This window comes from Ranitomeya variabilis, chromosome 6, assembly GCF_051348905.1.
Source record: "Ranitomeya variabilis isolate aRanVar5 chromosome 6, aRanVar5.hap1, whole genome shotgun sequence".
Lineage (NCBI taxonomy): Eukaryota > Metazoa > Chordata > Amphibia > Anura > Dendrobatidae > Ranitomeya > Ranitomeya variabilis.
This window is the reverse complement of record NC_135237.1, coordinates 491,313,915-491,458,093: the sequence shown is the minus strand read 5'-3', so window position 1 is coordinate 491,458,093 and position 144,179 is coordinate 491,313,915. Positions and strand designations below refer to the sequence as shown.

Here is a 144,179-nt window from a genome sequence, read left to right as displayed (position 1 = left end):
GGGGAATTAACTTTTCCCACTGTCCCTGTTAATCACACATGCGTGCTTGACTGAGCTAAATTTCCATGTGTATGGGGAAAATAGCAATCGGCCAACAGCTGCCTATTATATAATCTACTATAATAGAAAATACCAGCTGGAAATATTATGCATCATAACACATAATTTATGAAGTAAAAGGAATTGTTAATGAGGCTCTATTCACATTCGCATAATCATTTTTGGTAAAAATAGAAACCACAATTAGTGATGAGTACTCGTTACCCGGGTGGTGTCCGAGTATTTGTTAGTGTTCGGAGATTTAGTTTTCGTCGCCTCGGCTGGATGATTTACGGCTGCTGGACAGCTTCAATACATGTGGGGATTCCCTAACAAACAGGCAATCCTCACATGTACTCAGCCTGTCTGTCATCCATACATCATTCAGCTGCGGCAACGAAAACTAAATCTCCGAGCACTAAAAAATACTCGGAGGACACTCGAGCGTGCTGGGGAAAACCTAGTATACTCGTTCATCACTAACCACAACGCTACGCGTCATCCATGACATAAAGCATATCAGCGGCAACAAATACCATTAACTTATCAATGGGTTTCTTGTTTGTTGGGATGTGCATCATTTTTGCACCTTTAGAAATGAGATTCCAGGACACACATGTACATCAAGGTGCATTACAGAGCTGTTTTACTACAATTATATTGATGACCTGTCCTTAGGATAGGTCATTAATGTCAGATAGGTGGAGGTGGTCATTAATATCAGATGGGTGGAGGTTGGCACAGGCACTCCACCGGATGTTTCCCAGATGCAATCAGTTGTGGACATGTCCAGCTTGATCAACTGCTCAGATGCCGTGGCCGGGTATTGCAGACCTGCTCCTACTTGTACCCAGCAGCGGCCACTAAACACTTGATGGATCTTTGCTGTTTAAGGAGGCTGTCCACTACTTTAATATTGATGACGTAGTCATAGGATAGGTCATCAATGTCTGATTGGTGAGGGTGTGACACACGGCACCCCTGCCGATCAGCTGCTGTCGGTGCCGGCGGCGGTCAGAAGTGCTCAGTTACGGAGCTGCTCAGCATACTGCTAGTGGCCAGGTACTGCTCATCCATTTTGATTTGAATAGGGGGCAGATGTTCAGTACCCGGCCACTATCAGCAGGCAGAACAGCTTGAACACCAATAACAGATGATCAGCCGAGGTGTCGGACCTAAGGATAGGTCATAAATGTTAAAGTTGCAGACAACCTCTTTAACTCCACAACTGCTTACATCTGGCCGGCATGTAGAACAGCTGATCGTGAATGTGCCAGATATCAGATCCCCAATGATCTGAAATTGATGATTCATCGTATGGCTGATATATCAGGTAGGTAACAAGTCCTATTCCAGCAAATTCCTACACCGAGTCCCTGTGCACCTCAATGTGAGGGGAGCAGAATAAGATCACTAATAGACTTCTCAATATCAGTGCCTATGACTTCTTATTTTAGTCTATGGATGGTCCATGACTGAATTTAAGAACACCACCTGATGTGCCAATGCCAGTTTCACACGGCCATCAGCCGCAATCTGTGCATGGCTTGTGATGTATGGACCGGGTGCAGGTCTCCTATCCTGGACTCGGCAGCCTCATGGCCATATGTCACACATCTGAACCCAGCCTGATGGTGGATAGTAGTAAACCCTGAACTATTTCATGTAATTTGTCCAAATTCATGAAGATGGAGCCAAATCTATACAGTAACAGATTTGAAGATATTTTTCTTTACGCCATCACATGATTGTGATACATGTATTTTGCACCATAAATTGAGTAGCCATGAGTGCAAGCAATGAGTTTTACAAGTATCGATACGAGTTCAGAAGAAACGTAGAAGCCAGACAAGTCACATATTACATGGCTTACTCATGTTACCTGATCCAGTTACCTGACTGGTAAGTGAATGGCTCGGCCCAGCCCGAGTGTAGGCAGGAGATACAATTTACACTGTTGTCTAAGCAGCCTTGTCTGATTTTAGACTTTTTATATACCTGTAGTCTAACAATAACCAGTTACACAAAGAGGACAGTACAGGAATGTGATTTTTCCATTGACCTTATTTTCAGCTGATACATGGTATGTCTTCTTAAGCCAAGCAGGATTATCAGTGTAAAATAATAAGTGGTGGTCAGAAATCAAAGGTCAATTTCATACTAAAGGTCATTTATTTATTTTAATAATCTGATCACTTTTCAAATATATTTCGATTCACTGTTGGACACAGACAGCACAGGGCCCTGTGCAAGAACAATATATGGGCCGTTTACAGTTCAATATGCCATAATAATGCACAATTTCTACCTCTAGAGGTGGAAATGGGCCCCTTACTGCTTTTCCCCCCACACTGAAAAAAAGCATCATCAGTGATGTTCATTTCAGATACTGGACTAGTCCCTGCTCTACTGAGCATGTGCTGATCATCAATTTCAACACATGCTCAGTATGCACTACTTGCGCTATACTCCTTTCAATACTCACTGACATTGCACTCCCTCTTGAGCTCTAAAAATCAATGATTAGCTGGCAAGAGAGCTCACTGTCAGTGCACGTTGAAAAGGATTGAACATGAGAACAGAGACCAGCCCGTAAAAAAGACGTCATTACCCTGAAATGTGACATCTCCTTTCTCACCGCATTCTCTGCTTTTCATTGCATACTGACAGTGCGCTCTCTTGCTGACTCATCACTTATATTTAGAGTTGGCAAGGGAGCGCACTGTCAGTGAGCATTGAATATATCACAGGGATGTTTCAGATTTGACAATTGGAGCGTGCTAAGCAGAGCAGGTACCAGTCTAGCTCATGAAACAGAAGTCACTGAGGATGCTTCTTTTCAGGGTGAGGAAAGCAGCTGCAGCAGTCACCCTAGCCATTGGCCATCTGATGACTTCCCATTTGAGATCTGGGGAGTTTCCTGGCCAAGCACTTCATATGCCAGTCTTAATTACACTAGCAGGCATATGATAGACTGAATTCATTAAGAGGCACACACCACTTGAGATTGGCACATGTTCTCAGGGCACCTAGCCAGAAATCTTATTCCTGTCAAGCACTGGAGTAACACTTTTGGTGTAATGTACACCGCCACTTTTGATTAATTTATCAGATTGCCATCCTCTGTCTTGCCACGGGTCCTTCCCATCTCCGTCCACTTCGGCATGGTGTTGCATGAAATGCCAAAAGTTGCAATATTTGCTGCAACATTGAGTTGTGGAAAAAAATTGCAACTTTTCAAAGTGTTTTATGTTAGAATTCTTATGTGAAGACTTTGATGAATAGGGGCCTATCGGACCACCCAATGGTTGTAATTCCAAGCAGCCCGTGGGGGAAAATGAGGAAGGTTGCTAGTGCAGTGCAATATTTTATCAAATTATTTTCATGACAAATTGGTAATTTCTAAGCAAATTCTATAAAATATAAGGAAGATAACATCTGTATTCTACAGCTCGTTTATACCTATATTTATATATAGTGGGATACATTGGAAGTTTTTCTTGATGTATGTAAAAGAAATGGGCAATAGCGAGATGTGAACAGGATCTTACTCTGAATTCATTTATATGGAAATAGGAATTAACAAATACTTTGTGATAATTCTGTACATATAATATTGCTGCACACAGCACTTGTGTCCATACTTTACTAGAACGACTATCTGGAAAAAAGACGTCGTTTATGAGTTTTGGCGAGTGTTTGGTTGTAGTAAGAACATCAGTAATGTACACGCTGTTTCACTTGATAAATTACATTTTGCACAGATACATTACGCTCATCCTATTGTCTTCATCAGATTCCGTATACTGGAGCCAGTATGAACCCAGCCAGATCGCTCGCAACCAGTATTGTGTTTAGCAAGTGGAATAATCATTGGGTGAGTTGACATACTGTCTTTTCAGGTTTATCTCCGAACAGTCTTGGAAATGTAAACATTTTTTAAATGGAATCTGTCAGCAGCATGAGGTAGGGCCAGAGATCCTGATTCCAGCGATGTGTCACTTAGTTTACTCGATGCAGCAGTTATGATAGAATCACCGTTTTCTCTGCTGCAGATTTAGCAGAGCTCAGTTGTTGATCTGTGTTGCCTCCCACCCACCACCACAATAAGTGATTGGACTAGGAGGTACGAGGCCAGTTGTCCTGTAGTGATAATCTCCTGATGATAAAACACTGATTGAGTTGAAACATCAAAACCCAGCCCAGTTAGTGAGACATCGCTGTAATCAGGGTCTATGCTCCTATATTATGGTCCTCTCAGGCAGGGATGGATTGAGACTGAGATTCAGTCCTGGCATTTGAAAGCACACAGGCCCATACTATCCCTGCCCCTTCCTACGATTGAGGCCTTTATTACTAATATTACCCTGTCTGGAGGAAATCAAGATCTACTACAAGACCAATATTACCAATAATGCCAGTAGTATACAAGATTTATTATTGGAATATAACAGATAAATACCACCAGACCATAACCAAATATTACCAGAATTTACAGTAGTTATAATACCCTCATACTGCTCATTAATCACATCCACTGTAATAAGACTGACATTACAATTTAGGATATAGAATAAATACCGCGCCACAGGGGTTTAAAAAGTATTTTCTAATTGGTACATAGGTTAGTCACCGGTTCGCCTTTTACAAAGCAATTACTGCACGATATGGCAAATATAATAAGCTAGTGTCTAGTCACCTGTCGACTGACACTGTCCCCACCTTTAATTAGAATACACCGCAATCAGTGTGTACAACATATATACCTGTTAGGGTAAGTAACTGATGAATCACATGCCGTAATGGTCTAGCTAGTGATGTTGCGAGATGGCTCGTAGTAGGTGTACCACCAGGTGCATGCGACAGTTCGCGAGAATGGACAGGAAGTCTGTTGGTGAGGATGGTCCTCTATATATTTATATATTATATTATATATTTTTTAGGAAGTTATAAGGGTTAAAATTTGAACAGCAATTTCTCATTTTTACAACAAAATTTACAAAACCATTTTTTTTAGGGACCACCTCACATTTGAAGTCATTTTGAGGGGTCTATATGGCAGAAAATACCAAAAAGTGACACCATTCTGAAAATTGCACCCCTCAAGGTGCTCAAAACCACATTCAAGAAGTTTATTAACCCTTCAGATGTTTCACAGCAGCAGAAGCAACATGGAAGGAAAAAATTAACATTTTACTTTTTAGTCACAAAAATGATCTTTCAGCAATAATTTTTTTAATTTCCCAAGGGTAAAAAGAGAAAATGGACCTTAAAAGTTGTTGCCCAATTTGTCCTGAGTACGCTGATACCCCATATGTGGGGGGTAACAACTGTTTGGGCGCATGGCAGGGCTCAGAAGGAAAGGAGCGCCCTTTGACATTTTCAAGCTAAAATTGGCTGGAATTGAGATCGGATGCCATGTCGTGTTTGGCGAGCCCCTGATGTGCCTAAACAGTGGAAACGCCCCATAAGTGACCCCATTTTGGAAACTAGACCCCCTAAGGAACTTATCTAGATGTGTCGTGAGCACTTTTATCCCCCAAGTGCTTCACGAAAGTTTATAACGCCCGGGTGTGAAAATAAAAAATCCTATTTTTTCTACAAACATGATCGTTTAGCCCCCAATTGTTTATTTTCTCAAGGGTAGCAGGAGAAATTGGACCCCAAAAGTTGTTGTCCAATTTGTCCTGAGTACGCTGATACCCCATATGTGGGGGGTAACCACTGTTTGGGCGCATGGCAGGGCTCAGAAGGAAAGGAGCGCCCTTTTACATTTTCAAGCTAAAATTGGCTGGAATTGAGATCGGATGCCATGTCGTGTTTGGCGAGCCCCTGATGTGCCTAAACAGTGGAAACCCCCCATAAGTGACCCCATTTTGGAAACTAGACCCCCTAAGGAACTTATCTAGATGTGTCGTGAGCACTTTTATCCCCCAAGTGCTTCACGAAAGTTTATAACGCCCGGGCGTGAAAATAAAAAATCCTATTTTTTCCCCACAAAAATGATCTTTCAGTCCCCAATTTTTTATTTTCCCAAGGGTAACAGGAGAAATTGGACCCCAAAAGTTGTTGTCCAATTTGTCCTGGGTACGCTGGTACCACATATGTGGGAGAAAACTACTGTTTGGGCACACTTCGGGGCTCGGAAGGGAAGTAGTGACGTTTTGGAATGCAGACTTTGATGGAATTGTCTGCGGGCATCATGTTCCATTTGGTGAGCCCCTGATGTGCCTAAACAGTGGAAACCCCCCATAAGTGACCCCATTTTGGAAACTAGACCCCCTAAGGAACTTATCTAGATGTGTCGTGAGCACTTTTATCCCCCAAGTGCTTCACGAAAGTTTATAACATCCGGGCGTGAAAATAAAAAATCCTATTTTTTCCCCACAAAAATGATCTTTCAGTCCCCAATTTTTTATTTTCCCAAGGGTAACAAGAGAAATTGGACCCCAAAAGTTGCTGTCCATTTTGTTCTGAGTATGCTGGTACCCCATATGTGGGAAAAAACTGTTTGGGCACTTCGGGACTCAGAAGGGAAGCAGTGACGATTTGGAATGCAGACTTTGATGGACTGGTTCTGAGGGCGTCATGTTCCGTTTGCAGAGCCCCTGATGTGCCTAAACAGTAAAAAAAACCCACAAGTGACATCATTTTGGAACCTAGACCCCCATGGAACTTACTTAGATGTGCCCCCTCTTTGGAACTAATCTACTGGTTCCTAATTAGTAGTGCATGGAGGTGTGGTACAATTTGAAGCAGTCCTTCATACACAGGCCAGGTTTGTCGGGGCAGGTGTCGCATTGATAGATGGTGTCCTTGCGTACTCCTCGTTTGTAGCACACTCGGCACCTTTTTTGCGGCTTACCTTTTCTACCAGTTGGCGGGACCACCCCCGGAAAATGCTGACCTGGTACAATACGAGCACCCTCAGTTCCGGAAGTACTGGGGCCCGCTCCTTCCCTCGTGCCAAACATCAGGGCCTTAACCACTACCTCCTGGAACTGAAGGTACGTCGTATCGGTGTGGCGTGCACATCGTGACAGCAGGAAAGCATTAAGCATTGCCATTCGTACGATGTACACCGACAGCTTTTTGTACCACACCTTGGCCTTCCTCAAAGCACTGTACGGTTGGAGGAGTTGATCGGAGAGATCAACGCCCCCCATGTTTTTGTTGTACCCCAGTACACAGTCTGGTTTGCAGACCTGTGTAGAGGTACCCCGTACAGTGCTGAGGGCGCTGCCATCACCGTGTATGGTGGTCAACAGAAGGACATCCCTCTTGTCCTTGTACTTGACCACCAGCAGGTGGTCGCTACATTGGGCTTTGCTCTCACCTTTTCTGAGCATCTGCCCAAGTAGCGTCTTCGGGAGGCCTCTCTGATTTTTGCGGACAGTACCGCAGGCTGCGGTACCTCGCGCAGAGAGGGATTTGTAGAGTGGGATGCTGGAATAAAAGTTATCGGTGTAGAGGTGATAACCTTTATCCAGCAGTGGGTGCACCAAATCCCACACTATTTTCCCACTCACTCCCAAGACAGGGGGACACTCAGGCGGTTCAATCCTGCTGTCCTTCCCTTCGTAAACTCTAAAGCTGTGGGTGTACCCTGAGGTACTCTCACACAGCTTGTAGAGTTTGATTCCGTACCTGGCCCTTTTGCTGGGCAGGTATTGACGGAATCTGAGCCGCCCCTTAAAATGAACCAAGGACTCATCCACACAGATGTCCCTTTTGGGCACGTACACTTCAGCAAACTTTTTGCTGAAGTGTTCGATGACCGGCCGAACTTTGAACAGACGGTCAAAATTGGGGTCATCTCGTGCGGGACACTGTGCATTATCGGAATAATGCAGGAATTTGTGGATGGCCTCAAAACGCGTCCGAGCCATGACCATTCGGCACACTGGAGTGTTATATAAAATATCCACACTCCAATATTGCCGAAGTTCTGGCTTCTTCACGATCCCCATGTGGAGGACCAGGCCCCAAAACTGCATCATTTCTACTGCGTCTACAGGAGACCAGTTAGAAAATGATGAACTGGGGTTTTGCTCCAAAAATTGCCGAGCGTACAAATTAGTTTGCTCCACCATGAGGTTAATAAAATCCTCAGAGAAAAAGACTTTGAAAAAGTCTATTTCTGTGAGGCCGGTGGTGTCAAACCTGATTCCTGATTCTGCCACAAAATCAGGAATCAGTGGCTCGTAATTTTCGGGGGGCGAGGTCCATATGGGGTCCGAAGAAGGGCGCGCTGGTTCATCTTCAGGAGTGGGTGCTGCGTCATCTTCTCTCCTGGGGCGTCTGCGAGGCGGTTCCGCAGGACCCGAGGAGGAAGATGAGGAGGAAGAGGATGAAGAATCTGAAGAGTAAAGGAATGTGGGATCCTCTCCCTCGCTATCAGTGTCGGAGGCAAGAAAAGAATATGCCTCCTCTGCTGAATAGCGCTGCTGGGACGAACGGGACGAACGGGACATTTTTTGTGTGAGTATGGTGCTTGGGTGCAATTTATTGGAACTATGTGTACGTGTGGGGGGGGGATAGTGTTTGGTGCAAACTTCTGAAAAGTAAAAGAAAAAAAGCAAATAGGGAAAAAAATACCTGTGAAAGGAAAAGTCTAAAACAGCAGGCAATAGCTCTGATAAGTGAACTGCGTCACTTATCAAAGTTCGGCGCCTGCTGGGTGTGTGAATGGAGATGTGGAAAAAACACCAGGCACGAGAGCTCTGATAAGTGAACCGAGTCACTTATCAAAGTTCGGCGGCGGAGGCGGGGTGCGCGGACGGGGATGTGTAAAAAAAAAAAAAAGAAACGAAAGGCACGGGTTCAGACGCAGTGGCGGGGTGCGCGGACGGGGATGTGGAAAAAAAAAAAAAGAAACGAAAGGCACGGGTTCAGACGCAGTGGCGGGGTGCGCGGACGGGGATGTGGAAAAAAAAAAAAAGAAACGAAAGGCACGGGTTTAGACGCAGTGGCGGGGTGCGCGGACGGGGATGTGGAAAAAAAAAAAAGAAACGAAAGGCACGGGTTTAGACGCAGTGGCGGGGTGCGCGGACGGGGATGTGGAAAAAAAAAAAAGAAACGAAAGGCACGGGTTCAGACGCAGTGGCGGGGTGCGCGGACGGGGATGTGGAAAAAAAAAAAAAGAAACGAAAGGCACGGGTTCAGACGCAGTGGCGGGGTGCGCGGACGGGGATGTGGAAAAAAAAAAAAAGAAACGAAAGGCACGGGTTCAGACGCAGTGGCGGGGTGCGCGGACGGGGATGTGGAAAAAAAAAAAAAGAAACGAAAGGCACGGGTTCAGACGCAGTGGCGGGGTGCGCGGACGGGGATGTGGAAAAAAAAAAAAAGAAACGAAAGGCACGGGTTCAGACGCAGCGGCGGGGTGCGCGGACGGGGATGTGTAAAAAAAAAAAAAAGAAACGAAAGGCACGGGTTCAGACGCAGTGGCGGGGTGCGCGGACGGGGATGTGGGAAAAAGAAAAAAGAAACGAAAGGCACGGGTTCAGACGCAGCGGCGGGGTGCGTGGACGGGGATGTGGAGGAGAAAAGTGAGCACGAGTGTTGATCGGTGAACTGCGTCACCAATCAACGCTCGGCGGCACTAAGGGGGGTGAAAAAGAAAAGCGAGCACGAGTGTTGATCGGTGAACTGCATCACCAATCAACGCTCGGCGGCTGCTAAATTTGGGCACGGACAGACGCGGCGCAAAGTGAGGGTGGAGGGGGAAGGGGGGATGGGGGGGTAAGAAAGATCGGGCCGGGATCGGGGTATCAACACTTACGGTTGTAGTCTCTCTTCTTTCTTCTGTCTTCTTTCTTCTGTCTTCTTTCTTTTGTTTTTTTAGCGAGAATTATGGTGTCACAGGCTACTGTGGCACCACAAGTCTCAGCACAGGAGGGGGATCTGACAGCGTGACCGCTCTGCCGGAACCCTCACCAAGTGTGAGGATTCCTGAAGAGCGGTCAGACAGGTCAGGGACTGGTGACACAGGTCACAGAGCGGTCACACCGCTGCTGTGACCTGTGATTGGTGGGATCGATGATCACATCGATCCCACCAATCAGGGGAGGCCCTGGTGACGCCGGTGTTGCTAGGCACCAGCCTATGATCGGAGCTCACAGCTCCGGTCATAGGCAGGTTACCGGCAGGTCACCAGCAAGTGACCAGCAGGTGACCGGCAGGTCACCATCAGGGCACAGCGCGATCATACCGCTGCTGTGCCCTGTGATTGGCGCGATCGACGATCACATCGATCGCGCCAATCACACCTGCAGGATCCGGAGCACAAGGAGGCAGGGCACAGGAGAGCAGAGGGGGCTGCGGAGCGCGTTACAGGCAGGGCACAGCGCGGTAACACCGCCGCTGTGCCCTGCGATTGGCGCGATCGATATGATCGTCGATCGCGCCAATCCGGGGGGTTCTGGCCAGTGCCTGGCGTTGCCAGGCACCGGCCCCAGGATCGAGTACATCGGTACTCGATCCTAGCCTGGGACCTCACTGTTTCAGCCAATCTGATTGGCTGAAACAGTGAGAAAGGCTGTGATTCGCTGTTCAGAATTGAACAGCCAATCACAGCGATCGGGAGGCCGGGGGGGCGGCGCCATACCCCGAAATGCCGAGGCCATCTTCCGTACGGTAAGATGGCATCGGAATTTTAATGCGATCACCGCGACTTAAGTCGCGGTGTCGCATTAAAGGGCATGACGTACTATCCCGTCGGCGGTCATACGGGCCCACCCCACCTCGACGGGATAGTACGTCAAATGTCGGGAAGGGGTTAAGTTCGGGTTCTCTCCACAATTTCCAAATGGTCTTCCATTCTTCCGCATACAGCAGATATATATCACCTATCATGGGACTCATTATAGATATTTGATATATTCTTTATTCTATTTTTGTGATATATATCAATTTGCTGTGTTCAGTACGTGTATGAATTGACGACTACATACCAACTAGATTCATTAGGCCTGGCTCAACTCACCTGCATTGAGCGAGGCCGCGGCCATCTTGTCAGCATGTGACCTCATGTATGTACATCATATACTTACAGTCACGCTCCTGCCAGCACCGTGCAATCCGCAGTGCAGGCGACATGAGGATTCACAAGTCTGCAGTCACATAGAGTGTCTGCTGTGTGGTAGCCTGAGGCCGGACAACACCTTTAAGCTATGTTTTTCTCAGCAGAATTTGAGAGTTAAACATATATGTCTGAAACCGTACCGCCAGTGTCTCATACACGCTGCTTGTAGATCTGGCAGCATAAAGGGCTTTTGCAGGACTATCATTTTGCATCTTTGGATCTCTGCTGATCAGCATAATTGGACTGCGGTGACCCCACAAGAGCTGCGCCCCCTGCATTGTTTGCCTAGCCACAGTGGCTCGCCCATACTGTGATTTTCGTGGTTCAGCTCCCATAGAGTAGAACAAGCTGTAGCACCAGGTAAAGCCGTCTGTATGGACAAGCCACCCCACATCCTGCAGTTCTGCGGGTCACTTCATTGTGTGTCCGCTGGATTAGTAACTGAGCCGTGAAGTCTTTCTGTTAACAAGTGTGTTAATTTCCCCACAGATCTACTGGGTGGGTCCATTGATGGGCAGCATTCTTGCCAGTTTTATCTATGAATACTTGTTCTGTCCAGACCCCGAACTTAAAGTCCGGATGCAGGCGAGTTTCAGGAGAGCCACGAATGAAGACGAATCTGTGCAGCTGACAGTGAGACCAGGAGGAGAATATAACAAAATGGAGACGACGGCATAATATTACCCGACATGTAACGCTTGTGTGCATGTCTATTATAGAATGACAGAGGTCAGAAGTGGCCATGGAAGAAAGAATTCATGAGATGCCGCTGGTTATTTATTCTGGTTAACACATACCGCACATCTTTATTACAGTTCTGCTATTACTGAGAGTTTTCTATTGCATGCTTCATTTTAACATTCATCAAAAATATGCAAATTGCAGAATGAGTTAAATTGGTATTCCCATCTCCCATACAATATGTAGTAGGCATAGTAATAATATTACCAAATGCCTCCAATTAGAAATGTAGTATAGTTCTTCTGATAAGATATGTCACTGACCCCATGTTCAGGGCATTGCAGTAGCTCAGACATCCATAGTTATGGCCACTTATACAGTGACAGATAGTTAGTTGTTAGTGGTCATAACCATGGATACCTAAGATAGTGCAATCCCTGCACATGAGGTAAGCAACATAGCAAATCAGAAGAACTATACAACATTTCTAATTGGAGGTATTTGCTAATATTATTATTATTATTATTATTATTATTACATCTACTACATATTGGGAGAGGATCTTGGAGATCTTAAATATAACATGAATGTATATTGATATGTCACAATAGTATATCCTATCACAATAGTATACCATATGCTGTGTTGTATTGTGCAACTATTCACAGGAAAGCATCTATTGCTCAGTGCTGACTACTAATCACAGGAGTTGTTTAAAAAAAAATCTCAAAACCTGATATAATTCTTTCAAAAATCAGATTAATATGGCAACATAAGGGACAAAAAGAGCGTAGCTCTAGCACTGCCAAGCCTGCTAGTTCCCTGCTCCCTAATGTGAGAAACCTTGACATTTTTTTTATGTTTATCGTGTAAACTGGGATTGTCAAACAGTCTAATTCTTATGGAGGAAGAGTTACAAAATATATGTCATCAGCAAAGAAGAGCTGGGAATGTTGGGGGAAAACGTTCTGATACTTTGTCCTCTCTGACTCTCCTGTGCTTTGAAATATCCATGTTTATGGGTAAAAACAGGGTTCTAAAGAGATACCTGATGGCCAAATGTAGGGCAGTGTTCTCCTAGTAATTGTAAAAGACTCTGCTGTTCCCCTCTATGACAGGCAAAGGAGCGGTATTCAGACAAGGTCTTGCCCTCGTAGTCGGCATTATTTCTCACTTTTTATTCATGAATACAATTCTAGACCTAAGATGTATAACAATTATGTTGGTTTTTTTACGAGTGTCAGGTAATGCTGGTTACTTTCTATAATCACAACCATTGTTGGGCAGTTGTTGACCCCTGACAGCGCTACTGAACTTTGGTGTCTCTGTAATCCCCATTCACTTCTATGGGAGCTATGGAAACAGTGTAGCCCAACAGTATAAGTATCTGGGATAGAAATGACCACGTAAAGAAGAATTTTCACTGATTTTTCTTTAATTTAAACTGAGTATCTTTTCCAATTGGTGATCCTCCACTGATTCTCAGAGATTTTTGCTTTCTTTTGTGCCCCTCTCTTCCAAAGTTGTGCCCTACTTTAATAAATGTTGTCTTCAACTAACTGGGCAACTACCATAGAGTTTCTCTGTAGGCAGGCTGTATTTCTATTGCCCAGCATCAGATGAGAAAAACCAAATGCACCCAGAGAAGATTTGTGGTATCCGCCTAGTTGGTTTAAGAATTTGTATCTTTACTCTTGGGGGGGGGGGGGACAAAACTATGGAACCAAGGAATAAGTAAGGAAAATAAAAACTGTTCCAGAATCAGTGGACTAGTGACACATGGAGGAGGGAATAAGTTTAAGACCAAGTTCATATGTTCAGTATTTGGTCAGTATTTTCCATAATTATTTGTAGGCCAAAACCAGGAGTGGGTGATAAATACAGAAGTGGTGCATATGTTTTTATTATACTTTTCCTATGATTGCTCCACTCCTGATTTTGGCTTACAAATACTGATGTAAAATACTGACCAAATACTGAATGTGTGAACAAGGTCTAAATTGAAGAACTTTAGTGAACAGTCCTCTTTAATATGCTAAGACTGTTACTGTATGTCATATAACTTTCTAGTAAAGCCTATTTGCTATCAGGTAGTTCTGAGTATTATGATTCATTAGTATACTGGTGGTGCCCATCGTTCCCTTCCACATAGACATTGCCCATACTGCCCACCTGACTATAACTTACCATGCTATGCTCCCGGTTAAACAGGTTGACTGATGTATAATATGTCCATCATTAATGCAGTAGGATAGGTTGTGATTAGTGATAAGGTGTTATCTGAGCATGTAAAAGGAACAAAAGGTATCCAGCTCTGGAGATAAAAATCAAAAGTCTTTATTTGACCACTTTAAAATAAAGCTGCTTAACAAGCCGGTGTACGCCGGAGGAAGAAATGCCTTGAGCAACTGAACGCGTTTCGAACACGTGTAGTGTTCTTAGTCCTCAGTTTCCATCACTAGTTTTGATCACTTTTGCACAGGAGAATTGAAAGACTCAGCAGCTGCCATTACTGTAGACGTGTGTTTATGTTTCCCATATTACCATATCTCTTCCTCGGTTGATGAAATGTTTGTCTGAGGCATCATTTAATGCTTTTTGTGCCACTTTATGTTTACTACCTATTTATTACCATACTGTAGGCTTTGATTTCTAGATGCTGTTAGAATTTTATCAAGTTACATGTTATTAATTATCATTAGTTTCTTTGTATTGTAGAACTAGTATGGAGTTTCAGCTTAGTTTTATCGGAGCAGCATTGTGCACATTTGTAGGTTTGGGAGTGGATCTGCCGATGCCGATTCTTACCGCCCCTGGATTATCTGTACGACCCGGCCTCCTGTGATGTCTTACCCCTTATGTACCGGCTGTAATCAGTAGTCACATAGGACAAGAAGTCATCACAGGAAGATTTATATTACACTCGCTTATCCATGTCAAGTGTCGGTGTTTTGCCTAAATTTCTATCAGACTGATTTATTGAGCCCTATTGTGATCCTCAAATTCAGAGTCTAACAGATGTGACATTCAGATCTGTGATTTTCATGAATATGTGACTACGACCATTAAACTCTATGGGTCGCTGATAAAATTTGGGCAGCACACGGTCATTTCACGTTGATCTGTAAATGTAGAGACCCACAGAGACCAGCAGGGATCCAGACAAGGAAACCTTTGGGTGCACCAGTCGAGGAATGTATACTGCTGCAGACTACTAGGTTTCGTTGTAAATTTCTAATTTCCCATTGAAAATAAAACAAAAAATTTGGAGCAATTTTACAACCGATCCACAGCGCAAATTGACATTTTGCTGATTTAAAATCCAATTTTTGTGGTGATATTTTACTCCAATGCGTAGAAGAGATTTGGTAAAACTTTACTGCACTGTAATACACTGTGGATCTTCGTAGCTTCCAAATCCGGACAGGAAATCTTCCCCATGAGCGCCTACGATGAAAGAGGCTATCACGTTATTAATGATTGACGCAGGTCCAGCACCTGAAACTTCTCATGAAGTCATGTGAAGATGGCTATGCTAATGGGATAACCCTTCTAAAGAGCAGTATGGCTGCCTCCTTTTAAAAAACATAGAATTTTGATTAAGTTTTCCTTTATTTTACACTTGGAATCTGTTTCAGCAATCAAAACAAACTTTGTCACAACATTTCAAAAAATGAACCTGACTTTTGTTTCCAATGCAGGTGAATTATACAAATTTTCATTTCTTACGACATTTCTGAAGTTTCAGGTGAAGTCTGCCTCTGTCTCTCGCTAGCTCCCCTTCCACCCCCTCTTTCCATAGAGTTCAATGGGCAGCAGCTGTTATTTCATCCCTCAGATCAGCTGAAAAATCTGTATTCACTGGACAGATTTTAAAAGGGAATTGAATGGAAATAACCAGTCTAGGCGAAGAAAAAAGCAGATTTCTCTGATAAGATATATTTCAAAGTTTCCTATCTTGAGCTTGTACTACTGATTTATGAAAAAAAAAATGTCTGCTACTATTTAAACTATAAACCTCTCCTCCTACAAACCTTCTTCTATAATGCATTTTTCTGTTTTTGTATGAAATAAAATGTAATGTAATAATCAATTCTGGACTAAATTGATTTGAAAAGTTGCAAAATGTTGGTGCAACCCAAATTGTGTAAAATTTTTGCAACTTTTGCCATTTTCACGCTAGTTTTTTTTCAGCTCTGGGGCAGCATGGGGGTGCGGCGGGTGACGCCATAGCATGTCTAATTCATGACGAACTGTGGCATTCCCTGCTCCAGAAATGTTACTCCAGTCAGAGACTGAAGTAAGATTTCTGGGTGATGTACACCACCTTGTAGACACTCCAGATTCATGAAAAGGCATGCACCTTTTCATGAATCAGGAGAGTCTGACTCCATTATGCCCTCTCATCAAGACTGCCAAAAAAAAATTGTCGGTCTTGATGAATTATGGCCTAAATGTTTTGGAATTTATTAGAAGGACAAAATGATTTTGACCAGTTAACAAGTACTAATAGACTACATACACGGTCCAATGAAAACTAATAGACAAAATTATTATTAATATGATCGTTCTGTTATTATACAGCACCATGTTGACTATATAATGTGATATACTACTAATAACGATGATATTCCTGCATGTGTTAATGATCCAATAATGTATACATGGGCCAATAATTGGGAATGAGTGCTTTTACGAACATTCGCTCACCAATTAACATCTCATGTAAATGGACACTTGTACATCAAATACTTGTTATTCTCCATGTTCAACACCATAAACTGTACAAAGAGTTCCTGTGTCAATAAATGTAATGCTTTGTATAATGGAAAGTTGAAAACATACTGTATCAACCATCAAAAACCCACATGAACCCTACTGAAAACACATAAATCCTCAGGTGAGCAGAGTGTTCATGTGTATATATGGGAGTTCACAGATATATTTATCAGACGAAAGACAGCATGGCAGGTATCAAAGTTGTGTGGGCAATGGGCATCACTCAGCTCAGCAGTCGGGTCAATGTAGAGAGCGCAAAACCGCTGAGCCCAATGATTGACTGCAGCAGCCACATTACTGGAGAAGCGGTGGGTGAGTTAAGCTTAGTTTGTCATTTTTCTGAACTGCTGAAAAAGTCACATCTTATTAATATGCCATGCTGAAGGCCACTGAGATCTTCAGTACAGCCCATTTACTCTTAATGGTGGTCAATGAAAATACATTTGTTGTATTATGGATCTTTTAATGCATAATTGAGAACACGAATCAGAAGTGGTGTCCATATACGTTGGCCCATACAGTATACATTGATAGATGATCGTAGATGATTCTCCTGAGTTCAAACACTTGAGTCAATAAATGTTAATATTTGGGTATAAGTCTATGCTCAAAGCTCATACTCTCATGTTTCAAGACTGAAAATGACCAGAACAACTAACCAATATTATGTATTGACTAAACTGCAGGACAGAAATTGACTTGTTCATAGCAGGTGTAAATATGTCCTACAACTACAATAACTGCCAATTAAATTAATAATTTGCCAAACCAATGGTGTCTTAGCCCCAAATCGACAGCTTTAGTCTTTCCACTTTGGCAGAAGGAGTAAAAAATCACAAGTTTCTAAGGTCATCATACACTTTAATAAAATGTCAGCTAAACCCTGCTGATTTCAGGTGGACAGCACAACCAGCTAAACCTTATGGGGGCGATGATTTTTAATGCACAATGCTTCTGTTCTCTCCTGAAATATCTAAAGATGCATATGCAGCGCCCCAGAGTCCTGGTCATTGCAGTAATGTCGCTCTTCCACCAGGGGGAGTGATGTTATGTCTGATGGTACTAAAGTTCACCTTGCCAGGTATCACAGTCACACACTACACTTTACACTCCAGTCCACCAGGGGGAGCAAAGCTTCTATCTACTAGGGCACTCCTCACACACGGGTAAAACTGGTGGGTTGGATAGGAAGTTAGGAGAGAAGCAGACTGGGCTTCGACCAGATAACATCGAGGGGGAAGCAGCCTGGGCTTGACCCAGAGAGGTCCTGTCAGGGGTTGGATCCTGACAGAGGCCTAGCAAGAGAAAGAACGTTACGGAGCTGCGCCTGCACATCATTGCGGCAGCATCCTAAGAAAGGACACGAAGCGAAGTATATTGTGGAGAGTGAGAACCGAAGTCACAGCACAAGGAGATAATACTGGGAGGAGCCCTGCCCCGAGATCGGCAGCCTCCTTCCGAAGCGTGTAGCCGGTGGCCGGAACACAGAGGGAGTACTGACTCTACGCATTACTCCAGACAACGGCAGGACAGTCAATTCCAAGTTGGCTGCCCAACCTAAATACCTAAGAAGACACGGAGGCAATTGTGGGAGAGGGGCGTCTCTAGGGTCCCTATAAATTAACTCCAGGCCTACCCCGTCATACGGGTTGTCCTATCCATATCATCTGGGGGACAGAGAGAGAGAACATCAGAAACATCTACAAAGGTTGTGAGGACTATCCCGTGGTGCTCAGCAGGGAGGTACTACAACACACAGGCGCTAGTAGGAAGGCTACTGATTTCCTCCTGGCTAAGGGGACTCTGGATGTGCCTTCGGACTGGCCGGACTCAGCCTACCCTGTGAGCGGTTCTCTGGACTGCGGACGCTGAAGTCTTCAGTAAAAGGTAAAGAGACTGCAACCTTTGTGTCCTCGTTATTCATCGCGCCTTCCAACGATCACTATCATCATCCACACACTTTGGGAAGCCCTGGGGACATACTTCACCTGTGGGAAGGTATACCATCTGGCTGCCATTCCATCACCCCAGCGGACCCCCAGCAGCGTCGATCACCCTGACCGAATACCACAGGTGGCGTCACGAACACCGTACAAACTTCCACCCTTAATTGGGCGCCCCTCAGCAGGGCCACGGACCGGGTCGGGCCACCGTGACATCCCCAGAACCGAGACCGAGGGACCCGGTGCCGAGTAGCCCATTGCCCTGTGCCTGGGGGCGCTCTACATAAGCATCTTTAAAGCTGATAGCAACAAACCAGAGTTCAAATTTTTCTGGAAGCTAATTAGCACCCTAATAGGGTGCTATGGACAAGGATATACAGTATGTAGTTTTCAGGCTGCGGCTCAGTTCTTCGCTCCATACCATCTATATAAACTTGCAATAAGTAATTAAAAAGAGTATACAAAAGGATAAGATAGGCTGATCATTAAGTCATTACATAATAAGTTAAAAGAAAAAAAGGTCCAACTTCCAGATCCAACTGGAGATAAAATCATGCTTCATTAAAAAGATTAAACACATTGCAAAAATAAAATAAATGATTTAGAGACCATCGTGAATCCTACATGTTTCAAACGCTAAATGTTCTTAAAGGGGTTGTCCACTACTTTCAATTATCCCCCCAATGTATCCCCCCGGGGCCCCTGATGAATTGTGTAAATACCTTCCGTTGCCGTTTTCGCCTGTGAGCGGCGCTATGCTGGTGGCTGAGTCCGGGTCACGTGACCCCCAGGCTGCAGCCGCCGCTAATTTCCGCCGACGTCACGTCAATTTCCAGACTCTGGAAATTGACGTGATGTCAGTAGCAGGCGTGACCCCAGGCTCCACAGTCAGCAGTGACTCATAAAGAGTGACTGGGCTGGGGGTGGGGCTGGAGGCTGCAGGGCTGTACTGGGGGTGGGCGGGGCTAGGTAGTAGGCAGGGATGTGAACGCTGTGTTCTGGGATGGGCGGGCGTGGAGGAGTCTGCGGGATGTTCCTGCGACTGTGCCGTGGTGCCGGTGCCTGCGCCATGATGTGCCATGGTGCCGGTATGTGCTGGCGCCGGGATGTGCCGGTGCCTGCGCCGTGATGTGCCGTGGTGCCGGTATGTGCTGGCGTCGGGATGTGCCGGTGCCTGCGCCGTGATGTGCCGTGGTGCTGGTATGTGCTGGCGCCGGGATGTGCCGGTGCCTGCGCCGTTATGTGCCGTGGTGCTGGTATGTGCTGGTGACTGAGCCGTGATGTGCCGTGGTGCCGGTATGTGCTGGCGCCGGGATGTGCCGGTGCCTGCGCCGTGATGTGCCGCCGCCGGGATGTGCCGCCACCGGGATGTGCCGTGGGGCTGCGCCAGGCTGTGCGGTGGGTCCGCTGGCCGTGCAGGGGTCTGCGGCGGGCGGGTGTCATTGCTGTATGTCTCTGTGTGCAGGCATCGTCCGATGGGACTACAAGTCCCATTGGGCTGTGCCTGCTACAGTGACAGTGAGTGACACAGTAGCCAATGATGGGACAGTAGTAGTCCCATCATCCGGCTAATGTGTTCAATGTTAAAAAAAAAAAATACAATACATACAGACATACAGTACATACAGACATACAACATACACCATGTGACAAGCAACATATAACACGCAACATGAGACAACATGGGACACGCGACATGGAACACGCGACATGGAACATGCGACATGCACCATGCGACGACTTGCACCATGCGACGACTTGCACCATGCAACGACATATGACATGCAACATATGACATGCACCATGCGACGACATGCAACATATGACATGCACCATGCGACGACATGCACCATGCGACGACATGCACCATGCGACGACATGCACCATGCGACGACATGCACCATGCGACAACATGCACCATTGCACCATGCAACGACATGTACCATGCGACGACATACGCCATGCGAAAACATGCGACAACATGCACCATGCGACTGCATGCCACATGCGACGACATGCACCAATGCGACAACATGCAACATGCACCATGCAACGACATGCACCATGCGACGACATGCACCATGCGACAACATGCGACCACATGCACCATGCGACGACATGCACCGTGTGACGACATGCACCATGCGACGACATGCAACATATGACATGCACCATGCGACGACATGCAACATATGACATGAACCATGCGACGACATGCACCATGCGACGACATGCACCATGCGACAACATGCACCATGCGACAACATGCAACAGGCGACATGCAACATATGACATGCAAAATGCGACGACATGCACCATGTGACGCATTGCGACATGCGATAACATGCGTCATGCTGCATGCGACATGCAATGACATGCAACATGTGACATGCGACATGCAACATGCCACATACAGTATGTACATACATACAACATACATACAGACATACAGTACATGTAACATAGATTACATACTCACCATCACTTGTCACCTTGATCCCCGAAGCCAGTGTCATCTGTAAAAAATCTTAAAATAATAAACAACCAATATACTCCCTGATCCGCAGAAATCCAATTAAAACGAGTGTCCCTCGACGATCTCCCGTGGAGAGCAGGAGCATCTGCTGATGCGACTGCTCTCCAGGGGCTCCAGGAACACAATGATGGAAGGTATCCTTCCACAATGTATTCCTCACAATGTATTCCTACGCCCCTGTGAGAAAATAGTCCCTAGTCTCACTTTATGCCATTGCTGTTGAGAAATTTTCCCAGGCAGCAATTGCCATAAAGTGAGACTTTGTCCTAAGGTAACCTCTCAGTGATGCAGTGCAGGAGCCATTGTCTCCTGTCAGTGTGTCACTGAGGGTCCTATAGAGCAGTGACATCACCCGATGTCACTGTTCTATAGGGGAGATCATCGTGGGACACTCGTTATTAATTGGACTACGGCGGACAGGTAGTATACGGTTTATTATTTTATGTTTTTTGCAGGCGCTGAAGTATGGTAAGTATAGTGAAATGAAGAATATTAAAATACTTTTTCCTAATATGTGCCTGTTTTATTAACCCTTTATTAGTATTGGATTACTAATGGATAGGCGTCTTATTGACACCTCTACGTTATTAACCCGGCTTAATGTCACCTTACAATAGCAAGGTGACATTAACCCCTTATTACCCCATATCCCACCGCTACACGGGAGTGGGAAGAGAGGGGCTAAGTGCCGGAATTGCGCCATTTCCGTGACGGGTGCGGACTGGTATTTGTAGGGGGGGGACCAATATCCATGGCCCCTCTCTAGGCTATGAATATCAGCCCGCAGCTGTCTGCGTAGCCTTTCTGGCTATAAAATATAGGGGGATCCCACGTCATTTTTTTTGCGGGGTCCCCCTATTTTAATAGCCAGTAAAGGCTACGCAGACAGCTGTGGGCTGATATTCATAACAGGCTACAAATATTGGCCCCTGGCCGTCGGCTTTCCCCCTCTGGAGCAGAAAATAGCGCGGGAGCCCACGCCGTTTTTTTCCATTTTTTTTTTAATTAAACGCTCATAAAGGCCTATTTCACCCTTGCGTCGGTACGGGTCCGTCGCTATGCGTCGGGCCTACGTACTGACGCACGTTGTGAAATTTGTGCACGTTGTGGGCAGCGGATGCAGTTTTTCAACGCATCCGCAGCCCATTCTGAAGTCCAGGGAGGAGGGAGCGTAGTTTTGGCCGTGCATGCGCGGTAGAAAATGGCGGACGCGACAGACAAAAAAACTTTCACTAGAACGTTTTTTCGTCCCAACGGTCCGCCAAAACACGACGCATCCGTTGCACGACGGACGCAACGTGTGGCCATCTGTCGTGATCCGTCACTAATACAAGTCTATGTGTAAAAAACGCATCATGCGAGCACATTTGCAGGATCTGTTTTTTCCCCAAAAAAGACGGATTGCTAAAAACGCAAGTGTGAAAGTAGCCTTAGGCTGCTTTCACACTAGCGTCGGTAAGGGGCCGTCGCGCTGCGTCGGCCCGACGTACCGACGCATACTGGTCCAGTCTTAAGACGCTTCCGCTGCCCCATTGCAAGGTCCGGGGAGGAGGGGGCTGCATGCGCGGTCGAAAATGGCGGAGTAGACGCACAAAAAAAGTTACATGTAACTTTTTTGTGCCGGCGGTGCACCAAAACACTGCGCAACCGTCGCACGACGGTTGCGAAGTGTGGCACTGCGTCGCAATGCGTCGCTAATAAAAGTCTATGGAGAAAAAACACATCCTGCGGGCAACTTTGCAGGATGCGTTTTTTCTCCACAACGACGCATTGCGATGTGCAGTGCACGACGCTAGTTTGAAAGTAGCCTTAGAAACATCGGCCTTTCTATTATATATCTATGGATATATCTATCCATAGATATATTTATAGATAGATATATCAATAGATACATATATGTATCTATCCATATATTTGGCTGCTTTCACATCAGGTTTTTGCCGTCAGGCACAATCCGGCAAGTTTTGAAAAAAACGGATCCATTTTTTTCCGCCGGATCCGTTTTTTTCTCTTAGAGTTGTATTAGCGCCGGATTGCGCCTGATGGCCACACGTTTCATCCGTTTTTTGCCAGATCCGTCAAAAAAGCTGTTTCCGCCGGACGGAAAGCACATACAGAGGAACGTTTTTTCTGTTAGGCGAAAAAATGCACAGCGATGGATCCAGCAAAAAACGTATGAAACTGAGATGTGAAATGATGAATCCGGCCTTGGAATCCGTTTTTTCATGCATGTTTCCATTCAAATCATGCACATTTTCCGTTTTTTTATTTATTTCCAAAAACGGCATTAAAACCGCGCATAAACCGCACCAAAAAAAAGCATCAAAACTGCACCAAAAACTGCATCAAAACTGCACCAAAAACTGTATGGTGCGGTTTTGATGCAGTTTTTGGTGCTGTTTTGATGCAGTTTTTGGTGCAGTTTTGGTGCGGTTTTGATGGAGCTTCTGGTGCAGTTTTGATGCAGTTTTTGGTGCGGTTTTTGTGCAGTTTTGATGCAGTTTTTGGTGCAGTTTTGATGCAGGTTTTGGTGCAGTGTTGATGCAATTTTGGTGCGGTTTTGATGCAGTTTTTGGTGCGGTTTTGGTGCAGTGTTGATGCAATTTTGGCGCGGTTTTGATGCAGTTTTTGGTGCAGTTTTGATGCGTTTTTGTTGTGCAGTTTTGATGCTTTTTTATGCAGTTTTTTTGCACGGTTTTGATGCATTTTTTAATTTGCTTTTGATGCGGTTTTTGCACGGTTTTTCTGCGTTTTGGAAAGCTAAATAAAGATGTATTATTGAACAAAAAAAAGATTTGTGATGTCATTATTGTCCAACCTCCTCTTTTACATTTGTCCAACCCACACTCTATTACACACACAGATAGACATATACAGTAGATGATAGATGAAATGGATAGACAGATCTACATATAGATAGATCTATAGATGCATTCATCTATCTATTCATATATCTATCTATAGATATATCTGGATAGATATATCTATTGATAGATGTATGGATAGCGTAGGGTGTGTGTCCACTGTCCGGATTACATCCGAATGAGCTGCAGATTGGATGCTGCGTACTTGTAGTCCCATCGGATGATGCCTGCACACACACCCCAAAAGACCCCCTACACAGCCCCGCACACACCTGAACAGTCCCGCACAGGGCTGTACACATCTGAACAGTCCCAAACACATCCGAACAGCCCGCAGACCCAGCACACACCTGAACAGTCCCGGACAGCGCCGCCCACATCCGAACAGCCCGCAGATCAAATCTGCAATCAAATCCGCAACGTGTGCACACAGCCTTAGCATTTAATGAACCTAGCAAAAAAGCCAAGCAAAAAACAAGTGTGGGATTTGCACTTTTTTGCAATTTCATTGCACTTTGAATTTTTTTCACATTTTCTGTTACACGACATGGTAAAACCAATGGTGTCGTTCAAGAGTAGAACTTGTCCCGCAAAAGATAAGCCCCCACATGACCATATTGATGGAAAAATTATGGCCCTGGAAAGAAGGGGAGCGATAAACGAAAACAAAAAAGCTCCAGGGGTGAAGGGGTTTAGAAACATGGATATGGACATATATATGGAAATAGACATAGATATATAGATATATCTGTATGTATTCATCTATCTATTTGTTATCTATCTATCTATCTATCTATCTATCTATTTGTTATCTATTTATCTATCTATCTATCTATCTATCTGTGTGTAATGGAGTGTGGGTTGGACAAATGTAAAAGAGGAGGTTGGACAGAAATGACATCACAAATCTTTTTGAAGATAGAGGGGGAAGAGGAGGGAGGGGTTGGGGTGTGTTTTGGAGTGGGTGTGCCAGGTGCAGAGTTACAGGCGAGTGCAATGCATCATGGAACTTGTAGTATTAGAGCACAGTAAGTCAGGAGAAAGGAAGTTGTCGATTAACCCCATGAGAGCTGGATCCATAACTAAAGATGTGCTGCTACAGCATGATAAAAGGTAATATTGCTAAAATAAACACAGTAAATGTTTTCAGTAGAACATAATAGCAAGATTTATGAAAAAAAAAAAAAAAGTTATAGTAGTGGACAACTTTCTTGGTACCAGATTTTCATGGTGGTCTCTCCTTCGTTTACTTATTTATTTTTTTGCAATGTGTATTTCTTTTTAATGGGTCATGATTTTATCTCTACTTGGCTCTGGAAGCTGGACCTTTTTTTTCCCTTGAACTTGCATCTACAAACACTGGCAGTGGCGTGGCCTCATGCTTCCCTACTATTCGGGACAGAAAGGGTGAGCTGGTGTTTTTCTTTTATATTTTGAACTTACATAATAAGACAACCATGACTGATGCATTTCTCATATCTGTGAGTCTTGTGACTACAATGATGCTGTTACAACGTCCAGTAAATTTCACATTGAATTTCATGAAAACAGCATATTTATCACATGGATAAGGAAAAGGCAAGACAGAAAAGGCTCTTACTTGGGGCGAAAACAGAAATCTTGTTCAGCACTTTATTTACTATGAACTGTTAGTTATGCAATTTTAATAAAATTTACGTTAAAGTGTTAACTTGAGTTCAAAAATCTAAAGTCCACTAAAAAAAATATCAAATGAGTCGAGTAATTTCTCATTCTAACAACTTCTAAAACTTCAAAGCAATGGCAACAATTCAGGTAATGCCAGACGTCGCATCTGTCAAGTTCATTGCTACGGAGTAAATCCCACGTTAAAATCTCTAATATTCCTGCAATAGAAAGAGAAAAAGCATGATTTGATCATTCTCAGCATGTTCTGAAATCCTCACAGATTTTATATATACCTACACACACAGTTGTGTGAAAAAGTGTTTGCCCCCTTCCTGATTTCCTGTTCTTTTGCATGATTGTCACACTTAAATGTTTCAGATCACCAAACAAATGTAAATATTAGACAAAGTTCACACAAGTAAACACACAATGCAGTTTATAAATGAAGGTCTTTATTATTAAGGGAAAAAGAAATCCAAACCTGCTGGCCCTGTGTGAAAAAGTGATTGCCCACTAAACATAATAAATGGTTGAGCCACCCTTAGCAGCAACAATTGCAATCAAGCGTTTGCGAAAGCTGGCAGTAAGTCTTTTACTACGCTCTGGAGGAATTTTGGCTGACTCATCTTTGCAGAATTGTTGTAATTCAGCCACATTGGAGGGTTTCCAAGCATGAACCGCCTTTTTAAGGTCATGCACATCATCTCAATAGGAATAATGTCAGGACTTTGACTAGGCCTCTTCGAAGTCTTAATTTTGTTTTTCTAAAGCCATTCAGAGGTGGACTTGCTGGTGTGTTTTGGATCATTGTCCTGCTGCATAACCCAAGTGCGCTTCAGCTTGAGGTCACGACCAGATGGCCGGACATTCTCCTTCAGGATTTTTTGGTAGACTACAGAATTCATGGTTCCATTTACCACAGCAAGTCTTCCAGGTCCTGAAGCAGCAAAACAGCTCAAGACCATTACACTACCGCCACTATATTTTACTGTTGATATGATTGATGTTCCTTTTCTGAAATGCTGTGATACATCTACACCAGATGCAAAGTGACATACACCTTCCAAAAAGTTCAACTGTTGTCTCCTCAGTCCACAGAGTTTTTTCCCAAAAGCCTTATATATATACTAGCTGTACTACCCGGCTTCGCCCGGGGTAATAACTGCTGTTAGCAAAATAGAATGTGTTAACAAAAATTTATTCTGCACAAAAAAACCACAAAACAAATAGATAGAAATGTAATTATTAAAAGGCAAAAACTAAGCTAATAGAAGCATTTTACAACATATATTTCAACACCAGAGATATTCCACACAGATTTAACTAAATTGGCCAAGTAATGTGAAGTAATCTTCTACTACTTATTCGAGAGCCTTTTGATCAACGACATTCTTAGTTTTTCCTTCAGGTGCAAAGACAAACAGATTTTTGGCTGTTCCAACTCTTGAACAGGCCACATAAAGTTGACCATGAGAAAAGCATGGAGATTGTAAATCTAAGCTAGCTGAAGAGCCCGGCGTTGCCTGGGCATAGTAAATATCTGTGGTTAGTTATAGTACCTCACTTCTCTTATTTTCCCATCACACCTCTCATTTTCCCCATCACATCTTTCATTTTCCACCTCACATCTCTCATTTTCCCCCTCACACCTCTCATTTTCCCCCTCACTCCTCTTATTTTCCCCCTCACTCCTCTCATTCCCCCCCTAACACTTGTCATTTCGACCTCACATCTGTCATTTTCCGATCACTCCACTATTTTCCCTCACTCCTCTCATTTTGCACTCAGACCTTTTCATTTTCACCTCACACCTCTCATTTTCACCTCAGTATATACATGTTTGTCATCTCCCTTATATATAGTATACACCTGTATGTCATCTCCTGTATATAGTATATACCTGCTGTGTGTCATCTCCCCTGTATATAGTATATACCTGTATGTCATCTCCTCCTATATATAGTATATACCTGTAGGTAATCTGCTCCTGTATATAGTATATACCTGTGTGTCATCTCCTTCTGTATATAGTATATACCTGTATGTCATCTCCTGCTGTATGTAGAATGTACCTGTATGTCATCTCCTCCTCTATATAAACAACAAACGAAAAAAAGGATGATAACTGGTCAGATCAAATGTAAAAAACTATAAACTTTATTAATGATTTTAACAATATAAAACCAGGTGAAGGGAGAGAGGATAGTAACAACACAAAGTACACTGCTGAGAAATAGCAGGAAGGGCGCACCCAGGACTAACAGTCCTCCAAAATGCAGAATCATGTATATGAAATGGAGAAAAAAATAAGCAAAATTATTAACGTAAAATATAAACAACTAAATAGACATAACCAAAAAATGAATGCACTGTGTAAAGGGGCAACCTAGCCACCAGCAGCCAATAGTAGAGTATAAGTAGATGTTCAGACAGTGGCTATCATAATAATACCACAAATAAATGCCATTGTCCTATAAATACGATAAAAGCCGCTGTAACAAGGTACCCACCGCACAGAGGACTGGAATCCTGGGGACGCGCTTCCGCCCCAACGCGCGTTTCGGCGATCACACCTTCGTCAGGGGGCGTAGAAGGTATGTGCACATGGGGTTTAAAAGCACCGAGACCGGAAATGCAAGGGTGTAACTACTAGAGGTGCACATGTGGCTCGTAGGAACTAAAGAAAGGTTCCGCATGTACCGGAAGTAGGGGGGCGTGGCAATCGGGAGCAGCCGTGCAGCACCATGGAAACAAGAGCGCCGGCCCCATCCGAGAAAGGCCGAAGGCAGCCGAAGATCACTGGGGCCACATGTGATCCGAGGCAACCAACAGCCAACCCGGAAGCGCACAGGCGCACCTGGATCACACAGCGGATACACTTATGGCCGCAACCAAAGTGAAGCCACAGCTACAGATGAAAAGTAATGCTGTGGATAAACATGTCACAGGAGTGAATGAAGATTATACAGGAAATTCAACAGAGACGGTCATAATAAAATCTACCGCTTCTCACTAAATGGCACGGCCCAGAAAAGGCATACACAGTTTGGCACCACCAAATATACTTATCAAAAAAAAGGGCACAGCTTAAAAATAGTAGTAACATAGTATCAAACAATTATGCATAAAGTAACCACAGATAGGCCCATCACAGCCAAACTAGACCGTGGCGGAGATTTATAGTACTGACAGTCTCTGACAACAACCATACATACTCAACAATATGACATTTTTGCCACAAACAAATATCAAACAATTAATGACATATGTAGCAATATCCATATAAATACAATATAATCCAATTACTAAGACAATGCTTAATAGATTATAGCCATAGTCCATAATTTCTTCATTCCTTATAGAGGATGTTCTAATCATAAGCTTGAACCGACGATGTCCACATCTTAGCGCTGAAGACCAAAAATTCAAACGGGCCACAGGGCACAACAAAATCGACATGTGCTAGAAATAAATAAAAACAGTTAAAAACAAGATAAAAACACAACAGCATCTAAGTGTTGGTACAACACAAACAAAACCGACAGCTACAGATATTAGCATGGGGAAGGAACCTCAAAAAAAATGAGTATTATAGAAAGGGGGCATAACTAATATTGTCATTTAGTCCAGCCGGTTGTACCGTGCCTAAAGTCCAGATGTACCTAGACTCGACACGGGCCAGCCTCTGGAACGTACCACCCCCATGGATCCCTACATCAAGCAAATCAATGCCTCTAGCCCTGAGGAGGCCGGCATCGCAGTCATGAAACATCTTGAAATGGCGTGGTAGTGTTTTAAGGGTGGAGGTGTCCTCCACTGTGGCCGCAGCGCCGATGCCCAGGACATGTTCACGAATACGTGTTTTAAGCTGGCGGGTGGTCATGCCAACATACATTTTGTCACACGGACATGTCACCACATAGATCACGTTTGTGCTGGTACATGTAATTTTTTTCTTAATTTTGAATTCACGTGATCTATCAAAATTGGAAAATACGCCAACTCTCTCAATGTTCGGGCATGCGACGCAGCGGCCACACGGAACACACCCCACCCTAACAGCCATGGTGTCCAGGAAAGTGGTCACTTTTCCACCTGTGTAGTGACTATGAACTAAAACATCCCTAAGATTCCTGGACCGTCTGACTGCAATGCCGGCCCTCTCCGGGAGGTAACATGCGATAACAGGATCAGCCCGCAACACATGCCAGGATTTTTGTAGAATCCTTTTCATCATTGGAAATTGTGAGTGGTATTTGGTGACAAAACGAACAATATCTTGCTCTTGTCTCACATTGCTCTTATACAATAATGAGTCCCTTGAAGAATATTTTGCTCTATTAAACGCTTTTTTCACACTGCGTTTACTATGACCACGAGACAATAGCCGATTCTTTAGATCATCCGCCTGATCAAGAAAGTCCGCCTCAGTAGAACATAGTCTACATAGACGGAGAAACTGACCTGTGGGAATGGCATGGATGATATGGTCAGGGTGTGAGGAGGAGGCGTGCAACAAGAGGTTGGTTGAGGTTGGTTTCCTGTAAATAACTGTCTGCAGGTCACCGCGCCCATCTCGTTTTAACATGACATCCAAAAATTCGATGGCATGGCCATCGAATTTATATGTTAATTTGATGTTACTAGTATTATTATTTAGGGATGTCATGAAGTCCTGCAGATCATTAACCGACCCCCGCCAGATCATCAAAATGTCATCAATGTACCGTGTCCACAAATGGACACGGCACATTGACTCCGCATGATCCGGCAGGGAGAGGCCCCTCTCCCACAGCCCCAAGAACAAGTTAGCATAGGATGGGGCGAAAGGCGCCCCCATCGCTGTTCCTTGGAGCTGCAGGAAGAAGGACCCCTTAAAAACAAAAAAATTATGGGTTAAAGAAAATTCCAATAGATTACAAATGAGTTTCTTAATTTCAATCGAGAAGTTGGATGCATCTAAGAAAAATTCAACAGCCCTCCTCCTCTATATAGTATATACCTGTGTGTCATCTCTCCTGTATATAGTATATATCTGTGTGTCATCTCCTCCTGCATATAGTATATACCTGTGTGTCATCTCCCCTGTAAATAGTATATACCTGTGTGTCATCTCCTCCTGTATATAGTATATATCTGTATGTCATCTCCTCCTGTATTAGACCTTGTTCACACGTTATTTGGTCAGTATTTTTACCTCAGTATTTGTAAGCTAAATTGACAGCCTGATAAATCCCCAGCCAACAGTAAGCCCACCCCCTGGCAGTATATATTAGCTCACACATACACATAATAGACTGGTCATGTGACTGACAGCTGCCGGATTCCTATATGGTACATTTGTTGCTCTTGTAGTTTGTCAGCTTATTAATCAGATTTTTATTTTTGAAGGATAATACCAGACTTGTGTGTGTTTTAGGGCGAGTTTCGTGTGTCAAGTTGTGTGTGTTGAGTTGCGTGTGGCGACATGCGTGTAGCAACTTTTTGTGTGTCGAGTTGCATGTGACAGGTTAGTGTAGCAAGTTGTGTGCAGCAAGTTTTGCGCATGGCGAGTTTTGCGCGTGGCGAGTTTTATGTGTGGTGCCTTTTGAGTATGTGCAAGTTTTGTGTGAGGCAACTTTTGCATGTGTTGCAACTTTTGTGCATGTGGCAATTTTTCCGCGTGTGCAAGTTTTGCGTGTGGCGAGTTTTCCATGAGGTGAGTTTTGCACGTGTGGCGAGTTTTGCATGTGGAGAGTTTTGCGCGTGGCGAGTTTTGAGCGGCGACTTTTGTGTTTCAACTTTTATGTGGCGAGGTTGGTGTATGTGTGGTGAAATGTGAGCTGAGGGTGGTATATGTGTTCGAGCACGTGGTAGTGTGTGGCGCATTTTGTGTTCATATCCCCGTGGTGGTGTGGTGATTATCCCATGTCGGGGCCCCACCTTAGCAACTGTACAGTATATACTCTTTGGCGCCATCGCTCTCATTCTTTAAGTCCCCCTTGTTCACATCTGGCAGCTGTTAATTTGCCTCCAACACTTTTCCTTTCATTTTTTCCCCATTATGTAGATAGGGGCAAAATTGTTTGGTGAATTGGAAAGCGCGGGGTTAAAATTTCACCTCACAACATAGCTTTGATGCTCTCAGGGTCCAGACGTGTGACTGTGCAAAATTTTGTGCCTGTAGCTGCGACGCCTCCAACACTTTTCCTTTCACTTTTTCCCCATTATGTAGATAGGGGCAAAATTGTTTGGTGAATTGGAAAGCGCGGGGTTACAATTTCACCTCACAATATAGCCTATGACGCTCTCGGGGTCCAGACGTGTGACTGTGCAAAATTTTGTGGCTGTAGCTGCGACGGTTCAGATGCCAATCCCGGACATACATACACACACACATACATACACACATTCAGCTTTATATATTAGATATATATATATATACAGTACAGAGCAAAAGTTTGGACACACCTTCTCATTTAAAGATTTTTCTGTATTTTCATGACTATGAAAATTGTAAATTCACACTGAAGGCATCAAAACTATGAATTAACACATGTGGAATTATATACGTAACAAAAAAGTGTGAAACAACTGAAAGTATGTCTTATATTCTAGGTTCTTCAAAGTAACCACCTTTTGCTTTGATGACTGCTTTGCACACTCTTGGCATTCTCATGATGAGCTTCAAGAGGTAAGAGCGCTTGAAAAAGATCTTTGGGATTGAAACGTCGCCACAGAAGGCAGAATAAATTGTGATCTATTTCACCAATGTGTGAAGCGCTGTCTTTTATATCTCTATACATTGAGCTTCAAGAGGTAGTCACCGGAAATGGTCTTCCAACAATCATGAAGGAGTTCCCAGAGATGCTTAGCACTTGTTGGACCTTTTGCCTTCACTCTGTGGTCCAGCTCACCCCAAACCATCTCGATTGGGTTCAGGTCTGGTGACTGTGGAGGCCAGGTCATCTGGCGTAGCACCCCATCACTCTCCTTCTTGGTCAAATAGCCCTTACACAGCCTGGAGGTGTGTTTGGGGTCATTGTCCTGTTGAAAAATAAATGATGGTCCAACTAAACGCAAACCGGATGGAATAGCTTGCCGCTGCAAAATGCTGTGGTAGCCATGCTGGTTCAGTATGCCTTCAATTTTGAATAAATCCCCAACAGTGTCACCAGCAAAGCACCCCCACACCATCACACCTCCTCCTCCATGCTTCACGGTGGAAACCAGGCATCGTTCACCTTTTCTGCGTCGCACAAGGATACGGTGGTTGGAACCAACGATCTCAAATCTTGACTCATCAGACCAAAGCACAGATTTCCACTGGTCTAATGTCCATTCCTTGTGTTCTTTAGCCCAAACAAGTCTCTTCTGCTTGTTGCCTGTCCTTAGCAGTGGTTTCCTAGCAGCTATTTTACCATGAAGGCCTGCTGCACAAAGTCTCCTCTTAACAGTTGTTGTAGAGATGTGTTTGCTCTTAGATCTCTGTGTGGCATTGACCTGGTCTCTAATCTGAGCTGCTGTTAACCTGCGATTTCTGAGGCTGGTGACTCGGATAAACTTATCCTCAGAAGCAGAGGTGACTCTTGGTCTTCCTTTCCTGGGGCGGTCCTCATGTGAGTCAGTTTCTTTGTAGCGCTTGATGGTTTTTGCAACTGCACTTGGGGACACTTTCAAAGTTTTCCCAATTTTTCGGACTGACTGACCTTCATTTCTTAAAGTAATGGTGGCCACTCGTTTTTCTTTACTTAGCTGATTTTTCCTTGCCATAATACAAATTCTAACAGTCTATTCAGTAGGACTATCAGCTGTGTATCCACCAGACTTCTGCTCAACACAGCTGATGGTCCCAACCCCATTTATAAGGCAAGAAATCCCACTTATTAAAACTGACAGGGCACACCTGTGAAGTGAAAACCATTTCCGGTGTCTACCTCTTGTAGCTCATCAAGAGAATGCCAAGAGTGTGCAAAGCAGTCATCAAAGCAAAAGGTTGCTACTTTGAAGAACCTAGAATATAAGACATATTTTCAGTTGTTTAACACTTTTTTGTTACGTATATAATTCCACATGTGTTAATTCATAGTTTTGATGCCTTCAGTGTGAATTTACAATTTTTATAGTCATGAAAATACAGAAAAATGTTTAAATGAGAAGGTGTGTCCAAACTTTTGCTCTCTACTGTATATATAGAATGAAATTGCAACACCAAGAGTGAGAAGGTGTTGAAACCACAGGATGGACATTTTAATGATCTGCAAGTGATGAAAGATAGAAACAACATTTTGAAAATGTCTTGATTTTTTGTCATCCGACTCATCATCAAGTATGGGCTCCACTGCAGACATCCTGACACACTCCTTGGCTGCTATAAATTAGTTTATTAATGGTAGTCTGAGGGATATCAAGCCATGATGAATGTACATGAGTACCAAATCAATAAGATCTGCTGCTGACAGCTCCCTTTACAAATACCATTGACATTCATGTTGTGCTTAAATGGAGACTAGTCCAGAAACGATGCAGCCAATGGTAGCATGTTTAGGTCTTGCAGGCTGCTCACAGTAGCACAAGCAACATGTGACATAGCGTTTTTGCACTGAAAAAATGGCTTTTGGGACACATAGGAGAAATGGCCTCCTCACTGGTTCCATGACCAAATGAATGTAAGGCCGGGCTGTTAGTGTACCTGGAATGAATACTAATGGGGTCCGACTACTGTACATTAAGCCACCTTACTCCTTAATCTCAGGAGTAGGACTGGTGTGGGGTTGCCTTGTAAAGCCTCTTCATGGTGTTGCCCACGTGGTCTCCAGACCAATATCCGGCTAGCACTGCAAGCAAGACAAAAACACGATTCAACATTGAAGAGGATAAACTTCTATTCCGACCTCCATTGCCGCCTTGTGCTGCACCATTATAGTCTTTGAAAGCGATGACATGAGGTCAATGGAACACCTGAAGCTGGATGTCTGACTTGTAGCTCAGTGTCATGCGAATGCTGTCTGATATTTTGCATAGAAATTGTTTGATGCCTTAGACTTGGTATATTGTGCACAATCGCAGTTGCTGCACAGGATGGATCAATTTCGGAACCATTTCTCATTTGCACAACTCTAACATGTCTGTCAATCCTGCGATTTCTAGAATTCCACAACTTTTCTTGTTGTTGTTGTAATTTCAGTGTTGAAGAGTCTGTGTGAATATATACAGTAGATACAGTATATATATATACATATATATATATATATATATATATATATATATATATATATATATATATATATATATATATACACTACTCACAAAAAGTTAGGGATATTTATCTTTAGCGCAAACGTTTATGGGAAATGAAAAGTTACTGCTACAGTGATATTTTATCATGAAAGTAGGGCATTTAAGTACAAGCATGCAATGGTGATTTCCTCATCTCAAACAATTTATTGAAACAAGGGCATTGGCACAATGACTGGATTTATTAAAACAAGAGCCAACAACAGTGGTGGTTATACACCCCAAAAAATGTCAATGTCTGAATAACTTGTCATGTGGCCTTGAGCATCAGTTACAGTTTGACAAATATGTCTCATGCTGTTCACAAATTGAGTTATTTTCTGCTGACGCATGGCGTCCCACTCTTCTGGAAGGGTGGCCCTCAGGTTATTGAGGTTCTGGGGTGCAGAGTTACAAGCCTATACACATCAAATCAGCTGATCCCATAGGTTCCCTATGGAATTCAGGTCTGGAGAAAGTGCAGGCCACTCCATTTGAGGTACCCCAGTCTCCAGCAGTCGTTCCCTAGTGATGCGACCTCAATGAGCTGCAGCACTGTCATCCATGAAGATGAAATTAGGCCTGTGTTGTTCATACAGAGGCACAATGGCTGGATTAATGATGTTATTCAAGTAGTAGGGGCTTTTCACTGTACCATTCACAAAGTGTAGGGCAGTTCTGTATTGACTAGACACACCTTCCCACACAGTAACACCACCACCAGCAAATGCTCATCTGATGACAACAGTGGCTGATGCATTGCGCTCTACCTGACCTCTCCATCATCAGTTGTGGCCATTATTTCTGCTCAGCGTGGATTAACTTCTATCAGTGAACATGAACAGCACTGAGGCCCACTGGTACCTTGTCCAGCCTAGATGCTCCCTGGCCCATGTGCCTGTGGCTGGTGGTGTGGTCGGGTATTCTTGCAAGTTGTCTAGCACGCAGACCACGCTGATGTAAACAGTTTCGAATGGTCTGACGTGACACTTGGGTGCCTCGCACCTCCCTTAAATGTACTAGGAGTTGTGTGCCATTCATCATCCAGTTCTGAAGGGAATTGGAAATTTCATAATGATCTGTTTGCCCATCCAGACTTGTAATTCTCCCAATTCCACCATACAAATGCTGTCGAGTACTCATGTGTTTCCAATGGGGGAGAGGAGAAAGCCGCTGCCAGAAAACTCTGGCAACAGTTTTCTCTCTTGGTAAAAAAAGGAACGGGTGTTAAAATTCCATTTCTCCAATCCATCGGCACCATCTGTGAAAGGAATGTTACATCAGATACCTTTAGCATTTTATATGATCACTCTGTGATTTGAGTCATCTGTTCCCACCGACATCGCTGGTTTGGGCACAATTGCCTGGAGCCTTTAGTATCATTATTACTAGATTTGAACATTACAGCTATTCTATCTATCTATCTATCTATCTATCTATCTATCTATCTATCTATCTATCTATCTATCTATCTATCTATCTATCTATCATCTGTCTATCATCTACCTCCCATCTATCTATCTATCTATCTATCATCTACCTATCTATCTATCTATCTATCTATCTATCTATCTATCTATCTATCTATCTATCTATCATCTGTCTATCATCTATCTATCTCCCATCTATCTATCTATCTATCTATCTATCTATCTATCTATCTATCTATCTATCTATCATCTGTCTATCATCTATCTATTATCTATCTATCTCCCATCTATCTATCTATCTATCTATCTATCTATCTATCTATCTATCTATCTATCTATCTATCTATCTATCATCTGTCTATCATCTATCTATCTCCCATCTATCTATCTATCTATCTATCTATCTATCTATCTATCTATCTATCTATCTATCTATCTATCATCTGTCTATTATCTATCTATCTCCCATCTATCTATCTATCTATCTATCTATCTATCTATCTATCTATCTATCTATCTATCTATCTATCTATCTATCTCCTATCTATCTATTTATTATCTATCTGCACTCAGCATGGGAGTCTTAATATTTTCCAAGCACCCATGGGATAAAGTTTTCAGACATACCCAATTCTTCCTGTGTATAGGTGACGGGCGGAACTGGTGACTGAAGATGACATCAGCAGTGACCGGTGTTCTTACAGGTTGAGTCACATTCTCATGACACACAATGAATCAGTGATTTTGTTTTCTACTTTTGTTTACCGTATATGACTTCTTTACAAAGCCCTGAAAGGTTATGCAATAATGAGATCTCTGAGTCCGCTTAAAGGAGGAATTGCTTTTTTTTTTTTTTTAATCCCTATGTATGGCTCCCACTAATCCTGCGCATGCAATCTCCAATATCTATAAGCTTCTATTAGATAGTGAGCCGGATATGCTTCCCCCTAATTGTAAGGCGTGGGAAAGGGAGCTCCATCAAACCTTTACAAGTGGACAATGGCATAAATGTTTCCATCTCTCTCATAAATCTAATGTAGCCACTAAATCTCAGGAAACTAGTTATAAAATAGTATCTAGATGGTATCGTGTTCCTTCGGTCTTACATAAATGGTTCCCAGGAGTATCCAACTTGCGCTGGTGATGTGGGGCCCATGTGGGTTCAATGTCGCATATATGGTGGGCGTGCCCGGCCTTGGAGGTCTTCTGGTAGGGTGTTCCTAAAGCAACTAAAGAAATGATGGGGGTGTCAATCCCTAAAAGCCCGGAAGCAATTCTACTATTAATGTTTCCCATGCCTAAGAATGCTTTTAAGAAATCATTATTGTGGCACCTTCTTCAGGCCATAAGGTGGTAATTCCACGACACTGGAAGTCTTTAGACCCCCCTTCGCTTGAGGAATGGTTTGGGGAGGTGGCTAGAGATCACCGGATGGAATCCCTGATAGCCCATACACAAGAGGCAGCTAACAAAGTGGCTGCAAAATGGTTTCATTGGGAATCCTTCTTATCCTCATCGATGTACCAAAATATGCTAAGATAATTGCTACCTTATCCTTTTATGATATTTGATATGCCGGTAGCATAGTACATACTCTGTCTGCCTTAGTGATTTGTCCTCATGGTCCCTATAAACATTTCTTCTCTTTTCTCTTCTTGTTATTTCGTTTATCAGGTTGGCAATTGTCTTTTGCAAACTACTGTTGGCACCGTATGGAGTTGTTTGCTTTCATGTAACTTAACAATTCTCTATTTCAGTAGTTATTATGCCATATGGTGTGTTCGTTTGAACCTGTTGACATGTTTGTTTTAGTTGTGTATTGTATTATAAAACAATAAAAATTTTGAATAAGAAAAAAAAATTGCAAAATTTGTCCTTTGGTTCCTGGAGTGATTTTATGTACACCAAAAATGTTTGCATCATTTTACAATACATGCGACTTTTTTTTTAGTTAAAAAGTCGTAAAAACAGTTAAAGACAGAAAAATTTTGATTTTTCACAAAATTTATGAACCAGGTGCACAATTTTGATGAATTTGGCACAAAAAATGTCAGTGAATATCACAAGACAGAAAAAGAAAAGTGACTGAAAAAAATTACCAATGATGAATCCGGCATCTGCTGTACTTTGTGGGGGTCTTCTGAACGAGATGCTCTTTTGGAGAGGTTTTCTCGCTTTCTTTTTTAAAGCTGTAAACATTTCAGCTATAAGATTATTAGTATTCAAATATGCAGTGTCAGAGTATGATTCATTGTGTTATTATGGTGATTTTCCACCATCTAGTCCAGTGGTCTCCAACCTGTGGCTCCCCAACTGTCATGCTGGGACTTGGGGTTTTACAACAGTTGCAGAGCCACCGGTAGAAGACCTCTACTGTTAGAGATTATGTATGCTAAAGGTACCTTCACACGAAACGACGCTGCAGCGATAGCGACAACGATGCCGATCGCTGCAGCGTCGCTGTTTGGTCGCTGGAGAGCTGTCACACAGACTGCTCTCCAGCGACCAACGATGCCGAGGTCCCCGGGTAATCAGGGTAAACATCGGGTTGCTAAGCGCAGGGCCGCGCTTAGTAACCCGATGTTTACCCTGGTTACCAGCGTAAAATGTAAAAAAAACAAACAGTACATACTCACCTGCGCGTCCCCCGGCGTCCGCTTCCTGCACTGACTGACTGACTGAGCGCCGGCAGTAGCAGGGCACAGCGGTGACGTCACCGCTGTGCTGTGCTTTCACTTTGCGGCGCTCAGTCAGTGCGGGAAGCAGACGGCGGGGGATGCGAATGTAAGTATGTACTGTTTGTTTTTTTTACATTTTACACTGGTAACCAGGGTAAACATCGGGTTACTAAGCGCGGCCCTGCGCTTAGTAACCCGATGTTTACCCTGGTTACCAGTGTAAAACATCGCTGGTATCGTTGCTTTTGCTGTCAAACACAACGATACACGGCGATCGGACGACCAAATAAAGTTCTGAACTTTATTCAGCGACCAGCGACATCACAGCAGGATCCTGATCGCTGCTGCGTGTCAAACTAAACGATATCGCTAGCCAGGACGCTGCAACGTCACGGATCGCTAGCGATATCGTTACAAAGTCGTTTCGTGTGAAGGTACCTTTAGTGAGTTATACTGATATCTCAAAGGGAAACTGTCAAGTCCCAAAATGCTATTTAGCTGCAGATATTGGGGTAATATGCACATTAACAGTGTTCTAAAGCAGTGTGACCGCCGCACTGACAGTCAGGCTGCTGGGAGGAAATGGACTTTACCCATCTTGCGAGCCTCCAGCTTTCGTAGAAACGCTGACTGACAGCCAGCTCCGCACCAGGGCGTCCATAGTGATAGGATGCGGAACAGCTGAGCAGGTAGAGACATCTGCTGATGAGTACTGTGGCGACAAGCTAGATTGTGATGAAGTAGAGCAAAATAGTGTGCTATACCGGCCCTGGAGCATATTACACATTAGAAGGATACCGTGTGTGAAGATGTGTTTCACTGTGAAAAAAACATCCAGAAGACTGTGTACCTGCTACCACTTGTAAATAACTCTTACCAAGTTCAGTAAAGACCCCATGTTTGCATGGAAGTTTACTTTATTAATCTGTGGAACTTGTGGTCCTGGCCAGCCAATACCATAGGCTACCAATGGCCTGCACAGGCAAAAGTCCTCACAACACTAAGACCTTGCCAGGACCCACAAGTTTCTGTTAAGTGCCAGGGCGTGATGAAGTAGCAGCTCAGTAATGGCTACTGTCCGCTGTCCCTTCATATCCACACACAAAATAATGTCCCACACAGTCCTCACAAGCCGAATGAGGGTCCCCACAGCCCACCACACAGTATGAGGGCCCACACACACAAAATAATGCCTCCCACAGTCCTCACAGGCAGAATGAGGGTCCCCACAGCCCACCACACAGTATGAGGGCCCACACACACAAAATAATGCCTCCCACAGTCCTCACAGGCAGAATGAGGGTCCCCACAGCCCACCACACAGTATGAGGGCCCCCACACACAAAGTAATGTCCCCCACAGGCCTCACAGGCAAAATGAGGGTCCCCGCAGCCCACCACACAGTATGAGGGCCCACACACACAAAATAATGTCTCCCACAGTCCTCACAGGCAGAATGAGGGTCCCCACAGCCCACCACATAGTATGAGGGCCCCCACACACAAAGTAATGTCCCCCACAGGCCTCACAGGCAAAATGAGGGTCCCCGCAGCCCACCACACAGTATGAGGGCCCCCACACAAAATAATGCCCCCCACAGTCCTCACAGGCAGAATGAGGGTCCCCACAGCCCACCACATAGTATGAGGGCCCCCACACACAAAGTAATGTCCCCCACAGGCCTCACAGGCAAAATGAGGGTCCCCGCAGCCCACCACACAGTATGAGGGCCCACACACACAAAATAATGTCTCCCACAGTCCTCACAGGCAGAATGAGGGTCCCCACAGCCCACCACATAGTATGAGGGCCCCCACACACAAAGTAATGTCCCCCACAGGCCTCACAGGCAGAATGAGGGTCCCCACAGCCCACCACACAGTATGAGGGCCCACACACAAAAAATAATGTCCCCCACAGTCCTCACAGGCAGAATGAGGGTCCCCACAGCCCACCACACAGTATGAGGGCCCCCACACACAAAGTAATGTCCCCCACAGGCCTCACAGGCAAAATGAGGGTCCCCGCAGCCCATCACACAGTATGAGGGCCCACCACACAGTATGAGGGCCCACACACAAAAAATAATGTCCCCCACAGTCCTCACAGGCAGAATGAGGGTCCCCACAGCCCACCACACAGTAAGAGCCCCCACACACAAAGTAATGTCCCCACAGGCCTCACAGGCAGAATGAGGGTCTCCACAGCCCACCACACAGTATGAGGGCCCACACACAGAATATGATGTCCCCCACAGCCCCAATAGGATTTATGATGGCCCACAGCTCCTCACACAGTATGAAGGCCCTCATACCTACCAGCAGAATAAGAGCCTCCACACACAAAATGTTCCTAACAGCGAAAACAGGCAGTTTGAGGGCCCGACAATATAATGTCCCCAAAAGACACTTTGAGGGGCTCTCATGCTTGTGTTGAATCAATTCCATAGCTGAATCCTCTATAACAGATGGTCCTGGCCAGGGGCGTTACAATGTCAGCGTCCTTGGATGCACATTCAGCTAAAATGTATTGCGGTGCAGAGAATCAGCAGCTAGAGGTGCCAACCATCCACTAATTCCTGGACAGTCTGTAAAAATAGGGGAGTATTTTTACCTGTCTGTTAAAATAAAATTTAAAGGTTGAAGAGATTTCTACAGCTTATTATACCTCTAATAAAAATCATTTTGCAGTTAACAGTGAATGCAATTAATGTATTTGTTTCAGATCTATGGCCTACAAACATATATCATCTAAAATCTTAATGGTTTTTAATAGTTTTCCAATGTGTCCGTAAAAAGCATTGGCTGTCTATGATTTTTGGATAGGTTGCCCAGAGAAAATAAAAAAATCATATTGTCAACCCTGCCCCCTGCCCCCTGCACCGCAGTCACCATAATCACTATACAGACTGCTGGGCAATCAAAGGTCGGCAGCTGAGATCAGCGTGCTCGTCTATGGCGGCATGTGATGTCACTGCCATGAGCCGTCCGCTCCTGTGTTCCTGCTATCGAGGATGAAGAGGACTGCTCGCCGTGGGATAGCGGGGATAGGTAAGAGGAATCATTTATATTTTATTTAAATATGTTGCAGAAGAGAATGGAGGAGATTATTACCGGATGGGGAAGTTGTTCTAGGATGGAGGACATTATTAAGGAACCGGTGGCCAATATATGGGGCATTATTACAGGATGTCAGACATTATTAAAGGATAGGGCACAGTATGGAGAACATTATTATAAAAAAAGGGACTAGGTTGGAGGACATTATGACAAGACCAGGGCTTGGATGGGGACATTATCATAGGATGGAGACAGAACAGGATGGAGGACATTACTACAGGAGCGGGGCTTGGATGGGGGACATTATCATAGGATGGCGGCCAGAATGGGAGGATTATTACAATAGGACATGACTACAGAATCGGGACATGGATGGAGGACATTCTTACAGGAGAGGGGCCTGGATGGGGGACATTATTACAGGATGGAGACAGAACAGGATGGAGGACATTACTACAGGAGCAGGGCTTGGATGGGGACATTATTACAGGATGGAGACAGAACAGGATGGAGGACATTACTACAGGAGCGGGGCTTGGATGGGGGACATTATTACAGGATGGAGACAGAACAGGATGGAGGGCATTAATACAGGAGCGGGGCTTGGATGGGGGACATTACTACAGGAGTGGGGCTTGGATAGGGACATTATTACTGGATGGAGACAGAACAGGATGGGGACATTACTACAGGAGCAGGGCTTGGATGGGGGACATTATCACAGGATGGAGACAGAACAGGATGGGGGACATTACTACAGGAGCGGGGCTTGGATGTGTGACATTATTACAGGATGGAGAAAAAACAGGATGGGGACATTACTACAGGAGCCGGGCCTGGATGGGGACATTATTACAGGATGGAGACAGAACAGGATGGGGGACATTCCTACAGCAGCAGGGCCTGGATGGGGACATTATTACAGGATGGAGACAGAACAGGAAGGGGACATCCCTACCAGAGAGGGGCTTGGATGGGGACATTATTACAGGATGGAGACAGAACAGGATGGGGACATTACTACAGGAGCGGGGCCTGGATGGGGACATTATTACAGGATGGAGACAGAACAGGATGGGGGACATTACTACAGGAGTGGGGCTTGGATAGGGACATTATTACTGGATGGAGACAGAACAGGTTGGGGGACATTTCTACAGCAGTGGGGCTTGGATGGGGACATTGATACAGGAAGGAGACAAATAGGATGGGGACATTAATTCAGGAGTGGGCGTGGATGGGGGACATTATTACAGGATGGAGACAGAACAGGATGGAGAACGTTCCTACAGGAGTGGGGCCTGGATGGGGACATTATTATAGGAAGGAGACAGAACAGGATAGAGGACATGCCTACAGGAGCGGGGCTTGGATGGGGGACATTATTACAGGATGGAGACAGAACAGGATGGGGGACATTACTACAGGAGCGGGGCCTGGATGGGGACATTATTACAGGATGGTGACAGAACAGGATGGGGACATTACTACAGGAGCGGGGCCTGGATGGTGGACATTATTACAGGATGAAGACAGAACAGGATGGGGGACATTACTATAGGAGCAGGGCTTGAATGGGGGATATTATTACAGGATGGAGACAGAACAGGATGGAGGACATTCCTACAGGAGCGGGGCTTGGATGGGGACATTATTACAGGATGAAGACAGAACAGGATGGGGGACATTACTATAGGAATGGGGCCTGGATGGGGGACATTATTACAGGATGGAGACAGAACTGGATAGGGGGCATTACTACAGGAGCAGGGCTTGGATGGGGGATATTATTACAGGATGGAGACAGAACAGGATGGGGACATTACTTCAGGAGCTGGGCCTGGATGGGGACATTATTACAGGATGGAGACAGAACTGGATAGGGGGCATTACTAAAGGAGCAGGGCTTGGATGGGGGATATTATTACAGGATGAAGACAGAACAGGATGGGGGACATTACTACAGGAGTGGGGCTTGGATGGGGACATTATTACAGGATGAAGACAGAACAGGATGGGGGACATTACTATAGGAACGGGGCCTGGATGGGGGACATTATTACAGGATGGAGACAGAACTGGATAGGGGGCATTACTTCAGGAGCAGGGCTTGGATGGGGGATATTATTACAGGATGGAGACAGAACAGGATGGGGACATTACTACAGGAGCTGGGCCTGGATGGGGACATTATTACAGGATGGAGACAGAACACAATGGGGGACATTCCTACAGGAGCGGGGCTTGGATAGGGACATTATTACAGGATAGAGACAGAACAGGATGGGGGATATTCCTACAGGAGCAGGGCCTGGATGGGGACATTATTACAGGATGGAGACAGAACAGGAGGGGGACATCCCTACCAGAGCGGGGCTTGGATGGGGACATTATTACAGGATGGAGACAGAACAGGATGGGGGACATTACTACAGGAGCGGGGCCTGGATGGGGACATTATTACAGGATGGAGACAGAACAGGATGGGGGACATTACTACAGGAGTGGGGCTTGGATAGGGACATTATTACTGGATGGAGACAGAACAGGTTGGGGGACATTTCTACAGCAGTGGGGCTTGGATGGGGACATTGATACAGGAAGGAGACAAATAGGATGGGGACATTAATTCAGGAGTGGGCGTGGATGGGGGACATTATTACAGGATGGAGACAGAACAGGATGGAGAACGTTCCTACAGGAGTGGGGCCTGGATGTGGGACATTATTACAGGATGGAGACAGAACAGGATGGAAGACATTACTACAGGAGCGGGGCCTGGATGGGGGACATTATCACAGGATGGAGCCAGAACAGTTTGGGGACATTACTACAGGAGCGGGGCCTGGATGGGGGACATTATCACAGGATGGAGCCAGAACAGTTTGGGGACATTACTACAGGAGCAGGGCCTGGATGGGGGACATTATAACAAGATGGAGACAGAACAGGATGGGGGACATTCCTACAGGAGCGGGGCTTGGATGGGGAACATTATTACAGGATGGAGACAGAACAGGATGGAAGACATTCCTACAGGAGCGGGGCTTGGATGGGGAACATTATTACAGGATGGAGACAGAACAGGATGAAAGACATTCCTACAGGAGCGGGGCTTGGATGGGGGACATTTTTACAGAATGGAGACAACAGGATGGGGGACATTACTACAGGAGCAGGGCCTGGATGGGGACATTATTAGAGGATGGATACAGAACAGGATGTGGGACATTACTACAGGAGCGGGGCCTGGATGGGGGACATTATTACAGGATGGAGACAGAACAGGATGGGGGATATTGCTACAGGAGCAGTGCCTGGATGGGGGACATTATTACAGGATGGAGACAGAACAGGATGGAGGGCATTAATACAGGAGTGGGTCTGGATTGCAGGATTAGGGACATTATTACATGACAGGGACAGGATGGGGTGCATTATTTGCAAATAGGGGACATTTTTACAGGACTGGGGCAAGGATAGGCAGCATTATTATAGGATGAGAGACAAGAAGAAGCACATTATTACTGGAAGGGGTCAAGTTAGAGAACATTATTACAAAAAGGGCCCAGGACAGAGGATATTTTTACAGGTAGGGACAACGATGAGGAACATTCTGACTGACTGTCGGCAAGGATGGAAGCTGGGACAGGGGACATTATTACATGATGAGGGAAATTATTACAATATAGGTTTGGGTCATTATCACAAGATGGGCACCAGGGTGGGACACTATTACAGAATGTCATTGGGGGACATAATAATGGACAGGGGAAATTATTACAGGATAGGGGCCCAGACTGAGGATATTATTGCAGTTGCCCGTAAAGCTAACCAACATGCAAGTCAGAGGGAAAGAATCACAGCCCTGTTTAAAACAAAATAATTTAACATTTATGATTACCAAACCTCTGAATGTTTCTTTTTTATTTGCAATCAGAAAATAATCTTATTATTTTATTTATGCTCAAATTATTAACAATTGTTGTATCCTCATGTTACATGTATTAATGCCAAGCTATGAATCAGCACCAAAAAGAGGAATATAAAATACCTATTTGTGACTCTAGAGAGCAGCAAAGCTTCACTAACAATCCCGCCGGCTTTGTCATTTTGTAAGTCTATGGAGATTCCTACTGACTTTCACTTGACTCAGAAGACAACTGGAAAGTTACTGGAAACCAGAGAAAATGGCAATAGGTGAGTATATTTCGAAACTTACACTACACTAACATTTACAAAGTTTTAGGAAATAATAAATTAAGGGGAATGCTTCTTGAACTGTTTCAGGTTTTTAAAGATTTTTTTTTCAGTGAATAAACTCTACAGTGAACCTTAAGATAACTTAACCTCACCTGATGGCGTGTTAAACAAACAATCTGCCATTCACTTTATTTCAAGATTGTGTTGTCTTACCTGCTGAAAAAATGTTTCCTAAAACTGCCGGTCACTAGGTGTTCTTCTGCCTTGCTGTTCTCTGACTGTTGTAAAGCGTAATCCATCTCTAGCATAGGGACAGGTTTTTGGAAGTTGGTAGTAATGGGAAACTTTGTTTCTCTGTTCCTTCTCTTCTATCTGTTGGGCTTTCTGTTCCGAACAGAGGTAGGAGCAATGAATGCTGGGAAGTGAAGGTTAGGATGAAAGTTCCAGCTCCTATGGGGCTGCAGGATGCTGATGAAGAGGACCTGCCCATTAAAAAGAACTGCTTGGCTAGTTACAGAACATGAGAATTGGGATAATTCCTGGACTTATTAAACTGGTATATACTGTATATCAAGCGTAGTAGTAGACATTGCGCTCTCTGCTCATATATACAATCCCATAGATGCTTGGTTGATCAGTGACTGCTAAATCTGATGAAATTAATAGAATAATAATCCCTTAATGTCAAATATACAGTATACCTCACAAACTGTAGGTTACCTTTTGACTCGATGACAATACATGTATTTCCAACTGTAGCTTCTGTTCACAAAAATGAAATTAGGATACAAGATGACCTCGGGTCACTGTGCCCTATGAATAGGCTAAAGTTGGCCGTACACATGGCATTGTTGTCTGCCACTCACTCGACTGACATCTATCTCTCTTTCAATAGGGAGAGGGAATAAGATTTTCATCCAAGTTCTGTCAGTGTTTCAGTTTTTACCATCAGTGATTTTCTCATATGAAAAAAATAATAAATAAATTACAAAGCTATCCGTTGCAAAGTCTGATGCCATCCATGTGCTGTCTGTGATCAAACACAGACACGTCTCCGTGATTTTTTTCTGGACACACAGTCTGCAAAAAAAACCCCGCAGAAATGTGAACAGCCCCATGGGTGATTATATCCGTGAAAAACACAGATAGAACCCGTACATGATTCATGGATGTCTGAGTGAGGCCTAAAGCTTGTGCTATGTATACAGGGTCAGCAGTCGTCTCAGTGTCATCACTGGTAGGAGTCATCTTTTATGAAAAGGAAGGCAGAGAACAAGATCACCCTACTGACAAAAGGTAATAGGAGCAGCTCACCTCTTCCCCCTCACTGCACAGTGACCTCTGCTTATGTCACAGAGCATGTTCTGTTGCTTTTTGACAGCTATTTCGCCACAGTAGCTGCTATAAAGCAACCCTCTGCGGCCATTGTCACAGCAGCTCAGATAAATGCCTACCCCATATTCCGATAAAGAAAATGGAAAAAAATGATCAGTTAAATAAAAGCAAATCCTATTGAAAATATATTCTTAAAAACATTTTCACCAATTTTAGTTTTTTAGCACAGCATGATCTTAAAATTTAAAAAAAACTATATTCATCTAGTGATCCTACTTTGGTCACCTCTGCGGCCAGAAGAGGATGCAGGAGACCTGAACGGTGGTGCCATCTTTAACATTAAGGCCGGCGTCACACATGCGAGTTTTACGGACGTAAGAGCGCAGAAACTACGTCCGTAAAACTCGCATTACATACGACACAATTATTCTCAATGGGGCTGCTCCTATTAGCCGTATATTACGGTTCAGTATTATACGGCTTTCTACGGCCGTACAAAATCGCAGCATGCTGCGTTTGTCAGCGTATTGCGCAAAAAAAAACGCTAATGAAAGTCTATGGGGGCGAGAAAAATACGGATTCCACACGGACCAACAGTGTGACTTGCGAGAAATACGCAGCGGTGTTAGTGAAAAGTCGGAAATTCAATTAGTGAAAAGTCGGTAATTCAATTGCCGACTTTTCATTTCTCCTGCACAAACCCGACAGGATATGAGACATGGTTTACATACAGTAAACCATCTCATATCCCCTTTTTTTTTGCATATTCCACACTACTAATGTTAGTAGTGTGTATGTGCAAAATTTCAGCTCTGTAGCTGCTGAAATAAAGGGTTAAATGGCGGAAAAAATTGGCGTGGGCTCCCGCGCAATTTTCTCCGCCAGAGTGGTAAAGCCAGTGACTGAGGGCAGATATTAATAGCCAGGAGAGGGTCCATGGTTATTGCCCCCCCCCCCCCCCGGCTAAAAACATCTGCCCCCAGCCACCCCAGAAAAGGCACATCTGGAAGATGCGCCTATTCTGGCACTTGGCCACTCTCTTCCCACTCCCTGTAGCGGTGGGATATGGGGTAATGAAGGGTTAATGCCACCTTGCTATTGTAAGGTGACATTAAGCCAGATTAATAATGGAGAGGCGTCAATTATGACACCTATCCATTATTAATCCAATTGTTGGAAAGGATTAAAAAACACACACACACATGATTTAAAAGTAGTTTAATGAAATAAACACAGCGGTTGTTGTAATAATTTATTGTTCTCTCAATCCATCAGCAACACCCTCGCTTGGCAAAATAATAAACGCACAAGATACATACCTTCTGATGTCAGATCACGTCCCACGAAGTAATCCATCTGAAGGGGTTAACTAATATTACAGGCAGGAGCCCTGCTAAATGCAGCGGTGCTCGTGCTTGTAATTCCCCGGAGAATGAATGAAATGTAGGTCATTGACCTACATTTCCTTCAGTCGCGGTGATGCGCCCCCTGGTGGATGTCCTCATATGACCTGGAGCGTGGGAAAAAGTTCCCAGGCTGCAGTTCATGAGAACATCCAGCAGGGGCGCATCACCGTGACTCAATGTAAGTACAGATCCTGCTTTCCTTTCAGCACCCGGGGATTACAGGCACGAGCGAGTGGTTTATCGCAGCTCGTGCCTGTAATATTAGTTAACCCCTTCAGATGGATTACATCGTGGGACGTGATCGGACATCAGAAGGTATGTATCTTGTGCGTTTATTATTTTGCCAAGCGAGGGCCTGGAAATGGATTGAGAGAGCAATAAATTATTACAACAACCGCTGTGTTTATTTCATTAAAATACTTTTAAATCATGTGTGTGTGTGTTTTAACCCTTTCCAACAATTGGATTAATAATGGATAGGTGACATAATTGACGCCTCTCCATTATTAATCTGGCTTAATGTCACCTTACAATAGCAAGGTGGCATTAACCCTTCATTACCCCATATCCCACTGCTACAGGGAGTGGGAAGAGAGTGGCCAAGTGCCAGAATAGGCGCATCTTCCAGATGTGCCTTTTCTGGGGTGGCTGGGGGCAGATGTTTTTAGCCACGGGGGGGGGCCAATAACCATGGACCCTCTCCTGGCTATTAATATCTGCCCTCAGTCACTGGCTTTACCACTCTGGCGGAGAAAATTGCGCGGGAGCCCACGCCAATTTTTTCCGCCATTTAACCCTTTATTTCAGCGGCTACAGAGCTAAAATTTTGCACATACACACTACTAACATTAGTAGTGTGGAATATGCAAAAAAAAAAGGGGATATGAGATGGTTTACTGTATGTAATCATGTCTCATATCATGTCGGGTTTGTGCAGGAGAAATGAAAAGCCGGCAATTGAATTACCGACTTTTCACAGATATCGCGCTGAATGAAATCTAAATACAGAATATATATATATGTGTCTCAATGACATATATATATATATATACTGTATATATGTTTTCCCTAACATTTGAGCACATAAATCCATTAGATGTCGGTTTTGCCATGCGCAAAATACGCTGACACACCCTGACTACGGATCAATATTTTGGGAACATTTCTCCGTATTACGGCCGTAGTACGGACGTATAATACGTGGCGTATTGTCTTACGCCAAGTGTGACCCCAGCCTAATACATTCAATATTCATTCCAGTGATCCATAATGTTTGCTAGACTTTTTGAACTGTTATTCACTATTTAGGTCATGCTATTTTAGATGTCCTCCTTCGATACATCTACGGACTACGGTACTTTTTCTTTGTATCGAAGGAGGACATCTAAAATGGTTGGTTGGTGTACAATTCTCAATTTTCTATAATTTAACAATGAATGATCATGTTCTGGACTCCTCATATCTGCCCATTACTTAGTGCCCCAGCTAGTACCTTGAGAGCACAAATGATTGAATGCTTGAAGAACCTTTCTAGAAATCACGGCTTGAATAATTCTGAAAGCTTCACGCTGTCAGGACTTAGAGGACGTATTGTTCTCTATTCAAGTTGGAAGCTGCAGGTTTTGTACAAACATGAAAGTCCACTCTGACACGTAGTAATCACCTCACCTCTTAATAGGATTTCCACGAAAACACTGCCTTCTCTGTGTAAGGACTGACTAGGAAATCAGCTTTTATTCTAAATACTCTTACACGCAGAAGTGATTTAGAATATGTTTTCCTATATATTTTAATAAAAGATTGTATCGATGAGAACCTTGTCTGAGATTTTTAAACAGAGTAAGGCAATGGGTTTTTTACCAACTCTTCTTCTTCTTCTTCTTCCTTTTTCAAAGATGGCCACAACATGACAGGAAAGGAATGTGACCAAGAACAACCTAAAAATGTATCCTACATTATGCCATAAAAATAATGAAAAATTATAATAAAAATGTTCTTTAGTCACGGCCTAGAGTACATTTCTTACACTGGTTCATGGCAAATGAAAAATGCGCCAAATTCATTAAGAGGAGCACGCTTCTTCAAGGATTTGGTGTCTCTTACTCCAGCAGACCCTCATCAAGATCAGCATTCAGAACACCAGCTTTGAAGAATTACTGCCTAAGAGAAGGAAATGTGTAAAAATAACTTAGTATCCATTACTTATTCATTCCACCATCACAACAGCCCCTCAGCTCGCGGTTACAGTCCGCTTTCAGGTGAGTCAGAGGTGCACCTTCTGCCGCGTGTTTCATGGCCAATAACATCTGTAGTCTATTAACAGCTACCACAAATTCTACCGCGTACCACAGGGAGGATTCTCAGTACCACAGGGAGGATTCTCAGTACCACAGGGAGGATCTCAGCGGCTCCGGTGGTCATTGCTGCTCCTGCACACATGACATCATGCTGATCATTTTATACCAACGCTGCAGCCAATTATTGGCCTCAATGCTTACATGCTGTACATGTAAATATCGCTGCTGAGGCCAGTCACTGGCTGCAGCGGTCATGTGTCGATCAGTACAGTGGCGGTACTGGTGTGCATGGGATTAAACATGTGAGTAAAGGGTACTTTAATACATTTCTGCTCTTAGCCCATTTTAAAACATTTCAAATACTTTTAAGGGTGTTGCCTATTTTCACAGCACATTCTTCCAGAGGATTGGGTATTGTATGTTACTGCAGACTTGTGAATCTTTAGATTCTCCTATGCTGGTGTTACAAGCGGTGGGCATGTGACTGCAAGTATGTGATTTTCATACATGTTGTCATGTGCCAACTAGACATGTGTGGCCTAGCTCAATGCAGGTGAATTGAGAGAGACCAGACATGTCTAGTTGTAATGTGGCCGGAAATATGAAAATGCGACGGCGCTGGAGAATCCCTACATTCACATAGAGTGACGGCAGACTTGTACCCCAAGACCAGAATACGTCTTTAATATCAATATCAGCCTTACTTGCTAATTGCAGCTCCAGCGCAGCCTCTCGGTCGCACACCACTGGTCTTTTTTTACATTGCTGCAGCAGTGTCGTCATATCTAATCACTGCACTTAGGAGTCTCGTGCCATCTACTTGAATAGGACACATTATAGACTGCAGGTGTCACATGCTCCAGGGGCTCAAAGATATTTTATTCATTGTAAGTGAAAAGTTTTGCTAGAATTCAATCATATTTTTCCTAACAATTTCGATGAGTCGCCCTCCAGGGCCGTGGGGATGCTCGGTACCGGTTCCGGTACTTAAAGGGGGATGTCACTGGGCGCCCATGTTAAAGGAATGTCTTTAAAGGGAGTTGTAATAAAGTTTGTGTTTGTGACGCCACCTGTAGCATTCGGTCAGTGGGGACCGATGCTGCTTAAAGTTGTCCTCTGGGGTGATGTTATGGCAGCTAGGAGGTATAACTTCCCAAAGGTGAAGTAGGTCCCCAGGACTCCCAGTGTATAGATGAGGATGGTGAGTGGTGCAGTAAAGAATGGAGGACACAGGTTTGCAGTCTCTTTACCTGGTTTACTGACGGCTTCAGGCAACCGCAGTCCAGGGCATCAGATCACAGGTACAGGCAGGGTCCGGCTGGCTTGGAAGCAAGTTCAGGGTCCCCTTTACCAGGTGGAGATTAAAGCCTTCCTACTAGCACTTTGATGTTGTAGTCCCTTACTGCCTATGGCTTCTGACAAGGTCCTCACAGTTCTCCCAGTCCTCCATAAAGGTGGGACACAAACCCGTATGACAGGTGGCTCGAGCCTTTTTACAGGGTCTCTATCACTACCCGGGCTCTATGTGCCACTGTGCCTCCTGGGTGTTAGGGTGGACAGGTTACATGTAGTCCAGCTGTCCTGATGGTTTCTGCTGCGCCTCTTAGAGTCCGACACAACCTCGGTCTTCCAGCTACCGGAATCTGCACTCTGCCAGGGAGGTAGCCCAGTCGCAGTTGTCCTCCCCATTGTCACTCTCCTGTGCTTCGCTCTCCTGCACTCAGTAAATGCTGTTCTTCCTTCTGTATATCACTATCCAGGAGCTGCAGCACCTCAGGCTGCACGGCCCATCACACTGCTCTCTGCCTCAGACTGCTCCAGTCTGCTGTCTGGCACGAACTCACTCCTCTCACCAACTAACTTTCCCTCCAGACCAGAATGTATTTATAGGGGAGCCACCCATAAGCAGGATCAGAGCTCCCCCTTCTGGCCTGGAGTGTGAACATGTTGTGTGCTTGTGATTACCTGATAAAAAGATCTTCCTTCGCTTCCAAGTGTGACATCACTCTCCCCGTGAGGAAAGCAATGCCACTGTGACAACCAGGACCCTGGGGTGTCACATCTACTTCATTTCATGTGGTCATGTGATGGATATACAGGTACAAAGCTCGTTACACCAAACTGGCCAACTGGCCCAAAATTGCTGAGGCTCTCCACAAACCTAATGCCTCCAAATTTGGGGTGTCTCAGCCTGAAAGGGGCAGGGTTTACGAGTTCCTTCGTGTTTTTCAAGATTTCTGCTTCTCATTCTTTCTTGGTCATATGATGGATACACAGGTGCAGAGTTTGATACACCATAGCGGACCAACTATCCCAAAATTTCTCAGGCAGCTCAGATACACAATTCCTGAAAAAGTGGGATGTCCCAAATTGAAAGGGGCAGGGTTTATGCAAGCTCTGCCTCAAAGTGGGCATTCAGGGTTTCTATGAGGCATTACCAGGAGGGTTTGGGTACTTCTGGGAGTGGTGGATGGGAAAGACAGAGGGGGGGCTGTATTGGGTGCAGCTAAAAGGAAGCCCCCACATGACTGCATTGCCATGGGGAGGAGTGGAGAATTTAAAAAAAAAAGATAAATAGGTGTCTCGGGATTGGTAGGTTTAGGTATGGGGCGGGGTTTTGTTAGGATCAGGAGGTGGGGGCTGGGGAAAAAGTGCAGGAAGGGATCATCGTTTACTCACCATGGCCACAGTGGACAGCTTGGTCGCCCAGCTGCGTAGGGAGGCTCGGTCCAGGAGGGCCGGATGGCTCGAGGAGCAGCTCACTGGGCTGCTGAGAGACAGCGGGAGCCGGGGCAGCAGGACCAGGAGGAAGAGGCCGCCCGAGAGATTGTCCCCCAAGGTGACACCGCGCGGCAGACGTAGGCTGCGGAGCCCCTCCTGGGACCCTGCGGGGGCTGTGGGATGCGGCGCAGCCACACCGCCCGCCCCCTCCTCCGGCAGGAATCCATCCAGCGGCTCTGCCGGCGCGAGGCGACGAGGCACTGGGATGACGGTGCAGGCACGACCAGTCGCCAGCACTGCACCGGAAGTCAGAGCCACGCTGGAAGTGCGGCCTAGCATAGGGTGCCGCAGTGCCAGGGACTACAGCCAGGACCCGCTGGGGAGCAGCTCCAGCGGCGGCGGCATCTGCGACGGGGAGAGGAAGGAGCCCAGCGAGGGCAGCACCAACAAGGAGCCTGGAGGCGGACGGGATAGCGGCGGGCGCACCGGGACCACAGCCGCACGGTGCACCCGGCTTGGGGACAGGTCGGCAGAGCAGGATGTCGGGCAGGCGGGCTGCAGCGGTTCGGCAGGGATCAGAACGCGGTCATGCCGCGGGAGCGGCGGCCAGAGGGGCCAGTCTGGCTGAAGAGCACGGAGGACCTACGGAGGATGCCAGGTCGAGATCCAGCAGGAGGTCGAGGGACCGGTCGCCTTCGACAGTCTCGGTCCCCCCTGGTGACGTGGAGGCCAGGGGCGCGGGCCTGGGGCAACTGAGTGGCACCGACGACTCCGGGAGCGATCATCATGACGAGGGAGAGCGGCAGGATTCATGAGGCATGGCTGGTGGGGACACAGCACCTGCGCAGCCCCGTGAGTATATGTCCAGTCTTTTTCCTGTGCCGGGTGTGGCGGGGTTAGCGGAGCGGGGTGGGGGTGGTAGTGCAGGAGTTCCGGGCGTTAGAGAGCTTTTGGCGGGTATGTCGCAGATTTTGAGGAGATTGGATGGTGGGGTGGTGGATGGTGTGGGCGCGCCGCCGGCTCCAGTGGCTGGGGTGTCGGTGCAAACTGAGATGGGGAAGAGCAATGCGGTGAAGTTAGATGATAGGGCGAAGGGAGAGGTCTACGTGTGTTTTGAGGGCCCGATGGGGGCCCATTTGAAGAAAGAGGTGAAGGAAAAAATTTGGAAGGATGAATACGTGGAGATTTTCTCTCTCCTTCCTTTGGAAAAATTTTACTTGGACAAAGGAAAGAAAGATGATAGCAAAAAGGAAGAGGAGGAAAAGAGACGTTGGCGCTTGATTCCTCAGATGTTCGTAAACTGGCAGCAGGCTTTTGCCATTCTGGCGAGTGTTATAGGAGAGAAATCCCCAGAGAATTGCTCGGGCCTTTTTTTGTTATTTTGATGCCATTGGAGAAGCACATCGTACTTATGGGGGCCAGGCCTGGCTGCGATACGATGAACAATTTAGGCAGCGGAAAGCGGTTAGGCCCGGGATCAAAAGGACATTGGATTGTGGTTGAAGGTGATGGCCCCTGTGCGATATGGGCAGTCCGTTCAGGGGGGCGGGGGGTAGCAGTCAGCAGTCAGGGCAAGGTGGAGGAGGACAGGGGTCACAGGGGGCAAAGGAACGAACGGTGACTTGCTGGTAATTTAATGACGGCCAGTGCAAGTATGGCGCTACCTGCAAGTTTAAACACGTGTGCTCACATTGTAACGGGGCCTCACACGGGGCATCTAAGTGTTTCAAAAAATCAAGGGGCAAGCCTCCAGTGGGTGGCGGTCAAGAGGGTGACGCCAGTGAGGCTTCAAAAGATGGCCCCCTATCTAAATAGATACCCAGACCGTCAAAAGGCGGAGGTTATTAGGGATGGTTTTCTTGACGGTTTTAAGATTCCTCACCCTACGCATGTGGTCCCCTTTTCTACAAAAAATTTGAGGTCAGCAAGTTTGCATACGGAGGTTGTTACGGCTAAGTTGGCAAAAGAGGTCGAATTGGGAAGAATGGCGGGGCCGTTTAGTTCGTTGCCCATGGCAGGTGTGATTGTTTCCCTGCTCGGGGTCGTACCTAAGAAGGAGCCGAATAAGTTTCGGCTAATTCAGCATCTGTCATATCCCAAGGGATCCTCTGTTAACGATGGGATTGCTGAGGAATTGTGCTCCGTTGTGTACAAGTCATTCGATGTGGCTGTGCAGTGGGTGCGGAGGTATGGGGCCGGGGCCTTGTTGGCAAAGACTGACATTGAGTCAGCGTTTAGGCTTTTGCCGGTACACCCGCAGAGCATTCCTTTGTTAGGTTGTTGGTGGGAGTTTTTTTTTTACTTGGACAGGTGTTTGCCTATGGGCTGTTCGATTTCTTGCTCGTTGTTCGAGACTTTCAGTACTTTTTTGGAATGGGTAGTTAGAGATGTTTCGGATATTCCTTCGGTCATTCATTACTTGGATGATTTTTTGTTTGTTGGTCCACCGGATTCAGCGGTCTGTGGACATCTACTGGCTACCATGGAATGGGTGGCCGGACAGTTCGGTGTTCCTTTGGCGTGGGATAAAACGGAGGGCCCATGCACGGTGTTGAGTTTCCTAGGGATTTTGATTGATTCTGAAAAAATGGAGTGCAGGTTGCCGGACGACAAGTTGTTGGTGCTTAAGAAGGAGGTGTTCAGGATCAGAAAATTGCGGAAAACGACTCTGAAGGAGTTGCAGTCGTTGCTTGGCCGCCTGAATTTTGCGTGTCATATTATGCCGATAGGCAGGATTTTTTGCCGCAGATTGTCCAGGGCTACGGCGGGGGTCCAGTCGGCCCATCATTTTATCCGTCTGAGTAGAGAGCATAAGGACAACCTGCTTGTTTGGCAGCGCTTCTTGGAAAATTATAACGGCAGGTCGCTTATTCAGCGGGAGGATCTGAATGCCTTTGACTGCGAGATCTACAAGGACGCAGCAGGTGGAGTTGGTTATGGTGCCTATTGTGGAGGAAAATGGAGTGCGGGGGTGTGGCCGGAAGATTGGCGAAGAAATGGGCTTACCAAGAATTTAGCGTTGTTGGAGCTGTTCCCAATTGTGGTGTCGGTGTTTATTTGGAGCGACATTTTTAAGGACCGGCGGGTCCGTTTTCATTGTGATAACTCGAGCGTGGTGTCCGTGTTCAACAGCCTATCATCTTCCTCCCCCCCGGTAATTAGGTTGTTAGGGAGTTGGTGTTGAAGTGTTTGGATTTGAATGCATAGATTTCGGCGGTGCACGTGCCAGGTGTTCAAAACTCTATAGCCGATGCTTTGTCTCGTTTGCAGTGGGAACGATTCCGGAAATTGGCACCAGATTCGGAGGCGACGGGAGCAGGATGTCCTTCGCATTTGTGGCAGATTGTGGCGGACGGGGATGCCGATTGATCCAAGCTTCCGTGTCAAGCAGGACATGGTCAGAATATGCAGCGGCATGGGGTATGTGGGAAGGTTGGTTGGCCCAATGCGGCTCGGTCGAGTCTGACAGCGATAGGACACTGGCGTTATTGGCCCTGATAGGTAAGGTAGTGGAGTGGGGTTGGTCTGTGTCAAGGTTGAACAAGTTTATTGCAGGTTTAGCTTTCGGTTTTCAGTTGCAGGGGTTAAGGGATGTTACCAAGGATTTCGTGATAAGACAGGCACTGAAGGGTTTTAGGAAAGGCAATGTGACTTTTGATAAGCGCAGGCCCATTTCTTTTGGGATGTTGCAGCGGTTAGGTGAGGCTTTAGGGAACATTTGTTGTTCTCAGTTCGAGGTGGTACTGTTTCGGTTGGCCTTTTCGTTAGCATTTTTTGGCGCTTTGCGCTTGGGAGAGTTGGTTTCCCCGTGCAAAGGCAAGGCGGGTGGTCTTCTAGCGGAAGATGTGGATTTTTGGGATGGTGGTATCGTCTTCTGGATCAGGCGTTCAAAGACTGATCAGCTGGGTAGGGGAAAGAAGGTAGTGTTGGGAAGGGTTGCTGGTAGCGGTATATGCCCGCAACACTGTTTGGAAGCATATTGGAGTCTGTGCCGGGTTAGGTCAGGCCCTTTGTTACAACACCAAAAAGGGGATTTTCTGTTGCGTTTACAATTTGTAGCCATATTGAAGAAAGGCTTGGGATTCCTGGGTGTTAACCCGGATAATTTCGAGTCGCACTCATTTAGGCTGCGTCCGAAGCCGATGGTTTGGGCTTGGGTCCGGATGTGATTAAGAGAATAGGCAGATGGAGTTCGAATCGTTATATGTCTTATGTTCGACATTGAGTCCATGATGCTGGGGCAAGCTTTTGCGTAGTGTTAATTGTTATGTTTTCCAGGTCGGACCCCCTTCTTGGCTTGGATTGTTGGACACTCTTTCGTTTACTGGGGTGCCCTCCGGGCTGATGCTAGGCCGAATGGTAGGCAATTGGGTTTTGGTAGGGATTTCAAACAAAAAAAGAGAAAAAAGCCAGCTCACCGATAGATGTAAGAGGCACGGAACTTCGTCCTGACACGACGTAGTGGAATCCCAAAAACAGAGAAAAGTTGTTCCAGCTTCTTGATAAAATTTAGTTTTTAATCCAACATATTAAAATCAAAAAAGGAGGACACACTCCTGGGACAATGCCATAACACATGTGAAGAGAGCTACGCGTTTCGACCTGACGGTCTTTGTCACAGCTGTGGTCATTCGATGGATGGGTTTTCGGGGTATGTTGTGGCATAGTTTGTTGTCGGAATTTTCCCGCGCCGCCCATTTGGATCACCCCCCGGACATCGTGGTTGTTCATCTTGGAGGTAACGATTTAGGAGCAAAACCAGTGAGGGAACTGATTCGGGATATCCAGTTAGATTTTTTGAGACTGTGGGTATCTTTTCCTGGTGTAATGACGGTTTGGTCGGACATTGTGCCACGGCGGACGTGGCGGGAGGCCCGTTCTCATAAAGGGATTAATAGGGCCAGGGTGAAGCTAAATAGGACGGTGGCGAGCTTTGTGTCTCGGAACGGGGATATTGCCATGAGACATTTTGAACTAGAGTCCGGGAACGGTAATTTTTGGAGGGAGGACGGAGTGCATCTCAATGACATTGGTTTGGATTTGTGGGCCCTCGGTTTACAGGAAGGAGTCGAAAGGGCTATGGCGGTGGTGGGGCACTCACGAGCCTGAGGTGGTCAGGGCTGTTCGTGTGTGGCGGGGGTGGGGTTCTTGGAGTTGGTGATGATGCTTATAGGGTTGATCTGGCTTTTGTTACGGGCTCTGGATGGGGAGTTTACCTCGGGAGCTTTGGGGTTTGTTTGCCCGAACGGGTTACATGGTGCCATCGAGCTGGTGGTTACGGCTGAGGGTAAATAAGTGTTTTTGGTTAAAATTTTTGTGGTGGGTTTCTGCCTATTATGAGCCAGATTTTTTAGCTCCAAGAACCCTCCCCTCAAGGTTGTTTACATTTACAATGGTATACATGTTGTTATTCATGTAATTGTTTGTTAATAAAATGGCCGCTGTGGCCAAATTATCCAAAAGAAATTAATGTGTTTGTGTGAATTTCTAGGGTGGGTAAACGGAGTTGTTAAGGGGAGCAGGGTAGTTGGGGCGGAAGATTACCTACGAAAAGGATCCTATATTGGCGATACGTGGTCATGAACTGCTTCTTTTATGTAAACAGAAATGTTGGCCTGCTACAAGTTACAGTACAGTGAACCAAGCTTCTTCTTCTTTACTTCTCTTTAGGTTACCATTGAAATGTCTTTAATAAAGCCACACCAAACCTTTGATATAATATGATGCCAGGAGAATACTGAACAATATGTTCCTCCATCGTGTTTCACTCCTAACAATTTCCGGATATTTGTGATTACATTACTCTGAACATATATTAGTAACGGTAAAGAGTATTGAAGCACAAAGGACACAAACACAGGAAATTCACTGCTGAGCCGAGTCTTATTGAGGAAGACAGAAGAGCCAACCTATTAACCTCCATTGTGTTCCAACAAAAGTCTATTTGGGCAATTAGGAAAGCAGCCAATACTCAACATGTCCACAAACAGCTGCATAGTGTGAAAATGTATGGCTATGCCCTACAACTATACATAGGAGAAAAAATCAAAGAAAAATGTTTTACAAGTTCTCCTTATTTATCACTGAGAAATGATTGACCTTGATCATCTCAATAAGTATTAGAGCTCATTCAGATGTTGATTATTTTTCTTGTAGGCAAAAAGCAGACTGATTTTCATCCATTTTTGGTCCATGTGTCACTTTTTACCATTAGAGTTTTATCAGGGGTTTTTTTTAGCATGAAAAGGTTTCTTAAAGCTTTTTTTTATCAAACAAACATGACATTCGAACATCTAGGTAGGAGATGAGATGCATCTAGGAAGGCAAACTGAGTGCTATCTGATTTTTTCATGGAGCCATAAACTTGAATTGGCGAGTTTGATCCTTGACTTGGATCAAAGCTGGACACATCACCATGTTTTGGTAGAGATTAAATCTATTTCTAGCAAGGCTTGTAGTAAACGTTTTGTTGAGTTCAATGCCATGGTTTAATTTTTTAAAAAAATTCAATCCTGAAAGAGTTCAGTGGTGTGAAAAAGTGTTTGCCCCCCTTCCTGATTTCCTATTCTTTCTCATGTTTGTCACATTTCAGTTCACCAAACAAATTTAAATATTAGACAAAGATAACAGAAGTAAACACAGAATGCAGTTTATAAATGAAGGTCTTTATTATTAAGGGGAAACAATCCAAACTAACAGGGCCCTGTGTGAAAAAGTGATTGCCTCCTAAACCTAATAACTGGTTGGGCCACCCTTTGCAACAACAACTGCAATCAAGCATATGCCATAACAGGCAATGAGTATTTTTCAATGCTCTGGAGGAATTTCTGCCCACTCAACTTTGCAGAATTGTTGTAATTCACCCACATTGAAGGGTTTCCGACCATGAACCGCTTTTCTAAGGTCATGCTACACCATCTCAATTGGATTAAGGTAAGGACTTTGACTAGGCCACTCCAAAGTCTTATTAATTTTTTCTTAAGCCATTCAGAGGTGGACTTGCTAATGTGTTTTGGATTATTGTCCTGCTGCATAACCCAAGTGTGCTTTAATTTGAGGTCATAAACAAATGATGAGATATTCTCCTTCAGGATTTATTGGTAGACAGCAGAATTAATGGTTCCATTTACCACAGCAAGTCTTCCAGATCTTGAAGTACCAAAACAGCTCCAGACCATCACACTACCACCACCATATTTTACTGTTGGTATGGTGTTCCTCTCTCAAATGCTGGGAAACTTCGAAGCCAGATGTACACTAATCGGACATACACCTTCAAAAAAGGTTCAGCAGTGGTTTACATCTTGGAACTTAGCCATGCAGGCCATTTTTTCCCAGACTCTTTCTTATGGTGGAGTCATGATCACTGACCTTAATGGAGGCAAGTGAGGCCTACTGCTCTTTGGATGTTGTTGTGGGGTCTTTTGTGACCTCTTGGAAGAGTTGTCTCTGTGGTCTTCAGGTAGTTTTGGATGGCGGCCACTCCTGGGAAGACTCACCACTGTTCCATGTATTTGCTATTTGTGGATAATGGCCCTCATTGTGGTTCACTGGAGTCCCAAAGCTTTAGAAATAGCTTTTTAACATTTTCCAGACTGATAGAGCTCAGTTACTTTGTCTTGCGTTTGTTCCAGAATTTCTTTGGATCGCGGCATGAGGTCTAGCTTTTGAGGTTCTTTTAGTCTGCTTCACTTTGTCAGGGAGGTCCTAGTTAAGTGATTTCTTGATTGAGAACAGGTGTGGCAGTAATCAGGCCTGGGTGTGGCTAGGGAAATTGAACTCAACTTCCCAAAGATATGATAAACCACAGTTAATTTATGTTTTAAGGGGAGGGGCAATCAGTTTTTCACACAGGACCCTGTAGATTTGGATTTCTTTTTCCCTTAATAATAAAGACCTTCATTTAAAAACTTTGAAACACTTTGTGTTTCCTTGTGTTTTCTTGTCTAATATTTGAGTTTGTTCAATGATCTGAATGAGTGACAAACCTGAAAAAAATAGGACATTAGGAGGAAGGCAAACACTGTTTCACACAACGGGCACCTGTTCATCCACACACAACCTATAGAAAAACATGTTCTTGCTGCCCTCATTCTCTGTACCAAGGTAAAACTACTTTTGATGTACATACCAGTCTATTGCGTTGAGGAACAAATCCATGCTCTGTAACTTGCCATTTAGTATTTTTAAGTAGGTAATTACCGTTAGTTTCAGCATTCTGCCTGTACTAAAGGTGCTGGTTCTCCCTCCACAATACATACCTTTTCCTCTCATCTATGGGAACTGGATTCAGGGATCTTCTGCGCAGGCGTCGGGCGATTTACTGTGACCTACGGTGTGCACAAAAAGGTGGTCTTCCCATTTCCTCCCTGCATAGTCATCGCTAGGAACCATGTGTACATAGTGATGGCTATGCAGGGAGGAAGTGGGTAGATCATTTTATTGTAGCGCACACCGTACATTGTAGCGCATGCCGTACGTTTTATTGTAGCGCACCTGCGCAGAAGATCCCTGAATGGAGTACCCATAGACGGGAGGAAAAGGTACGTATTTGGAGGGAGTGCAGGGCGCAGGTGCGGAATTCCAGCTCCAGAACTGACGTGCGTGGGAGGGGTGTAGTATTACAATGAAGAATGGAAGCAGGGATTTCTTCCAGGCACTACACACTTCAGAGCCTGGAAGAAATCATAAGCATAAGGAAAGAATATAACATTTCTCAACAACAATACCGCTGATATGAGTCATACAGGTAGGACTTGTTTAACATTTCTATTACCGGTATGCTCACATTAATAGGTCATATAGGTCCCAGGGGGTGACAGATGTGCTACAGGATGCAGCAAATCTCCATATTAAAGGTGGAGGCAGCACAAGTGCACAATACTGAGGAAACCACCACTCACACCATGGATGGGGTAGTTGTCTAGTATTACAAATGCACACAGATTAGACTTGTATAAGGCGCAAGTCACGCAGCTACGTGTAGTGTACAGAGTCTGCTTTACAGTCTCTTAAGGTACCGTTACACTAAACGACTTACCAACGATCACGACCAGCGATGCGATCGTTGGTAAGTCGTTGTGTGGTCGCTGGGGAGCTGTCACACAGACAGCTCTCTCCAGCGACCAACGATCTGGGGAACGACTTCGGCATCGTTGAAACTGTCTTCAACGATGCCGAAGTCCCCCTGCAGCACCCGGGTAACCAGGGTAAACATCGGGTTACTAAGTGCAGGGCCGCGCTTAGTAACCCGATATTTACCCTGGTTACCATTGTAAAAGTAAAAAAAAAACACTACATACTCACCTTCTGATGTCTGTCACGTCCCCCGGCGTCCACAGGGTTACGCGCTGCTGCCGAGAACTTCCTGCACTGACTGAATGTGTCAGCGCCTGCAGCAGCGGTGATGTCACCGCTGTGCTCTGCTTTACGGCCGGCGCTGACACATTCAGTGCAGGGAAGCCGCCGACGGGGGACGTGACAGACATCAGAAGGTGAGTATGTAGTGTTTTTTTTTACTTTTACAATGGTAACCAGTGTAAATATCGGGTTACTAAGCGCGGCTCTGCGCTTAGTAACCCGATATTTACCCTGGTTACCATTGTAAAAGTAAAAAAAAAACACTACATACTCACCTTCTGATGTCTGTCACGTCCCCCGGCGTCCACAGGGTTACGCGCTGCTGCCGAGAACTTCCTGCACTGACTGAATGTGTCAGCGCCTGCAGCAGCGGTGATGTCACCGCTGTGCTCTGCTTTACGGCCGGCGCTGACACATTCAGTGCAGGGAAGCCGCCGACGGGGGACGTGACAGACATCAGAAGGTGAGTATGTAGTGTTTTTTTTACTTTTACAATGGTAACCAGTGTAAATATCGGGTTACTAAGCGCGGCTCTGCGCTTAGTAACCCGATATTTACCCTGGTTACAAGTGAACACATCGCTGGATCGGTGTCACACACACCGATCCAGCGATGACAGCGGGTGATCAGCGACGAAATAAAGTTCTGGACTTGTAGCTCCGACCAGCGATATCACAGCGGGATCCAGATCGCTGCTGCGTGTCAAACACAACGAGATCGCTATCCAGGATGCTGCAACGTCACGGATCGTCGTCGTTCTCGCTGCAAAGTCGCTTAGTGTGACGGTACCTTTAGTCAAACCCATGCTTTTTTAATTCTATGTCCTTTCAGTGAGCTGCTTAAAAGAGGATTACACCTGACAACAGGCAGTGGGCAGCTATTTATACAGAAGTGATACACTGGTGAGTACTATGCCTGTGAGCAAAAACCTACAAGAAAAATTTGGTATGTATAAAAACTTTCGTTTACGATGACTGTATTACAGGTGTAAGTTGTATATTGTGAAGTGTAATAATGGAATGGTTTACATGTATATATTAAGTTGCTACATCCACAATACACATTTACAGAACTGTTGTTCCTAAATGCAAAGGCCCTTCATACCCTTTCCCATCCCCTCAGTGTTAGGGTGTCGGCACCCAATTTCTTCTTGCAGTTTTCTTGCTCGGCTTTTTGTGTCTGTCTCATGCCGTGACTAAAATGAGTGTTTTCTTGGTTCTGACCCAACATAACTGGCTAATGTCATGGCTTTACCCTGACAGTGAGGGACCAGAAGACCGTAGAGTCTGATTTCACGGATTCCTGCACTGATTAGAAGCAAGTCTCCGTCATATTAAACGGTGTAGATTTCTGTTAGTGCAGAGTTAAACTGTTCAGCTAAAAGTCTCTGAAGCCTCCCTGCTTGTATGATTACAGATGTTCAGTGTTGGCTACTCCCCTCTGCTATATATACTCACCTCTGGCAATCTGGATTGCCAGTGTTAAGTCTTGTACTGCCTGGTGTGGAGTGGAGTAGTCGGTTGTTGGTAGAGGCGTTTAGAGTATTGTGTGACTGGTGCTTGGAGTTTTTAGCTGTTTGCAAATCCTCTTCCTCTCCTATTTGGTTTACTTTCCTTTTCTCCCCGGTGTTTCCTCTGTTGTCTGTGATTGCATATTTGTATGATTGGTATTTTTCCTTTATCCCTATACTTCCTTCCTTGTTTGTCTGGTTTGTGTATATTCATACACTATTACTCCCCACTTCCCAAGGTGTCGGAGGAGACAGACATAGATCTGATTCCGAAGTTCAGCAAGACACATGACCCCGGCATTTTCACCATGAGAAGTAATCCGGGGAGCAGGGATAGCTATGGCACCCCTAGCATTAGATACAGGGAAGGAACCCTTAACCCTGGGTAATCTGACAAAAGACTCATAACAGCTAATGTCTGAAGCGGATGTGTCACCACTTTAATAATATACATGGCATAGATTATATATATATATATATATATATATATATATATATATATATATATATATACAGTACAGACCAAAAGTTTGGACACACCTTCTCATTTAAAGATTTTTCTGTATTTTCATGACTATGAAAATTGTACATTCACATTGAAGGCATCAAAACTATGAATTAACACATGTGGAATTATATACTTAACAAAAAAGTGTGAAGCAACTGAAAATATGTCTTATATTCTAGGTTCTTCAAAGTAGCCACCTTTTGCTTTGATGACTGCTTTGCACACTCTTGGCATTCTCTTGATGAGCTTCAAGAGGTAGTCATCGAGAATGGTTTTCACTTCACAGGTGTGCCCTGTCAGGTTTAATAAGTGGGATTTCTTGCCATATAAATGGGATTGGGACCATCAGTTGTGTTGTGCAGAAGTCTGGTGGATACACAGCTGATAGTCCTATTGAATAGACTGTTAGAATTTGTATTATGGCAAGAAAAAAGCAGTTAAGTAAAGAAAAACGAGTGGCCATCTTTACTTTAACCCCTTAATCCCATATGACGTACTATCCCGTCAAGGTGACCTGGGACTTAATTCCCAGTGACGGGATAGTACGTCATAGCGATCGGCCGCGCTCACGGGGGGAGCGCGGCCGATCGCGGCCGGGTGTCAGCTGCCTATCGCAGCTGACATCCGGCACTATGTGCCAGGAGTGGTCACGGACCGCCCCCGGCACATTAACCCCCGGCACACTGCGATCAAATATGATCGCGGTGTACCGGCGGTACAGGGAAGAATCGCGCAGGGAGGGGGCTCCCTGCGGGCTTCCCTGAGACGATCGGTACAAGGGAATGTACTCACCTTGTACCGAGCGTCTCCTCCCTGCAGGCCCCGGATCCAAAATGGCCGCGGGGCTGCATCCGGGTCCTGCAGGGAGTACTTCCGGGTGCCGTGCAGGCGCTGGTAAGCCTGCGGCGATGTGAGTGAGATCGCCGATCTGATAGAGTGCTATGCAAACTATTTATTTATTTCCATTTTCCCATTAGGGCTAGGGTTAGGGTTAGGGCTAGGGTTAGGGCTAGGGTTAGGGCTAGGGTTAGGGCTAGGGCTAGGGCTAGAGTTAGGGCTAGGGTTAGGGCTAGGGTTAGGGCTAGGGTTAGGGCTAGGGTTAGGGTTGGGGCTAGGGTTGGAGCTAAAGTTAGGGTTGGGGCTAAAGTTAGGGATAGGGTTGGGGCTAAAGTTAGGGTTGGGGATAAAGTTAGGGTTAGGGTTGGGGCTAAAGTTAGGGTTAGGGTTTGGATTACATTTACGGTTGGGATTAGGGCTGGGATTAGAATTAGGGGTGTGTCAGGGTTAGGGGTGTGGTTAGGGTTACAGTTGGGATTAGGGTTAGGGTTGTGTTTGGATTAGTTTCAGGTAGAATTGGGGAGTTTCCACTGTTCAGGCACATCAGGGGCTCTCCAAACACGACATGGCGTCCGATCTCAATTCCAGACAATTCTGCGCTGAAAAATTAAAACAGTGCTCCTTCCCTTCCGAGCTCTCCCGTGCGCCCAAACAGGGGTTTACCCCAACATATGGGGCATCAGCGTACTTGGGACAAATTGGACAACAACTTTTGGGGTCCAAGTCCTCTTGTTATCTCTGGGAAAATAAAAATTTGGGGGGCTAAAAATCATTTTTGTGGGAAAAAAAGGATTTTTTATTTTCACGGCACTGCGTTGTAAACTGTAGTGAAACACTTGGGGGTTCAAAGTTCTCACAACACATCTAGATAAGTTCCTTGGGAGGTCTAGTTTCCAATATGGGGTCACTTATGGGGGGTTTATACTGTTTGGGTACATCAGGGGCTCTGCAAATGCAACATGACGCCTGCAGACCAAACCATCTAAGTCTGCATTCCAAATGGCGCTCCTTCCCTTCCGAGCTCTGCCATGCGCCCAAACAGTGGTTCCCCCCCACATATGGGGTATCAGCGTACTCAGGACAAATTGGACAACAACTTTTGGAATCCAATTTATCCTGTTACCCTTGTGAAAATACAAAACTGGGGGCTAAAAAATCATTTTTCTGAAAAAAAAAAAGAATTTTTATTTTCACGGCTCTGCGTTATAAACTGTAGTGAAACACTTGGGGGTTCAAAGCTCTCAAAACACATCAAAATAAGTTCCTTAGGGAGTCTACTTTCCAAAATGGTGTCACTTGTGGGGGGTTTCAATGTTTAGGCACATCAGGGGCTCTCCAAACGCGACATGGTGTCCCATCTCAATTCCAGTCAATTTTGCATTGAAAAGTCAAATGGCGCTACTTCCCTTCCAAGCTCTGCTATGCGCCCAAACAGTGGTTTACCCCCACATATGGGGTATCGTTGTACTCAGGACAAATTGCACAACAACTTTTGTGGTCTAATTTCTTCTCTTACCCTTGGGAAAATAAAAATTTGGGGACGAAAAGATCATTTTTGTGAAAAAATATGATTTTGTATTTTTACGGCTCTGCATTATAAACTTCTGTGAAGCACTTGTTGGGTCAAAGTGCTCACCACACATCTAGATAAGTTCCTTAAGGGGTCTACTTTCCAAAATGGTGTCACTTGTGGGGGGTTTCAATGTTTAGGCACATTAGGGGCTCTCCAAACGCAACATGGCGTCCCATCTCAATTCCAGTCAATTTTGCATTGAAAAGTCAAATGGCGCTCCTTCCCTTCCGAGCTCTGCTATGAGCCCAAACAGTGGTTTACCCCCACATATGGGGTATCGTTGTACTCAGGACAAATTGCACAACAACTTTTGTGGTCTAATTTCTTCTCTTACCCTTAGGAAAATAAAAAATTGGGGGCGAAAAGATCATTTTTGTGAAAAAATATGATTTTTTATTTTTACGGCTCTGCATTATAAACTTCTGTGAAGCACTTGTTGGGTCAAAGTGCTCACCATACATCTAGATAAGTTCCTTAAGGGGTCTACTTTCCAAAATGGTGTCACTTGTGGGGGGTTTCAATGTTTAGGCACATCAGGGGCTCTCCAAACGCAACATGGTGTCCCATCTCAATTCCAGTCAATTTTGCATTGAAAAGTCAAATGGCGCTCCTTCCCTTCCGAGCTCCGCCATGCACCCAAACAATGGTTTACACCCACATATGGGGTATCAGCATACTCAGGACAAATTGCACAACAACATTTGGGGTCGAATTTCTTCTCTTACCCTTTGGAAAATAAAAAATTGGGGGCGAAAAGATCATTTTTGTGAAAAAATATGATTTTTTATTTTTACGGCTCTGCATTATAAACTTCTGTGAAGCACTTGGTGGGTCAAAGTGCTCACCACACATCTAGATAAGTTCCTTAAGGGGTCTACTTTCCAAAATGGTGTCACTTGTGGGGGGTTTCAATGTTTAGGCACATCAGGGGCTCTCCAAACGCAACATGGTGTCCCATCTCAATTCCAGTCAATTTTGCATTGAAAAGTCAAATGGCGCTCCTTCCCTTCCGAGCTCCGCCATGCACCCAAACAATGGTTTACACCCACATATGGGGTATCAGCGTACTCAGGACAAATTGCACAACAACATTTGGGGTCGAATTTCTTCTCTTACCCTTTGGAAAATAAAAAATTGGGGGCGAAAAGATCATTTTTGTGAAAAAATATGATTTTTTATTTTTACGGCTCTGCATTATAAACTTCTGTGAAGCACTTGGTGGGTCAAAGTGCTCACCACACATCTAGATAAGTTCCTTAAGGGGTCTACTTTCCAAAATGGTGTCACTTGTGGGGGGTTTCAATGTTTAGGCACATCAGGGGCTCTCCAAACGCAACTTGGCGTCCCATCTCAATTCCAGTCAATTTTGCATTGAAAAGTCAAATGGCGCTCCTTCGCTTCCGAGCTCTGTCATGTGCCCAAAAAGCGGTTTACCCCCACATATGGGGTATCGGCGTACTCACGACAAATTGTACAACATCTTTTGGGGTCCATTTTCTCCTGTTACCCTTGGTAAAATAAAACAAATTGGAGCTGAAGTAAATTTTGTGTGAAACAAAGTTAAATGTTCATTTTTATTTAAACATTCCAAAAATTCCTGTGAAACACCTGAAGGGTTAATAAACTTCTTGAATGTGGTTTTGAGCACCTTGAGGGGTGCAGTTTTTAGAATGGTGTCACACTTGGGTATTTTCTATCATATAGACCCCTCAAACTGACTTCAAATGAGATGTGGTCCCTAAAAAAAAATGGTGTTGTAAAAATGAGAAATTGCTGGTCAACTTTTAACCCTTATAACTCCCTAACAAAAAAAAATTTTGGTTCCAAAATTGTGCTGATGTAAAGTAGACATGTGGGAAATTTTACTTATTAAGTATTTTGCGTGACGTATCTCTGTGATTTAAGGGCATAAAAATTCAAAGTTGGAAAATTGTGAAATTTTCAAAATTTTTGCCAAATTTCCATTTTTTTCACAAATAAACACAAGTTATATCGAATAAATTTTACCACTAACATGAAGTACAATATCTCATGAGAAAACAATGTCAGAATCGCCAAGATCCGTTGAAGCGTTCCAGAGTTATAACCTCATAAAGGGACAGTGGTCAGAATTGTAAAAATTGGCCCGGTCATTAACGTGCAAACCACCCTCGGGGCTTAAGGGGTTAAGAAATTAACGTCAGTCAGTCCGAAAAATTGGGAAAACTTTGAAAGTGTCCCCAAGTGCAGTGTCAAAAACCATCAAGCGCTACAAAGAATCTGGCTCACATGAGGACTGCCCCAGGAAAGGAAGACCAAGAGTCACCTCTGCTTCTGAGGATAAGTTTATCCGAGTCACCAGCCTCAGAAATTGCAGGTTAACAGCAGCTCTGATTCGAGACCAGGTCAATGCCACACAAAGTTCTAGCAGCAGACACATCTCTACAACAACTGTTAAGAGGAGACTTTGTGAAGCAGGCCTTCATGGTAAAATAGCTGCCAGGAAACCACTGCTAAGGACAGGCAACAAGCAGAAGAGACTTGTTTTGGCTAAAGAACACAAAGGAATGGACCTTAGACCAGTGGAAATCTGTGCTTTGGTCTGATGATTCCAAATTTGAGATCTTGGTTCCAACCACCGTGTCTTTGTGCGACGCAGAAAAGGTGAACGGATGGACTCTACATACCTGGTACCCACTGTGAAGCATTGAGGAGGAGGTTTGATGGTGTGGGGGTGCTTTGCTGGTGACACTGTTGGGGATGTATTCAAAATTGAAGGCATACTGAACCAGCATGGCTACCACAGCACCTTGCAGCGGCATGCTATTCCATTTACTCAGATGTTTGCTTGCTGCCTGAGTAAACAGGTAGTATCACATGCTGCTACCATGTGTGCTTTCTAAGCCTAGCCACTTGATTAACCCAGCCTATTATTACTATTATTTGGCTCTGCTACATCAATGTGCCAGTCTGTTTGACTCTGTCTCGACTCTGTTGTTTCAAACTGCAGACTGTTCATTCCGTTTGCCACATTAAGTGGCTAGTCTGCCATCTCAACCCTGCTGTTCCAAGTGACTGTCTGCATTTTTGGCAGTCTGATTAACAATTTCACTCTACTGTTCCAAGGTGCTGTCCTCATATTCATCTATGCTATATCTAAGTGTCTGCCAACTTTTCTCTCCTAGTTGGAAGTGCTGCCCGTACATTCATTTTATTCTGCTACATAAACCTTACTGTTTGCTGTCTCAACTCTGCTGTTTCAACATCACCAGTTCAGCCATAACCATAACACACAGATTTCTGAAGTATAACAGCCTCATTGAGGATGAGAGATCTATTTAATCATTTATGCAGTTTGCTTTATTACCAGGCTTTTCCATTACATACAATCAGACATAATCAATGATTCAAAATTCGGAAGCTTTATAATATGTGTTGGGGCTTATTTACTATGGATTTTCATTATAACATGGACGATAGCCTTTAACATGGTATAAATAATGATGCAGCTACTAATTTTCGTCAGGTCAAGTTGCTGAGAGTGTGACTTACAGGCTGCGTCACTTATTTTCTGACATTTATAGAAAACTTCCCACGGCTCAGCAGTTTTGATAAACATGAAGAAAGAAAATCAATGTAGGTCCAGCTGAACAGTATAACAGCTACTGGATCATTCATTTAAACAGTGTTGAAAACCATATAGAACATTTAGCAGACATGTAGGCATAGTGACCTATGCGTTTTGAATGTCAAACATTCATAATCACGTTGTTTTTGACTCATACTGCTGGACCTACATTGATTTTCTATCTCCAAGTACTGCTGAGAAGTGCAGCCGTGACGGAGATTTCAGAATCCGTTTACCGTATTTTGCGGACTATAAGACGCACCGTACTATAAGACGCACCCCAAATTTGGGGTGAAAATTGCAGAAAATTTTTTTTTTTATAAGATGGGGGTCCGTCTTATTGTCCGAATTTAAGATCTCTTACCTGAGGGCAGGCAGTGGCAGAGCAGGGTCACAGGAGGCATGGTGGAGGCAGAGGTGAGGTGATGCTGAGGTGCGGTGGGTGGAACGGCGTGCACCTGAGCAGGGTCCCATCCTGCTTAGGTGGGCGACGCCATGGCCTGGTGTCCATGGGGAGGTTACTGTGGCGGCGGCAGATGTGCGGTCACTTCCTCAGGTGGCGGCGGCCAGGGTCCCTTCCACATTTGAGGTGACGCCACAGCAGTAGTGAAGGAGAGCAGCAGAGCTGGGTGAGTCACGGTTTTCCTGGTGGCGGCAGGCTTACTGGCATTGTGGTGGCGACAGAGGTGCGGGGATGATGTGGCGCGGTGAACTGTATGGCGTGAGCAGGGTCCCGTCCCATATTTGAGGTGAATCCGCGGCCCGGTATTGATGGAGAGCAGCAGAGCTGGGTGAGTTAAGGATTTTTCCGGTGGCGGCGGCCATCTTGCTGAGGCCGCGGGTGTGCAGATTCACTACTCTGCGTCCCAGGGTTTCAGGAAAATGGCCACGGAAGGCCGCGCGTGCGCAGATGGAGATCGCGGCGCCCATTTTCCTGAAGCCGAGATCTCAATCTGCGAACTCGGCTTCAGGAAAATGGCCGCCACGATCTCCATCTGCGCACGCGCGGCCTCCTGCGGCCATTTTCTTGAAGCCCTGGGACGCAGAGTAGTGAATCTGCGCACGCGCGGCCTCAGCAAGATGGCCGCCGCCACCGGAAAATACCGTAACTCACCCTGCTCTGCTGCTCTCTATCAATACCGGGCCGCGGATTCACCTCAAATGTGGACGGGACCCTGCTCACGCCATACAGCTCACCGCGCCACATCATCCCCGCACCTCTGTCGCCGCCACAATGCCGGTAAGTCTGCATTCCAAATATAAGACGCACCCCCCATTTTCCTCACAATTTTTTTTGGGAAAAAGTGCGTCTTATAGTCGGAAAAATACGGTATATGGTGAGCTGGAAAAACTTTTAAGTTCCCCATACACACTAGGTTAACATGAGCAGTGTGGGACTGGGGTGCCAAGGGCCCACCAGATACATCAACTCCAGGGCCCGAGTTTTTAGCTACTTGCAAATTTGACTTTATCCTCATTCACAAATTTCTATAGCAATAAACTGGGTTGATTTTTAAATAAATAAGACGCTGCCATTGTCTGTACATCGCGAATCAAGTGCTTATTTAAGATGGTGATGACCAACCCTGCAATGGGGTCCACCAAAGGATTCTCCCGTTCTCCTGTGGGCCAGTCCGACCCCGAACATAAGCCAAACACACCAATATCTTCAGGATCAGCCACCAATCCAATGTATATGGGGTCCTCGCGATCCTCCCCAACAAATGATATTGGAGGAGAAAAGTATTTCCAACAGCAGATGCTTTTGTTCTCCATGATATAAGCCACCATTAGAGGAGTGTGACAGAAGTTGTATCCTAGAGGACACAGGAACGCTCACAGTTACCGTGTAATGGGGACTTGGATGAGATAGCTTTTGGCCTAAAACTCATTTGTTCAAAAGGTAATGTATTGTTTCTCCTTACATTATAGACCTCTTAGGCTAGGTTCACATTTGCGGTTGAGTCCGCAGTGTCTCGTCCACAGCAGCAAACGCAATGCAAGACACATGCAAACGCATGATAACGCTGCGTTTTTTTTCCGCATCAACTTATGCATGACGGATAAAAAATGCAATGTTTGCATGCGTTTTTGCATGCGTTCGCCTTTTTTATGCGCATGCGTTTGTTAGGAAAAATTGTTTCAAGAAGAATATCCTTGGCACAAGCCACACCCAATGGGCGTGTGTTATGGGATTTCAGTATGTAAACCCTTGTGCAAACACAAGCAAACGCAAGCACTTACGTATGCATACATTCCCATAGACTGTAATGCGTTTATTTGACATACTCCTTCCGCAGGCATCCGAATGCGTATGGCAGCGGAAATTTGACGCCACAAAAATTCTAACATGGTGCGTCAGCCGCACCCAGCCACAGACCACTAAGAAAATGCATGCAAACGCATGTACCTGCGTCTACAATGTAAAAGATAGGAAATCAAGACGCATGCAGATGTATACGTCAAAAACGCTGCGGACCCAACCGCAAATGTGAAACCAGCCTTAGTGCCACTCTATACTAATTTAGACAGAAATCTGGTGGTATTGCATTTAAAGTAGCATTTTATTATATTGTATTAACGTTTCTTATCCTACTCTTGTTCCGTCTTCACACACTGTAGAGTTCTCCTGCTCATAATACGGGTGCTGGTGGAGGAGCAAGTGACCTGTCAATCACTCTCCTCTAATAAAAACAACTGCACATAGGCCCATTGGAAAACTTATTGGTAGATCTGGTCACTTGCCCCAATATTAGCAAGAATTAGAGATTTGTAGAGTTGTGGAATCTGTGAGGCAGCAGGACTGGCAAGAGAACCTGTGATACTGATATATTTGTAAGTGCCACTAAACTACCGGCATGTCCCCAAAACATTTATTAAAATAAAGTGGCCAATCGCATTAGACAAAGTGAACTCCAGGTTATGGTATTTACCAAAGTGATACATTGTAGCAAACTATCAAGAAAGATTAGAGATTTGCATTGCTAATGTATTCACCTATTCGGATTTAAGGCTCAGGAGCCTGAAGGCAAGATTATCTGCAGTTGTAGATTGCATCTGTCAAGCAGTCCTCACCTTCGCCTCATGGGTGGCTTTACAATATTTGTCTGCTATTATGAAATAAGGCAACCACCCTTCCCTACCGTACCTCCATCCTGGGATGGTCTCCTCTTTTTCCCATAGCAGTAATTAACCCATTTTCATAGATTTACAAATATAGACAGTTGTAAGGGGTAGTCTACTACTCAGACAACCCTTCTGGCTCTCCCAGGGCTTGCCTGACATTTTTATGTCTCATGATCCCTTCAGCCAATTAGAGGCCTTTTCACTCTTCCATGCATCGGACATATCAGATATCCGAAAGAAGTGAGAGAGCAGCCGCAGCTCTGACTTCCTCTAGATGTCCTATTTGTCCAAAGGAGGGGGCAGTGAAGTAGCCACTGATTGGCTGCAAGGATCACATGACATAACAATGTCATGCAAGTGCTGGGAGAGCCGGTGCTGATACTGCTGGATCGGAGGCGAGTATAGGTGTTTTTTTTTTTTTAAGAATTGAACATAGTGATTGAGAAGGGATTGTCTGAGTAATGTGAAACCCCCTTTAATGTGCTCATATTGAAATAATCCCTGCTCTCACTTTGTCATTCTTCATAAGATCTTTATTCTTCAATAGGTGTATCACTCACTATTCATACACATGTAGTATATTATTATTATTATTATTATTATTATTAATAACATCATCATTTTTATTTTCCTGAAAATTTTGAGCCTTTTATTACAGTTATGTGTTGACAGCTCTGTTTTATAAAAGGAGCCAATGTTTAAAAGGAACCTGTCACCTCGTTTTGCCGCTATAAGATGCGGCCACTGCCTTTCAGGGCTTATCTACAGCATTCTATAATGCTGTAGATAAGCCCCCCGTCTTACCTGCAAGTGAAGAAAAATACGGCCATGTACTCGAGCTCTAAGTGAGTAAAATCAATCAGTCTCCTCCAAGCCAGCGCTATGCAGGGAACCTCTCTCACAATATAGTTTTGCACTTTAGTAACCTCAGGTCTGTTTCGAAACACTAATTTATTTTATAACCTAAACTAAGACATAATTGACAAGACTGAACATTGTTCATGGGAAACAATTTGCTAATATCACTTAAAGTTACGCAACAAGTTACACGACTAATAAACCAGTCTGATTCACTATATTCCTCCTTGTGAGGAGAGGGTGATCAGAAATAAGCACATAGACCAAAAATTACAAAAAATATCAATAACAATCTTTATTAGTACGCAAATATACAAACAAAATTAGAAATAAAATAAATGCCTCTAATGTGAGGGATTCATCAGGCTAGGAACCCCGTTATACATTTATGAAAAATTGTAGTGAAGAATGGGCTATTAGAGGATGAATAAAGTGCATGGTGGGTATGAAGTAGTAAGGACCAATTGCATATTTGTGTGAAAATCCTCCTATTGAAAATGAAAATATCACTTAGTAATATATTATAATAAAGTGCTTAGTGCAAAGGAGGTGAAATTCACCATAGATAGGCAAATAATGTCTCTAATTATATATATGCAGACTTTATACTAACTCCTCAATCCAGCATAGCAGCAAGTAAAAATTACCCATAAAGGGTCAAGCATGCAATAGGACTCAATATCGACAATGTATGCACTCAACAGAGGTGGTAAGTGCCACCAGTGTGACTAGTCTCTTTACTTGGAGTACCTATCAATGCCTGCATGGCCTAATGCAAGGGGGCAAAAGTCCATCCAGTGTAACTCACTCAAGAAAATGCAGGGTCATGCCTCATCCTTCCACCCCGACGCGCGTTTCGTCCACACTTCTCCATCTTCTCCGTTCTGTCAGTCCGTGAAAATCGGACTGAACTCAGATGACATCCAAGAGTGGCCTGATTATGTGATTTTTTCCTTGGATCGCTACTGTCTGAAGATAAAGTTTGACATGTGCATGGTCCAACAGAATAAAATTGATCCGAGTGCGATCCAATGTTTCAGATCGCACTCAAATCGAAAATACGGCCATGTACTCGAGCCCTAAGTGAGTAAAATAAATCTGAATCCTCCAAGCCAGCGCTATGCAGGGAACCTCTCTTAGAATATAGTTTTGCACTTTAGTAACCTCAGGTCTGTTTCATAACACTAATTTATTTTATAACCTAAACTAAGACATAATTGGCAAGACTGAACATCGCTCATGGGGAACAATTTGCTAATATCACTTAAAGTTACTGAACAAGTTACACAACTAACTTCAAAGTAAAGGGACACACCCAGGCTCTCCATCAGAGCTACCAGCCGCCTAATAAATGTAAAAATCATAGCTGAATATTGTTACAGTGTCTGAGAAGGAAATGGTTATTACAGATAATGCTTTGCACTTACTGTGTTACATAGGTTGAAGAAAAGACTTACGGTAGGTCCACCAAGTTCCATTTTTCTCCACCAGTTATACATTCTCTGCCTCTGGATTATTTACAACCCGCAATACCATTTATTGTGAGAAAACCACCTAACCTGTTATTAAATGCTGTCATAGTGTGTGTCATTACTACCTCTTGTGATAGAACATTCCATAGTTTTACTGCTCTAACTGTAAAGAACCCTTTACTATTTACCTGCCATAGTCACCTTTCCTCCACATGCAATGAGTGTCCCCTTTGTAAACTCCTTCACATATTTTTAAGAATTGATCCGGTCTATCAGTCACGTCAGTAATCTGTGACCACTGAACATGAGCTGCGACAGCCGCCTCTTAGGCTGGTTTCTTCCGCAAATATCCGCATGCGTTGTGTATTCCTATATTTAACATTAGGGACGCATGAGTTTTTGTTTGTTCGCGTTTTGACGCGTTTGACGACACATGCGTCGATTTGTCGTCTGCGGTTTGGCGCGGAAATGCAACATGTAGTAATTTTTAGAGGCGTCAACTTGCCACCTGGAAACGTATGCGGTCCATTGCGTAAGGTTTGCGACAAAAAAACGCATTGTTGTCTATGTAAACGCATGCGTTTACAAGCACACGCGTTTGCTTGCGTTTGTAAATGCAGCGCCCCAGAGTCCTGGTCGTTGCAGTACTGACGCTCCGCCACTAAGGGGGGCTATGGTACATCTGATGGCACTTAAGGAGTTCACCTGATCAGGTATCACAGTCACACTTTACACTTCACATTCTGGCCACCAGGGGGAGCAAAGGGTTCTATGTATTAGGCCACTCCTCACAAACTGGTAAAACTGGGGGCTGGATAGGAAGTTAGTCAGAGGCTGACTGGGTTGGATCCAGGCAAGATCCTGTGGCAGAGGGTGTTGCAGGGGAAGATTCAGGGGGGGTCTCTGTCAGGGGTGGGATCCTGACAGTGGCCTAGCGAACAGAACAGAACGTTACGGAGCCGCGCCTGCACTTGAATGCGGTGGCATCCTAAGAAAGGAAAAGAAGCGAGGTTTACTGTGGAGAAGTGAGAAACGAGATAGCAGCAAAAAGGAGATAAAGCCAGTAGGAGTCGTGCCGTAAGATCGAGGCAACATCCTACTGAGGCGCGTAGCCGGTGGCCGGAACGCCGAGGAAGTATTAGGCTCCAAGCAATACTTCAAACAGCGGCAGGACAGTTAATTTTAGGCTGGCTGTCTCACCTAAATCACCTAAGCAGACATAGGGGGCAATTGTGGGAGAGGGGCGACGCTAGGGTCCCGGAAGAACTACAGGCCTACCTGTCATACGGGTGCGCCCTATCCATATCATCTGGGGGACGGAGAAAGAACATCAGAACAGATACGAGTTGTGAGAGAAGAACATGAGAAACAGACACAACAGTTGTGAGGACTATCCCGTGGTGCTCAGCAGGGAGGTACTACAACACACAGGCGCTAGAAGGTAGGCACTGATTTCCACCTGCAAAGGAAACTCTGGATGTGCCCTCAGACCGGCCGGTCTCAGCCAGCCCTGTTAGCAGTACTCTGGATTGAGGATCCTGAAGCCTTCAGTAAAGAGACTGCAACCCTGTGTCCTCGTTATTCATCGCGACCTGCACCACGCACCATCATCACATCTTTCATTGGACGCCCCTTAGCAGGGTCATGGACCGGGTCTAGCCACCGTGACAACTCCAGGACCAAGGCAGAGAGGCCCAGTACCGAGTACCCGGCGGCCTTGCGTCTGGGGGCGCTCTATAAATGCATGCGTTGAACCTGAGAAAAACATGTCTAGACACTAATTAGCCCCCCCCCCACATACAAGGTGATAAAGGGAGGTAGTGGGCATTGCCAGGTCACTACACAGCAGACTGGGAAGCAGCCCACACAGAGGAAAGCACCTTGGAGGAAACAAGATTTTCAACAATGTGAGTATATCAAAGCCAATGCCTGTATTTTCTATTTTCTGTCTCTACATGTCCTAATGTCTTCCATTTCTTTTTTTCTGCATGCATCAGAATGTCTTCTTCTTCTGATGAGGATCAAACGCCTGGGCCTGCACAAGCGGAAAATGTCAGCGAAGTGAGTAGTCACCTCCTCAGATTGGTAAGTATTCACTGTCACATCTACACATATGACAAATTATTTTTCCTTTTTTCAGAGCTCTTCTTCTACTGCGGCCGAGACTGGGCAGGAGCAGCGGAGTCACGGTCGGGTGGCATGGCGGCAGCGTGTAAGTATACCTGGCTGACTGTTTATTGTATCCTCTGTCATGATCTCAATGGCAAGAGAACATAGCATAAGCATATATAGGAACTAGCTCTTGGAAGATGGGAACTGAGCTGACCATGAACTAAACCTAACGCACAACTAGCAGTGGCCGGGTAGCATGCCTACGTTGGTTCTAGATGCCCAGCCCAGCCGGAGGACTAAATAAAGCTAGCAGAGGAAAATATTAGTCCTAGCTCACCTCTAGAGAAATACCCCGAAAGGAGACAGAGGCCCCCCACATGTATTGGCGGTGAGTTGAGATGAAATAACAAACGTAGTATGAAAATAGGTTTAGCAAATTTGAGGTCCACTTACTACATAGCAGAAGACAGAAAGGACACTTTCATGGTCAGCTGAAAACCCTATCAAAAAACACCATCCAGAAATTACTTTAAAACTCTGGCATTAACTCATAACACCAGAGTGGCAATTCCCGTTCACAAGAGCTTTCCAGACACAGTAACGAAACTACAGCTGTGAACTGGAACAAAATGCAAAAACAAACATGGACAAGAGTCCAACTTATCTAGTAGTTGTCTAGGAGCAGGAACAAGCACAGAGAGGCTTCTGATAACATTGTTGACCGGCAAGCAACTAACAGAGCAGCAAGGTTATATAGCGACTCCCACATCTTGATGGGAACAGGTGAACAGAGAAGATGAAGACACCAGTTCAATTCCACCAGTAGCCACCGGGGGAGCCCAGAATCCAAATTCACAACAGTACCCCCCCCTCAAGGAGGGGGCACCGAACCCTCACCAGAACCACCAGGGCGATCAGGATGGGCCCTATGAAAGGCACGAACCAGATCGGAGGCATGAACATCAGATGCATTCACCCAAGAATTATCCTCCTGGCCGTAACCCTTCCACTTGACCAGATACTGGAGTCTCCGTCTGGAAACACGAGAGTCCAAAATTTTCTCCACAACGTACTCCAACTCACCCTCAACCAACACCGGAGCAGGAGGCTCAACGGAAGGCACAACCGGTACCTCATACCTGCGCAATAATGACCGATGAAAAACGTTATGAATAGAAAAGGATGCAGGGAGGTCCAAACGGAAGGAAACAGGGTTAAGAATCTCCAATATCTTATACGGGCCGATAAACCGAGGCTTAAACTTAGGAGAAGAGACCCTCATAGGGACAAAACGAGAAGACAACCACACCAAATCCCCAACAGAAAGCCGAGGACCAACACGACGGTGGCGGTTGGCAAAAAGCTGAGTCTTCTCCTGGGACAACCTCAAATTGTCCACCACCTGCCCCCAGATCTGATGCAATCTCTCCACCACAGCATCCACTCCAGGACAATCCGAAGATTCCACCTGACCAGAGGAAAATCGAGGATGAAACCCCGAATTACAGAAAAACGGGGACACCAAAGTGGCAGAGCTGGCCCGATTATTGAGAGCGAACTCCGCCAATGGCAAAAAAGCAACCCAATCATCCTGGTCAGCAGACACAAAACACCTCAGATATGTCTCCAGGGTCTGATTAATCCGCTCGGTCTGGCCATTCGTCTGAGGATGGAAAGCGGACGAAAAAGATAAATCTATGCCCATCCTAGCACAGAATGCCCGCCAAAATCTAGACACGAATTGGGTCCCTCTGTCAGAAACGATATTCTCAGGAATACCATGCAAACGAACAACATTTTGAAAAAACAGAGGAACCAACTCGGAAGAAGAAGGTAACTTGGGCAGAGGAACCAAATGGACCATCTTAGAAAAACGGTCACACACCACCCAGATGACAGACATCTTCTGAGAAACAGGCAGATCTGAAATAAAATCCATCGAGATGTGCGTCCAAGGCCTCTTAGGAATAGGCAAGGGCAACAATAATCCACTAGCCCGAGAACAACAAGGCTTGGCCCGAGCACAAACGTCACAAGACTGCACAAAGCCTCGCACATCTCGTGACAGGGAAGGCCACCAGAAGGACCTTGCCACCAAATCCCTGGTACCAAAAATGCCAGGATGACCTGCCAACGCAGAAGAATGAACCTCAGAGATGACTCTACTGGTCCAATCATCAGGAACAAACAGTTTATCAGGTGGGCAACGATCAGGTCTCTCTGCCTGAAACTCCTGCAAGGCCCGCCGCAGGTCTGGAGAAACGGCTGACAATACCACTCCATCCTTAAGGATACCTGTGGGCTCAGAGTTACCAGGCGAGTCAGGCTCAAAACTCCTAGAAAGGGCATCCGCCTTAACATTCTTAGAACCCGGTAGGTATGACACCACAAAATTAAACCGAGAGAAAAATAATGACCAGCGCGCCTGTCTAGGATTCAGGCGCCTGGCGGTCTCAAGATAAATCAAATTTTTGTGGTCAGTCAATACCACCACCTGATGTCTGGCCCCCTCAAGCCAATGGCGCCACTCCTCAAAAGCCCACTTCATGGCCAAAAGCTCCCGATTCCCAACATCATAATTCCGCTCAGCGGGCGAAAATTTACGGGAAAAGAAGGCACAAGGCCTCATCACGGAGCAGTCAGAACTTTTCTGCGACAACACTGCCCCAGCTCCGATCTCAGAAGCGTCGACCTCAACCTGAAAAGGTAGAGCAACATCAGGCTGACGCAACACAGGGGCAGAGGAAAAACGGCGCTTAAGCTCCCGAAAGGCCTCCACAGCATCAGGGGACCAATCAGCAACATCAGCACCCTTCTTAGTCAAATCGGTCAATGGCTTAGCAATATCCGAAAAACCAGCAATAAATCGACGATAAAAGTTAGCAAAGCCCAAAAATTTCTGAAGACTCTTAAGAGAAGAGGGCTGCGTCCAATCACAAATAGCTTGAACCTTGACAGGATCCATTTCAATGGAAGAGGGGGAAAAAATATATCCCAAAAAGGAAATCCTCTGTACCCCAAAAACACACTTAGAACCCTTCGCACACAAAGAATTAGACCGCAAAACCTGAAAAACCCTCCTGACTTGCTGGACATGAGAGTCCCAGTCATCCGAAAAAATCAGAATATCATCCAGATACACAATCATAAATTTATCCAAATAATCGCGAAAAATATCATGCATAAAGGACTGGAAAACTGACGGAGCATTAGAAAGACCAAAAGGCATCACTAAATACTCAAAGTGGCCCTCGGGCGTATTAAATGCGGTTTTCCACTCATCCCCCTGCCTGATTCGCACCAAATTATACGCCCCACGAAGGTCAATCTTAGAGAACCACTTGGCCCCCTTTATGCGAGCAAACAAATCAGTCAGCAACGGCAATGGGTATTGATATTTAACAGTGATTTTATTCAAAAGCCGATAATCAATACATGGTCTCAAAGAGCCGTCTTTTTTTGACACAAAGAAAAAACCGGCTCCTAAGGGAGATGACGATGGACGAATATGTCCCTTTTCCAAGGACTCCTTTATATATTCTCGCATAGCAGCATGTTCAGGCACAGACAGATTAAATAAACGACCCTTTGGGTATTTACTACCCGGGATTAAATCTATGGCACAATCGCACTCTCGGTGCGGAGGTAACGAACCAAGCTTGGATTCTTCAAAGACGTCACGATAGTCAGACAGGAACTCAGGAATTTCAGAGGGAATGGATGATGAAATGGAAACCACAGGTACATCCCCATGAGCCCCCTTACATCCCCAGCTCAACACAGACATAGCTCTCCAGTCGAGGACTGGGTTGTGAGATTGCAGCCAAGGCAATCCTAGCACCAAATCATCATGTAGATTATACAGCACCAGAAAGCGAATAATCTCCTGGTGATCCGGATTAATACGCATAGTTACTTGTGTCCAGTATTGTGGTTTATTATTAGCCAATGGGGTGGAGTCAATCCCCTTCAGAGGAATAGGAGTCTCCAAAGGCTCTAAATCATACCCACAGCGTTTGGCAAAGGACCAATCCATAAGACTCAAAGCGGCGCCAGAGTCGACATAGGCGTCCGTGGTAATAGATGACAAAGAGCAAATCAGGGTCACAGATAGAATAAATTTAGACGGTAAGGTGCAAATGGAAACAGATTTACCAAGCTTTTTAGTGCGCTTAGAGCATGCTGATATAACATGAGTAGAATCACCACAATAGAAACACAACCCATTTTTCCGTCTAAAATTCTGCCGCTCGCTTCGGGACAGAATTCTATCACACTGCATACTCTCTGGCGACTTCTCAGTGGACACCGCCAGATGGTGCACTGGTTTGCGCTCCCGCAAACGCCTATCGATCTGAATAGCCATTGTCATGGACTCATTCAGACCCGCAGGCACAGGGAACCCCACCATAACATCCTTAATGGCATCAGAGAGACCCTCTCTGAAAGTCGCCGCCAGGGCGCACTCATTCCACTGAGTAAGCACAGACCATTTACGGAATCTTTGGCAGTAAATTTCCGCTTCATCTTGCCCCTGAGATAGGGACATCAAAGTTTTTTCTGCCTGAAGCTCCAAATGAGGTTCGTCATAAAGCAACCCCAAGGCCAGAAAAAACGCATCCACATTGAGCAACGCAGGATCCCCTGGTGTCAATGAAAAAGCCCAGTCTTGAGGGTCGCCCCGGAGCAAGGAAATCACAATCCTGACCTGCTGTGCAGGGTCTCCGGCAGAGCGAAATTTCAGAGACAAAAATAATTTGCAATTATTTCGAAAATTCTGAAACCCGGATCTATTCCCCGAGAAAAATTCCGGCAAAGGAATTCTCGGCTCAGATACAGGTGCATGACAAACAAAATCTTGCAAATTTTGTACCTTCGTGGCGAGATTATTCAAACCTGCAGTTACACTCTGAAGATCCATTACAAACAGGTGGACACAGAGCCATTCAAGGGTTAAGAGGAGGTAAGAAGCAGCTAGACAGCAATTAAGGGCTAGGCAGCAAAACTCTGAGGGGAAAAAAAAAAAATTTCCCTTCAACACTTCTTTTTCTCCTGCTTCAGCCCAAACAATTAACACTTTGCGGGCCGGTCAAACTGTCATGATCTCAATGGCAAGAGAACATAGCATAAGCATATATAGGAACTAGCTCTTGGAAGATGGGAACTGAGCTGACCATGAACTAAACCTAACGCACAACTAGCAGTGGCCGGGTAGCATGCCTACGTTGGTTCTAGATGCCCAGCCCAGCCGGAGGACTAAATAAAGCTAGCAGAGGAAAATATTAGTCCTAGCTCACCTCTAGAGAAATACCCCGAAAGGAGACAGAGGCCCCCCACATGTATTGGCGGTGAGTTGAGATGAAATAACAAACGTAGTATGAAAATAGGTTTAGCAAATTTGAGGTCCACTTACTACATAGCAGAAGACAGAAAGGACACTTTCATGGTCAGCTGAAAACCCTATCAAAAAACACCATCCAGAAATTACTTTAAAACTCTGGCATTAACTCATAACACCAGAGTGGCAATTCCCGTTCACAAGAGCTTTCCAGACACAGTAACGAAACTACAGCTGTGAACTGGAACAAAATGCAAAAACAAACATGGACAAGAGTCCAACTTATCTAGTAGTTGTCTAGGAGCAGGAACAAGCACAGAGAGGCTTCTGATAACATTGTTGACCGGCAAGCAACTAACAGAGCAGCAAGGTTATATAGCGACTCCCACATCTTGATGGGAACAGGTGAACAGAGAAGATGAAGACACCAGTTCAATTCCACCAGTAGCCACCGGGGGAGCCCAGAATCCAAATTCACAACAATCCTCACTTTACAATTCTTGAATCTTCATTTCTGTACTTTTCTCTTGTTGCAGAGTGCGTCTTCTTGCAGTCACCGCTGTAGTTACGAGAGCTTCAATCAGCAAGATATCTTGAGTAAACAGTATTTACTTCATATTGGATAAACATGAGATACAATTCAGTGTCACACAATCCGTGCACTGAGGCATATACATTCATGAAGAAGAAGGAATAATCAGGAAGTAAGAAAAACAACCAACAACTGAGAGTTTCCCTCCCCACATTACAGCAAGTATATATCTTTACACACTATCGCCATCTGCTGTCTGGTTAGTATAAAGTCCTCCTTTCACTTGTAATAAGTCCTAATCTGTTGCATATGCCAACATCTCTATCTTTCCCTGTTGCTTCTGTACTAATTTTTTTTTAACTTTTAATATTCAGGCCATTTCTCTGCTTCTGTTTTCTTTCTTCCTTAATGTCTCCAACATTAATGTTCTGGGTTTTTTTTAGGTTCCAGAATGGGATGAGGACCTCATAGAGAATGAGCACCTAATCTCCCTGGTCCATGAGCGAGTCCCGTTGTGGGACACCCGGGATCCACTGCACTCCAACAACGTGACGATCCGGCGGCTTTGGAATGAGGTGGCCACAGCGTTGTTTGGATGCCTGGGACAATGCCCCGACTCGGGTCCGATCTGCATTTGGTAAGTATCGCAATGTAGTGTGATGCAGCCAAGACCTTGGCCATGCTCACACAACTGTGTATGATGATAGAAAGTCATTAATTTTTCTCAGCACACACAGTTGTGTGACCACGGTCAAAAGTCCATTGTCCTAACTATTATGTTTTGTTTTGTCAACAGTGTCAAAAGTCAAAACACGTTGGCGATCGATGAAGGACCGCTTCAACAATGACCTGCGTCAAGAGAGCCGGCTTCCTAGTGGTTCAGGAGCAAGGATCCGTAAATACAAGTACCACCGCATCCTTGCATTTTTGAGACCGGTCCTTGCCCAGAGAACGTAAGTATATTTGTGGTGAAAAAAAAAAAAGTTTTTAAATGCATTTGGCTGCCGTCACACTACCATTTTTGGGTCCATAATTTGCATCAGTTTTTGTAAATGAAACCCAGGAGTGGTAGATAAATGCAGTAGTGGAGCATATGTTTTTATTATACTTGTCCTGACATACTTCCACTCCCGGTCTTGGCTCCAATACTGATGTAAAATACTGAGCCAATACTGACAGTGTGATGGCAGCCTACACAACAGATCTATAGTCATCAAGTCAGGTGTCAGAAATAATGAATTCATGATGCACAAGAAAAGGCTCATGAATTCATTATTTCTGACACATGTCCTGGTGAGTGTAGATATGCCTTGTATCACCTCCATTGTCCTTTCATATTTTACATCAGAATTTGGAATCCAAATCCAGGAGTGATTGATACATGCAGATGTGGAGCATATGGTTTTATTATACTTTTCTTCGTACTGTAGTACTCCTGATTTTGGCTTGCAAAGTCTGATGTAAAACGCTGTCCAAATAGTGCTAATGTGACCTCGGGCCTTAATCTCTCTGTTTATATTCCACAGGAGTTAGCGTTTTGTAAATGTTTGGTATTAATTTTTTTAAAATCTTTTTTCACAGCACTTGGAGCTCCACTGTTGGCGCAGGTTCTGGAGCGGTCCTTCATCAGTCAGCCACGGACCCGTCCCAGCCATCCTCCAGTGCTGCAGCAAGTGGGCCTGCCACACTAACTGGAGACCAGGAAGCTGGTCCATCAGGTGATCCCCTTCCCCAGTCCTCTGCCTCTGCCCATTTTTTTTTGGGCTCCTCCCGGCAGCGGCAGAGGGCCGCGGACAGGTCACTCATGCCCGAGTTTTTGCACTTGAGCTCGGTCTTCCACGAGGGACTCAAGGCGATGGGTGACCGACTGGATACTGCCATTAGTCATATGAGCACACGTATCCAGGAGGTTACCACAGCCCTTGCCCAAGTGAAAGCCGACCTCCAGAGGCCAGCACATCATTTTTTTAATCAAATAGAACAGGGCATGTCGGAACACCTTACTCCCGATCTCCAGATTAGTGTTATGCAGGCCTGCAATGCTGCTTACGTGCAGGCTATGCAGCAGAGTCGGTATTTTCAGCAGACAGTGGGGGCATTTCCACCAGTGCCCACACTGTCACGCTTTACCTCTATGCCGACATCTGCTGCATACCACTGCACGGCCACCTCTATTCCAAACACTGCCGGACCTTATTATAGCACCACCACCATGCCGAGTGCAGTAGGACAGCCCACCGCCACCACCATGACAACTGCTGCTCCTGCTTGGATCTCCTCCACTGCCACCACCATGCTGCAGCCGCAAGACCCTGGCCTGTCGTTCCCCGCCACCACAAGAATGCCGCTGCCGGACCCAGGCCTGTTACCCGCCACCACCACAAGAATGCCGATGCCGGACCCAGGCCTGTTACCCGCCACCACCACAAGAATGCCGATGCCGGACCCAGGCCTGTTACCCGCCACCACCACAAGAATGCCGCTGCCGGACCCAGGCCTGTTACCCACCACCACCACAAGAATGCCGCTGCCGGACCCAGGCCTGATACCCGCCACCACCACAGAAATGCCGCTGCCGGACCCTGCCCTGGCGTTCCCCGCCACCACAAGAATGCCACAACAACGGCAGATGGACCATGACAGGTCGGCCACCACAGCCAGGCCAATACCAAGTAGCCCAACGAGGCTCCCCGGACGGCAGCGCCAATCCAAAAAAGGGAAAGGCAATAAAAAACCAAAGACAATAGCTATCCCTCCCCCCTCACCTCCCAATGTGTCTGTAATGTCTGGTTTGTCTCAACCTTCTAGTGTGTCTCTGCCCTCTCATGTGTCTAGCCCAATCCCCGAATTTCCCGACCCCAGTAGTTTTATTGCACCTTCTCCAGCCACCCCTGCGTCGTCGATAGTTAGCCAGCCCTCACTGCCCCACACCCCCCAATTTCGTCAATCAACCCTAAGCAGGCGCAGTTAATTTTTTATTTTTTTTTGTTAAAATAAATATTCATGTTTTTTTCCCCCAATAAGGTTTGGATAATTGTGTATTTCGCCGCCGGCAACACACACAGTGCGCCAAATCCAAAAATGCGCCGAACATATTTTTTGGGGCCACCTCCTAGTTCCAGTAGTTAGTACAACACAGAAGGTTTGTGTGTGTTTGGTATAGAGAAAAGAGGTTGCCCAAAAAAAAACCACTTGTATTTTCACTCTGCCTTGTATAACCTCCATTTTATCTTCTTTGTACATTAAATCTATTTAACACAAAGTGATACAAGGCATATACAAGGTGATACAAGGCATATCTATACCCAACAGGACTTGTGTCAGAAATAATAAATTCATGAGCTATTTATTGGTGCATCATGAATTCATTATTTCTGACACCTGACTTGATGACTATTGATCTGTTGTGTTGGCTTCCGTCACACTGACAGTATTTGCTCAGTATTTAACATCACTATTGGTAAGCCAAAACCTGGACTGGTTCAATGTGAGGAAAAGTCAAATAAAAATATAAACACCACCTCTGCATTTAACAACCACTCCTGGTTTTGGCTTATATACTGATGTTAAGTAATGAACAAATACTGAGAATGTGACGGCACCAAACAGCCATCGTCTACACAGTCTGCCTCAAATACCTACTGGTGAACCGAGTCAGAACGCAATGACGTCAACAGCCAAGCCCAAAAACCCTTAGTGGTGTGTAAGCAAATACATGGGAGACATGGTGGAGATAATAAAACAGAATTATTTTATTACAACAAACATTATCAACATTTTGAAAATAACTGTTACACACCCAAAGCCAACAGGACATTTTACACCATATTGTCCTGCCATTCCACACGTCCAAGGTCTGAATCAAAAAAGGCAGCAAATTGGTCCCGCATGTGGCCAACTTCAACAGTTGACCGCAGCGGGTGATGCCGGTAATCAGGCAAAGGGTTTGCTACTTGTTCATCAAGTTCAATGGTGGGTCGCTCCTTAGCCAGAATGTAATTGTGGAGAACCACACAGGCTTTTCCACCTCATCCACTGTCTCCATTTTTAGATTTATGGCTGTTGCAAGAATGCGCCATTATGACACCATAATCCCAAAGGCACACTCTACTGTTCTGCGGGCCCTGGTTAGTCTGTAGTTATAGATCCGTTTTGTGCGGTTCAAGTCCCGACTTGAATAGGGCTTCAATAGATTTTCACTCATCTGAAATGCCTCATCCCCAACCATTACAAATGGCATCGGTGGACCTTGAGTGTTGAAGATCCATCATGACACAGGATACAGGAGCAAAATCTGAAGATTTCAGCAGTCCTAGGGTCTATATATAGATATCCCATAATACACGCCCTCTGTAGTCCCATTGGCTGTTTCTGGGAATCTGGATTTTTCTCCTGTAAAATTTTTCACAATGTGCACCAAAAACGCAAACGCATGAAAAACGCATAAAAAAGCATGTAAACGCAGCGTTTTACAGCCGCATGCGTTAACCGCATGCGCTTAAAAACTGCTGCGTTTATACGTGCTTTTCTCTGGTCCTTGCGTTTGCGGATTAAACGCTGCAGATTAAAACGCAAATGTGAAAGTAGCCTAACCTTTATATCAGTGATCACAGATGCAAATAATGTGTTTGAGAAATCTTGGCTAATGGGCAAAGTTACCAAGAAGGGAGCAGGGAAGAAGCGTGGATCTATGATTACACAATGGGGAGCCATTAGGATATTAGGGCAGAGAGGTTTGTAGGGACAAGTTGTGGAGGTCACTATATGCTATATTAAAGGGAACCTGTCACCCCCTCAGGCGTTTGTAACTAAAAGAGCCTCCTTGTGCAGCACAAATGCTGCATTCTGACAAGGTGGCTCTTTTAGTTATGATGCCTGCACACGCTGAAATAAACGTTTATAAAATATGCCCCCTCATACCCCGAAATCGTCCCGGGGGCGGGACTTTCCTTCCTAATCAGACGCAGCACAGCCATCACTCCGGGCCTGTGCGTGCCGGGCGCCGCCTCCTCTTGCTGCATTATCGTCCCCGACGCCTGCGCTGTAAGTACAAAGGGCAGCACAACTGCACATGACCGAAAAAAAAACTTAATGCGCAGGCGCCGGGGACGATAATGCAGCAAGAGGAGGCGGCGCGCACAGGCCCAGAAGAGCCACCTTGTCAGAATGCAGCATTTGTGCTGCACAAGGTGGCTCTTTTAGTTACAAATACCTGAGGGAGGTGACAGGTTCCCTTTAAGTAAAACATGTAAAAAAAAAATAAATCTCATTTTTTTAACGTATGTATGTTACTAGTTTGTAGAAGTATCCATCAGGAGCAGTGTCAAAGAAGTGACGCACACTTTCATTTTTCCTAACAGGCGTTTTTGAAAACCAGAAAAAAAAAGCTTTTTTAGGTGTTTTTTTGGGAGAAAACATGTTAAAAAATCCTCAAAGAACTCTGTGTACTCAAACCCATATGGGAAGAGTGAATTTGAGAATAGTATGAGAATAAAAGCTGATCCTAAGGCAGTGAATTGTAAGGCTATGTGCACACGTTGCAGATTGGGGTGCAGAATTTTCTGCACAAAATCCGCATCTCCTGGAATAAAACGGGGGTGCAGATTTGACGCGTTTTTTTATGCGGATTTTGTGCGTTTTTGTTGCCGATTTGATGCGGATTTTAGGCGTTTTTTTTTCCACTGCGGATTTCTATAATGGAAGGGTTCAGAAACGCTGCAGATCTGCACAAAAGAAGTGACATGCTACTTCTTTTGATCCGCAGCATTTTTCATGTGGAATTTTCCGCACCATTAGCACAGCATTTTTTTTCCTATTGATTTACATTGTACTGTAAATCACTTTGCGGATCTGCAGTGTTTCTGCGTGGAAAAAAACGCTGCGGACCCGTACTAAATCCGCATCGTGTGCACATAGCCTAACACTTGTGAGAAAGTGTGAAATCAATAATGGTGATTAGTAATTCAGGTTCATAAATAGAAGAAAGCTGGTGAATGCCGTGGTGCCACTACTGAGTTTTAAAAATGAATGAAAAAGGATTTTGCTTCTCATAAGTGTGAATGTGATATTGTACTGTATGACTTTATTAACCTTTGGAGCATATTAGTTTTGGCTCACTTGGTGTGATGGATCCTCCAAGCACCTGGTCCAGGTGGGTTCATGGACCAGAGATGTCAATGCAGCAGGTAAGGCATGCGGGATACAAGGACTGGAAGCACTGAGGACCGTAGACAGACCGGACACTGAAAAGCAGGCATGGATATGGAGCAGGTCCTGGAAGCACTGAGGACCACAGACAGACCGGACACTGAAAAGCAGGCATGGATATGGAGCAGGTCCTGGAAGCACTGAGGACCGTAGACAGACCGGACACTGAAAAGCAGGCATGGATATGGAGCAGGTCCTGGAAGCACTGAGGCCACAGACAGACCGGACACTGAAAAGCAGGCATAGATATGGAGCAGGTCCTGAAAGCACTGAGGATCGCAGACAGACCAGACACTGAAAAGCAGGAATGGAAATGGAACAGGTCCCGGAAGAACTGAGGACCACAGACAGACCAGACACTGAAAAGCAGGCATGAATATGGAGCGCCCCCGTAGGGCAGTGGGGATACTCGGCACCGGGTCCTTCGGTTCTCAAGGGGGATGTCACGGTGGCTGACCTGGTCCGTGGCCCTAGGGACGTCCGTTGTAAAAGGGGGAAAGGTCTTTAAAAGGGATAATGTTCGTGACGCCACCTGTGGTATTCGGTCAGGGTGACCGACGCTGCTTTAAGGGGTCCGTGGGGTGATGTTATGGCAGCTAGATGGTATACCTTCCCACAGGTGAAGTATATCCCCAGGGCTTCCCAGTGTGTAGATGGTGGATGGTGTGAGGCGCAGTGAAGAACGAGGACACAAGGTTGCTGTCTCTTTACCTTTTTACTGATGGCTTCAGCATCCACAGTCCAGAGCACCAGATCACAGGGCAGGAAGGGTCCGGCTGGTTTGGAGGCAAATCCAGAGTCCCCTTATCCAGGTGGAAATCTAGCACCTGGATGTTGTAGTACCTTACTGCTGAGCCTCTCATAAGGTCCTCACAACTGTTGTAGATGTTCTAGATGTTATGTCTTTCTCTCTGACCCCAGATGGATAGGAACAACCCGTATGACTGATGGCCCGAGGCTTTTTACAGTTACTCTAGCACGCCCCAGCCCCCACAAGTTGCCACCGTGCCTCTTGGGTATAGGTCGTGGAATTATCTGTCCTGCCGGTCTCTGGAACAAGTCTTGGAGACTGTTGCTCCCTCAGTGTTCCGGCTACTGGATCCTGCGCCTCAGAAAGGAGGCAGCCTTTGCAGGGCAGAACTCCTTCTGGTTTCCTCTCCTTTTGCTATAACTTCGTTTCTCACTCGCTACAATACAATTCGCTGTTCGTGTCTCTTTCTTAGGATGCTGTCGCACGCCGGGCCGACGCAGCTCCGTGGCCTTCTGTCTAGGCCTCTGACAGGATCCCACCCCTGTCAGGGACCCACTCTGTCAGCAGCTATTAGGTGTTCTTCCTCCCTCTCTGTCTGCCTGACAGGTGCTGCCTGGGTGAAGCCCAGTCAGCTTCTGCATAACTTCCTATCCAGACCACCAGTTTTACCTAATTGTGAAGAGTGCCCTAATAGATAGGAGCATAGCTCCCCCTTGTGGACTGGAGTGTGAAGTGTGTTGTATGGTTTGTGATACCTGGTAAAGAGATCTCCTTTATTGCCTTCAAACGTAACATCACTCCCCCTGGTGGAAGAATGACATTACTGCAACGACCAGGACCCTAGGGCGCTTGCAGATATGGAGCAGGTCCTGGGAGCACTGAGGAACACAGACAGACCGGACCCTGAAAATCAGGCATGGATAAGGAGCAGGCCCTGGAAGCACTGAGGACCGCAGACAGACCGGACCCTGAAAATCAGGCATGGATAAGGAGCAGGCCCTGGAAGCACTGAGGACCGCAGACAGACCGGACACTGAAAATCAGGCATGGATATGGAGCAGGTCCTGGAAGCACTGAGGACCGCAGGCAGACCGGACACTGAAAAGCAGGCATGGATATGGAGCAGGTCCCAGAAGCACTGGAGGACGCAGGCAGACAGAACACTAAGAGTCTTAATGCCAAGACACAGGCTTGTGTTTTGATCGGCCATATGTAAACCTAGGCAAACGATCACATGGGAGCACGTCGGGCCTACGATTGAGAGGACGAGGCGGGCAGAGCCCCGACCTGGGATAGGTGTGTAACAATAGTCTTCATTCAGTTGCACCAGTTGTGTGCTGACAATGTATTGCAAATAACATTAATCAGGCAAAACGATATATTAACTAACTCACAAAGCATTTACCAACACAGGGTGCACGAGGTATAAAGCAAGTAGCTATCATGGGAATAAATAAAAAATGTGTTTCTGACATTTGTCGAATTTACCAGTGACTTAATCAGTGATAAATTTGGCCATACTATTGTATATTGAGCTAATATCTGCTTTGTTTCTTAGTCAGTATGTAAAAGGTAAATGGATCAGAGGATAGATTTCCTCATATTTAAAACCACAGGAATTAAAAGTCTGAAACTTGTTATTTGACCATAAGATATCAGAATGATGTGACTAGTGAACTTTGTAGAGCATAGTCAAGTCATATTGCCTCATTTCCCAACATCTGCTTTTCTATTCTAAGACAAAATAAGTGTCAAAACATTATACTGGGAAAGCACCAAACTGGAGAAAAGGCTAAATGTACAAACAGAGTGCAGAGAATATTTTATAGAAAACTTCATTTTTGAATAAAAAGAACTAGAACTAGGTAGGAATGGTTAAATCAAATTCATGTAGAATGGTTACTCTCAGAATCTGACATTGCCACCACTTTTTTACACATCGCTGAAGATTGCATGAGCCAGAAAAGGCTCACATGACCTTGAGCATAGCCAGGCAGGCTTTCCCATAATGCCTTGCAGCTATCACATCACTTGTTATAGCACAGCTAATGAGAAGCAACTATCATAAACTGTATACAATCAGAAGCAGGAAATGCAGAAGCCATTTTGCAGTAAATCTGGATAGTAAGAAGACGTCACAGCTCACAGCTTAGCAACAAAGATAGGGAAAGTCATAAAACACTGATGAAAGTGTACAGTTAGTGTGTGACAGCACAGAGGTGAAGAAGATTAGAGCGTGAGAGACAGATTGTTGGTTAATGCCAGTTACCCTCCATTTAACCATAGCCATGTATAGTGAGGTCACTTTGACACTAGAAGACTGTGTTAACATTAAAGAGCTTGAAAAGGGTTGGCTATAGTCCTAGGAGGACCTCAGAGTGTTATGGACTTTTTTTCAGGGCAATAGAATTGATTTGACACAAATCAATTTTTTTTCAAAATTGTGGGGAATTGTAGATATAAAGGATGTGTTTCTCTCTTAATAGAACCAGCATCTTATTGTCTTCAGTCAAGACAATATGTTCTTAAGAAACCTAAGATGTAGTGATGCTCACAATTCTCTTATTTAAAGGTTATTCCCAACTGAGTAAGAAAACTGCATCCACAGGATGAGTGGGAACAAGTCTCTAAAATGCTTTGTTTGATAAGAGGGGCTGCTACGCATGTGTGTCATCACTCCATTCTTATACTTATTGCCTGTGGGACTGCTAAAGATAGTCAAGCAATGTACTCAATCAATCTTGCTGTTGCGGTGAATATGTCAGGCCACTGCTTAATTCCAACCAGGAATTTCAGACCTTGTTTTGTGGGATGAGGGGGAGTCTAAGCTACTTGCAATCAGAAGGTTATCACTTATCCTGTGGATCGGTGATAACTTGCCCTGTTGCCATTTTAGTCAAGACTTCTGTAAAAAAAAAATGTGAATGGAGGGGCAATTGGGTTGTTGCTATATTCTTCATGGCACAGTAATTTCTATAGACCCACACAAGTGATAAATTCTACTCCACTACAAGTCACATGTAGTGGAAAAAAATATCAAAAGAGATTGTAGGGATTCCTCACTATGGCAGCGATTGGGGTAGGTACAGGCACGAAGTAGCTTGGCGCAAAACAATGGTAGATTTGTTAACATCCATAAATCATCACAGAAAAGAAACAGCCACTCCTTGGCACAAATGTAAAAAATAAAACAAACTTTCTTCAGTACCACAAACACAGGCCCACTCGTTTAAAGCACAGTAACTTCTGGTCAGACTCTCCTAACAGACTGCTCAGTATAACGCAGGGCTTTTCCTCCTTTAACACACAGACCATAGTGACCCAGCACCAGCTGCCTTAGGCTACTTTCACACTAGCGTCATTTTGCCTACGTCGCAATGCGTCGTTTAGGAGAAAAAACGCATCCTGCAAAGTTGTCTGCAGGATGCGCTTTTTCCCCATAGACTTACATTAGCGATGCATTGCAATGTATGGCCACACGTCGCATCCGTCGTGCGACAGATGCGTCATGTTTTGGCGGACCGTCGGCACAAAAAAGCGTCCCATGTAACTTTTTTTGTGCGTCGAGTCTGCCATTTTTGACCGCGCATGTGCGGCCGAAACTCCACCCCCTCCTCCCCAGAACTCACAATGGGCAGCGGATGCGTTGTAAAACTGCATCCGCTGCCCACGTTGTGCTACTTTAACATACTGTCCATCGGTACGTCGGGCCGACTGTTTGCGATGGCCCGTACCGACGGACTAGTGTGAAAGTAGCCTTAAATAGTCCGATCCAAGTCCTGGAACTGGAGATAAGGGAATGGCCAATATAAAAAGAAAGATTATTATTATTAATCCCTCCTAGCTCTAATGGCCATTCCTAGAACCCAAACCCAAAATCTGGGCCCATTAAAAACACCTCGCCGATTTATACATGCTGGAATCTGCTTCTCTGGGTCCTACATCACCGAGGCTTGGTGCCTCGGTGACACATACCTCAATTCCAGGACTTGTCCAGCTGCCACTTTACAATGGAAAGAAAACCATTTTGTTCTGAAAGAAAAGGCCATATTACAGTATACACATGGCCATATTATGAATATAGCAAAAAAAATAACCGCAAAGACAGACATGGAAATATGAGGAAAAGTTAACAGGAGTCTCAGAAAATATCACCCATCTTTCAGACTAATACTGCCTCAGACTGCTGACAATGAAATGCAAGCCAGTTTTCCCCCCAATGGACGCAGCCTTATAAAATATCATCACCAAATTGTATCCCAGAATTGCCAGTATTGGCAACAGTATCACCACTGAAATATAAAACAGTTTTCTTATTGTCAGTAGTAAGAGAAGTATCATCATTGAACGACAGCCAGACACAGTGACCAAAATGGCTGAAAAATGGACTAGCTTGCTGATGAGAAATTGTCCATGAACAAAATCACTGATGTGAAAGAGTGTACTTATGAGTTATTGCAACTCATAAGTGACCAAATGTTACTATGGAGTCCATTCCATATGTTGCATGTAATAGGTGTTCTATAGTGATCTATGCTCATTTCAGAAACTAAAAGCAAATTGTTGGTTGTGGCCTTAATGCAGACACAAGAAGTAATCAGCAGTATGGTCATGTATTGCACTAGACATCGGTTTGAGTTCTGGTGCCTAAGTTGGGCTGCAAGAGGAAGCGACAAAAGTATCACTATAATTTTAACCCCTTCACCCCCAAGGGTGGTTTGCACGTTAATGACCAGGCCAATTTTTACAATTCTGACCACTGTCCCTTTATGAGGTTATAACTCTGGAACGCTTCAACGGATCCTGGTGATTCTGACACTGTTTTCTCGTGACATATCGTACTTCATGATAGTGGTAACATTTCTTTGATATTACCTGCGTTTATTTGTGAAAAAAATGGAAATTTGGCGGAAATTTTGAAAATTTCGCAATTTTCCAACTTTGAATTTTTATACAATTAAACCACAGTGATATGTCACACAAAATACTTAATAAGTAACATTTTCCACATGTCTATTTTACATCAGCACAATTTTGGAACCAAAATTTATTTTTGTTAGGGAGTTAAGGGTTAGAATTTGACCAGCAATTTCTCATTTTTACAACACCATTTTTTTTTTAAGGGACCACATCTCATTTGAAGTCATTTTGAGGGGTCTATATGATAGAAAATACCCAAGTGTGACACCATTCTAAAAACTGCACCCCTCAAGGTGCTCAAAACCACATTCAAGAAGTTTATTAACCCTTCAGGTGTTTCACAGGAATTTTTGGAATGTTTAAATAAAAATGAACATTTAACTTTTTTTCACACAAAATTTATTTCAGCTCCAATTTGTTTTATTTTACCAAGGGTAACAGGAGAAATTGGACCCCAAAACTTGTTGTACAATTTGTCCTGAGTACGCTGATACCCCATATGTGGGGGTAAACCACTGTTTGGGCACATGGCAGAGCTCGGAAGGAAAGGAGAGCCATTTTACTTTTCAATGCAAAATTGACTGGAATTGAGATGGGACGCCATGTTGCGTTTGGAGAGCCCCTGATGTGCCTAAACATTGAAACCCCCCACAAATGACACCATTTTGGAAAGTAGACCCCTTAAGGAACTTATCTAGATGTGTGGTGAGCACTTTGACCCAACAAGTGCTTCACAGTTTATAATGCAGAGCCGTAAAAATAAAAAATCATATTTTTTCACAAAAATTATCTTTTCGCCCCCAATTTTTTATTTTTCCAAGGGTAAGAGAAGAAATTGGACCCCAAAAGTTGTAGTACAATTTGTCCTGAGTACGCTGATACCCCATATGTGGGGGTAAACCACTGTTTGGGTGCATGGGAGAGCTCGGAAGGGAAGGAGCGCCGTTTGACTTTTCACTGCAAAATTGCCAGGAATTGAGATGGGACGCCATGTTGCGTTTGGAGAGCCACTGATGTGCCTAAACATTGAAACCCCCCCACAAGTGACACCATTTTGGAAAGTAGACCCCCTAAGGAACTTATCTAGAGGTGTGGTGAGCACTTTGACCCACCAAGTGCTTCACAGAAGTTTATAATGCAGAGTCGTAAAAATAAAACAAAAATTTTTTCCCACAAAAATTATTTTTTAGCCCCCAGTTTTGTATTTTTCCGAGGGTAACAGGAGAAATTGGACCCCAAAAGTTGTTGTCCAATTTGTCCTGAGTACGCTGATACCCCATATGTGGGGGGGGAACCACCGTTTGGGCGCATGGGAGGGCTCGGAAGGGATGGAGCGCCATTTGGAATGCAGACTTAGATGGAATGGTCTGCAGGCGTCACATTGCATTTGCAGAGCCCCTAATGTACCTAAACATTAGAAACCCTCACAAGTGACACCATTTTGGAAAGTAGACCCCCTAAGGAACTCAACTAGATGTGTTGTGAGAGCTTTGAACCCCCAAGTGTTTCACTACAGTTTATAACGCAGAGCCGTACAAATAAAAAATATATTTTTTTCCACAAAAATTATTTTTTAGCCCCCAGTTTGCATTTTTCCATTGGTAACAGGAGAAATTGGACCCTAAAAGTTGTTCTCCAATGTGTCCTGAGTACGCTGATACCACATATGTTGGGGTAAACCTCTGTTTGGGCGCACGGGAGAGCTCGGAAGGGAAGGAGCACTGTTTTACTTTTTCAACGCAAAATTGGCTGGAATTGAGATCGGACGCCATGTCGCATTTGGAGAGCCCCTGATGTGCCTAAACAGTGGAAACCCCCCAATTATAACTGAAACCCTAATTCAAACACACCCTTAACCCTAATCCCAACGGTAACCCTAACCACCCCTCTAACCCAGACACACCCCTAACCCTATTCCCTAACTTTAGCCCCAACCCTAGCCCTAACCCTAGCCCTAACCCTAGCCCTAACCCTAACCCTAGCCCTAGCCCTAACCCTAGCCCTAACCCTAGCCCTAATGGGAAAAAGGAAATAAATACATTTTTTAAATTTTTTAATTTTCCCCTAACTAAGCGGGTGATGAAGGGGGGTTTGATTTACTTTTATAGCGGGTTTTTTAGCGGATTTTTATGATTGGCAGCCGTCACACACTGAAAGACGCTTTTTATTGCAAAAAATATTTTTTGCGTTACCACATTTTGAGAGCTATAATTTTTCCATATTTGAGTCCACAGAGTCATGTGAGGTCTTGTTTTTTGCGAGACGAGTTGACGTTTTTATTGGTAACATGTTCGGGCACGGGAGATTTTTTGATCACTTTTTATTCCGATTTTTGTGAGGCAGAATGACCAAAAAACAGCTATTCATGAATTTCTTTTGGGGGAGGCATTTATACCATTCCGCGTTTGGTAAAATTGATAAAGCAGTTTTATTCTTCGGGTCAGTACGATTACAGCGATACCTCATTTATATCATTTTTTTATGTTTTGGCGCTTTTATACGATAAAAACTATTTTATAGAAAAAATAATTATTTTTGCATTGCTTTATTCTGAGGACTATAGCTTTTTTATTTTTTCGCTGATGATGCTGTTTGGTGGCTTGTTTTTTGCGGGACAAGATGTCGTTTTCAGCGGTACCATGTTTATTTATATCCGTCTTTTTGATTGCGTGTTATTCCACTTTTTGTTTGGCGGTATGAGAATAAAGCGTTGGTTTTTGCCTCGTTTTTTTTTTTTTTTTTTTTTTTTTTTTTTACGGTGTTCACTGAAGGGGTTAAGTAGTGATATAGTTTTATAGGTGGGGTCGTTATGGATGCGGCGATACTAAATATGTGTACTTTTATTGTTTAATTTTTTTTTATTTAGATAAAGAAATGTATTTATGGGAATAATATATTTTTTTTCTTTATTTAGGAATTTTTTTTTTCTTTTTTTTTACACATGTGGAATTTTTTTTTTTTACTTTGTCCCAGGGGGCGACTTCTGATCTGAGGGTTTGCACAGCACTCTGTCAGATCGACGATCTGACTTACAGTGCTGCAGGCTTACCAAGCGCTTGCTCTGAGCAGGCACTTGGTAAGCCACCTCCCTCCCTGCAGGACTCGGATGCCGCGGCCATTTTGGATCCGGGCCTGCTGCAGGGAGAAGAGGTAAGAGACCCTCGCAGCAACGCGATCACATCGCGTTGCTCCGGGGGAAGCCCGCAGGGAGCCCCCTCCCTGCGCGATGCTTCCCTGTACCGCCGGCACACCGCGATCATGTTTGATCGCGGTGTGCCGGGGGTTAATGTGCCGGGGGCGGTCCGTGACTGCTCCTGGCACATAGTGCCGGATGTCAGCTGCGATAGTCAGCTGACACCCGGCCGCGATCTGCCGCGCTCCCCCCGTGAGCGCGGCCGATCGCATATGACGTACTATCCAGTCGGTAGTCATATGGGCCCACCCCACCTCGATGGGATAGTACGTCAGATGTCAGAAAGGGGTTAAAAAAAAAATCTCCCCTCCTCCAGGCTCCATAAAAAAGGTGTATTTATGGAGGAGGGTAGAGTGCATTCTTTTGTATTCGCAAATGAACCTCCTAGCACGCCATCACTTTTGGGGGTCAGAGGAGTTCCAATGAGATTCCTGCCCTGACGTGCAGGTAGCCTAATCAAGGAAAGGCCGTTCTGGGCCCCTGGCCCTCAAGGGAGGCCAGCATGATGGGGTCACAGGAAATGGCAGAGCCTCAGGGTAGGCAAGGGCAATTCGGGGTTAAATAGTTTCCTTGGACTGTGTATTTTTGAATTGGACACAGGGGGGCGGGGTTTGGATGAGGCAGGGAGGAGCAAGCAGGGGAGCTTACTGAGGGGGTGATCTGGAGAAAAAACTGTCAATTTCACCTCAGCAACTGCCACGCTCACCTACTGGTCCGGCAGTTGCTGAAATCCCCACCCACCCTCCCTTCTCTTTTTCGATTTTGTTTAATCGCGTTTATTTTTAAGGTTATGTTTTGTTTAAGGGGAAGGAGTAATTTTTGTCATGGCAGTTAGGCGGGGGAGGGAGGTCCTCGAAGTTGGTGGAAAGAGGGGAATGGCGGATTGTAGGGGGGGGGCCTCTAGTGGTCCTGGACTCCCCCGGAGTGGATTGCGAGTGGTTGTGGTAGATCAGCCCGTGGAGGGGCTGATTAAAGGATTTGGTAATCGGTTGGTTTGGCCGAGTTGGTCATTACCTGCCTCTGAGCTGGTGCTTAGCGGCTGGAGGCAAGACTAAGCCTGGAGGCCAAGGTACACAATTTGAATTTATGCAAGGTTATTTTTTAGGCTTCGAGGCCCACCACTCCCTGGGGGGATATTGTTTACATGTTGTATTGTATGTTTAATAAAAGGCTGCTGTGGCCATTTAATCCAAATCTGGTGTAATGTCATTATTCAGGAGGAGACCTTAGGCCATGTGCACACTCTGCGGCGTGCTCTTTTGGTTCTCCCGCAGCGGAATTGATAAATCTGCAGGGCAAAACCGCTGCAGTTATCCCTGCAGATTTATCGCGGTTTGTTTTGCGATTTCCGCTGCGGGTTTCCGCCTATACTATTGATGCTGCATATGCAGCAATATGCAGCATCAATAGTAATGGTAAAAATAATAAACATTGGTTATACTCACCCTCTGATGTCCGGATCTCCTCGGCGCTGCACGCGGCGCTCTGGTTCCAAAGCTGCTGTGCCGAGAAGGACCTTCGTGACGTCATGGTCATGTGACCGCGGCGTCATCACGGTCATGTGACCGCGACGTCACCGCAGGTCCTGCTCGCACAGCAACCAGACCGGACGGCCGCGTGCAGCGCTGAGAGGTGAGTATAGCATCATTTTTTATTTTAATTCTTTTTTTTTTTACACTATTTAGGCTTCCCAGGGCCTGGAGGAGAGTCTCCTCTCCTCCACCCCGGGTACCACCCGCACATTATCTGCTTACTTCCTGCATCGTGGCACAGCCCCATGCGGGAAGTAAGCGGTTCAATGCATTCCTATGGGTGCAGAATCGCTGCGATTCTGCACAAAGAAGTGACATGCTGCGGGTTGTAAACCGCTGCGTTTCTGCGCGGTTTTTCCCGCAGCATGTGCACTGCGGTTTGCGGTTTCCATAGGGTTTACATGTTAATGTAAACGCTATGGAAACAGCTGCGGACCCGCAGCATCAAAATCGCCGCGGATCCGCGGTAAAAACCGCGAAGTGTGAACATGGCCTTATGATAAGGCAGTTTATGATAGATCGGATTCAGTAAGTAATTAAGGTTAGGCAATTTAAGTCAGTAAAGGCGGTCATGAGTCACGTGTACCCCTTACGTCATGCTGCAGACATCACTGCAGAGCATCGCCTAAAGACAGAAGACATTGGAACCAGGAGTAGGTAAGCCAGAGAGTCAGGGTGGTTTTTATGTGTTAGGGAGGCTTTTACTGTAAAATGGGTGGTAGTGGCACTTACAGAGTGAGGTATAGTATAAGGGACAATAAGGAGGAGTGACAGGATGGTGGGCTCAGCATGGATAAGGCAAATTAAGTGGGCTTAATATGGAGACGGAGCAGTGTAGGGGGCTCAGTATGTAGAAGGGGCAGCATGAGGAGACTCAATATGGAGAAAGGGGCAACATGGGAGGCTCAGCCTGGAGAAGGAAGAGCATGGAGGACTCAGTATGCAAGGGGCAGCATGGTGGGCTTAGTATGAATAAGGGACAGCATGGGGGCTCAGTATGGAGAAGGGACAGTATATGGGGTTGGTATGAAAAAGGGGCAGTATATTTGGCTCACTATTAATAAAGGGGGGCAGCATGGGGGCTCAGTGTGGAAAGAGGGCTGCATGGTTGACTTGTATGGTACTAGCAGGAACGCGGGATGCAGTGATGAGCAGGAGGCAGAACAAGAGTTACAGATTTTATATAAGAATAAGTCTCAACAGTAAGTAAAGTAATTGCTGGTGAAAATAACGGGTTAACTTATCAGTCTCTGGCTCCTGAGTGATGGTGGCTGGAAAATCCCACGATGGCACCGTAGGTGGCGCGTGACGTCTCTGAGTCGGTCCTGCAGAAGGATGAAGCACTGTCTCTGTACGGCGGTGCAGTATCCTGATCTTCTTGCACGTGGTCTCGTAATGCTGGAACGAGGTGCAGAACGGGGGAAGGACTGCTGCACAGCCAAAGAAGTACAAAGTCCCAGAGTGAAGGCCGCAGTCTCAAAGCTTCGAACCGCGTGTGATGCTGGATCAGCGGTGCGAAAATAGTCAGCAGATGTAAGATGCACCAAACGGTTAGTGCTGTAAGAGTCGGGGATTAACGGGGGGTTGGTCTCTGGAAATGCACAGTCTGAAAGCACGGGGGATGAAACGCTGCAAAGCAAGCCCGTCAGTTGGTGTCAGTCTGCGGAGAGGGAGTCAACCTTCTCTCGTTGCACATGCAAGGTCCCCGCCAAAAGCCCTGTTTCCGTGCTCGCAGTCCCCTTTATATCATACCCGCCCCAGCAGTCAGATGCAAAGGTCTATCCCGGTCAGAAAGTGCTTCCCCCGGCAACAATGGTGACAGTCCCGACAGTTCCGGCCCAGACACGCAAGAGAGACTTCTATTCTGGTCCATCTTTCTACAGACTCGTTATGGAAGAACTAATGATATGGGGAGTTCAGTATGTAGACGAGGTAGTTTGGGAGGGCTCAGTATGGAGAATGTTGGGGACCCTGTAAAGTGAAGGTGCAGCGTCGAAAGCTCAATATGGAGAATGGGCAGCATGGGGGCTCTGTATGAAGAAGGATTAGCATGGGGGCTCAGTATTGAGAAGGGGCAGCATGGCGTCTCACTATGAATAAGTGGCAACAAATGTGGCTCAGTATGGAAAGCATGAGTGGCTTAATCATACCAGACCTATTAAGTTTAAGTTAAAGAAACACTCCTGTTATTTTTTTACCTTTATAAATGGTAGTGTAGAGTCAGTGTGTTAATATTCTCACCAACAATGGGAGAGATGACTGAGATGGCTGTCTGCCGGACGATCAGCCAAAGCATCTTTCAGCTGACAGCCATCTAATGTGTATGGCCAGCTTTAGTCTCACTCTCCAGTAGGCATTGTGACCACATAAAGAGCCTAAGGCAACCAAACCGATCAGTCCAACAGCTCAGGTTGAGGGATACAGATCATTTCTGGAAATACTTTTCTTTTTTTTTTCCATTCCCATTCTAATTAAATACTTTACAAAATGTATTATGGAAGGTAATATAGAGAGGAATGTCTATTTTCTGATAATGCTTCTCCAAATATAAAAAGCTCTTTGAAAACAGTAAGCTACATTAAATCTCAATGACAACATCACCTTTCCCCCACTTTTTCAACAATACAAATACCACAATCACAAACCTAATGAGCATTACTTCCAGGCCATGAGCTGAACAATAGATTTACTGGGCGTAAAGGTGCCAAACCCTGTGCAGCTGAGGGGGGTGTTAAGCCGCTCCACTGTCGGGACTGGCCCTCAATTGCTTTGTGTTCAAGGAAGTTTAACTTGTGGGAGAACACAAGAGAATTTGCCAACAGGACACATGTTCACTGTCATGTCCGCTAACCGTTCCAAGGCGTATTTTGTCATGTCAATTTTAAGTGTTTTGTGTCTTGAAATAGCACAATTATCTTAACATTTTGGCTATTTGCTGACTGCTTCATCAAATGAGAGAGTTTTGTGGGTGATGACACGGCTGGTTTGTGAATGGAGCGACTAGGCCGAGTGCAAATCCACCCGGTTGCACTGGTAGTAGTACAGTATGCTGAATAATCAGCTTTGCTTTGTCAGAGAGTAGAAAATGTCAGAAACCGATCTGTGAAAATAACTGCTGGTCTCTTCTGTGGAACGCAGCCAAATCAGTATTTAACTCACTGATGTTATCGTTACCAGCAGGTTTAATAGCACTGTGGTAAAAACTGCTTTAAAGGGGCTGTCCGTAATCACAAAAACAAAGCTGCTTTCTGTTAGCACTAAATGACTGTTCACACCAAGCAGAGGGGCTCGGTGCACCCTTGTCGTGGCCAAAAAGTTCAGTGCACTTTCCCACCTATTTGTCCTTCAATGCTGTTAATTAAGAAAGAGGTGGATGGAGATAGATGGAAAACTCATAGGTGGAAAGTGTATTCAACTGGTTGACCACCTCAAAAGTGCACCAATTTCTGTCTTTGGTTTGAACAGTCATTTTGTGTTGTCAGACTCCCTTTAGTGAACGCAATACTACAGACAAAAAATGTTGCCACTACGGGAATGCAAAGCTTAAGTAGTACTCATTAACACAATTATGTTTTGAAATTCTGTCTAGTAGTACATTGGGGTGTGACGATGCACTTACAGCTTCTCAGTCTGCACTGTATTCTCTGACCAGCAGCATCCTCCCTTGGCTGCTTGACAGGTTGTTTGCTCTGGTACACAGCCACTGACCTGTCAGCCAGCCGAGGGAGTGAGTGTGCTGCCAGGTAGGGAATAGAGTGTGAGGCCGAGGAGCTGGAAGTGCATCGTCACACCCCAATGCACTTCCAGACTGAACGTAATATCACAATTTCTCGCTGCTAGAGAAGCATTGTGGGGTCATAAAGGGATTGACTGGCTTATCTTTTAAAGGGCCACACAGTCATATAAATGGTTTGCAGGGTAAAAGTTGCTGTGTAATTCCCAAGACCTTATTAATATGGCTTCATTGTACCCACATTTAAAAGTCTACACCTGTTGTGCTACCCAGACTCCCAATGAGCGGATCCTACACTACCATAGCACTTTAGGGTGATGTGTATTTGGTTCAGACAAAATGTGTGGGTTCAGGGGGTTTAATCTGGGTTACTCTTATACGTGAGTAATTATGGCTGTCTGCCTCATGTATCATTAAGAGTTTACTTCTTTCAAGCAGTGAACTCCATTACCTTTTTTTTTAAAGGGAATCTGTCACCTCATATTTCGTATATAAACTGCGGCCACCGCTATCAGGGGCTTATCTACAGCATTCTGTAATGCTGTAGATAAGCCCCCGATGTAACCTGAAAGATAAGAAAAACAAGTTATATTATACTCACACAAGGGCGGTCCAGTCCGATGGGCATCGCGGTCCAGGTCCGGCGCCGCCCATCTTCATATGATGACGTCCTCTTCTTTGCTTCATGCCGCGGCTCCTGCGCAGGCGTACTTTATCTGCCCTGTTGAGGGCAGAGGCAGAGCAAAGTACTGCAGTGCGCAGGTGCCAGGAAAGGTCAGAGAGGCCCGGCGCCTGCACACTGCAGTACTCTGCTCTGCCCTCAACAGAAGATGACGTCATCGCGTGAAGATGGGAGGCGCCGGACCCGGACGGCGAGACCCATCGGACTGGACAGAACCAGGACTGCCCCTGGGTGAGTATAATCTAATTTGTTTTTCTTATCTTTCAGGTTACATCGGGGGCTTATCTACAGCATTACAGAATGCTGTAGATAAGTCCATGATGGCGGTGGCCGCAGTTTATATATGAAATATGAGGTGACAGACTCACTTTAAAGTCAGGCTGGCCAGATGAGAACATCCCAATCAGATCCTTCTCCCAGCATTTTATTAAAATCAATGACCGCAGCTTTTTGCATGCGAGGTTTGCATGCGATGAAAGCTAACTCTCCATTTTAGTCACTTTAGATGCAAAACGAATTCTTATTAAAAACAATAGGATCCTTTTAGATGTTGAGTGGTGTTTATTTACCGGAAGGGTTCATGCATATGATCGAGCATCCAACCTTTGGGTAAGTAAACACCTTTATAACTACAATGATCCTGAAAGTCGGTATTTGGAATCCCTACAGCTTCCACTCTGTGCCATTGTACAGTGCTCTAACAGCATTGTAGGGCAGAGGTGGGAAACCTGGGGCCCACGGAAATGGCCCTCGATGACCTTTTATTCAGCCCCTGGGCAGGTTCCCGGGAACAGCCATGCTTGGGCCGGCAGCTGTATTTTGACAGCCACCAGACCATTAATTTCTTCTTGCTCTGAGAGCACGCACAAGCAGTGTTAATTATTGAACACTAAGGCACATGCAATAAAATATTATGTCCTGACACCAGTGCCGATGTCAAGACGTACTTTGTGGGTGGAGTTAGCGCACCATTTGTACGGCCCCGAAGGATGGTATAAATATCCAAATGGCCCTTGGCAGAAAAAAGGTTACCTACTCCTGTTGTAGCAGAATAGATCCACGATGCAGGGTGATATTTTATTATTTATTTTTTTTTATTTATAGTAATTGTTTTGTGTCTGGCACAATATTATATGTGAGTCATTAGGATAGCCACAATGTTTTAGTTATTTCTGTCCTACAGCTCTATAGTGCTTATGTTACTACATGGCACTTGGTATGGATTTTTATTACAAAGATACATAACACGTTATGAATCAAGCCTCAGATTTTTTATGTAAAATTCAAAATAAAAAACAACTTAGATTGTGCGTGAGCATCGAGTACATAGTTTCAACCCTGCATTGAAAATAAAGGGTTAATGGTACACATTGAAATCAGTGGGTTGGCTGTGTATCACATGAAGGTGAAAGCTGCTCCAAATCTTAGGGCTCCTTTTCACTTGCGAGATCAACGTCCGTGTCTTGCATGTTAAAACCAAGCTCTGGCACCAACACTCCAGAGTGGAGCGTGCGGCTAAATAGCAATACATGGAGCTGCACACTCCGCTCCCATGGGCCTGCGCCAGAGCTTGGTTTTCACATGCGAGACACGGACGCTTATCTCGCAAGTGAAAAGGAGCCCTTAAAGGTTTTCTCAGGCCTAAAAATACAAGTCTGCAGTCATGCTATGTGAATCCTTGCGCGAGGTGAGGATTCTACAAAGACAGTGCGAGACAGCAAGTATGTGATTTGCGTATTTGAGGTCACATGCCAACTAGATGGGCACGGATTACACTTGCATTGAGAGAGCCCGGACACGTCTAGTTGGAATGTGGCAGGAAGTATGCAGACTGAATTCTTGCGGTCACATGACTGCCCATTAATGGCATGTGATATGAGGATTCACAAGTCTGTAGTGACATAGAGCAATTGCGGACTTGTTGCCTAAGGCCAGAAAACCCCTTTAAGGTCACCATGCACATTAATGAAAGTAAGGCTGAATACAATGATGTAGGCAGAACATACCGAATATCTGTATGGTGGGTTACTGACTCTACCCCGACAGATCATGTCAGGGGAGAAAAGGATGTGGCATTTTGAATTTCAACGCCTAATCATTTTGTTTTCAGGGGAGATAAGCCTCTGTCAGGGGTGCCTGGCAATGGCTTTTTCCTCATTGCCCACACTCATATGTATGGCCAGCTATAGAATCCGCTTTTCACTTCAGCTAATAGATGAGAGGCTTGAACTGAGAACTCTCTACTAGAAATCTACAACTAGTGTACTTGGATGTGGGTTTTTTAAACAACCCCATTAGGCATAGTGGATTTCCAGAAGTATCCCACAAGCTCCAATAGAGAACTTGAGTTTAGATTTGTGGATATCACCTTCGTGTAGACATTTGTATGCTATCTATTAATGCCTAAATAAGAAAAACCCCTGTAATACTACTATAAAGTGGTAAATAATACAAGTAGCACATTAATAACATGTAATAATATAAATACTATCCAAATATTCCCTTAAAAAGTCCACATAATTCCGCCATAAAATACCTACATTTTGCTGCAAATCGTATAACCAAACAACATCCCCCAATTCTAAGCTGATAGGCGCAGGAGATTGTGGTATACCGAAAAACTGCCGATTTACTTCACGGTATAACAGATTGTAGAGGTTGTGCAGCCAGCCAAAAAGAACATGAAGAAATACATAAATGAGATTAATAAAGAGACATAGAATTTATGTCAAATTCACACGTCTGTGTTTGGATCGGACGGCACACCGATGTAACACTAACGGTGTCTCTGAACTGTTCGTTCACGTCACAGACCCATTCATTGACATTTGTGAGTTTTGTCTACGAATCGAACCAAACTTGGAATGTTTCCACATTTTTTGCGGTCCACAAAATAAAGGATGTGCGAAAAGGGATATGGACTATTTGTAATTGTGTACTCCCTTAAAAGTAATATTGACAATTGAATGTGACCGTCACCGTACTAAAACAGTACAGTGACGTTAGTGGCCCCAATATTCTGGTAGTCACTTCTGGGTCTGGGCAGGGTCACTCCCTCTTCTATGCTTGAAACAGGACAGTGTTTCCTGTCTTGTCACATCACTTATTTCAGTAGTTAAGCCATCTCACTTCTCTGTGTATGCGTCAGCCATGACCGACAAGGGGACTGGCTCAGCTATTGACCTATTATTTAAAGAGTTATTCCCAGGATAGTAAAGTACCCACTTTCCAAATCTTATTGATCACTAGGGGTCCGACTACTAGGATCTCGAGAGATCCCAAGAATGGGGCTCTGTGTCTGGGCGTGTGAAGCTTTGCAGGCACTTATGGACCACTATATGGAGTGGTGGAGCACATTGTCTACCTCAACTCCATTCATTGTCTATGGGACGGCCAGAAATAGCAGAGTGCTGTAGTTTGGCAATATCATAGACAACAATTGCAGTGAAGGTTAAACATACACATCTCTACTCCACTGAAGATGGGATTCTGCAGAGTTCCTTCATTGGGATCATTGGGTGCCCCAGCGGTTGAACTCCAGCGATCAGTAAGTCATCTCCTATTGTATGGATGCTATGGCTAAGAGATAATTTACTATCTTGGGAATAATCTTTAAAGATTATTTCTAAATTATTTTAGCTGATCAACCCCTTTAATCTTTCCAATATATAACAGTGAAAAGCATCTGCAAGAATAGAAACTAATGCGTTGTAGGATTCTTCCTATCGCTCTTATAATCATTTCATAAACCCATCATCAAAAGGTTCAGTTCAGTGTATTTTGTGGTCAGTACACAGGTCAGAAGCATTTTTAAATGGTCTTTAAAGCCAAATCTAATTCTAACTTGTCCTGGCACCGAGATGAATACAATAGAGGAGCACACTGAGCTGTCAGTGCCGCGGCTTTGATCAGCGCTCCAGCCTTTTCGTGAATTAGTATAATGATGTGCTCCCCATTTTCCTTACTGCTACATCTGTGATGGTAAAGGGGGTCTGTGTTTCCTTTCCCAGCCGTCTCTGGCCTTACATTCCTTTCCCACTGCGAGCATCTCTGTCTGGCGCGCTAATCGCTACGGGAATGCAAAGCTTAAGTAGCACTCATTAAAGCAGAGAAATCAAACTCTAAAGTCATCATAATGTCAATGTGTCAATGCCGGATCAACGCAGAATCCTAAGTAATGAACGACTGGAGAACATTCTAAAGACAAGCAGCAATTACAGAAACCTCCTTCATTACAATGGCTTGTGTGCAGTAATCTCTGGAGCTGGGATTAGTAAGGATATATTTCTATGCATATGCAGGGCCGGGACGAAGGGTAGGGGGTATAGGAGGTCGCTTAGGGCAGCTTTCAAGAGAGAATGTAAGTTAGAGATAAAAGAAAACAATAAAAAAATAATGCTCTCTCATAGTGTTAACAGTAGATAGAAAGAGAGAGCATTATTTTTTTGTTTGCTTATATAGCGCCATTAATTCCACAGTGCTTTACAGAGATTATCGGTACTGCCTATTGCGCAGTTGCCGGCGGCGCCATCTTGCTAGAGAAAAAAAAACATTCCCTCCTCCAAGATGGCGCCGCCGGCAAATGCGCAGCAACAGCTATCGGCAATCATTGATAGCGGCTACTGTGCAGGAGGTGGCGGCGCCATTTTCAAAAGAATTTTTTATGAATTTCAGGGTAATAAGATATATATAATATTCATTATGTAAACTAGGGGTCAGGTCAGTGAGGGATCAGTGACCTGTCAGCAGGCTGCGTTATGAATAAGTAATCAGAGCACCACATGAAGACCCTCCACAGGCCGCCCCGGACCACGAGCGTATCATTAACTACAAACTGAAAATAAGGATTATACAACAACCATAGAACGGATTTTACCAACCACGGCATCATTTTAATCAGTATAACGGCGCTGACCTGACACTTTGTAGGTTACTGTGCACAATCCTGCTGACAGAATAAATAAAACATAAATGGGTAGTCCAAAATCTGCAACCAATTGGTGTGTTATATTTCACACTTGACTTTGTTCACACCTGTTTCTAACTTCTGGTTCTAACTTCTGGTTCTCTGCTCTATTCTAGGAAAATAACAATGGAATTCATAATGAAGACAGATCTATTGCATGATGGCATTACTCTGGTTTCCATAATGGTGCAAAAAAAAGCACAGAAAAATGGAATTAAAAAATACTGATGTGATCAGGGTTTACAGGGTGCGTTTTATCTACCAATTCAAATAGTAAGAATCATGTAAGAGAAATAGAAATAGAAACGTCTTCCCCAATAGTCTTCACTCATTTTAATACTATTTAGAAACATTTGAAGGATAGTTAATAATTTCCTGTTTTCTGCACATTTCGGAATATGCTTAGCTATCCAAAGCTGTTCAATTTACTGCATGCATATAACTAGAATATACTGTATTTCGTAATGGAGCCAAAGAGAAGAATATGAACAAAATGATTTATTTTTATAAAACTGATGCTGAGAATATAGTTATTATTGAAGGAAAACATTCATAAATGATTCCTAATTACAGCATACACCCTAACACAAATGCTTTCCTTCCTTTCCATACATAATTGAATAGTGTTGGGTTGTTTGGCACAATACTAACATATACACAATAGAAACACAATCCAAGACATATTTAACAAGTCAGTATGTAATTACAAGATTTGTGCACTACCTTACCATCGTAGAACATAGGTAACTCCCTTCTTCATAGAGATTTCTGCACAGAAAAAAGATTTTGTTGGTACTTTCAAGTAGTAACTTTAGAAGTTGACCAGGCCTTAGGGTACAAGTCTGCAGTCACTCTATTGGATTGCAGACTTGTGAATCCTCACAGCGCGCGCACTGCACACTGTGGTGATTCTCCGGTGCCGGCAAAGGGAGCAGGCGGTCATGTAACTGCAAATGTGCGATTTGCATACTTGCGTTCACATGCCGACGAGAAGTATATGGTCTTGCTTAATGAAAGTGCATTGAGAGAGACCGGATAGGTCTAGTCAGAATGTTGATGGAAAAATGCAAATAGTATACTTGCGGTCACATTACTGCCTGCTCCTGCTGTCGGCACTGGAGAATCCTCACAATGCACGCACTGCGAGGATGACCAAGTCTGCAGTCATTAAAGTGACTGTATACTTGTACCCCAACCATGTACAACCCCTTTAAAGCTTGCGGGTTGAAGTGCAAACTCTCCAAAAGGCACCAACTTTAATAGGATGGGTCATTTCATATGAGAAAAATGACTTTTTGGGCACTTTTGAATCCAAGAATCATGGATGTGACTGCAACTCTTACACCTACAATAATTACCCCCCGCCAAGAAGATAAATGTTTTCTAATAAATCAGACCAGAGTATTCTCCATACCGTAGCATGAAAAGATATATATAGCTATTTTATAGGGCTATTATGGTATATTTACAGTCCTATTCATCTGAATGAGGATTGCAGAAATCTAAGCACATGCTGCAGAAACAACCCCATGGGATTGGATTTATCAGCATACTATAAGATATGATAGGGCTTGTAACACTACTTACTCGCCTCACCACTGACGTGTAGCATGTGTGTGAGACTTTGGTTGTGCAACTAGAACTATTCTCCATATAACTTGTGTAGTGTCTTATACATAAGTTATTGTATACAAAGTCTGAACAATCAGACATATTCCACTCAGTGAAATCTCACATCCTCAATCTACCCTGATTGCAGCAGCCAGCTTCAGGTATGTGTCCATCAGTGCCTCTACCGGTGCCAGTCACTGCATGGGTAGCCCGTTCACATTGCAGTCTGAACTCATCACTAACAGAGCAGCAGCACCTCACAACTCCATCACTCGACCCACGCTCTATGTTCTGCCAAATATTTAAAACTAATATCCTCCATATTACAAACCTCCCACATCCATCTCCAAAGCTGTTCTCCTGATTCAAAAGTTCTCTGGAATGTGTTACACAGGACAATCGAATTACTTCCAAATCCATATAGGCCTATCTCATTCCATAATCTTTTTTCCTTTTACCCTTCTGTTTTACACTTTTTTTTTTTAATCTAAGCTTGATTGCGTTTTTGACCAGTATTCCCCACTCTCCTTGCACACTAATTAACTTCATATCTGTTCCTACACAGATACTTTTTTCCTGGGCTATGTCTGTGAAATGGTTGGCCACAGTGTGAACGTCCTTGTCACAACTCAACAGGGTTCGGTCCAGTGGACGGCACAACACACACAACAGGATGGAAAAAGGGGGAGGAAGGTCCTAACAATAGGGAATGAGGGATGGGGCACCTCCTAACACAGCCTGTGCCTATCCCTAAACTCCTCTAATGCCCTATGCGGGTCCTTCCCCCCACTGCCGTCACATGACTAGTCCCGACTCCCTAGCTGTCACCTCACTATACCCTGGCTAGTGCACTGGCAGACAAGAATGCTAGCCTCACCACTGCAGATGGTATAAACATGGGGGTAGTGACAAGCACGAGACAGACAAGGAAAGGTGCAACAAAAATCTTAGCTTAAGCTTCTGCTGCAAGCTGCACATAGAAGACGATACGGAACCAGGACTTCAAGCAGCTGATACACAGATGGCACCAGAGAGCTCACAACTCCATGGCTGGTCTCCAGAGAAAAATTCTATCACCAACAGTCAGCTGATGCATCAGGTGACTATTTAACCCCTTCAAGTCGCGGACCTTTTTCGTTTTTGCGTTTTCGTAATTGTATACAAAGTCTGAATAATCAGACATATTCCACTCAGTGAAATCTCACATCCTCAATCTACCCTGATTGCAGCAGCCAGCTTCAGGTATGTGTCCATCAGTGCCTCTACCGGTGCCAGTCACTGCATGGGTAGCCCGTTCACATTGCAGTCTGAACTCATCACTAACAGAGCAGCAGCACCTCACAACTCCATCACTCGACCCACGCTCTATGTTCTGCCAAATATTTAAAACTAATATCCTCCATATTACAAACCTCCCACATCCATCTCCAAAGCTGTTCTCCTGATTCAAAAGTTCTCTGGAATGTGTTACACAGGACAATCGAATTACTTCCAAATCCATATAGGCCTATCTCATTCCATAATCTTTTTTCCTTTTACCCTTCTGTTTTACACTTTTTTTTTTTATCTAAGCTTGATTGCGTTTTTGACCAGTATTCCCCACTCTCCTTGCACACTAATTAACTTCATATCTGTTCCTACACAGATACTTTTTTCCTGGGCTATGTCTGTGAAATGGTTGGCCACAGTGTGAACGTCCTTGTCACAACTCAACAGGGTTCGGTCCAGTGGACGGCACAACACACACAACAGGATGGAAAAAGGGGGAGGAAGGTCCTAACAATAGGGAATGAGGGATGGGGCACCTCCTAACACAGCCTGTGCCTATCCCTAAACTCCTCTAATGCCCTATGCGGGTCCTTCCCCCCACTGCCGTCACATGACTAGTCCCGACTCCCTAGCTGTCACCTCACTATACCCTGGTTAGTGCACTGGCAGACAAGAATGCTAGCCTCACCACTGCAGATGGTATAAACATGGGGGTAGTGACAAGCACGAGACAGACAAGGAAAGGTGCAACAAAAATCTTAGCTTAAGCTTCTGCTGCAAGCTGCACATAGAAGACGATACGGAACCAGGACTTCAAGCAGCTGATACACAGATGGCACCAGAGAGCTCACAACTCCATTGCTGGTCTCCAGAGAAAAATTCTATCACCAACAGTCAGCTGATGCATCAGGTGACTATTTAACCCCTTCAAGTCGCGGACCTTTTTCGTTTTTTGCGTTTTTGTTTTTCACTTCCCTCCTTCCCAGAGCCATAACTTTTTTATTTTTCCATCAATATGGTCATGTGAGGGCTTATTTTTTGTGGGACGAGTTGTACTTTTGAACGACACCATTGGTTTTACCATGTCTTTTACTAGAAAACGGGAAAAAAATTCCAAGTGCGATGAAATTGCAAAAAAAGTGCAATCCCACACTTGTTTTTTGTTTGGCTTTTTTGCTAGGTTCACTAAATGCTAAAACTAACCTGCCATTGTGATTCTCCAGGTCATTACGAGTTCATAGACACCTAACATGTCTAGGTTATTTTTTATCCAAGTGGTGAAAAAAATTCAAAACTTTGCTTAAAAAAAAAAAAAAAAGTGCCATTTTCCGATACCCGAAGCGTCTCCATTTTTCGTGATCTGGGGTTGGGTGAGGGCTTATTTTTTGCGTGCCGAGCTGATGTTTTTAATGATGCAATTTCGGCGCAGATACATTCTTTTGATCGCCCGTTATTGCATTTTAATGCAATGTCGCGGCGACCAAAAAAACGTAATTCTGGCGTTTTGGACTTTTTTCTCGCTACGCTGTTTAGCGATCAGGTTAATGCTTTTTTTTATTGATAGAGCGGGCGATTCTGAACGCGGCGATACCAAATACGTGTAGGTTTGATTTTTTTTATTCTTTTATTTAGGATGGGGCGAAAGGGAGGTGATTTAAACTTTTATGTTTTTTATATTTTTTTCATATTTTTAAAAACATTTTTTTTTTACTTGTGCCATGCTTCAATAGCCTCCATGGGAGGCTAGAAGCTGGCACAACTCAATTGGCTCAGCTACATAGCAGTGATCATCAGATCGCTGCTATGTAGCTGAATTGCAGGTGTGCTGTGAGCGCAGACCACAGGGGGGCGCTCACAGCAGGCCGGCATCAGTAACCATAGAGGTCTCAAGGACCTCTATGGTTACTGTCCTGACACATCGCCGACCCCCGATCATGTGACAGGGGTCGGCGATGACATCATTTCCGGCCGCCCGGCCGGAAGCGTTAGTTAAATGCCGCTGTCTGCATTTGACAGCGGCATTTAACAGGTTAATAGCGGCGGGTGAATAGCGATTTCACCCGCCGCTATTGCAGGGGACCCGACATGCGCCGTACTATTACAGCGCATGTCGTGAAAGGGTTAAAGGGAACCTGTCACCCCCAAAATCGAAGGTGAGCTAAGCCCACCAGCATCAGGGGCATATCTACAGCATTCTGTAATGCTGTAGATAAGCCCCCGATGTATCCTGAAAGATGAGAAAAAGAGGTTAGATTATACTCACCCAAGGGCGGTCCCGGCTCTGTTCGGGTCCGATGGGCATTCCAGAATGCTGTAGATAAGCCCCTGATGCCGGTGGGCTTAGCTCACCTTCGATTTTTGGGGTGACAGGTTAACTTTAAAGGATGGTGGGAGTGGTCAACACCCACATCAGCTGACCAGCAACACAGCAACTGCCAGCATGGAAGCTGACATTAACCATTGCTGGCCAAAAGTAAAAATCATGTTTAAATTAAAGCAGAACCAGAGCTGCCATGACTCCAAAAATGAGTCATGACAGTCCTCTTACACATTGCACGTATGTAAGGGTGGTGGACTGTACTGCACTGTCACCTTCCTGCCCCTGAACACACTATTCACATCATGTGAATAATGTCATGTGGTTTTATATATATATATATATATATATATATATATATATATATATATTTATATTTATATATATATATATATATATATATATATATATATATATATATATATATATATATATATATATATATATATATATATATATACAGTGTGTCCGTAAAGTCATGGTGCACTTTTATAGTTTACATTTTGGCGCCCTTTCTCTGGCCCAATCATATCAGACCTGTTCATGCGGAGAGATAACAAGAACCAAATAAACAATACAAACTCATTTAGGCTAAGTTCACACGTTGCAGAATTGCCGCGGAAATTTCTGCGGCAATTCTGCGCCTCCTGCCGCGGGTATATCGCATGCAGAATTAGCATGCATATACCCGCAGAAAACTAGCGTTTTGCAAGCATAATTAGCTTGCAGAATGCTAGAGTTTTCCAAGCGATCTGTAGCATCGCTTGGAAAACTGACTGACAGGTTGGTCACACTTGTCAAACATAGTGTTTGACAAGTGTGACCAACTTTTTACTATAGATGCAGCCTATGCAGCATCTATAGTAAAAGATAGAATGCTTAAAAATAATTAAAAAAATAAAAAACATGGTTATACTCACCTGCAGACCTCAGCGGCGTCCGTTCCTATAGCTGTGTGGTGAAGGGCCTGTGATGACGTCACGGTGATTGGTCACGTGACCAGTCACATGCGGTCTCGCGACCAATCACAAGACCGTGACGTCATCGCAGGTCCTTCACCGCCCAGCAGCTATAGGAACCGAAGCGGCAGCATGCAGCGGACAGGCCGGAAGACTGCGGGGGACATCGAGGGTGAGTATATCGCTATTTTTTATTTTAATTCTTTTTTTCTTACTAATTATATGGTGCCCAGTCCGTGGAGGAGAGTCTCCTCTCCTCCACCCTGGGTACCAACCGCACATGATCTGCTTACTTCCCGCATGGTGTGCACAGCCCCGTGCGGGAAGTAAGCAGATCATTGCACTCCTATGGCTGCAGAATCGCCGCGATTCCGCAATTTTAATGAACATGCTGCGTTTTTTTCTGGAATGCGATTCCGCTCAGGAAAAAAATGCAGCATGTGCACAAAAAATGCGGAATGCATTCTGTTACATAGGATGCTTAATGGTAGCGTTTTTTTCGCGGTTTTATAGCGTTTTTATAGCGAAAAACCGCGAAAAAAACGTGAAAAATATGCTACATGTGCACACAGCCTTAAGCTGTTGCTGAGCCCCAGTCAGATTAACCCCAGATAAACTGAACTGGGATTAATACACTGCCAGGTCTGTGACATCATGCAGCCACAAGCTTATGCCAGCTGTGTGGTTTTCCATGGCAGTCGAGATGTGGACAGTACAGAGGAAAGTTCAGTGTGTTCTGTGGCTCGCTAAATTTGAATCTGTGACCAAAGTGCTACGTGAATATCGGCGAGTTTATAATGAAGCGCCACCACATAGGAATAGCATTACTTGGCGGGATAAGCAGTTGAAGGAAACGGGCAGTTTGGTGGAGAAACCCAGTTCTGGTAGGCCATCAGTCAGTGACGAGTCTGTAGAGACTATACGGGATAGCTACCTAAGGAGCCCTAAAAAATCTGTGCGTGTGTGTGCTCGACAATTACACCTAAGCAAGACTACAGTTCATAAGGTGTTAAAGAAACATTTCTGTTTTACGGGGTACAAATTGCAGCTGTTGCACGCTATCAAACCGGCGGATAAACCCAAACAATGAGCGTTTGCTACTTCATGAGATCTACAATTTTGCAAGATTTTGCAGAAGATTGTATTTAGCGATGAAGTGACCTTCCATATCTGTGGACATGTTCATCACCATAACGTCCGAATATGGGCTGCCGAACATCCTCATGCCTATGTTGAGTACAAATGTAACACCCCTAATGTGAATGTGTGGTGTGGCCTGATGCAAGATAAGGTGATAGGTATGAAACTGGGAGAGTTTTTCTTTTATTTGGAGCAGATTTCACATTTCTATCATTTTTTGTTGCTTTCCAGTGACTGGTCAAAAGTGCACCATAACTTTACAGACACACTGTATATACAGTGGGGCAAAAAAGTATTTAGTCAGTCAGCAGTAGTGCAAGTTCCACCACTTAAAGAGATGAGAGGCGTCTGTAATTTACATCATAGGTAGACCTCAACTATGGGAGACAAACTGAGAAAAAAAAATCCAGAAAATCACATTGTCTGTTTTTTTATCATTTTATTTGCATATTATGGTGGAAAATAAGTATTTGGTCAGAAACAAAATTTCATCTCAATACTTTGTAATATATCCTTTGTTGGCAATGACAGAGGTCAAACGTTTTCTGTAAGTCTTCACAAGGTTGCCACACACTGTTGTTGGTATGTTGGCCCATTCCTCCATGCAGATCTCCTCTAGAGCAGTGATGTTTTTGGATTTTCGCTTGGCAACACGGACTTTCAACTCCCTCCAAAGGTTTTCTATAGGGTTGAGATCTGGAGACTGGCTAGGCCACTCCAGGACCTTGAAATGCTTCTTACGAAGCCACTCCTTCGTTGCCCTGGCGGTGTGCTTTGGATCATTGTCATGTTGAAAGACCCAGCCACGTTTCATCTTCAATGCCCTTGCTGATGGAAGGAGGTTTGCACTCAAAATCTCACGATACATGGCCCCATTCATTCTTTCATGTACCCGAATCAGTCGTCCTGGCCCCTTTGCAGAGAAACAGCCCCAAAGCATGATGTTTCCACCACCATGCTTTACAGTAGGTATGGTGTTTGATGGATGCAACTCAGTATTCTTTTTCCTCCAAACACGACAAGTTGTGTTTCTACCAAACAGTTCCAGTTTGGTTTCATCAGACCATAGGACATTCTCCCAAAACTCCTCTGGATCATCCAAATGCTCTCTAGCAAACTTCAGACGGGCCCGGACATGTACTGGCTTAAGCAGTGGGACACATCTGGCACTGCAGGAGCTGAGTCCATGGTGGCGTAGTGTGTTACTTATGGTAGGCCTTGTTACATTGGTCCCAGCTCTCTGCAGTTCATTCACTAGGTCCCCCCGCGTGGTTCTGGGATTTTTGCTCACCGTTCTTGTGATCATTCTGACCCCACGGGGTGGGATTTTGCGTGGAGCCCCAGATCGAGGGAGATTATCAGTGGTCTTGAATGTCTTCCATTTTCTAATTATTGCTCCCACTGTTGATTTCTTCACTCCAAGCTGGTTGGCTATTGCAGATTCAGTCTTCCCAGCCTCGTGCAGGGCTACAATTTTGTTTCTGGTGTCCTTTGACAGCTCTTTGGTCTTCACCATAGTGGAGTTTGGAGTCAGACTGTTTGAGGGTGTGCACAGGTGTCTTTTTATACTGATAACAAGTTTAAACAGGTGCCATTACTACAGGTAATGAGTGGAGGAAAGAGGAGACTCTTAAAGAAGAAGTTACAGGCCTGTGAGAGCCAGAAATCTTGATTGTTTGTTTCTGACCAAATACTTATTTTCCACCATAATATGCAAATAAAATGATAAAAAAACAGACAATGTGATTTTCTGGATTCTTTTTTCTCAGTTTGTCTCCCATAGTTGAGGTCTACCTATGATGTAAATTACAGACGCCTCTCATCTTTTTAAGTGGTGGAACTTGCACTATTGCTGACTGACTAAATACTTTTTTGCCCCACTGTATACTGTATATACAGCTCTGGCAAAAATTAAGAGACCACTGCAAAATGTTCAGTTTGTCTGATTTTTCTCTTTATGGATATATTTTTTAGTGAAATGTAAATTTTTCATTTATTCTATAAACTTCTGACATGTCTCCGAATTTCCAAGCAATAAATTTTGTATTTTTTTTCTGACAAAGAAAAATGGTCGAAATTAAAAAAAAATAAACAGCGCTTTCAGACCTCAAATAATGCAAAGAAAACAAGTTTATAATCATTTAGAAACAATAATACTAATGTTTTAACTCAGGAAGAGTTCAGAAATCAATATTTTGTGGAATAACCATGATTTTTAATCACAGCTTTCATGCGTCTTGGCATGCTTTCCACCAGTCTTTCACGCTGCTTCTGGGCAAAAATGTAAGCAGTTCTTCTTTGTTTGATGGCTTGTGACTATCCATCATCCTGCTGATTACATTCCAGAGGTTTTGAATGGGGTTCAGGTCTGTAGATTGGGCTACCCGAGACAGGGTCTTGATGTGGTGGTCTCTTAATTTTTGCCAGAGCTGTATATATATATATATATATATATATATATATATAGATATATACACATATAATATATATATATATATATATATATATATATATATATATATATATATATATATATATATATATATATATATATATACATACAGTGATATGTGAAGTGTAAACTATGTCCTGTGGTTTGGAAATGTGTTAGGCAGTCACATATAGGGTAGGACATTGTGTGATAAGCATTGTGTTTAGAAATGTAATGCATAGTGTTTTTGAGGGAAATCTACCCAGCAACAGATTGTAGGGACAGATATGGTAACGTTAGGGACTAGCCCATAATGGGAGGGGCAAATCCCAGTAAAAAGGGACAGCGTACTGATAGTTGATTAGATAGGGAATCTGTTAACTAAGTTGACAAGGTCAAGTTCAAGGTACACTGGGGTGATGGCTAAAGCTAGAACCTAATGTTCTCTGCAGCACAAAGCCTTATGAACCCCCTGCGGACATTCTTGCAACATCCAGAGTTCAAGGCTCAATATAGGTGCTATGAAGAGTACCTCATTGTCATGAGGGTGTCACATCCCACTGGAAGACCTGGAGTTAGACTGTCACATCGGGTAGTGAATCACAAGTCTTCCTTAGAGATGGTGTGATTTGTGTCCCATATTAAATAGATTTACTTTCCTCTGGTGCTAAAGAGGTTAATGACCCTTTCTATGGTGGTCAGAAACATGCAGCTCCATTTTAGCTGCTTCTGATCTGGTCATTACCTCTTCCTATAAAACTGGTCAGACCTTCTTCTTGTTGTAACCACGAATAGCCAAGGTGTAATTAAACAACTCACTAAATGAAGAGAACCTACATATTGAATTCAAATTTAAGGCTTATTAACAATTAAAATAGAAAGGTCACAAGACATAATACAGATATACCCTGATGGGTGACCAATGAAATAACCTACCCAGAGATACGGTGCAAATGCCTGCGGACTGCCCCTAATCAGGCAAAAGATTAATAACACTATAAAAGAGAACAAATTACTCTGCATAGACCTTATAATTAGTGATGAGCGAATATACTCGTTACACGAGATTTCCCGAGCACGCACGGGGGTCCTCCGAGTATTTTTAGTGGTCGGAGTTTTAGTTTTTATGCTGCAGCTGAATGATTTACATCTGTTAGCCAGCATAAGCACATGTGGGAGTTGCCTGGTTGCTAGGGAATCCCCACATGTACTTATGCTACCTAACAGATGTAAATCATTCAGCTGCGGCAAGAAAAACTAAACCTCCGACCACTAAAAGTGCTCGGAGGTCACCCGAGCGTGCTTGAGAAATCTCGAGTAACGAGTATATTCGCTCATCACTACTTATAATCCAAATAAATGGCTTAAGCTTAGGTATAATTGATACTGTGATAAAGTGCCTAAGGCATCTTCTAATAAATATACCTAGATGAAAGCCCCAGGCTGCATACAGGTAAACAGATCTCAAATGCCATGTTGACAATAGTATAAAAACATATTACCTGAATAATGGAGCTGTAAGGCTACGTTCACACGATCCTTTTTTTCATCCTTTTTTTTTCAGGTCCTGTTTTGGAAAACCGCAGCTAAATTCAGCGCTGATTTTAGCTGCGGTTTTTGATCCTTTTTCTTCTGCGGATTCCACTGCGGGTTTCCAAATGCAGTTTCCTATTGGTGCTGCTGGAAACCCGCAGCGGAATCTGCAGAAAGAATTGACATGGTACTTCTTTTTTCTGCAGGCAAAACCACTGCGGATTTGCCTGTGGAAAAAAGGATTGTCGGCACAGCGGGTCCTTTTTTCCATTGGGTTACATTGTACTGTAACCTACATGGAAAACTGCTGCGGATCCGCAGTGCAATTCCGCTGCGGATCCGCAGCAAAAACCGCACCGTGTGAACATAGCCTAACAGTGGGCACTGCTGCGGAATAGAAATACAGGTGGTCAGGGGGTTCCCCTGCGCCCCAACGAGTGTCTCGCCCGTAGTTTCTTCCAGGGGCGCAGGGGAACCACCTGACCATCTGTATTTCTATTACAGCATTAGTTAGGATCCTAGTTCCAGGGACAGTTTGAAGACCGTCACAGCATGACAATGAGATTGTATATACTGTATTGTTTTGTCCCCTTTTGTAACATCTTTTGTATACCTTTGTAAACACTGCCTACTTTTTGTATTACATTTTTAAAATGTAATAGCTTTGTTCCTCTAGCTCTATAAACTGCATCCCTGAAGCCTTGTGAGGTCATTTGTTACTAGTCACGGGTGTCCAAACGGCCTGTATAAACAATTGGTGGAGGCAGCTAGTTTTTCTTGGGTTATTGCAGGGCTTAAGGGTGACAATACCAATATATACATATATACATTCATATGCTTTGGAATCAGGTGTATATATACTATACGTTCACTGGGAAGCGCAAAATAACCAGCCTAATAAAGAAAGCATCCATGGTCTTTATCCATCAATCATCAGTCAATTGCGTGATTTTCCTGATGATTGGAGGCAGTGGAGTCCTGGTTCATGACAAATTGGTAGCGGTGGTGGGGTCCCATGGCTCCATGGCTGTCCCCTGACACCATGAAAAACAGTTTATCTTCAGGCTTCCTTTTGGGAAGTACATTTGAACAGCAAGGTGGCTTGTTGTTGAAGGGAAATAGAGAAAAAAAAAAAAAAATCTTTAAATCTTCAGCATAGCGAGTGTGAGCGAGCTGAGTGTGACTTGAGCGTAAGGGTGGACGGCGGTAAGTGTGACTTGTGATTCAGTGAGGAGGTATTTGGAAGGCCTTTAACAAATACCTGTGTGAATTTGTGTGAGTTGCTGAATTGGGAGTAGCTATATTCACAAGGGGTTAACTTAGGGCGGGCGGTCATAATCAAGGGTTTATAAGGGGCAGCTGTTTGCGGCTCAAGTCCTTTTGGGAAGTACATTTGAACAGCAAGGTGGCTTGTTGTTGAAGGGAAGTAGAGAAAAAAAAAAAATCTTTAAATCTTCAGCATAGCGAGTGTGAGCGAGCTGAGTGTGACCTGAGTGTAAGTGTGGACGGCGGTAAGTGTGACTTTCAGTGACTTTGGAATCAGGGAGTTTCCAAGGGAGGAATTGCTGTCTGTTTTTAATTAATACTTTGTATTTATTTTTTATATAACGTTTCTGTGGTGCAATCCCCATTAGGAAATGTGCTCCACTATTGTTAATGCCATCCAGTGCACATCATGCCACATGTATGCAGTCCTTGATCAGCCGGTCGAGGGTGCATACGGCTGTGCGAGATGTGAGCACATTGTGCATTTGGAATCCCAGATACTGGATCTAAATGTGCAGCTGGCAACACTGAGATCCATAGACAATATGGAGAGGAGTCTTCTGCTCACAGAGCAGACACTCAATGGGATAGATGAGGAGGGGGATGGCAGGATGGAGCTGCAGGACAGTAAGGCAGTTAGCTGGGTGACAGATAGAAGGCGGGGTAGAGGGAAGAGTGCCAGGGAGGCTAGTCCTGATCTGGCAAACCCCAATAAGTTCGCTAAGTTGGCAGATGAGGGGGGTGCCAGTACAGGGGTAGCACTGCTGCAGCCAGGCATGTCCTCTGAAAGCCGGAGGAGTGACTGCTCCAGTAAGGAGGGAAATAGGAGAGCAGGGCAGGCCAGACAGGTGCTGGTAGTGGGGGACTCAATTATTAGGGGAACAGATAGGGCAATCTGTCACAAAGACAGGGATCGTCGAACGGTGTGCTGCCTACCTGGCGCTCGAGTCCGACACATCGCTGATCTGGTGGACAGATTACTGGGAGGGGCTGGTGAGGACCCAGCGGTCATGGTGCACATTGGCACAAATGACAAAGTTAGAGGTAGGTGGAAGGTCCTTAAAGATGATTTCAGGGAATTAGGCTGCAAGCTGAAAGCAAGGACCTCCAACGTGGTATTTTCCGAAATACTGCCTGTACCACGTGCCACGCCAGAGAGGCAATGGGAGATTAGGGAGGTTAATAAGTGGCTCAAGAATTGGTGTAGGAAGGAGGGGTTTGGGTTCCTGCAGAACTGGGCCGACTTCTCAGTTGGCTACAGGCTCTACGCTAGGGACGGGCTGCACCTCAATGGGGAAGGTGCAGCTGTGCTGGGGGAAAAAATGGTAAGAAGGTTGGAGGAGTGTTTAAACTAGGGATTGGGGGGGAGGATATTCATTTTATAGGAGGGGAAGATAGTGCAGATAGAGACCTGGGCACAAATAAGGAAGTTGGGGGTGGCGGTGGCATGGGGGGTGGGGTTAGAACAGTTAGTAATTTAAGAAAGAATAGAGTTACAGAGAGGAACATCAAGTGCATGTATACTAATGCCAGAAGCCTCGCCAACAAAATGGACGAATTTGAACTAATGTTGTTGGAACATAATTATGACATGGTGGGGATATCTGAAACATGGCTGGATGAGAGCCATGACTGGGCTGTTAACTTGCAGGGCTATGGTCTGTTCAGAAATGACCGTACAGATAAGCGAGGAGGAGGGGTGTGTCTGTATGTAAAATCCACCTTAAAACCCATCCTGCGTGATAATATAGGTGAATCTAATGAAAATGTAGAGTCCCTGTGGGTGGAGATAAGGGGAGGGGGAAAAAATAATAAATTATTGATAGGGGTTTGTTATAAATCTCCAAAAATAATGGAAGCAATGGAGAATATCCTCGTAAAGCAAATAGATGAAGCTGCGACTCAAGGAGAAGTCATTGTTATGGGGGACTTCAACTACCCTGAAATAGATTGGGGAACAGAAACCTGCAATTCCAGTAAAGGTAATCGGTTTTTGACAATTATGAGAGACAATTACCTTTCACAACTCGTTCAGGACCCAACAAGAAGGGGGGCACTGCTAGACCTAATATTAACCAACAGGCCAGACCACATAGCAAATATAAGGGTTGGGGGTCACTTGGGGAATAGTGATCACAAAATAATAAGTTTTCAGGTCTCCTTTAATAAGATGTGTAGTAGAGGGGTGACAAGGACACTAAACTTCAGGAGGGCAAATTTCCAACGGATGAGAGAGGATCTTGGTGCAATTAACTGGGACGATATCCTGAGGCATAAAAATACACAAAGAAAATGGGAGACGTTTATTAACCTCCTGGAAAGGACCTGTGCACAGTATATACCGTATGGGAATAAACATACTAGAAATAGGAGGAAACCAATATGGCTAAATAGAGCTGTAAGGGGCGCAATAAGTGACAAAAAGAAAGCATTTAGAGAATTAAAGGAAGTAGGTAGTGATGAGGCATTAAATAAATATAGAAAATTAAATAAATTCTGTAAAAAGCAAATCAAGGTAGCAAAGATTGAGACAGAGAGACTCATTGCCAGAGAGAGCAAAAATAACCCCAAAATATTATTTAACTACATAAATAGTAAGAAACTAAAAAATGATAGTGTTGGCCCCCTTAAAAATAGTCTGGGTGAAATGGTGGATGAGGATGGGGAAAAAGCCAATATGCTAAATGACTTTTTTTCATCAGTATTTACAAAAGAAAATCCCATGGCAGCCAATATGACTAGTGATAAAAATTCCCAATTAAATGTTACCTGCTTAACCCAGCAGGAAGTACGGCGGCGTCTAAAAATCACAAAAATTGACAAATCTCCGGGCCCGGATGGGATACACCCCAAAGTACTGCAGGAACTAAGTACAGTCATTGATAGACCGTTATTTTTAATCTTTAAAGAGTCCATAATAACAGGGTCTGTACCACAGGACTGGCGTATAGCAAATGTGGTGCCAATATTTAAAAAGGGGACAAAAACTGAACTCGGAAATTATAGGCCAGTAAGCTTAACCTCTACTGTGGGTAAAATCCTGGAGGGCATTCTAAGGGATGCTATACTGGAGTATCTGAAGAGGAATAACCTCATGACCCAGTATCAGCACAGGTTTACTAGGGACCGTTCATGTCAGACTAATTTGATCAGCTTCTATGAAGAGGTAAGTTCCGGACTGGACCAAGGGAGCCCAGTGGATGTAGTGTATATGGACTTTTCAAAAGCTTTTGATACGGTGCCACACAAAAGGTTGATACATAAAAGGAGAATAATGGGGATAGGGGAAAATATGTGCAAGTGGGTTGAGAGCTGGCTCAGGGATAGGAAACAAAGGGTGGTTATTAATGGAGCACACTCGGACTGGGTCGCGGTTAGCAGTGGGGTACCACAGGGGTCAGTATTGGGCCCTCTTCTTTTTAACATATTTATTAATGACCTTGTAGGGGGCATTCAGAGTAGAATTTCAATATTTGCAGATGACACTAAACTGCAGGGTAATCAATACAGAGGAGGACAATTTTATATTACAGGATGATTTATGTAAACTAGAAGCTTGGGCTGATAAATGGCAAATGAGCTTTAATGGGGATAAATGTAAGGTCATGCACTTGGGTAGAAGTAATAAGATGTATAACTATGTGCTTAATTCTAAAACTCTGGGTAAAACTGTCAATGAAAAGGACCTGGGTGTATGGGTGGATGACAAACTCATATTCAGTGGCCAGTGTCAGGCAGCTGCTACAAAGGCAAATAAAATAATGGGATGTATTAAAAGAGGCATAGATGCTCATGAGGAGAACATAATTTTACCTCTATACAAGTCACTAGTGCGACCACACTTAGAATACTGTGCACAGTTCTGGTCTCCGGTGTATAAGAAAGACATAGCTGAGCTAGAGCGGGTGCAGAGAAGAGCGACCAAGGTTATTAGAGGACTGGGGGGTCTGCCATACCAAGATAGGTTATTACACTTGGGGCTATTTAGTTTGGAAAAACAAAGGCTAAGGGGTGATCTTATGTTAATGTATAAATATATGAGGGGACAGTACAAAGACCTTTCTGATGATCTTTTTAATCATAGACCTGAGACAGGGACCAGGGGGCATCCTCTACTTCTGGAGGAAAAAAGGTTTAAGCATAATAACAGACGCGGATTCTTTACTGTAAGAGCAGTGAGACTATGGAACTCTCTGCCGTATGATGTTGTAATGAGTGATTCATTACTAAAATTTAAGAGGGGACTGGATACCTTTCTGGAAAAGTATACTGTTACAGGGTATGTATACTAGATTCCTTGATAAGGCGTTGATCCAGGGAACTAGTCTGATTGCCGTATGTGGGGTCGGGAAGGAATTTTTTTCCCCATGGTGGAGCTTACTCTTACCACATGGGTTTTTTTTGCCTTCCCCTGGATCAACATGTTAGGGCATGTTAGGTTAGGCTATGGGTTGAACTAGATGGACTTAAAGTCTTCCTTCAACCTTAATAACTATGTAACTATGTAACTATGTAAATTGGGGCTAGTTTTGAGACATTCCTTTACGCTATCTTGAAGATGTCTGTCTATCAATAGCTGTAATTACTGTGGCAAATCTGCATACGTACCGTAGTTAACATCACTGAATGTGATCAGTGTTACACATACTTTCAGTTCTTCATGCCACAAGTGGCACGCTATCCTTATTGCATCACTCATTAAGTGACATAACATAAGGGTATTTGGATCCTTCCAAATATCAATTCTTTACATCCCACGATTACTGTCAGATCTTTTCAACAATAAATCCTTAGATTTTGGTAGGAGCACAAAGTGATACAATATAACCAATTTATTAATATCAAGTCAGGTTGGTGGGAGTACAGTAAAGTCTTATTATACAATGGCCTGGTATGTAAAATGTCTTTTCTAAATATATATTTTGACACCCTAACCACTTTTGTAATTAACATTAACATAAAATAGCCTACACTTCTCCCAATCTATCTAATCTAGTGAGTAACATCAGCGCCACCCCATAACTTCTAGCATTGCCCTCAAACGAATGGTCATCAGGGGGCAGCACTGGTGTAACCCATTCATTTTATCACCAGCCCCTGATGACAATTCTTTTGAGGGCTCGTTCTAGAAGCTGTATTATACTTACAACAGTGATTGGGGCCATTCACAATAATCGAGCAGCATCCGTATGCCATCTGAGTTCTGTACGTTTTTCACGGACTGCTACATAAGAAAAGATTAAAAAGAAACGTTTTTCTTTTTCTCATGAAAGAAAATGACTGAAGAATCTCAGACTAAAGTCTGATTGTAAAAACTGACACTGACCAAACCCTGGTGACACTTTGACCAAAGAAATTTACCCCTTCACGCCGAGAACAATTTCCGTTTTTGTGTTTTTGTTTTTTCCTCCCCTTCTTCCCAGAGCCATAAGTCTTTTATTTCTCTGTCCACATAGCCGTATAAAGGCTTGTTTTTTTGCGTGATGAGTTGTACTTTTGAAAGCTGCTATTAATTTTACCACCCAGTATACTGCAAAATGGGAAAACAATTCCAAGTGGGGAGAAATTGGGAAAAAAAACTATTCTGACATTGTTTTTCTGGGGAATTTTGCATTAAAATTGACCTTGTAATATGATTCTCCTCATCAGTGCAATTACGGCGATACCCTACCTTAATTTTGAGTTCTCTAACGATACCCAACATGCCCAATTTTTATTATTATTATTTTAGGGGTGAAAAAAAAATCAGAAGTTAGGAAAAAAAAATTTGGGGAGCCATGTCATCTGCTGGTGTAGGTCCACTGTGTTTTATCAAGACCAAAGTCAGTGCAGCCTTCTACCAGGAAACTTTAGAGCATTTCATGCTTCCCTCTGCTGACAAGCTTTTTGGAGATGGAAATTTCATTCTCCAGCAGGACTTGGCATCTGTCCACACTGCCAAAAGTACCAATACCTGGTTTACGAACAACAGTATCACTGTGCTTGATTGGCCAGCAAACTCGCCTGACCTTAACCCCATAGAGAATCTATGGGGTATTGTCAACAGGAAGATGAAAGACACCAGACCCAACAATGCAGACGAGCTGAAGGCTGCTATCAAAGCAACCTGGGCTTCCATAACACCTCAGCAGTGCCACAGGCTGATCACCTCCATGCCACGCAGCATTGATGCAGTAATTGAGGCAAAAGGAACCCCGACCAAGCATTGAGTGCATTTACTGAACATACATTTCAGTAGGCCAACATTTCGAATGCTAAAATCATTTTTTCAAGCTGGTGTTATAAAGTATTCTAATTTACTGAGATAATGACTTTTGCGTTTTCATTGGCTGTAAGCCATAATCATCAACATTAACAGAAATAAACACTTGAAATGGATCACTCTGTTTGTAATGACTCTATATAATATATGAGTGTCACTTTTTGTATTGAAAAACTGAAATAAATTAACTTTTTGATGATATTCTAATTTTGTGAGATGCACCTCAGATCAGTGAGGGTGCCGTGAGCAAAGTCTATTGGAGCTGAATCACTGCTCCACCTTATATTGTCCCGCAGAGAAACTCCTCTTCCAGCAGAACAGAGAGGAAAACACAAGTCCTTCCTGGAGATCACTGCCTGCTGTGTCTATATGTAGCCTAGCATCCTTAGTTACTGAAAAGCATGAAAACGTAGTGACAAATCTAGGATTTCTGGCTGTTGATTCCGGAAGGAAAACGTGGTCCGTAGAGCCAGTATGCCTAACTAACTAAGTATCTACCACTGTGTTCCAAATTATTATGCAAATAATATTTCCTCATATTTTCTCTAAATTACCTATCTGAATTGCAGTCATTGTTATTTTCCAGTCATCTACTATTCTAGTATAATTGCAATGTTTTGTAAAAAACTGCCTATGAAAACAGTATCTTTAAAAAAAAAAATAAACACTCAAAATGCATGTTCCAAATTATTATGCACAGCAGAGTTTTCAACCTTTTTTTTTTATTTTGAACAAAAAATGGTCAATTGTGAAGTTATAAGCATTATCAGCTTATTACAAAATGAAATCAAACAGTTTTCAAGTGAAAACTTTATTCCAGGTGATGTTACATTTGCACGTCGGACCCCTTGTTTAAAAGAAGCTTCTGAACTCTCTCGTCCATTGAATTTGTCAGTTTTTGGATGGTTTCTGCTTCAGTTGTTCTGCATGTGGACAGAATACCCTCCCAGAGCTGTTGCTTAGATGTGAACTGCTTCCCGCCATCATAGACACTCCTTTTGATGATGCTCCAGAGGTTCTCAATGGGGTTGAGGTCAGGGGAAGATGGTGGCCACACCATAAGTTTGTCCTCTTTTATGCCCATAGCAGCCAGAGATGCAGATGTGTTTTTTGCAGCATGAGACGGTGCATTATCATGCATGAAAATGATCTTGCTGCGGAAAGCACGGTTCTTCCTCTTGAACCATGGCAGGAAGTGTTGTTTTAGAAACTCCACATAGATTATGGAGTTCATCTTTACCCCTTCAGGGATTATAAAGGGGCTGACAAGCTCTCTCCCCATGATTCCAGCCCAAAACATTACTCCACCTCCTCCTTGTTGGCGCCTTAGCCGTGTTTTCATGGGGTGTCCATCCTCCACTCCATCCATCTGGACCATCGAGCGTTGCACGGCACTCATCGGTGAACAAAACAGTTTGGAAGTCAGTCTTCATGTATCTTTGGCCCACTGGAGCTGTTTCTGCTAGTGTGCAGTGGATAGAGGTGGTCGACAGGATGGCTTACACACAGCTGCAAACCTCTGAAGGACCCTGCATCTTGTTGTTCTGGGGACGTTGGAGGCACCAGCAGCTTCAAAAACTTGTCTGCTGCTATGACAAGGCATTTCTGCAGCTGCTCTTTTAACCTTACGCAATTGCCTGTTGGAAAGTGTCCTCAATTTTTCCTTATCAGCACGCACACGTGTGTGCTGGGAATCAGCTACATACTTCTTGATTGTGCGATGATCACGATGAAGTGTCTTGGCAATGTTGATTGTAGTCATGCCTTGACCTAAATACTCCACAATTTGTTGCTTCTCAGCTGCCGACACATCCTTTTTCTTTCCCATTTTGGCAAAAAATGTAGGCTGCTTAATAATGTGGAACAGCCTTCTTAAGTAGTCTTGCCTTTATTTGGACACACCTGCCAAACTAATTTGCACAGGTATCTGCAATTGCTTTCAGTGATATGAAGAGCCCTGACACACATCGCCATCAATGAGTTTAAATGACAAACAAAAAAGTTCTAACCTTATCACTCCTAAACTCTATGTTCATAATAATTTGGAACACAGTGTAAAGGCTCTGTGTCTCTTGGTGCTAAAAAATATTGTTTTGTGTGCACGTCTACTTACTGCGGCGTCGCAGTGGGCTTTTAGCATTTTTTACCGTGGGGTCTGCTCCGAACAGCACAATCAGGACACGCAGATGGATACAGAACTTTTCCAGCCCCGGAACAATACCGAGAAGGCTTGTGCTTGATGCGGCTCATTTCACTTCACAGATCCCAGGTCCTTTCTGTTCTTTAACAGTTTTTTACAGCAGGAATTCCCTCGCATCCGGACAGGTTCGGGTACCGGTTAAGTTCAGCCTCAATCTGCCGCTGCTCTTTACTCAGGCGGGTGCTGTCACAAGGGATTTTCACCACATCCCTCTCAAGCACAACCTTATCCACTCCTCATTCCTGCAGACCCTGCTCAAGATGGCCGCCTGCCACTCTCAGGCGCACTCCAGATTTCCAACTGTCGCTGGTGGCGGCTCAAACTGGTTGTTATCCCTGTGTGCCAACTGACATATAGGTGACAGTCGTATGCATCCACAAACCGCTGCCATCTCGTGGCCAAAACACCATTAATAAAGAAACAAATCTATTGACAACAAGTACACAGATTATTCAGGAGTGAGTATAATCACATTTTTCTTCAATTATACCGCCCGGTGAGCTGGCACACATCTCTCAACAGCACCAACATCCACCCAGGACCCACACTTTCATGTAGCACTCCGTGGCATAGAAGGAGGCATTGCTTCATATCCCCTGAGCTGGCACTGCCATTGACTGGAATGCTTTTAGCCAGGTTTGCCTACAGATTTCACCTGAGCAGAGAGGGTCTCAACAGTAGGAGAATTAGCAGAATCCTTCCAAACCTTTGCTGGTTGATACTTTGTGTTTGCTGGTTGATACTTTGTTGTGTTTCACATACCTCACCACAAGCTTATTCCTAGGATATTATTTCCTAAGTCAGTTATTTTTCACTCCAGCTAGAAAATAGTGAATATTTTTTGTATACTTACAAAAAAGCACCTCATATGAGCAGCAAACTTGTTTTCCCATAGAAATGAATTGGAAGAGTTTTCAATAGAATTTGAAGGAGTTTTTGAGGAGAATTTTGGAGAAGATCCGCTCAGAGCAAAAACTCTGTGTAGACATTGCTTAGGCCTCCTCATTTTGCTGTTTCATTTTATTTTTTTTTAGAAATATTAGATAGAATTCTTAGTCATTGATACCTTGGAACTACTTCGCCCTAATATCTTCAATACTGATATCCTATTTGTCCCCATATCTAAAGTAGTTTTGCTCGTGAGTAGAGATGAGCGGTGTTCGAGTCGAACTGTTCGCCAATTTCAAATTCGAGCTGTTTTGGGCGGTGTTCGAGTCGTTTGACGAACCCGAACAATTTGCTTAAAATTCGGCTGTTCGAGTTTCTGTTCGATAACTGTTCATTCACCAAAAGCCTAGTTTGATTTGCACATTAAAACTGTTTATCATTGTTAATGGACTGTTTCAGTGTATAGTGGGCGGGGGATAGATCTGTGCTGAAATAATTCCGATCTCCATTTTTTTTCTTTCCCGCATTTACAGAGGGGCGGTGCAGTCTCTCAGCCTATCAGCAGTGCACACACAGCAATGTGCATGTGATGCACACAAGCAAGGGCATGTGTCATTGGCTGTGTATGTCACATGTCCTTGCCCTATAAGAACCAGCCATTTGCCCCGTCGCCCCCATTTCCTCCCTGCTGCAGCTTAGTGTTAGATGGCACCGCTGCTGCTGTGGGCGCTATACAGACTAAGAGTGTTTTCTTGGAGCGAATTCTCAGAGAGATAGGTTTAGGGAGTCGGGACTAGTTGTAATATCAGCCCTTTTCAGGGTAGGTTACAGCAGTTCATAGCACTGTTTGCCAGGCAGGTCTCAGCCAGTGCTGTGCAAGTGTTAGTCACAGCATTTGGTGTAGTCTAGCTCAGCCAATCCTTTTGAGCTAGTAGCATTGTCTGATAGTCATCTGAGTAGCCCGCCTGTGAAGCTAGCTACACCACCTGTGTATCTCAATTTTTACTGCATCTAACCCAGTAAATCGTTTTGGGGTTTTGGGCTTAGTAGCAAAGTCTGCATGTCAGCAGAGTAGCCCGCCTGTGAAGCTAGCTACACCGCCTGTGTATCTCAATTTTTACTACATCTAATCCAGTTAATAGTTTTGGGGTTTTGGGCCTAGGAGTAGTGTCTGCACGTCAGCAGAGTAGCTCACCTGTGAAACAAACTATACCGCCTGTGTATCTCAATTTTTACTGTATCTAACCCAGTAAATCCTTTTTGGGCCTAGTAGAATTTGGTGCTACTCAGCAGTGTACCCCACCCATGAAGCAAGCTACACCGCCTGTTTACCTAAGTACTATTTTTAATGGCATCTGGCCCAGGAAATCCTTTTGGGCCTAGTAGAATTTAGTGCTACTCAGCAGCGTACCCCGCCCATACAGCAACCTACACCGCCTGTTTACCTAACTACTATTTTGTAACGGTATCTGGCCCAGGAAATCCTTTTGGGACTAGTAGAATTTAGTGCTACTCAGCAGCGTACCCCACCCATGAAGCAAGCTACACCGCCTGTTTACCTAAGTACTATTTTGTAACGGCATCTGGCCCAGGAAATCCTTTTGGGCCTAGTAGAATTTAGTGCTACTCAGCAGCGTACCCCACCCATGAAGCAAGCCACACCGCCTGTTTACCTAAGTACTATTTTGTAACGGCATCTGGCCCAGGAAATCCTTTTGGGCCTAGTAGAATTTAGTGCTACTCAGCAGCGTACCCCACCCATGAAGCAAGCTACACCGCCTGTTTACCCAACTACTATTTTGTAACGGCATCTGGCCCAGGAAATCCTTTTGGGCCTAGTAGCAATTTCTGCTACTCAGCAGAGTACCCCACCCATGAAGCAAGCTACACCACCTTTCTTTCTCAATCTAACCCCTCGGCTCTGGCCTGTCCACTCTCCCTCCAGCTCTCTCCTTCTCACAGGTGGACTACCGCGTGTTTTCACACTGTGGCGAATCTTTTGGGCCCAGGCATAAGAAGTCGTCGAGGTAATGGATAATATGTGCCGCCTTACAAACATTCATGATGACACATTCGAGGAAGCAACTAAGCGCCTCAAATAGTGAGCAGGATATGGAGCATCCCATGGGCAAACAGCGATCTATGTAGTATGCTCCTTCACAAAAGCAGCCCAATGGGAGGACACTATTCGGAGGCACAGGTAGTAACCGGAACGCCCCCTCAATGTATGTCTGTTTTGGCCATTAGGGTACCCCTTACCAACTTCTTGACCCGCCTGATTGCCTCGTCAAAGGAGGTACAGTACATAGTACTGTACTTGGTTCCGTGTCAATGTTGTCGTTTACTGACCTGCCCTTGGATATGACAAATGGTGGATTAGTATGAATGTATTGGGTTCATTTTTTGGCACAACTCCCAACGGGGGTACCACTACGTTTTCTAAGGAAAGTGTTCTGAATGGACCCGCCGCCATTCTACCTAAAGATATTTATTTTTTTATTTTTTTTGTCAAGACGTCTGGGTGTTGGTAGAGTGAGTTTAGATTTTTACTCCAGCCTTTCTTGATTTTAGAGGGGTATGACATGCCTATATCTGTGTCTCCTCCTCCTTTTACTCCTCCACCTCTTTTCTTTTCGCATGACTATATGTAGTTGTGACTTTTCCATGTGTTTGTTGTGTCTTCTGAGCAGTTTGTCAGCTTTTGGACACCTTTTAAGGTGTTTTCTATGTGTTTTCCATGTGTTTGTATGTGTTTGTGTTTGCCTGCCATTGGTTTCAATGGGGTTCGACGGTGTTCGTCGAACGTTCGACGAACAGTTCGTCGAACACGTCCCTGTTCGACGAACCGAACCCGAACACTAGGGAGGTGGCTCATCACTACTCGTGAGACCTGTATCCTACAAGTCAGTGCTGGCTGTTGAGTATTTCACTGCACATTTTATGTTCAATAGTTTAATTTTACTTTTTATTTCCTTTTTCTCTAGAATAAACATTGCATCAAAGCAAAACATTGTGCGTGATTCACAACAGTATAATGAAATCAGACATCCTCAGACGTGTCTTACATGCTGCTACTTTATATTTTATTTTCTTATATTTTGCCTCACACTCACTTTCTACTGTTACCTGTGTAAACCTGGATTTCCTTGTGTCTGACAGATTAGGATCTTGGGGAAGATGCAGGATGACTTTTCCCAGTGCTATGAATTGCTTCTTCATCCAGGTGATGGAGTAGAGCTCGATATCAACGGTTCTGCAGTGGTCAGCACAGTGGAAGCGCATTATTAAGTGATCTATGAGCGGTTGTTATGGATAGTCCCTTCTTAGTCTATTCCCCACATATTTCGCTTACCCTTCTTGGACAGTGACTATGTAGAAGCATGGTCAGCCTAATGGAGTTTGATGCCCTGTGCACTGTATGAATTGGGCACTTCATGGTGTGTAATAAGATGGAAGGGTTGTACTTGTATGATGCACCATGAAATGCCCAAATAATAGAATAATATTGTCTAGTCATAAACTAGGAAATCTATCTCGATCACATATAGCAGCTTTTCCATAGGTTCAGGTACAATAATGCACAGGCTGCACATCCTTAAAGGGAGTTGTTTGCCCTGAGGCTACAAGCCTGCAGTCGCTCTATATGACTGCAGACTTGTGAATCTTCACAGCTCTGTCAGGATTCTCCCGCTCCAGGAGCAGTCAGTCACGTGACTGGAAATATGTAATTTGCATACTTCCAGCCACATTCCAACTAGACTTGGCCAGCCTCGCTTATTACACTTGCATTGAGCGAGGCCGTACCATCTAGTCGGCATGTGACTTCATATATGTAAATCACATACTTGGGGGTCACATGCACGGCGCCGGTATGCGTTATGTGAAGATTCACAAGTTCAGAATGTAATTCCATAAAAAATGCAGATTTAATTTTTGCAACAATTCTACATTAAGGTAGCCGTGAACGTCTGCAGTTTGGGAGTAAGTAGTTACCTAGAGACCAGCAGAGACAGCGTGTATCCAGAGAGATTACACCAGGACTGTTATACGGCTCGCTGTGTTTGCCTGGGGATTTTTAGACGCACCTGCTCATTTGCCAGGTAGAAAGCTCAGATGTTAACTCACACTAATTTGGAAAAAGCTGAAAAGAAAGGTCAGCCGAACAAAACAGTGATACGTGCACATTTCATACAAAATGGGAATAGAAGCGGACAATTTTGTCATGTCCTCTATCTACTGCACATCAATGGTGTTTGTTTTTAAAATTGCAGACATTTGAATAAGTTCTATGGATCCTTGTGTCACCTGAGACCCAGAACAATGCATGTGTCGGTCTCTCTATTCACTTCTATGACGGTTCCACAAATAGACAACAAACTGGTTTTCCTATTTTCAGAAATCCCATTGAAGAGAATGGTGAGAGCTACATATGTGCTGCCATCTCTCCTTTCACAGGGGCTGTGAAATATAGGTAGGACCCACCTGAATCAGACATTAATGTCATATTCTATGGATATGCCGTAATTGTCCAAGATGAAAATTCTGTGGGCTCATTTTGTACCTCTGTGTACCTCCATTGGGGCTGTGCTGCAGTCCTCTGCAGAGCTGGTAGTCGTGAGTCTGCTGAGCAGTGATCCTCTTCTGTAGAACACAATGTGACCTACCAAATACTACTATAATGCTTGGATGGCTGTAGAGACGCAGGTTATGGTGCCACATTGATAAAAAAATAAGCAACTACATAAACAATGCTGGTGCAGTTCAATGAATAGCAGAAAACTACTTTAAGTTACATAGGTTGAAAAAAGACCTAGGTCCATCAAGCTCAACCTTTCTCCACCAATTGTTCATTTTTTCACTAATTTATCCCTTTTTTAAAAGCTGTTACAGTGTCTGCCATTACTACCTCTTGTGGTAGGGCATTCTACAGTCTAACTGCTCTAACTGTAAAGAACCCTTTTGGAATCGCCTTTCTTCTACCTGTAATGAGTGCCCTCTAGTCATCAATACGGTCATGGGAAGGAATAAGTCACATTCCAGTCCTCTGTACTGATCACACATATATTTATACATGTAAATGAGATCTCCACCGAGGCGTCTTTTTTCTAAGCTAAACAAGCCCAACTTTTCCAACCTCTCCCCATATGAGAGGCCTTCCATCCCTTGTGATAATCTAGTTGCACGTCGTTGAACTGATTCTAACTTCTGACTATCCTTTTTAAAATGTCGAGCCCAAAACTGGATCCCATATTCTAGATGTGGCCTTACAAGTGATCAATAAAGGAGTAACAATACGTCAGGATCGCGGGATTTCATCTCTCTTTTTATACATCCTAAAATCTTGTTTGCTTTTGCGGCTGCTGCTTGACTTTGAGTACTGCTGCTCAGCTTACTTGTAATCAGAATGCCCAAGTCCTTCTCTTGATCTCTAGTCCCGAGTATACTTCCATTTAATGTATATGTAGCTATAGAATTACTCCGTTGTAGGTGCATTAACTCTCCATTTATCTACATTAAATCTCCTTTGCCAAGTGTTTGCCCATTCAGTCATCTTATCCAGATTGTTTTGCAATATTGTACTGTCAAATTTAGATTTTAGTATCCTACATAGTTTGGTGTCATCAGCAAGGACTGACACTACTCTCAATCTCATCCACTAGGTCAATAAATATAGAGGTTAAAAAGAATCTGTCCTAGCACAGATCACTGCTGTCTCCACTGCTGACTAAATCACATTTAGAGAATGTACCATTTATGCCATCTCATTGTTTCCTGTCATTTAGCCAATTTCTCTACCCATCTGCATATAGTTTCCCCCAGTCCTTACTTCTGTAGCTTCAGTATAAGGCTGTTATGTGGAACTTTATCAAATGCCTTTGCAAAGTCCAGATAAATCACATCAGCTGCTTTACCAACATCCAGATATGCACTTACCTCCTCATAGAAACCGAACATGTTAGTTAGGCACAACCTATCCTTCATGAATCCATGCTGGTTGTCATTTATTAGATTATTCTCTGCAATATATCTCTATATCTGTTTTGATGCCCTCAGAAACTTTGCACACTACTGATGTCAGACTTACCGGACGGTAGTTGCCTGGATCCACCTTCTTACCATTTTTAAATATCAGTACGTGAGTCATCCTCCAATCCTGTGGCACCACCCTTGTTACAAGAGAGTTTAAGAATATGAGATACAGTGGTCTGTCAATTATTGAGCTCAATTCCCTTAGTACCCGTGGATGAATGTCATCTGGGCTGGGGGATTTGTCAATGTTTAATTTGCTCAGATGCAGGCGTACTTCTTTTTGTGTTAAACTTCTTATCTCAGGTGGTGAACTTTGATTTTTGCCTAGTTGAAAAATCACTGGAACAAACAGGTCATTGGTGAACATACATGAAAAGTGCCTGTTTATTATCTCAGCCTTTTCTTTGTCCTCTATAATTGTCCTGTTATTATTGTCTTTTAATTGACAGATACCATCTGTTTTTTTTCTTTTTGGTATTGATGTATTTATAAAACTTTTTGTGATTCATTTTAATGTCGCTGGCTATTTGTTCCTCTGTAGATAACTTTGCTAGCTTGATTTCTTTTATGCATTTCTTATTTAGATATTTATACTGCTGAAATGCTCCCTTATTTAGTTAAAGGGGTGGTCGGAAGTCCAAAGTACGTTTCCTCCTAAATCCCTATCTATTTAGTGCCATAATCCAAACTATTTTCTAATATACTTGAATTAAAAATTCCTTATCCTTCCCTAACTATCTAACTGTCCCATGCCTGAAACAAGGCATCATCAGTGACTCTCATTTTAGGGATCGTGCTAGTCCCTGCGAGATGTGCATTTTACGATGCGCACAATGACAGCACGCTCTCCGTTTCCAGCCCAGATCAGCAGTAACAAACCAGAAACACAGATCATTGTCAAAATATTCGGCATACTGTTACCAGTAACGTCACTTGTGGATGTGGCACTGGTCTCTGCATGCTGGGTATTCTGATAATGTTCTGTTGCCAGCTTGCTACTGCAGCTATGAGCCGGCAACAGAGAGCGAGCTGTCATTGTGCATATGGCACAGTGCACATCACGTAAGGACCAGGAGCTGCCACAGTGATCAGAGTCTTTTCTACCTGATGACTCTTCATATGAGTATCCCAGCATGCAATGGGATACTCAAAGAAGTGTCATCAAATTGGAAAAGAAAAAAAAGAAAAACAGTTTGACAGTGTAGTAAGGGAAGGACAGGGATTTATTAATACACGTATATTAGAGAATAGTTTAGATTATACTAAATAAACAGAGATTCAGGAGGAATATTACTTTGTACTTTGTACCACCCTTTTTTTCTGAGGAGTCATAGTTCAGCATTTTGTACTGCCTTTTTCATTGTTACTTGTTAGTTGAACTTGTAGTTGAAGCTTTTACCACTTTGATGATTGCTATGCTGTAATGAATGGATTGGAGGAAATATAGATTGAGAGTGAGAATAATACAGCTTCTATTCATTCATGTAGGATCCCCTGGAGTCACAATTTATGACAAACATGAATTTTAGTGTTAAACTGTGTAAGAAAAAGGAATGTCTTACCCTGAGATCTTATAAGCTGATTTAATCACTCCTAGAAGAGACGTCGGGTTTATACTTGACCACATGTACAAGGAGAATTATGTCTGAACAAACCTTTGCCCCCCTCGTGCGCTTCACCCATCCTCATGAGTCCTACGGTTACTACAGGACGAACGTCCAGGGCATTCCACACGTGACCCTAGTCTCTCTACATGGATTACGGGTTATTATGCAAAAATTAGTTTCAAAAAAGTTGTTTCTTATTGAAGATTAACATATTTGTTCTTGATAGAAAATAAAGCCAATTTTTTAGCTATCTGTATCTCTATGAGTATCACACAGTTGTACTGCTGTGATCTGGTAAAATGAGATCAGATTTCTCTGCAGACTACTTTATAGTGCACACTCACTGGCAGGGCCGGCTCCAGGTTTTTGAGGGCCCCGGGCGAAAGAGTCTCAGTGGGCCCCTCCTTTAACACATACCACGATTCATGATGCACAGATACAGCAGCAAAATATAGATATAGTACAATGCCAGATTTCACTTCTTACATGAGTGATAGCTATTGTAAATTCTACAATACCATACAGCAGAGGGGCTTTATATAAGTCATCCCCTTATATGCCAATTATGCGAGAGCGATGCGCGAGCCTTGCATTGCCTCACCCAAATCGTCCGTTTTTCTATGCAGCTGCACACTCCTGTCCAAAGAACGGGCGGCTGTGCAGGGTGAAGTGATGCGAGGTTCTTGCAAGTATATACACTACTATATATAGTAGTATAATTCAGCGCCATAGCGGTATAATGCACCCCCATAGTGTATAATATGCCCCATAGCGCGGCTTTACAAAAAAAATCCAAGTGTCCTCCACTCGATGCATCTGAGGCCCGGACCTTCGCTCCGGCGTATGACAGTGATGTCATATGCCGGCTAAGGGCCTCCTGATGTCAGCTGCTGGCCTGTGATTGGCTGGCGGATGTTAACTGTTGCCGTGCAGTAGCAATCTCCCACACAGGAACAAATGTTAACTGCCTGTGCGTCTGAGGACACCCGATCAGATGCTGAGGTGGCAGAAGCCTTTAGGCTATGTGCACACTTTGCGGATTCCACTGCGGATCCGCAGCGGATTTGACCACTGCGGGTCCGCAGCAGTTTCCCATGAGTTTACAGTGCAATGTAAACCTATGGGAAATGAAAACCGCTGTGCACATGCTGCGGAAAAAAACGCGCGGAAACGCAGCGGATTACATTCCGCAGCATGTCACTTCTTTGTGCGGATTCCGCTGCGGGTTTCCACCTGCTCCAATAGGAAACTGCAGGTGAAAACCCGCAGAGGAAACTGCACTAAAAACCGCGATAAATCCGCAGTGAAAAACCGCAGCGGTTTTGCACTGTGGATTTAGCAAATCTGCTGCGGAAAAATCCTCAGCAGAGTCCGCAAAGTGTGCACACAGCCTTAGCTGGGGCCCGCTGAGCAGAGGAGAGGGGGCCCATCTGCTCATCGGGCCCCATCCAGTAAGGGCAGTAATGCCCTGATGGCGGCCCTGCTTAGGTCAGTGGGTTTGGGAAGAAGGATACTTATATTATAAAGTTTTCGGGAATATTAGGAATAATTAAAATATATAAAATAATTGTCCAGCTGAAAAAAGTGTAAGGCCGGGGTCCCACGAGTGATGATTCTCTCATGTGAGAGAATCGGCTCAATTATGCCACTGACACTCGGATCAAACTCTCATCCGAGTGTCATCTGATTCTCTTGCATGAGATAATCAGAGCATATTGAGAAGACAAGGACACTTAATTTCTACATCTTCTCTACTGTCTGAGGCCGTGGATGTCAGACTGCACTCAGATGACAGCTGAGTGCAGCCTGAAGTTTCACATGCATCCATAGATTTCAATGGGTCCGTGTAATCCGAATTCCAGAGCCACTCGAAGCGTGCTGCAGATTTTTCCACAGACGATTTTTCCACACGTCCTCAGCTGTGTTATACGCTCGTGTGAGCGAGGACTAAGACCCTTTATTCCCTCTGCAGATCTTCTCTCATTAGCCTCTCATGCTAAGTCCGGCCTCAATTACTTTTCTATAGTACTGTGGAATTTGTGGCATACTTTTACCATATACTGTGTTTGTATCTATCTATATATATATATATATGTCTATCTATATATATATGCCTATCTATATATATATGCCTATCTATATATATATATTTATACAGTGTGTGGTCATGTTACATAACATCTCTAGAAGAGGAGCCTGTTCGGTGGCTATAAATCCTGACGAGCCCCCTCCAGAGAACAGAGAAGGATAAGGCTTCTGTGCCTCACATCTGCCCCCTGACAGGACACCACAGCTCCATTCTGAAGACTGAAGTTTGGAGAAGTGCAGGGAATTTTGAGAGGGGGTTGCTGTGTCCTGTCAGGGGGCAGGTTATGCTTCTCTGCAGGAGGTGAAGGTGCACTCAGCTCTGCTATTTTCATGATAGACGGGTCAGACTCAGGACATACTGTGGCAGCTGCTGTGCTGATTAACGCTGTCAATGAGCACAGTAGCCAACTCACTGATGATGGTCGGCTGCAGGGACTAGAGCCTGTCAGGACACCGTCCATAAACTTAAACAACACAGGCTCAGACAACACTCACCGGGGGAGGGGGGCTGCTCCGTGACTCACTCCTGACTGTACTGTGTGACGGGACGGGAGCACAGCACACTGGAACTGCACTAAGCCCGCTCAGCCGGGATTGGATGCTGGAAAGTCCCGCCCTCCTGTTGCTCAGCACTGGCTGCCTCTCCCAGCTGTCTGTCACAATGCTGACTCCTGCTTCCGCCGCACACACACCGCTCTGGTTTGTAAAAATTCTGACCGCGGGCCCCTCCAGCTCCTGGGTCCCTTACACCAGTGTGTGTGCGCTGTATCCCAGACAGCGTGAGTGGGCCCCCCCGTCTCCCCAGGGCCCCGGCACTTGCCCAGGTACGCCGGGTGCTAACGCCGGCCCTGCTCACTGGCATGCTCTCGGAGTTAATTTCGGTGGACATGTGCTTTATGGCATGATTATAGTGTTGGATAGAGTACCTAAAACCTGGTGACAGCTTTCCTTTAAATGCCATAGCTGTAGCTGTTCATGGGCATCCTTTAGGCTGGGGCTACACGACCACTTTGGCAGTGACAGGTTAGACTTCTGTCGACTTGCTTATCACAGTCGCAATGCGACCCCTTTCACTTGTATGACATTGTGATGTAGCAGCGCACTGAGAGAACCTTGGTCGCACCACAGGTGTCGTGGCCAAAGTCAATGTGTAGCCCCAGCCTAGAAGAAGGCAATGATCAGCTACAGCTGTGGCATTTAAAGGGAACCTATCACCCCGTTTTTTAAAGATTAGATAAAAATAGTGTGAAATAGGGGCAGAGCTGGGCTTTACATTAGTGCCTTTTTGGTGCCTTTACACCCCCGTTAGGCTGCCGAAATACCTTTGTGAAGTGGCCGTTTTGTCCTGTCACTCAAGTTGGTCTGGTCCGATGGGCGTGGTGACAGCGCTGTTTGTCCCCCAGGATCCTGCTCATCATTACGTTGGTGGCGTAGTGGTGTGCGCATGTCCAGCAGGCGAATCCACTGCCCAGGAGATGAATAACAGCGCGGTCTTCGCTATTCAGCCGTTTACCGGTGGGCATGGCCATCTTTCCTGTGGCCGCGCCTGCGCAGATGGAGCGCTCTGCTGCCCGGGGCTTCAGGAAAATGGCCGCCGCGATCTCCATCTGCGCACGCGCGGAATCCCGTGGCCATTTTCCTGAAGCCCCGGGCAGCAGAGCGCTCCATCTGCGCAGGCGCGGCCACAGGAAAGATGGCCGCGCCCACCGGTAAACGGCTGAATAGCGAAGACCGCGCTGTTATTCATCTCCTGGGCAGTGGATTCGCCTGCTGGACATGCGCACACCACTACGCCACCAACGTAA

At 44.5% G+C, this 144,179-nt stretch overlaps 2 protein-coding genes across 7 annotated transcripts in view; one reads left to right on the top strand and one right to left on the bottom strand.

The window, feature by feature from the left end:
• The window catches only part of LOC143781391 (aquaporin-4-like), a 13,976-nt gene extending 1,788 nt beyond the window's left edge, over positions 1-12,188 (top strand). Inside the window, exons 3-4 of the mRNA XM_077267984.1 lie at positions 3,836-3,916; positions 11,612-12,188. Coding sequence (XP_077124099.1) covers positions 3,836-3,916; positions 11,612-11,800 — 270 coding nt within the window. The 3' untranslated portion in view covers positions 11,801-12,188. The remainder of the gene's footprint in view (positions 1-3,835; positions 3,917-11,611) is intronic.
• A 13,314-nt stretch (positions 12,189-25,502) lies between these two features.
• Positions 25,503-132,022, bottom strand: LOC143781389 (uncharacterized). Of its 6 annotated transcripts, none has more exons than XR_013216682.1 (6): positions 131,675-132,022; positions 46,049-46,168; positions 38,357-38,446; positions 37,364-37,477; positions 34,244-34,388; positions 25,503-25,790 (listed from the first exon to the last, which is right to left on the bottom strand). XR_013216682.1 is itself a non-coding variant. In XM_077267983.1 (5 exons), exons 2-5 carry the CDS (start codon positions 46,104-46,106, stop codon positions 28,943-28,945), a joined length of 354 nt encoding a protein of 117 aa, XP_077124098.1. In that variant the 5' UTR covers positions 46,107-46,168; positions 131,675-132,022; the 3' UTR covers positions 27,744-28,942. The 6 variants fall into 6 exon arrangements, 1 of the variants encoding a protein (XP_077124098.1); XR_013216683.1 differs by lacking the exon at positions 25,503-25,790 and adding an exon at positions 27,744-29,034; XR_013216686.1 differs by lacking the exon at positions 34,244-34,388.
• Between the last annotated feature and the right edge of the window lie 12,157 nt (positions 132,023-144,179).

Bases quoted from the DNA above. Each gene is read 5' to 3' on its own strand.
- LOC143781389 (XM_077267983.1), bottom strand. From the start codon at position 46,106: ATGACAAAGCCGGCGGGATTGTTAGTGAAGCTTTGCTGCTCTCTAGAG. The intron at 38,447-46,048 runs GTATTTTATATT...AAATGTTTACAG, and splicing joins CTCTCTAGAGTCACAAATAG to CTTTAAAAAAGAAAGCGAGA. The intron at 29,035-37,363 runs GTAAGACCGAAG...ATTTATTTCTAG, and splicing joins TACTCCTGGGAACCATTTAT to CACATGTCGATTTTGTTGTG.